At 37.5% G+C, this 144,179-nt stretch overlaps 3 long non-coding RNA genes across 5 annotated transcripts; 2 read left to right on the forward strand and 1 right to left on the reverse strand.

The window, feature by feature from the left end:
• Positions 1–6,025: 6,025 nt before the first annotated feature.
• Positions 6,026–78,776, reverse strand: LOC140635174 (uncharacterized). Of its 3 annotated transcripts, XR_012032509.1 has the most exons (7): positions 78,655–78,776; positions 64,622–64,673; positions 39,440–39,545; positions 35,637–37,428; positions 20,233–20,553; positions 8,594–8,692; positions 6,026–6,659 (listed from the first exon to the last, which is right to left on the reverse strand). It is a non-coding gene; the product is annotated as an uncharacterized lncRNA (long non-coding RNA). The 3 variants fall into 3 exon arrangements; XR_012032508.1 differs by lacking the exon at positions 6,026–6,659 and having other exon boundaries at positions 6,686–8,692; XR_012032510.1 differs by lacking the exons at positions 6,026–6,659; positions 64,622–64,673 and having other exon boundaries at positions 6,686–8,692.
• On the forward strand, positions 66,534–69,794 carry LOC140635173 (uncharacterized). The gene is made up of 3 exons (XR_012032507.1): positions 66,534–66,628; positions 67,801–67,866; positions 69,599–69,794. It is a non-coding gene; the product is annotated as an uncharacterized lncRNA (long non-coding RNA).
• A 4,175-nt stretch (positions 78,777–82,951) lies between the features above and the next one.
• LOC140634677 (uncharacterized) lies at positions 82,952–127,134 on the forward strand. Its single transcript, XR_012032071.1, has 3 exons — positions 82,952–83,023; positions 84,334–84,404; positions 126,939–127,134. It is a non-coding gene; the product is annotated as an uncharacterized lncRNA (long non-coding RNA).
• Positions 127,135–144,179: the final 17,045 nt, after the last annotated feature.

The following is a 144,179-nucleotide window of genomic DNA, read 5'->3' on the forward strand; positions in this document are numbered from 1 at the left end:
TAGTGAAAGGGCTCTGAACTGATAGGGAACTCATGGATTTGAATTTCTGTGATAGCTGCCTCTGCTTCATTATTCTAGATTATCAATAAACCAAAGGAAAATAAATGAAATGATCGTTTACATTTCTACTGTGAAATGTGTGTATGGACTATGGAGTGATGGTGCTATATGCAAAGTGAGAAAGGGTTCTAGAAAATGACAAGAATAACTGGGGTGGATTTCCAAGAACAGATGAGATACAGTGGGGTTGTGTTCAGTAAAAATGGAAAATAAAAAAAAAATTTGTCTGTAACCTTTTCAATGTAATACTGCAGATCAAAGCTTCCTGCCACCCTCACATTAGATCATGAAATCCTAAGGGAAGGAAGCATATTTGCTTTGATTCTTGTTTGTATTCCCAGCACATAGCAGAGAGCCTGGCTCGTAACAACCACTCAGTAAATGTTGCTTGAATGAATGATCTCTCCAAACTCCATCAAAACCTCTGCTCCAGAGGAAAATCTGTAACCAAATGCATGCTAACGAATGAATGATTATCCATATGTTAAAAGGAATTTCCCTTGTAAGAAATGAATATGGAATAGCCCATTGCCAAATAAGTTCAATTTTAATGGCAGCACACATAGAAGAGAAAGAATATTTAGAAGAGCAATAATGGTCTACATAGCTGGATTCCCAATGGACTATTTCCCACCTTTTCTACATCTGGGGCCCCTTGATTCCCATCTAAAAGCCTAGATATTACAAGTACAACTGACTTTAACTAAGCTTACTCTGTCTTATGCTGCCACATGGCAAGAAAAGAACGTCTGAATCAGACCCTGTAGATAATCCTAATTTTTTTCCAGATTGTAAAGAAAGCCGTGTGCTACCATCCCCCTGAGGGTGTCACCAGGCTCTAAGTCCAGTGTCCTGATTACTTGGTCTCCCTATCTGCAAAAAACTTCTAACCTTTCATATGGGAATCCTTCCACAGATAAAACACTCACTCTGCTATATCAGGCTGTATTTGTGTTAAATTCTCTTCCTTCAGCATTTAGGAGATTTGACATGCCTTGTATTCATGGTTTCCACCTGGCTTCTCTGATTAATGCCTACTGCATACAGCTTAGACAAAATAATATTGTTGGTCAAAATGGCTATCAGAGTGGGAAGGGTTCTAGAAAATGGCAAGAATATCTTCTCAGAGTGGGAAGATGCTCTAATGGTTCAATTTCAAGTATATAAAATGTCTGTACTTAAATATAGTTTCTGCATTGATGTTAAATGTGTCATCATTGCTTCCACTTGAGCATGGTACACAGTCTCCATGCCACATTCTGAAACATTCTGAGCAGTTTTGAAGAGAAAACAGCAAGAATATAAAAATTGCAATAAATACAAATACCATTTGCTGCTTTAATCCAACTGTATCAACCTGTATACAGAGGCGAAATTTTATCAAAACACTATGAACTAATGAAAGTCTTGTCTATGTTGCATTTTTCACTGGCCACAAATAAATTAACCAACACCTTCCGTTTCTAGTGACAGAAACCCAACTCAAACCAGCATCAGCCAGAATTTTATGAAGAATGAGTTGCCTTTCATAACTGTCAAGTACAGTATGGTGTTGCTTCAGTACAAGCTGGCCAAGCAGCTCAGATAGCATCATCAGGGACCCAAGGCTCCTTCTCCAGTATTCTTAATACCTTCTGTGACACAGACATGTTGGTTTTCAGAACATCAAGATCCTAGCTGAGACACAGCACCTTCCTGGATAGAAGTATTAGTTTCCTATTGTTGCTGTAACAAATTACTATGAACTTGATGACTTAAAACAACACAAATTTATTATCTTTACAGTTCTGGGGGCAGACATCTGCAATAGATCCCATGGGGCTAAAATCAAGGTGCTGACAGGGCTGCATTCCTTTCTGAAGATTCTCAGGACTTTCTTGCCTTTTCCTGCTTCTAGAGGATGCTTGCATTCATTGGCTCACAATCGTATCACTCTGTGCTGCTCTTGTCACATCTTCTCTAACTCTTCTGCCTTCCTCTTTCACTTTTAAGAATGCTTGTGATTATATTAGACCCTCCATAAAATCCCACAGAATCTTCCCATCTTAAGACTTTCAACCTAATTCCATTTGCAAAGTTTCTTTAGCCATGTAAAGTAATATATTTACAGGTTCTGGAGATTTGGAGGGCCATTATTCTGCCTACCACAACAAGTTTGGCAAAAAAAAAAAAAAAAAATTCCTTGGAAGAACTTTGAGTGATCTGGCTTATTTGATGTGATAACCTCCAATCAACCTCTTTGCCTAGGAGGACTGTATACTCTGATTGGCTAGCTGGAGGTCACATGACACCATGTCTGCTAATGAGGGGCCAGGCTTGATGGTTTGGTTTTGAATCATACCACGTGGAACGGTTTCTCTGTGGGGGAAAAAAGGGAATTTCTTATTAGAGGTTACTTTTTGAGGGCCTCAAAAAGAGAGGTCCCAAAGAGAACACAAAAGGAAGGTAAAAATATAAAGAGTGCTACCGCCCCTCACAACCTCATCATGGGCTTGCTCTGACTCTTCTCATGTCAGCATGTAAATGGACCCTTGGTAAAGGACCTATTTCTCAAATGGGGTCTTTCCTTTCCCATTCATCTAGTCTCCTACTCCTTCCTTAGAACCAGTGACAGCTTTTCCTTCAGAACTCCCATTCCTTGTGCCTGCAAGGTGGCAAGATCTGCTCTGTCTCAGAGGAGAGGCAATTGTTCATGGGCAGAGCTATCCCTCCAAGGGCAGCAGCTCCTCTGCATTTGGGCATTAATTCATAATCAAACATTGATGAATCATCCTATTTTACTGAAAAGTACAGTCCTTAAGTCAACCACCTAATCTAAGGGAAGAAATTAAACTCTAAACCAACATAAACACATTACAAGTCATTAGTGTAATTAAAAAGGAATGTATAATTAAAACATTTGTGTATTTTAGCTCAAATTCATCTGCGGTCGGAAATTTTAATGAACTGTTCATCAAAGAAGTCTCGGGAGTCTGGGGATAAGTTTAGCATAACAAGAAACTGAATGTTTTCTTCCCTCTGCTTCAGGAGCCCCATTCCCTCTGGTTTCTAAAAAGCAACCTGTCATTGGTTCCACCAAACTAATAATGATTCTAAGTGGTTATGATTGCTTCTGTGTTTTAAACTGATGTTATCTTTTTATCCCTTAAGAATCATGTTTTTCATAATTACTTCTCTTTTGTCCTTTCCTTAAGACAAATGATTTTGTAATTAGCGATGAAGGAAGGAGTCGTCACTCCAAGACATCTGTCAAGTTGTCAGGAAGTATGTCTCCCTGTAGCTATATTTAAACTTTCTGTTTAATAGCCTCTTGCTTTATTTCACAAGAACATCTCTGTGGAATCATGCCTAGGATCCCCTAATGATCAGGTTCTATAAAACATAGAGCAATTAGACTGCAAGAAATATTGCTCCCCAGAATGTCCTTCCTATTCATAATGTGCACCTCTCCCTCCTAACACTCCCTTTCTTGGGACTCCCCACCCACATGGATGTTTCCTTCCTCACACTCTGGTGGGCTCTAGTTTTAGGCTCTAGCAGATGAGATGGTGGAGTGTGTCAACAATTAGCCTAACAATTTCTCCAACTTCAGCATTCAGTTGTAACAATGCTCTGTCTCCAAATGAATGGCAAGCCATTGAAAGAAACAAAATACATCTCCCTTGGAGGGAGCAAAGCCTTAACAGTGCTGTGTATTTCCCTGCACCCTACAGAGAAATGACACGCTTGCTCACATGTTTGTAGTTCTTCTGTATCACCTGCAGTAAGAAAGAGCATCCCGGTGACTCCTAAAGCCTCCTTCCTTAGAAACTGAATCCAGACTGACAGAAACATTCTGTGGAGTGCTGAGAAATATGGACAGTTCCTCTTACCATAGGATTCAAGGTTACTGTCAATCTACAATACCCATGCCATTCTGTCAGTAGCTAACACCCTAAATGTCACAGAAATCTCAAGATGCTCTAATCACTCTTTATTTTTCAATAGCCCATTTAACCCATGACTCTTGTTCTTCATAACAGAAAGCTGGTATAGGGAGGGGAGAGATTTTCGGAGAGCCATACACCAAGGATCAGATAGATCCAGAGATAGCAAAACTTAGTGAACTCCTAGACTGATTGTGACTTTTCACCTGCCTGGACAGAGATGGAGACAGGACTGACCCATATTGAATGAAGGTTTGAATGTTTGGGTACTCTACCAGCCTTTCCCTCTCTCAAGACACCCATACTACTGGCCTGGATCCCAGGGACCTGCCTGCCAAACCCTTGAAATTAGCTGGAAATTATCAGGATAAAGTGGGAAAACTATTGCTTAAGCTACTTTTCCTTACAAGGGCATTTTCATTTAACAGTAGACTCTTAAAGATCAAAAAGGCTCCATGAAACAAAAAAGAACTGTTATAAATTAGAGGCATCAGAGGGGTTAGGGAGTTAAAATATTTGCTTTCTCATGAGGACCAGCATACTGGTCTTGGATCCCTTCTCAGTGCATCATGCAGTGCTTGCTTATTCTTTCAGCATGAGTATAGTCATGAGCATAGTGCAAGTTGTGGGCAGAGATATGACAAACTCTGTAGATGAAAGGATAAGGAAAATAATTAAATCAGTGTGTTTACTTTTCTGGTTAGTTTCCCAACCTATTCCTTCATGGAGCTCATGGATCACAATTATATTGAAGATTAAATAAAATCACAAGATACCTCTGAGCTTCCGATTCTCTTTTTCTATTCCAAATGCCACTCCTTCCTTATAGCTATTTCAATCTTCCTTACATTCTTTTCACTCCTATTTCATCTTTTTAGAAACCATTCTTCACATTAGTGTCAGACCTAAAATACTAGTTGTAGCACTGCTTTGTCTTTCTGCTGTCAAGAGGATAAAAAGGCTCCCCAACACCTATGTGTTAATGCATAGTTTCATGTCAACTGCCCTCACCACATCCATCCTTGTTGCTCATCATTTCTCAGCAGTGAACTTTCTGATCTCATTAAATTGGGTACCTCCCTTTGCTCCACCCACTTCACCTGACTCCCTGTTGTCTCAACTTATTGGCAATATTGCAGAAAGTAGAAATATTGAGAAGATCTGAAAATACCATGTAGCAGCCACATCAGCCCTAGTCTCTTACTTCTAGACTTCCACAAGAAAGAAATGAATTTCACCTGTATGACCTGTTAGTTACACATATTCAAGGACAGGTGATCCCTCTCCTTTATTTGTTCCTTGGTTTGTTTATTTATTTATTTGATGATGCAGTGAATACTCTAAAACTCTTTAATTTAAATGATGAAAACTCCCTTGGAGCCCTTATTTGGAAGGTGCTAACTATCCACCACTTCTAATGTTCATCTTTGGACTCCCTTTCCTCTTTGGCAGTGTTTTGCCTAACAAGTGCCTAAAGGGGAAAAATATTATATAAACATAAAATTGTATTCCTATTCCTATTATACCACTCATTTAGTCAGTAATATCTATGGTCCTGGGTGGTGTTTTCTGACTTTTATGTAAACTTGCAAACATTTAGAGGCATAGCTTGAGTGCAGAGAGGTAACCCAAAAAACTTTTCCTTAAATGTTTTTCAGACTATAGCACTCTAAAAGTTGTGGGTGGAATAAATGAATAAATAAACAAATCATAAACAGATAGTGAAAATCCTATATTAAAAAAAGAACAAGGACAGATATGACATATAAGAGAGTGAGCAAGTGAAAAGGTTTTACATAGGAAGCTCTAAAAATCTCACATACATTGACATCATGTGAACCAAAGAATATTTTTATTTATTTATTTTTTTTTTAATTTATTTTTTATTGGTGTTCAATTTACTAACATACAGAATAACCCCCAGTGCCCGTCACCCATTCACTCCCACCCCCCGCCCTCCTCCCCTTCTACCACCCCTAGTTCGTTTCCCAGAGTTAGCAGTCTTTACGTTCTGTCTCCCTTTCTGATATTTCCCACACATTTCTTCCCCCTTCCCTTATATTCCCTTTCACTATTATTTATATTCCCCAAATGAATGAGAACATATAATGTTTGTCCTTCTCCGACTGGCTTACTTCACTCAGCATAATACCCTCCAGTTCCATCCACGTTGAAGCAAATGGTGGGTATTTGTCATTTCTAATAGCTGAGTAATATTCCATTGTATACATAAACCACATCTTCTTTATCCATTCATCTTTCGTTGGACACCGAGGCTCCTTCCACAGTTTGGCTATCGTGGCCATTGCTGCTATAAACATCGGGGTGCAGGTGTCCCGGCGTTTCATTGCATTTGTCTCTTTGGGGTAAATCTCCAACAGTGCAATTGCTGGGTCGTAGGGCAGGTCTATTTTTAACTGTTTGAGGAACCTCCACACAGTTTTCCAGAGTGGCTGCACCAGTTCACATTCCCACCAACAGTGTATGAGGGTTCCCTTTTCTCCGCATCCTCTCCAACATTGGTTGTTTCCTGTCTTGTTAATTTTCCCCATTCTCACTGGTGTGAGGTGGTATCTCATTGTGGATTTGATTTGTATTTCCCTGATGGCAAGTGATGCAGAGCATTTTCTCATGTGCATGTTGGCCATGTCTATGTCTTCCTCTGTGAGATTTCTGAACCAAAGAATATTTTCTAAATGTTATAAGACTTTTTTAATTTATGATAGTCACACAGAGAGAGAGAGAGGCAGAGACACAGGCAGAGGGAGAAGCAGGCTCCATGCACCGGGAGCCCGACGTGGGATTCGATCCCGGGTCTCCAGGATCGCGCCCTGGGCCAAAGGCAGGTGCCAAACCGCTGCGCCACCCAGGGATCCCCCTAAATGTTATAAGATTTAAAAAAAATAACCTAGTGTCATCTTTGATCCTTACCACTCCCATTCCTTGAAGCAATATTTATTGATGAATTGGGGGGCTACTAGAGTTCATATTTGAAAAGTTCTACATATTAATGGGAAAATAGAAGAAACTGAGTAAAGGCGGAATTTTAGGGAGCAATACTCCAAAATGGAGGAAGGATCTTGGCCACCAAGAGAAACAAATGATGAGAGCAGAGACATCATGGTTGCAGGAAGAAGATCATGTAATCTGTACCCTATGAAGAAACCTGGCGCATAGTAGATTCTCAAACCATATGTAAGTAAAAGAAGACTAGAGAGAAACAGCCATGGTCAGCTTACTATGACATAGTAGCTAAGAAAAACTTTTCATGACTTAAAAGTGTGTTATGTAGAGAGAATCATTTAGCAGAAGGGAGAGACAGGCCAACAGAGGCCAGGGTCATCTCAGCAGCAACCTAACTGGACCAATGATCACCGACTAGATACAATGTCACCTCTAACACCTTAGCACCACCTAGCTCCTCTTTGGGGAAAAAGGAAACTTTATCATCCCCACTGTACAATGATGCAAAGTGTCCAAGTAACTTTCAAAATAGGGCCAGTCTCCTGTGCAGAAAAAGGAATAGCATCAAGCAAAAGGCTATGGAGGTGTGATGGGTGCCAAAAAAGATGTTTTCAGGTAGTGCCTTTTACACATTATTGCCTATTATGATTTATCTTTTAGATTGGATATGATCCTTATAAGGCTTTTCTTTAGTGTGAACCCCTCTGGGAGAAGTGATATATGAAGTGCCCAACATATTAATATGAAGATGCATATGAGGTCATATTTCCAAGAGGCTGGGAGGATTTTAGAAAAATAAGAATTTGAGGGGCTCAAGACCTAAACAGGTAAAGAGGCTGGGATCTTGCTATAAGATGACAATAGAGTCCATCACAAGTGACGTTCTTTGTTTATATGTCCAGAATCAATGTTAAAACTGCTTTTGCATTATTTTAATATCACTGTCCACAGATCCAACTTATGGCTTAATTTTTCACAATTTTCCTGTAACAAAATGAGAACAATGCACTATATACTCTGTTTCTCTCTGTCTCTCTCTTTCACACATGCACACACGTTCACTGACATACACACATACTTCCACTCACACGTGTACACATACACCAAACTTTGAGGTCTTTACTGGGATGACTGAATATTGAATGAAACCTCAATGAAATATCCTATAATCCAGACGCTAAGTCCTTGATGATCTTGAAATCTTTGATCTCACTGAAGATGCCATCATGGATATATTACTGATACTTGTTTGTTCATAGCCAGATCAATGATTTTTTTGGTGTTAGCATAAAAAGGAAAAGGAGAAAAGAAACTAGGAAAAAGAAAAGAAATATAAAGGTAATCAATATGATCAGATTAAATACAAAAAAGATCTTTCTAACCATTTTAACTATTTAGTAAAGGAAGAAATGGCTTTCAATTTGATGGATGGCCTATCATTTTATAAACACTGGTCATATCAAGGATGCTATAGAAAAGGGGTCCTCTTAAAGTTCCTCAGTTGGATACAGGGACCATGGATTTCTTCAGCCTTTTTCTATCTCCATGATTTTACTCTTCTATCATCCCATGTGAAGGATACTTCCTGATGTGAAAAGCTCTTGTACATATTGCCAGCTCTGCAGCCTCCATAAAACTCATACCTTTTCTGGATATGCATGTTCCCAGTTGTGCACACACATTCAAACTGAGGCTTTCAAAATTGTTGATGTCAGCAAGGTGAGTATTTAGGTGAACTGGATCTGTCAGAGAAAATATTTTCAAGATGTCTCTGGTGACCATGTTTTTCATTAAGGTTTTCAGTTACACTTGGTATAATTAATCCTAAGATTGTAATCTTATTCAGAAAAATAAAGTATCAGAGGATGCTGCTAAATAGATTTCCTGGCTATAAAAATACTACTCCAGAGACTAGGAAGCAAACATGATGGCTACTATTGTCTTTGCAATGACTCTTGAAATATGTTAATAAATACTGGGTTTCACAATCCCCAAGCAAATAAATATTTAATTGTAACAATGGGTATTTATCTAAAACCCCTGGGTCAAATCTCATGTATTATGATTTAGAAAATCATACATGTAATGATTTAACCCTTAAATATCTCCCACAATACATTGCCTTGGGGCCCAGAATGCAACCATTAAAATCCTATCCGGTTGCCAGTTAGACATGGTGAATTAAACAGACACATTTATCTTCTATTTGCTCTTGAAGATTTATATGGGGACATTAGAAGAAATAAGAGAAGAGAAAAGAAAAGAAAAAAGAAAAGAAAAAAGGGGGGAGGGAGGGAATAAAGGAGGGAGGAAGGAACAGAGTGACAAGAGTCAATGAAAGAAGCCAACAAACTTGAGGAACTAGAATGAGATAAGCAGGGGCTTACTGGCTGAACATCTCAGAGGAAGTTGATACCTGAATGTCTGCTAGTCAATAGCCAAATATTAGCAAAACCATTCATGGTATAAGCCTGGAAATGTTTAGAATTTAGATATGCTGGCATTTTGGATGATGAAGTACCAGTTAGGTCTTAAAACTGCGCGATACATTGAAAGTCTTTATAGGGGCAATAAAAAAACCTAGGACTTAGATGTTAGTCGTCATCTTGGATAGCCAGGAAATTCAATGTACCAATGGGGTCAGAAGACTGCAAGTTTGTCTTCTGGAACAATGAGACCATAGAAGCTCTGATTTTTAGAAATCATAGCCTTAACTAAACATTGAGGTAAAATGTTGCATCAAAAACAGATTATTAATGAAAGCCTACATAACCAACTAATCACATCCTGGCCTACTCTTCTTTATCATCTTTGAGAATGCTAGGAAATTGAGCTTTTTACTTCTCAAGTCAGTCTGACACTCTGGCCTAGATGGAAATGCTGTCACCCCCTGATAAACCTAGAGTGACATCTGCCATTTGACACTCATTGCTCTTTAAAAAAAAAAAAAAAAAAAAAAGATTTTATTTATTTATTCATGAGAGACACACAGAGTGAGGCAGAGACATAGGCAGAGGAAGAAGCAGGCTTCCTGGGGGAGCCCGATGCGATACTAGGTCCTAGGACCCCAGGATCACAACCTAAGCTGAAGGCAGATGCTCAACCACTGAGCCAGCCAGGTGCCCCTGACAGTCCCTGCTCTTGAACTCAGAAATCTAGATCAGAGCTTTATTCTTAATTATGAATATACCAGAAGTGATAACCAGGTGTTTGTGGAAGGTCTGAAAAAATAAGAATGAAAGATCAAAAGGAAGAGATTAAATAAGACCAGAAGAAACAGAGACAATGTAAGGAGCAAAAGAAAACCTCCAATAATCTAAAAAGGGTTTTTTTCCTGAAAGAAAAGTGAAGACATCTATGAAATGAAAATTGGTTTCTTCACAAGAGGAATATTCAGAGAAAAATATGGGCTATAGTAAATTAAAAAAATGGAGCAGAAATGTGAACGATCAACCCAAGGAATAGATATTAAAGAAACCTTCTTAGGGTACCTAGGTGGCTCAGTTGCTTGAGTGTCTGACTCTTGATTTGGGCTCAGGTCATGATCTCAGGGTCCTAGGATTGAGTTCTGTGTTGGACTCGGCCCTCAGTGGGAAGTCTACTTGAGTTATCTCTCTCTCCCTCTCCCTCTGCTCCTTTCTGCATGCACTCACACACTCTCTTTCTCTCTCAAATAAATAAATAAATCTGTAAAGAAATCTAAAAGGCAAAATAATAAGACAATGGGAAAATAAAAGAGAAAATATAAGAAAACTAAAACATTTGTGAGAGTTACAGTACAAAGAGTAATAGAAGTTATGATAATGGATGAGACAAAACTGAATAGAAATTATCTAAGAAATAATACAAGATAATTTCCCAGATTTAAAAGACATGTTTCCAGCTTAAAAAAAAAAAATGAGGCAACCAGGGGCACTTGGGTGGTTCAGTCCATTAAGCATCCAGCTCCTGATTTTGGCTTAAGTCATGATTTCAGGATCATGAGATGGAGTCTCATATTGGGCTCTGCTCTGCACAGTGGAGCTGGCTTAAGATTCTCCCTTTCCTTCTCTTTCTGCCCCTCTTCACTTCATGCATTCATACACTCTCTTTCCCTGTCTCTAAAAAAAACAAAAAATGAGGCTACCAAATATCATGTAAAATGAATGAGAACAGAACCCTCAGCAAAGGGTGTCATTGTGAAAATCCAGAACTGGAGGGTTAAAGAGAAGATCCTAAATGGCTATAGACAATGAAAGGAGAGGGTTTGGAAACAGACTTACATTTCATTTCTAAAGAGGAGATAGGGGATCCCTGGGTGGCGCAGCGGTCTGGCGCCTGCCTTTGGCCCAGGGCGCGATCCTGGAGACCCGGGATCGAATCCCACGTCGGGCTCCCGGTGCATGGAGCCTGCTTCTCCTCTGCCTGTGTCTCTGCCTCATTCTCTCTCTCTCTGTGACTATCACAAATAAATAAAAATTAAAAAAAAAATCTAAAGAGGAGATATTTGAAGCTTAAAGAAAATAGAGAAAAGCTTTCAAATTTATAAAGAAGATAATCTTCTACTTAGAATCTAATATCCAGCCAAACAATCAAATATGAAGAGAAAATAAAGACATGTTCAGACATGCTGAGTTTCAAACTCAAAAAAATGTATGTTCTATTTATCCTTTCTTAGAAAGCTGCTATAACAGATTCCTATCTACGTAAGAAAGATGGAAACATATAATTCAGGACATGGGGCTTCACCAAAGGAAGAGGCAATGGAATTCTCCAGATGATGATGAAGGGAAATCCTAACTTTATAGATGTGTCTATCCTAGACTGAAGTAAGGAGAAAGAGGGTTACAGAATAGATGTCTCAAAAAAAAAAAGAAAGAAAGAAAGAAAGAAAGAAAGAAAGAAAGAAAGAAAGAAAGAAAGAAAAAAAGAAAGAAAGAAAGAAAAAGTTCAACTGATGTTAATTCTAAGATACTTGTAACTATATTAAATATTATGTACTCTATTTGGGGTGAATCAGAAAACTAAACAAAAACAGAGACAGTTATTAACTACCGAGAAAAGAAAAAGTTGGATGAAATGTACAGTGTAATCATAGTTCATGATTACAATGTCCATTATAATGTTAATAGACCAGAAGCATATAGTGTGGCTATTGTGCTACATAGGACTGAACGTACTCCGTCCAATCAGTTTGTGTTTATTGTGCTTTATTACTAGATGTCACAAGTATGTCTGTGTGTGTCTAATTCTTGTCTTTCCACTTAAACTAGAAGCTCGTTGGGGAAAAACAGCACCTTCCATTTCTCTAAATGCCCATAGTAGTGGGCCAATGTCTCAGTAAAAAAAAAGGCAAGGCAGTGGCCAAATCTTTAAATTACTAACATCTAGGTGTGAGGAAGAAAACAAGACTAGAGTCAGTACATAAAAGGACTAAATAATAATCACCACAAATAAGATACTTGCAGTAATAATGTGAATATAAGAATCGGCTCTTTCCTGGGTACTGAAAAGTATTGGTTGCTGTGCTAAGTGCTTTATATGCCTTAACTCATTTAAACTTTAAAACAAAATTACAAGTCAAATATTGTTATGATTTCCATTTTACAGGAGAGAATATTGAATCACGACGAGTTTAAGTGTGACAGGGCCAAATGGGACAGCATATAAGCTCCTCCTTGCCCAACCAGACTGTGTGTCTTGAACTTCACTGGTAACACTGTCCAGAATGTTCTCATTTATCTCCATGTGTAGTCCTCTTCCAGAATCTATACTCAAAGGACAGGTACCTTGTCTCAGACATTCCTTTAACTCACATATTTCTAAGCAGAGCAACTCGCATGGAGTGAGCTCTCAGCTCTTATGTATGAGCTGAACAAATGAGAAAGCTGTGATGGATGAGGAGGCCTGCTGCGTAATCTTCGACATAACACAGACAGACGGTGTCGTGGGAGATTGGGGCAGACGTGGCTCCATATACCATTTACCATTAAATGATCCTAAATAACTGTTCCAAAATGCAAATTCTGGTCAAAATGTTTTATGTGATATAGGTGAAAACATATTTGGTACAATTTAAAACTTTTTCCAAAAATGAAATCAAAACAGTATTTACATATCTTTTTGTGTTAATTTATATTGCTAATGGCTTAGCTTTTGAGGATTTGAGTCAGTGTAACTCAGGATGATTTTAATAAGTATTTTTATATTAGGTACAACAAATAAGATGGTTTTGGCTCAGCCTCAAAAAACAAAGAAAACATTGAGGAAAATGCTGCTGTATTCAAACATTTCACATCATTTTGTTAATTTCTTACTTTGCCAATATCTAAAAAGTTGAGGAAAGACAGATTTCTTAAAGAGATAGACTGGATACTAGTTTTCTTAATTCAAGTCAGCAAATGAAACTGCACAGCTGAAAATTCTGGTTTGTTAAATTCTGATTAAATGGAGGTCTGTTTTTATTTTGTTTTGTTTTGTTTGTTTTTCTGTATCAGGACTTCACAAGCTTATCCAACAATCAATACATGCTTTTATTTTTGTCTTAACCAAGCTATGGGACTTTCAAATTATTGTCTGGGTTTTAGTCCCTCAGGTATGAGGCATTTCAGTCTGAAAAGACTTCTGAGCCCTTTGCTGTGTGTGTGTTAATTAGAGTTGGTTTCCTGATCTTTGCTGTCAGTTTCCTCTGCTCCACAATTTGAAAGACAGTGATGCTAAACCAATCCTCAAAGGTCTCTGGAGACCATTTCCAGTTGCATTACTGATTTATTTTTGTCTTGACCAGATGGCTCCAGGTTCCTATGACTGTACGGGAGTCCTTTTGATTACTCTATTTATCTCTCCCGGTGCTCAATTTAAGGGTCAAATCTCATGTAACACATTTGCCAGCAAGATAAACCATTCAAGCCCACTGCTGCTTGGACACCATACTTCTGACATATGCTCTGTGCCTCATTACACACCAAAGTTATTAGATTTAATACATATTTTTATAAACTCCATAACAATAGCAGGCAGCGTTTTTGTTGGTTTGTTTGCTGATCCCTCAGAACATGCAGCCAATGAAAGACCATGAGCCAGGAGGACTTTGCAGGAAGGAGGGGACTCTGTGGGTCCCCCAAGGCTCTCTCACTGAGGCCTTCCTTGCCTTTATGGAGGTGGCCATGAAAAAGATGAGCAGAACATTTTTAATGAAACCAATAAAAATGCAAAGGAAGATTTAATGTTTAAAGAAACAATAAATCAAAACTGACAACTGAAATGCAATATTTCACCATGAGATTGAGGAAATCAATTCATCCAAAGGGCACACTTGGCTTCTGTTAAAAAAAAAATCCCCACATACTCACACAATAAAAGCTATCATATCAGGCGAAGCTAAATAAGCTCTAGTTAATGGATTTTGAAACCTTGAAAAACATGCATGAAGCCAGACAATACAGAGACTCTCATGGCATTTGGATACACACACACACACACACCCCACAATATGTACAATCCAAGAATCATATATTACTGGACTCCCTCTAAGCGGGGCAGGGAGGATATCAAAAAAGTGCCCTTTGTTCAAGATGCTCTATAGGCTCAAGTTTGCCTAATTGTCAGGTTATTTCCCTTTAAGACTTCTCATACTTTGAAAAATATAAGTGAATCCTAAAAATGGAAATAGTAACCCGGTTTCCATCCTCAGGAAGAAAACAAAGAGAATTAGATGCTTTGGGCCCATCTCATCAAGTTTATGTAAAGAGACCCCTAGGAAAATTAATTTTAACAAAAAGTATTCTTGCCTCATAAGGGTTCACAAGTCAATGAGAAGTGTCACCTGTACTATAAATTATAATACAATGTGGTTTATAACAATAGTGATAACAGAGGTTAAAATATGCAATAAAATGTGCCCAGGCATCTTAGAATGATTTAAAGAGATGTGATTGATGTAGACCTTAAAGGATGAGATGGAAGATTGCAAGCTGATAAAATTTGGGGAACAGAAAAGAGAGTTAAGGGTAGAGAATGATTTCAATAGTGCAATTTAAGGGAGTTCTAGTTCAAGATGGCAACACAAGAAGATCCTGGACTTACCTCCTTCCAAGTATACACTGAATCTACAGCTATAGATGGAACAATTTCCTTCCACAAATAAACACACACCATAAAGAGTGGCAGAGCAATCCCTTCACATCAGGCAAGTGAGCAGGAAACCACACTGAAGTCAGTAGGAAAGGCTGAGACACAATCTCACCATAAACCCCATTCTTGTCATAGCAACCCCCACAATCAGGAGGGAACTCAAAACTCAGAACTTTTCCTGAAAGAATGAAAGGTTTATACCCATATTGGGTACCCTGATTTTAAAACTGGCACCTGAGAGACAAGCCCCCAAAACATCTATCTCTCTTTGAAAACTAAAGAGGTTCCATACCCATGAACCTGAAAAACAGACTCATCTGCCCTGGGACCCACAGAAAAGCAGCCCTTTGAAAAGCACCCAGACTTTATGTGAAAGAGACCTGTTTCCTAATTTTATTGCCCTAATTTGAGGGCAGAAGCCTGCTGGGGTAGTTTCCATAGACAAAGGCTGCTGGGTGCCATCTTCCTGCTCTCTATCTGCCTTGCTAAAACCAGTGGGCATCATCTATTTTTTTTCTATTTTTTTATTTCTTTTTTTTTTCTTTTTCTTCTTTCCTTTTTCAAATTTTCTTCTCTTTTCACTATCTTTCTTTCTTTCTTTCTTTCTTTCTTTCTTTCTTTCTTTCTCTCTCTCTCTCTCTCTTTTCTTTCTTTCTTTCTTTCTTTCTTTCTTTCTTTCTTTCTTTCTTTCTTTCTTTCTTTCTTTCTTTCTTTCTTTCTTTCTTTCTTTCTTTCTTTCTCTGCCATCTTTGTACTTTCCCTCCACCTCCCTCCAGCTAGTAGGTGCCATCTACACACCCTCCCTTTGCTGCACTAGGTATTTTCAAGAAAGGAGCTTCTACAGATGTCTGGTGCCCCAGTTTTTATGTCTGGTGACCTGGTTCTTATGGCTATAACCCAGGGGCCACTAACTGATCACCTGTCTCTGGAGGTCAAGGGGGCTCATGTTTCTGGGTCCTATGGGACAATAACAAACAGAGATTCAGTTCTTGGCAGGTCACTACTCTCAGGGCACTGCACAGACAGGAGAATAAGACACATACTCAGTCTTTCTAAGAAAAAGGCCTATTTCCTTGGCCAGGAGCTTTGGGCTGTGGGGCAGGATCCTGGTTTAGCAAACTTAAAGGGGCCTAAGGAGCTACTCTAAGGGAATAGAGGCTGGTGGATACAGTGTTTGTGCCCTTCCTCTGCTTCTCTCCAATTTACCAGTATCTTCCAAGAAAAAGCTCACACCTTTCTCTGCTACCTTGATTATTGTAGCTGCTGCCAGGGGACACTGCTACACCTCCTGGGTCTGGCGGCCAGTGGCATTTATGCTTGTGGGTCCAAAAGGATTCTAACCAATGGAGAAGCTGTTCTTAAACAGCTACCACTTCCAGGACACAGCAAGAGGCAATAGATCCAGGAGCTCTAACTTTCTGTGAAAAAGGCTTAATTAGCTTATCATCATAGCTATAGTCTGAGGGAAGTCTTCTGATTAAACATACTTCTAAGAACTAACTTTGAACCTTTTCTGTGACCTTGGAGGCCAGGCAGTATCTTTGTACTCTCCCTCTGAAACATTTCAGAGCATCAGCATCTCTTGGAGGGAAGTTCTTATATGTGTCTGGTGCTACAGTTTTCTAATCTAGTGTCCTGTGGGGAGTGTGCGTGTGTGTATGTGTGTGTGTGTGTGTGTGTGTGTGTGTGTGTGTGGCTGATAGGGGATACCACTTGATTTGAAGGCTTTTGTGGCCAAGAGAGCTTGAATTCTTGGTTCCCTCAGGATGGTAACAACTAGAGAGACAGTTTTTGGCAGGCTATCACTCCCGGGCACTGCATAGACAGAAGATTCAAACACCCAGTCTTTCTATGAAAGAGGCTTACTTGCTAGTCTTAGAAACCTGGCCTTATGGGCAAGCTTCAAATTTGCCACACATCTAGAGGCTATGGTACTCTCAGGGAACATAAGCCAGAGGATGCCATCTTTGTGTTCTCCCTCTGCCTTGCAATAGCTTACCAGTATTTCCCAGAGAGGAACCTATACACTTTGTTTGGATCTCTGATTATTGTGACTGCTGCCTAGGGGACACCTCCAGATTGCCTGGCTCTGGTTTATGCTTACAGTCCCACTGGTATGTAGATATTGGCATCCTTTAAAAGCTGCTGCCTGAGGGTCTGGCTTCCTATCAGCCTGAACCTAGGTGCTGACTGAGATCCTCCCCTTTGAGACAATGACTGGTTTTGGCACACCATCAATGACTGGGAGCTATTAAAAATAAAATAGGCTACTTAAACAAACATGAAGGTTTGAGAGACAACCAAGAGCTAGGGAAAAGTTGAATGATAAGTTTTATCTCCTATACAAGGCCAATAGTTCAAGACTGGGAGAGGTAGTTCTTTCATCTAATTCATAGAGACAAATACAGACTCAGGCAAAATGAAGAAACAGAGGAACACATTATAAATTAAAGAATAAAATAAAACCCTAGAAAAAATCCTTAATGAAAGAGATAAATAATTTACCTGATAAAGAATTCAAAGTAATGGTCATAAAGATGCCCAGTGCATTTAGGAGAAGAGTGGATGAGTATAATGAGAACTTCAATAAAAAGAAAATATAAGAAAATATCAAACAGCAGTCTTAGAACAGGATACAAATAACCAAACTCAAAAATACACTAGAGAGGTTCAACAACAGATTAGATGAAGCAGAAGAAAGGACTGGAAACCAAGAAGACAGGACAGTGGAACTTGCCCAATCAGATCATTAAAAAGAAAAAAAAAATGGGCAGAAGTGCAAATGTAGAAGAAAGCTGGGGTGGCTATATTTATATCAGTCAAAAGAGAAAGTAAACAAAGACTATAAGAAACAAAGAAGAGGATTACACAATGAAAAATGGGTCAATCCAACAAGAGGATATAATGTTTGTAAGTATTTACACACCCAGCATAGGAGCACCTAAATATGTAAAGCAAATAACAACAGACTTAAAGGCAGAAATAGCAACACAATAATAATAGGGGGCTTTGGTACTTACTTACATCAATGGATAGATTATCCAGAGAGAAATTATAATTTAAATGAAATTTTAAAATAAAATTGTTAAAAAATAGTTGCAATTAGGTAAAGACAGAAACAAAGCAGTGCAAAGAATATATGAAAGACAGGGGATTTGTGTTCAGAAGGTGATGTGAGAGACTAGAGGACAGAATGGTAGTATCCATAATAGATAATAATGGAACTGATGAAAATGTCTGTGTATGGGCTGTTTAGTCTCAGTACTATGCCAGATGGTTATCATGAATTTCACATACAATCCTCTCCCTCGCTCTTCAAGGCAGGTATTAACTTCATTTTACAGGTGAAGTAGCTGGGGCAATGCAATGTTATATTATTTGCCCAGTGTCCCAGGGTTTGTAAGTGGCAGAGCCAAGATTCCAAACCTCTGTGTGACTCTGTGACATGGGTACACTGTGGATCTCTGTACTGGTGCCAGACAGGACCTGAGCAGGAGGCTTTTGACTGACCGGTCAGCTAGTTTACCGCTGACTCAGCTCACTACCACACTCATGTATTTGCAGTGCCCCCATGTGCCCTCTCCCATATTGTCCAGTACCACTGCTATCACAAAACCTCCCATGATTTGTCCAACCCTTAACCCTGAGTTTTGTTAACTACAGCAATTGCAGTTCCATTTCCATACTCCATTATCTTCTTGCAGTATTCTGAAAGCGTTGGTTCATGTGTGTGTTTTATCTTCCTAAAGAAATGTCTACTTATTGGAGAAGAAATATTTTTCTGCCCTTTACTTATTTTTTTGTCTTCTACAGAATTAAGAAGTTAATTCCCCTATGCTGATTGATCGATTTTTCCTTAACATTCTTCTCAGCCCCACCCTAAATGCTTACCAAATGCCATACTGAATGCTTCCCTCAAAAACTAAGTCCTGGAACACAGGTTTTCTGCATGCAGGCCTGATGTAGACTCTGGAACATAAGTAATCTCACTTTTCACAGATATTACCGGATTCAGTGATATTGGGGAATTTGACAAGAGTCACACAATGCCAGTGTAAAGAGGAGAGGGTTAAGGTTTGAACATGAGTTAGTCCTCTAGAGCTAAGCAAGATCTCCTCCTGTATGGTCCAGTCTCCTCTTAGTACCTATTTCCATTGGATCCCTACTCTACTTGTTTTTTCTTGTACTTTGTAAACTTTTATTATCGCTACATTGCTTGGTTAAAACAAATAAATGAGTGTTTCTTCCAGTGATCTTTAATGTAGGTGCAAAAATGTAAATAGAGGGGATATATATCTTCTAAATATCTTATTTTTCTGTTTCACAAAAACAAATTTTATCCATTTTGTAGAATACTTTTCAAGAATGCTTATTTTGCATTTTCATAGAGTTCTTGAATACACTTTAAAATATATTTTTAGGAGTACCTGGGGGCTCAGTTGGTAAGTGCCTGCCTTCAGCGTAGGTCATGATCTCAGGGTCCTGGGATAGGACTGAGACCTATATCAGGTTCCCTGATCAGTAGGGGGTCTGCTTGTCCCTCTGCCCCTACTCCCTACTAGTTCTCTCTCTTTCTTTTGCTCTATCTCAAATAAATAAATAAATAATCTTTAAAAAATACATTTTTATAGATATCAATTTTGTGCTATGAAGCAATATGTTCATTGTTTTTTACTTTTTTGTTTGTTTCTTCCTTCAATTACATGTCAGCTGTCACATACCCTTCTGTTATCAGAAATATATCTAAAAGCCCACTTCTAGGTCACTGCTTTTAATTCCTGTGGGAAGAGATGCTTGCAAAGCAAGCTTGTTAATGAAATCACAATGCCTGAATGACACCCAAGGGAATAAAATGTATAGGTTTAGTGCCTGGGCTTTGTCACAGCTGTTTTGGGAGCTTAAAGGCCTTTGCGACATCTTCCTTGTCCATGTCTTTGGTGAGCTGGCTGAAGTCAGATTCCTTGGACAGATATTATGGCAAATTCAAGTTCTGTGCAGAGTCTTCTGCAAGGTCTTTTTAGTGATAGCAACAAAGGAACACAAAATTATTTTGATTCTTAAATTCATTATCTAATTTTGGAGACTAAAAATACATAATAGATATATTACCAAAAAAGTAGATAAGCATCAAAAAAGACTTTACGGCCAGTTAAGTATGGAGCTAATGTACCTTTGAAGAAGTGAAAGATATATCTGGAACAGACACTCCTGGCTGGGTGAAACCATGGAGGTAAGAGTACAGAGGTCACACAGGGGTTCGTTAATAACTTAGGTGGGCTTGATGTCTGGCCAGCAGGAGATGTGATGATTTATTTCTGAGGGAGGATAAAAATCTTCAGTGCCCAGAGTTCCCTTGTGTTCGTATGTACTCAGAACGTCTTTGGGATTCTTATCGGCTGCTCCTAATTTAGACCTGTGACTGTCAGCTGTTTTGCAGAGCCAGGGCCTCTCTGAAGTCATCCTTATGAGGCTTTGTGAAAAATTTGGACAGCTTAGGACACACACATGTAGGGAAGGAAAAAAGAGAAAGAGAGAGAGATAAGAAAGTAGGTAGATTTTATTTTATTTTATTTTTTACAGTTGGCCTTTATTTTTTAAATAACCTTGTACTCCTTTTCAATTTCCCCTTAGAACCGTTTCTTCTCTGCTCGCTCCCTTTTTCTTCATTATTTTAATGGCTACATCTTTGCTCTGATGTGTCAATGGGAGTGGAAAATCCTGTGAAGCCAGGGCTTAATGAAACGCCAGCTGGAACAGAGGGATAAAGTTTCTTTGGAGCAGCTTCAAAGGGATGCGGGCTGGGCGAGCTCCGGGACAATGGCGCTCAGGCCAGAGGACGGGGACAGGCGGCCAGCTGGCCCTGGCTGGCCCTAACGAGGCGTAAAGGGATGGGGACCCACGTCACTGAGCCGTCAGGGGTGCAGGATGGGGGATTTCAAGTGTTCTTTCTCACACACAGGCTGTGTCCTTATATTTCACAACAAATGGTATTTTAATGATATGAGGGGCCAAAATGTGACTTCTGCTGGGAGAAACATGAGCTAATTTTGTTCAAATGCCTTGGCTTCCTGAAGCCTGCCGAGGACCTCCCCTCCCTTTCTCCCATTTTGAAATAAATTTTACATTTCTTTTTATAGGAGAATTAACACAGAAACTTTAGTTTTGATAGGGTTTGAGAGAGATTTATGAACACTCATTGGTCATTTTTGGTCAGGTGGCATTTCTCTTTTCTTTTTTTGTGAATAAAGCAGGCAAAGTGACTTGGAAATAGGCTATAAATCTAGAAGGCTCAAATGCCATGTCTAGTTGTGGGCCTCCTTTAGACCTCAGCTTTAGAGGTCCTTGTACCTTGAATGATATCAAATTTAATCAGCTGCAGTTTACACGTAGAAGGGATTTTTTAGAAAACAACAAGGTATCTTAGCCTCTACACAGTTCACTTATGTATATTAACATGCCTAGTATCAACCTGCTTTCTTACTCCTGGAATTTTGCTATTGAGGGCATGTATTTGATCAATTAGGTTGACTAACTTATTGAGTCGCTATTTTCAGAATTCTTAAAACTGTGTGTATAGTGGACTTTGTAAGCTGAGTCTTCCAAATTCTGACATACTTCAAGTCTAGAATAAGAATGGAAAAGATAATTTTCAGCCATTTCCCTTGCTTATGAGAACTTACAACAAGGGTTTGGGTTATGTTTTATGTTCCAAACAACTGAGAAATCAAGATTGATGAAGTCTGTGCTCCTCATGGCTTAGAAAATATACAATGTGATCCTTTGTTCAACTCCATAAGCAGGTATAAATCACCCACCATTTGCAGCTATTCAGCTACCTGCCAAGGAATAAACCCAAATAGGAGATTGCCCTGCCTTCAGGAGACTTTCCTACAGGCAAGAGAGATAGGAGTCTATGTATAAAATTCCATTTTTGCTAGTCAAAACAGCAGAACAGCAGAAACTTCATATGGTCTAATTTAATTTTATGGTAAATTCTTAAAAAGAATTGTGTAGAATACTGTGGCTTTTGGCCAAGGATTCCCAAAGGAGATGATGTTTGAATTTGACAGGTAAAGAGAGAAAGATATTCCAGAGGAAATTCCATAAAGCCTAAAGGAAAGAAGCAACATGGTATGTGAGGAAAACTATAAAAAAACAGCATAATGGCTTTCAATCAGTCAAAGAAGCAAAGAGGTTCTGGGGATGGTGCCAGCAAGATCAGTCAGACAAGAACAAGGAGGACTTTGAGTGTCTGGCTTGGGCTTAATTCTATAGATTGGGAGGAAAGGGGATGTTTCAATGACTAAAGTGATCCAGTCAAGTATAGCATGTTGGGTACATCATTCTGCCTCTCCCATGGAAGATAGATTTCCTGAAGTGGTTATCCTCCACTTGCTCCACCCCTCACACACCTGTCCTCTGTACTTTGTCTTGCAGGCTATCACTATGGCCTATACTACCTAGGCCCCTTGCCATCTCAACGTTGGTAGGGGTTTACCCATGGAAAACACTGACAACAGTTTGAGGTCAGTCAGAAGGAGGGATAGTTTGTTATATTCATTCCCCTGGTCCCTCTATGCCTCCTTACATGTTCAGCCATGGTTGTTCTCCTCCATGGTCACACCTATCAGGCAGTCTTTCTTCTTTGGCACTGGCTCTGACCAGACTCCTTTAGGGGTGGTCATGACTTCCTGCTCTTGCTAGTTTGTGTCTTTCACCAAGTTCTTTTGGCTTCTTTACCTCACCACCCCCTTACCATTAAGAATGTTTCCTTTATTAAAGTCAATTAACTCCCCTGAGCTTAGCATCTCATTTATTGCCAGGACATTGATAGAGTGTTAAAGATGTCAATAGAAAGTTTCATTGGGAGAACACTGATAGCTCCCTTGAAAGAGATGAGGTGTTAGACTGCACCTGTTTTATTCTAGAGGAATTCAGGACATAAAAATTATTGACCAATCAGTGACCCATCAGTATGAGGTCAATTTTAGAGGGGTAGTCAGAAGACTAGAAAAAGATCCTAAGAGGCAAGCAAAGGTCAATGCCAATGGGGCCACAGGAATGGGGCTAGAGATATTGCAGTGAATGCTGATCCTAACACAAAGATAGTTTGAGTCTGGTCTATTTGAAAGACTTACCATGCTGTGAGTATTCTAAAGTGCTCTACTCAGGTATAGGTCTAATATATAACTGTAATAATTACTACATTTCCTTTGGATATTTTTATGCTTAGATTAGTATGTTTTCATCCTACACAGAAGTAAATCGGATGCTTGTAAGTGGATAAGAGATAGTATATCTCCCAGTTCTTTGGTTTAACTAGAGCCACTCTTTTTTTTAAGACCTTATTTTGGGGTGCCTGGCTGGTTCAGTCAGTTAAACATCTGACTCTTGATTTCTGCTCAGGTCATGATCTTGGTGGTCGTGAGATTGACCCCCATATTTGGCTCTGTGCTTGGCATGGAATCTACTTAAGATTCTTTTTCTCCATTTCCCTCTGCCCCCTTTCTACTCTATTCTCTCTCTCTCTCTCTCTCTCTCTCTCTCAGGAAAAAAATAAAAGACCCTGTTTCTTCTCAAAATGTTCAGTCTTGTGTCTCTATCTACCCACTCTTGGCACTTACTGTTATTTACAGTTAAGGAGGGGAAAATAACACCAACTATACTGCACTATTTTGTCTTTGTTTCTGAGGTAGCTCTGACTTTTAGTGTCTTCTACAGGGTGGATGCTTCTCCTGAGTGATGATGAGGAGGCCATTTGGCAATGTGCTCAGGAGGAGCTGAAGGTAAAAATCAGATAACCTATAAGTAAATATTCCAGTATAATTCTCATCCATCTCATCTTTAATCTAGTATCTGTAATTTATAGAGCAAACAGTTGATGTCTGGATCATCAACCAAGCATTGACTTGACCTCACACTTCTTGGTGAAGCTACCACCATCTTGATTTTTTGTATATTTATACAAAAAATAATCAGATGCCTAAAAGGTCTGTACTTATAAAGGCTTCCTTTTCTTGCCTCAGTTATGGGTACTTTTGTAGGAGTCTATGGCCTACTTCTATGTGCTGGGGCCCTCCTAGGTCTTTATTCAAGCTTGGGATGCTTTGCTTAAGGCCAGAGCACCCAAAAGCAGTTTTCTTCAAGCTGTCATGATAGCAATAGTAGCTTACCCTTGGTCAAAGGTGCCTTAAGCTGTTGTGTCCTGCCAAGGTCAAAATACCTTATGGTTCACTTAAGTCCTTATACCATGTCCAAAGTAATAAAAGCCAATTTCACAACTCGAAATTCTACCTGGCTTAATATGAGCTGTTTAAAACTTTAAGATCAAAATGCCCTGTCTACCTATTCAAAGCTGAGGCTAAAAAGCTACAATCTTGGCCTCACCAGAATTCTCAGCCACTAAATGATTATTTGTTCTACTAGATCCAATTTTTATTACTCAATATTAGCAGACAATGCACAAAGACATCATGATTCTAAACTTAGTTCACTAGAAGTACAGCAATTCCTGTCCTACCACTACTGGCTTAACCAGTAAGTAAAAACTGTCAGAGGTTTCATATTATGTTTTGTGCATATTCCCACCACCATAATTGATATCATTTGTTTGATTATGATGCCATATTCTCATGCCTATGATAAAACAAGGTGACCACAGTAAGAATGTTAGGAATACCTAAGTTTCTGGTGTGAAAAGAAGGCATGTCTGCATTTACATTTATTGGACACTCTTAGTAAACTGCTGATAAAATTGCTAGTGAAAGATAGGCCCCATATCTAAGAGGAGTAAGGTCCACCAGAAATGTCTAATATTGCTCTTTGCATCTTGTGAGACGTCTATATAATATCATTTTTGCAATTGCTAGCATGAAAACTGATTGAACTTTAGAACCAGTTTCCAGCCTTTATTTCTGGGTTAATGTGTACAGGCAGAGGTGCTTTTGACCATGGTTTCACCAAGCTTGATGGAGTTTCATTCCTTCCTCACTGGAAGACTACCTATAGTTCTCAGAGGATACTTCCAATCCATACTATCCATTTTCCCACAGCTTCCTTTAATTTTGTTGGAAATGCGTGCCTTCTTACCTGAAAAATTCATATGGCACATTTTATTTTTATAACTTGTGGTTGTAGTGAAGGGATCCTCTAGGTAGGCGCCTTATATTTCTTTCAAGATGAAAAAGCATGGAGATATTTTCTAGGACTGCCATCTTAGTAGCCTCAACCATTAGGGAGGGAAGTTCTTAAGAAGTGTTTATTGAAACTGAATTCAGCACATACAACATCTCAGAGGCACTTGAGGATATATTTGAACACCAAAGATGTTCAGCCACATAGCAGAAGTGATCATCTGTATGAAATAATAAGCATTGTGCTTTCATAACAGGAAAAAACCCCTATTTCAGCTAGATGTGTTACTTGATGGATTCAGATCTATTTTTATTTGCACAGTCACTCCTGAGTGCCTACAATCTGGCTGGGACTGAGCTACACACACAGGAAAGCAGAGGAACAGTCAACATCCTTAAAATATAATAAACACACACACACTTGAAGCATATGACACAAAATTAGATATAATTAATTATGAAAGCTCCCCAAATGCAATAATAACATAGAATAAAATGATTCTTCATGTAACCAAGTTGCTACATAGGCGGGCTTTCAGGACTTCAGTCTCTTCAGCTGTTTTATGGCACATACCACCTCACGCATCTGACAGAAAACTAAGCTTAACTGTGAGAAACACACTCACATACACAATTGTGCAATCCATATTAGGGGAGGGTGTTATGGATTCCCCATACCACATCTATAAATCTTCCTCCTGCCTGAGAGTCTGTCAAGCCCAGATTAAGATATTTAACATTGCTAGGACTCTGCTCCAAATATAAGAGGCTTTGGTTCCTGTAGTAAGTGTTGGTTTCAGCTTTGGCTGCAACTTTCTCTTACAAGCTTATCTTCTACTAAACTCCATCATGAACCTTCTCCTGTCAGGAAGATAGCCTAGTTTGCTCTTATACATTGTTTTTGTCTTTGCTCTTGCTGTCATCTCTCAATTATGCATTCACACATATTTGCGGTGCCTCAAAAAGGCATAATATGGTGCCTCACACATATGTATGGTGTCCTGGGAAACATCAATGAATAGATGGACCAAAAGCCCTGTCCTTGTGGAGGTTACATTCTACTCTACAGGAATGACTGACTTCTTCTTGCCCTCCCCCATCCTGCCAATTTGTCAGACCAAGGTAGAGTCTTATCTTCTCTGTGAAAGAAAAATTTCTTTCCTCTGATATTTTGTATTTTCTAAAATGTAAATCACCTGTTCAATCTTTAGCAAGTCACTTCCACTGAGTGTGAGCCTTCCTGTATCTAGATATCACATCTACTTAGTTTGATGCAACAACCTAAATTTTCATGACCCTGCCATAATTCTTTGTCTCCTCTGTGTAGTACTTTTTAGGTACTCAGGACATTTTGACTGACTAATAATCATATATGCTATGCTTTCCTGTAATAGCCTATCACAGTTAAGAAACCATCTTAAGAAAAATCTTGTATTAGTATGGCATTTTAACCTTTGTATTAATGTATATTATTCTCGTACATTCTCAGTGTAATCTCTTCATTTATAAGGTAAGTAGGGAAAAGGGTATTATTCTAATTTTAAATACAGTAGAGTTAAAGGAAATTCAGTCACTTGCTCAAAGTCACAGAGCAAATTAGTCCCCAAACTAAGAGTAGATTCAAAGTCTCTTGGGTCTTATCTTATGCCTAGTTCCCTCCACATTCCATAGGCCTCCAGTATTATGAAGCAACCTGCTAAGAAGCACAATCAATACTTTAGGCAGAGCAAAATGCAGTGTACAAGAACTTTCAATTACTTGTGAGGGGGGTGGGAGACAGAAGACTGCAACTGAAATCTGCAGGTAATTTAAAGTCTTCCGTGTAGTTCAGCATCCTCCTCCACAAAATGGAGACAAGTGGCTTAATATGACACACTCCTTCTTCTTCTCTCTGATCTTATATTTATGTATTTTTTAAAGATTTTATTTATTCATGAGAGACACAGAGAGAGAGGCAGAGATACAGGCAGAGGGACAAGCAGGCAGTGAGCCTGATGCAGGACTCAATCCCAGGACCCTGGGATCACTACCTGAGCCAAAGGCAGATGCTCAACCACTGAGCCACTCAGGTGCCCCTCTTATATTTATGTTTGTAAGGGACAATTCTAATCCCACTGCCCATTGCTACAGATCCATCTGTATGGAGCAGCTTACTTTGTGATCTTGAGGATGATTATAAAATTGTTTATATGGACTTCAAGTTACCTAAAGGGAAAATATGGCTAATAACTTCTTTCCTAATGCTTCATGAAATAATGGGGTTATACTGAAAATGTATGACATCATATTCATTAACATAAAGTGAAAACCACCATATAAATGAAAGCTCCAATCCAAAAGCCAGTCCCAACAAGGGTTATTTCCAACTACCGATGCAGATATGGATTTTTCTCCTCTAGATTAACAGACTATAGCATTCATTCTAAGGAACTGGTGCTTATGTAAGCCTTGTACTAAATACAGTCTTGCCTTCCCCCTTAACAGAAAAACTATACAGTAATTCATTCATAAAGCCCTTCAATATTTTTAGTCATTTCTTTTACATGATCTCAGTAAATTCTAAATAAAACCCATTAAATATTAGTCCAGCTGGATACTATCTATAGTTCCCACTCCTCAAGGGCAGTGGTAATTTACCAGTCAGTTAGTAAGAGTCAGGTCAGGAACCTTAGTCCTTCAAACTGGAGGTGCTGACTTCTCTACAGGGCTGCACCTTGTTCATTCTTATGGAAAGTGCACTCCAGTGAGAGCCTATCCTGTGTACATTGTCTTTCTACAGTACACACCATTAACACATAAGGAGCTTCAAAATACTTGATTGAATAGATGAATTCATGATTCCCAATAGCATAATTTATCATTTGATAGAGAAAAATAAGTACTTTAACCTCCGTTGTGTGTTTGTTTTCTAACCATCTACTGTCTGTTTTACCTAAGTGCAAAGTATGAGTTTAAGACATGAAAATATGTGACATTTAGGTAATGGGCATAATAAAAATTCTTTACATGTGATTACCTCATTAGACCATACCTTTACACTATGATTTTGTATACCTCAAAGTGAAGGAATGTGTTATTGTAAAGGTTATTATTCCTATTGAAAGCATAGATGTGTTTAAGCAGCAATAATGGTTTTCTTTAATGTGTTGAGAGGAGGGGTAGCTTGGAGACCTGGAGGCTGTCTCCCAGCTTCACGACTGAGGAGCTGTGTGACATTTGTCAAACCAATTAACCTCTCTGTGTTTGAGAGTTTCCATGTTTTTAGGAGGTTAAAATAATACTTGTTTTCTATAGCTGTCTACACCCACAAAATGAAAGACATGTCTTAAGGGAGCTAAGGCAATTATTCAGATGATTCAGGCTAAAATCAATCCTGCCATGGAAGAAAAGGAAAAAAAAAGTGTGCATTTGGACCTCAGCTGTCCAGATTGCCCGTCGACATCAATCAAATTCAGAGAATAAATGGTTCAACCCTTTGCTTCCCTTAGCTTGTGTTTTAAAAGCACCTTTAGGGGCATATTAGCTTGTTAAGACCAATGAGTGAATCATTAATGGCTTCGGGTCACTTAACATACAACCAAGAATATTTGAAACACAAGAAAGCTCTGGGTTACTGGAATTCCTGGGTTTTAAAGGACAGTCATCTCCTAAAATCACCTTCTAAATTAGCATCAAAGGGGCAGGGGAGGAAAAAAGAACCCAGACACAGTTTTCTGTCTAATTATGTGCTTGACATTATGGCGGGTGTCTCATTCATCTGCTTACTTCATTCAGCTCTCCAAACAACAGTATTACGTAAGGAGTTACAGGAGGAAACTGAGGCTCGAAGAGAGTGAGGAGCCCCAAATCCCACAATCAATAACTGATACCCCGGGGCCTGGTACTTCATTCCCCAGGTGTGGGCCTGATATGATTCAATAAAATTCAGTAAAAATCAGTGAATCCCTGCAAAGTGTCAAGCATGATGCCAGGAGCTGAGCAGAGTAATGTAAATGAAGTATGGTCTTAGTATCATGGACTCTTACCTGCAAAAGGTAAGGGTCAACACACATTAACCTGACTAATATAGTATGAGCCATCAGCATGAAAATGCAAAGAGGCTGAGCCATGGGCTCCTAGAAATACCTCTAAGGAGCACAGTAGAAAAATATTGTCCCCGGGGCCTGGAATCCATTGTCCTCTTGCATTAAATCGAAGGTCAGGAGAAGAGTCTAGCCTAGGTGGTTCATTGTGCACAGCAGATAGAGCCTAACACTTAACAGCAACTTTGTAGTTTGAATACCAACGACACCTTTTACCATGTATTAAACATGGCACAAATTTCTGAACTTCTCTGAGCCCCCAGAGCCTGTCTTGGTAAAAGAGTAAGGGAAAAGGTTGCTTCATTGGACTGTTGTAATTAGACAGAAATCATAAATGGAGAATGCCTAGTATATTACCTAAACATGGATAATACTAAAAAAGATGCCATTATTGGTCTGATTTTTTTCTTCTTAAAAAGAAATCTGATGGGAAGCTAAAAAGTCCATTAAAGTCTATCAGGGATTAAAGAGTAGATTCTTAGTCTCTGTTGGCATTGTTGTTCTTTAATTAAATCATTCATGGAACAAACTACATATATATTTATATTTTATTATATTTTATATGTAATATATTAATTTATAATTATATATAATAAATAATAAATCAAGTTATATTTAAATTTATTTATGTAATTTATATATATATTAAGTTAATTAAGCATTATGAGTCAGCCCCTGTTCTTGGCATATTGATTATTCATTACCTACCAAACAAATTCTGACATTCAAGATCATTTCTGTATTGGTCCTGGTTTCTCCTTCCAAAAGTAAAATGGGTCATGTCAACTCAGCTACCATCTGAATTCCTCCGGGCTAAGGGTCTTCCTTTTGTTATTCTGAAGTTTCTGTGCCCACAAACCTCACTCTGGTGCATAAAGTAGCCTTAAATAATAGTGCTCACCAATTGCTTTTGATCAGCTGATCCCGGCACTTTCCACCCAAAAAAGAATGAGTGGAGTGTCAAGGTCAATTGAAGCCTCTTCCTCATAGACCAGAGTCTCTTCAAGATTTGAGAGCTGGGCCTTTTCCACTTAAAACTCTGACCGGTGCCTGAAATATAGTAAGCACCTCCATGTATTAATGGAGTGAGATGTATACTGGTTGGAAGAATGTCTGAATTCTAATTAAAATAACAATCAAGAGCCTATTTAAATAGGAGCAAAGATGTTAGAAATACAGAAAAACAGAAATAGAGTTGTTAAAGGACATTCCATTGGTTGTCCCTCTGCTTTGAAGTCTTTGTTAGTGGCAGAATTTATAAGTCAAGAAGATGTACATGGTTATCAGTTTCTCCTAAGAATTATTAGCCAGCCACCAGTAGAGCCCAACTGACCCAAGTATAGAATATTGGTATATAAAAGACACATGGCTTCCTTAATTAACAAACTGACCATGCAGATAACCTGGCCTGGCCCCATATATGAGAACCCAATCACAGGAAAGCAAGGCTGGATGTGTCCTGAATCCTCAGTTTAAATGAGACCCCTGGCACAGGAGTCATACTGGTTAAGCACTGTGAAATAAACAGGAAAAGATTTGCATCAGATCTTGGCCAGGATAAGTACAAAACCCTCATGACCTGATAGAGAACACAAATAGAAAGGATATTTTACTGGACAATGGTAAATCTTGGTTGTAGATGAGGAGATATTGATTGGTGATATTCCAGTTGGATATAGAGGCAAAAAGTGTTTGAAAAGTCCCCTCCTACACCATGTTGAAATTGGGGTGGTGACAAGGATCCCAGATTAGAGGCATGCTCCCTAAAGGCCCCAAGCTAAGAATTGCAATCAGAGGACACAGATGCTTAACATGCAGTGCTGCAGCCAGAAAAGAGGCTAATGAGATTCCAGGCTGCTTGTCCACAGGGCCAGCCATCACAGTGTCACCAGGCAGGGAGGCTGCTGTCCCTCTTACAACCACTCTTCTGAAACCACATGTGTGACATGGTATCTGATTCTCAGCAGCTTAATAGTGACATTGTCTACTTAGTCTAGCCAGACTGGAGCAGGGGGACAGGGTGCTGATTAACTGGCTGAAAGGAGATGTTTTCTTGGAAGGAAGCAGAGGGTCTGTGTGTGCATTAGCAAGCCACAGTCACAGGAGGCATGGGAAGGAGGCACATGTGCAGGTCTCTGCAGCATGAACCAGGCTACTGAATTTGGACTGATGACAGTGCGGTAGATATCTGAATTGTGCCACGCAGATGTTGTCTAAGTTTCACGAAGTGACCTAGCCAAAAAGAATAGCAAAATGTAGAAGATACTGTTCCCTCATTTCCTGGAGAATTGGATTTGGTTGGCATTTGGCTTAATAGTTTCACACACACACACACACACACACACACACACACACACACACAAAAAAAGAATAAGCAGAAAACCTAAATATACATATGTCTATTTCTATGGCTGATGAAAGAAGTTTGTGGTCTTGGCAGGCCACGATATACTGTTGATGGAACAAGATCATGGTCCATTAGGACAAAGAAAATGTGGGGCACCACTGCTCACTATGGAACAAAGACAACCTCTTAATCCTCTGGATTCTGAGTCCCATGATATGTCCTGTGAGCAACATTCACCTTTATGGGGACAGTCGAATGAAACAATAGATGTTAAACTTATTTTAAAACTTACAGATATTAAACACAAATGAGACACCTGTGTGTAAAACATTTGCATTCATTGTTTTGCTGGTCAATAGGTGTTCAAGAGAAGAAACTGATCAAGAACATCGGAGAGGAGGGGAGGCAGTGATAATAAGTAAATTGTCCTCACAGGAACAACTCTATTCTTGAAAGGATGATTCAAAAATTTCCATAATTATTAGAAAGGAGGTTAGAGGCCTAAAAATTTGGAGAGGGCCTGTTGATATGCCTAGTGTGCACATGTGATTTAGCAAATCTACTTAACTAACCCTCTGTGCTAGTTAAAATTATTCTCTTTCAAAACTGCCAAAGTGTGTGGGCCACCCTCATTTATGCTCACAGAGATCTAAATGGTACAGGTGCATAAGGTGTGCATTGAACAACTTTCCTGCAATATTTACATAGATTTCAATGGAGAACAGCATCCCTTAGAATTGTTAATGTAGAGAATCAAATTCTGAGAATAATTCTAGAAGATTTTTTTCAGAGGTATTTGAAAAAATACAACCTGTATTCAACCCAAGTTGTATTAAAATCAGTTTATTGCAAGTCGGATCGTTTTTGTTTTTTTCTACATGCAACAAATGTGAAAAGTGGTTTACTACAAATCTTTTTCTCTAGAGGAGAGCTACTTGCATCCTCCCATGGAATCAATTTCTTTCTGTGCTTGTATCTCTAACATGGGGTTGGAAGAAGGTACTCTGGTATGCGGAAATTCAAGCTGGTAGCAAATAGGTAAGGGGTTACTTTGAGGGGTGGCTCGTCCTCTCATAGAGTTGTCTTGCAGTATAAAGAAAACCATTTCTAACTTCCAGCTAATAAAATGATTTCAACAGAAGTATTTCATTTTCCTTCAGTGGCCTCTCATCACTAAGCAAAGCTACTGATATTATTACAACACTGATATAGTAGGACCTAATTGAAGGCTGATGACATACATTTTGGCACTATATAAATTATTCTTAGTGAATTACGCGCTTCCCAAAATGCAAACTTAGAAAAATGTATTTGTTTTCATTTCCTATATATATAATACCTGTCAATATATATTCTTAACTGAGCTTTTATATTATGAAGTGTTCTACAGGGTGAGATCTTCCTCCATCTCAATCCCTGTCCGCCTTAAGTGTCCTCAACCTTCCACCGTTGGGAAAGGGGTGGCTGCATGTTATCTGGATGATTTCCACCGAGTGCTACCCAAGCCTCACTTCACTGCCCACTGCCAGTCATTTGTTTGTGGGGAGCAGGCTTGGCCATACTGTTCTTACAGCTAGATTGGAAACTTGAGAAATAACAACAATGATGGCCTTTACTTTTCTCTACCGAAAGGTACTGCCAGAGAATGCCATTCCCCATATCATAGTTTGCAAAGAAAAGTGAATTAGTAGGTTTAATTTATGATAAAGGACTAACAATATCTTCAAAATTTCTTGGTCATATATATTAGTGAGCTTACTCCCTAAGGATTTCATTTATTTTGTGTGTACATCTCCTATATTCTTTCATCATTATTATACTCTTCTACTCGTTCATTTGCATGCATTTGGAGTTGTGACTTCCTCTCTTTTTTTCAGCTTTCTTCTGTTCTTCAGCTCAGGTTACCCTGCCTGCTAATTTGTAAAATCCCTTAGTGTCTACACAGGACTGAGCAGTAGGCTATAGGAAAACATCAAGGGTCAATTCTCTTTCTCCGTCGGCTATGGAGAAATGGAACTGCTAGAGGCCGTGAGATTTTAAGGAGTGCCCCGTTCACTTGAGCTACATTTCTGTTCTTCACTACAGATTTTATTATGTCAAATGGGAAAATAACTAGCTTGAATTCTTCTTTTCAGACTTTGATTGATTATTGGTAATTATAGTTTATAAAAAGGTTACTTTCTGTTAGATGCCATTTTGAACAGATTTGTACATTTGTGTGTGTGTGACTGTAAGAACCTGGTAGAAGGGAAGGTCAAATAAACATAAGACAAGAGATATAGAATCAGCAGCTTAGTCATGACATTAGGAGACTACATGGTAGGAAATACAGAAATTTATTTTGCAAATAATTTTTAGGAAAGCAATAACTCTGTCTAGATTCAATTTTTTCTGCTTGTTTTTCCTTTTTCTTCTCATCCTCATCTGAGGTTATTTCCCTAGCTCAGTCTATTGGCTGTACATGTATGGCAAGCCTTAATGAGGATGTTAAAGCAAGAACTGATGAGCCACCTTCTTCATTGCCCATCTTCATCATCAATGCTGCTGTCATTCCTCAGTGGGGGATAGTGAGACACAGATGTGTCAGTTATTTTGTTCTATATCAATATTATAAATTTTTCTCTTTTCCTGCTCAACCTACTCATAAATTATATCCCTGTGGTCATTTATGGGGATGAGCAAACAAGGAGATGAACGTATCAGCATAGACATCTTACCTTATGTCTGCATTTAAAACAAGTAAGCTTGATAGAACTGTGCACCAAAAGGAGTGGATTTTATTGTGTATGAGGTATAGCTCAGTTTTTTAAAAAGTAAGTATGTGTTTCTTTTCAATACATGTTAATAGAGGATCTCCTATTTGCTAAGATCTGAGTTCAGTTGTCAGGGTATGAGTTAGTATCTTTGTTCTCCTATGTTTTTACTCTTTATTCCTAATAGCTAGGATTTTCTGAAAGTAATTACTGACACAATGACAGAAATACCATTACTTTCCAATATTCATCAGTATGAACTTGAAACCCTAATGTTTTAGGTTCACCTTAAGTCTGACCTCTACCAATAAGCTTTCCCCGACCAAACTTTCCAAACAATTCTTTAAAGAGGAGGAAATAGTTTATATTTGGGCAGCACCTCCTAGTTAAAAAAATTGAAGTGTCACATGTTACCATAAAATTATTATATCTACTTTCATATGAGGAAAGTCAAAAGCCCAGAAAAGTTAGAGAACTTGTTCTACTATACAGCTCACTAGTAACCCCAATCCAGGGCTTCTACCTCCACTGTTCTACCACATATTATCACCTCCCAGATGTCCTATTCTTAATCTGACTTAGTCTGAGGCACTTGAGGACAGCACAGTGTCTTTTCCTCTCACAAGAGAACTTTTATGATTAGAGGGCCTAAGAGTAGTCATTTCCTTTCCACCTATAGTGTGATCTGAATATGAAATGATGGTGGGGCCCCAAAGAAGGGCACTGTGAGATTATGAATATGAGTGTCCCCACACACTGGATATATGAATATAAATGTCTCCATACACTTTCTCTATTTCCTTTGCATATTCACTTAGCTTTTGTTCAGCTTCTTTAAATCAAGCTTTCTCTATTGAACATCCTTACTTCTATTTTTTCCTCTTTTAAGATCATCTTCTGGAAGTCTTCCAGTCTAATCATATCTCTCATTAACGAAAATTTCTCCTCCCCTGAAAAATTGTCTCTAAGGAAATCAGGTGATTGTATCCTGCCCCATCTTTGAATTTCTATTTATCTTTACTCACTCATTGTTTGCTGTTTATTTCATGAAGAGATTTGTGATATCTTTAATGTTATGGTTACATATTTTTCTGTTTCATATACACAATTAAAACTTAAACTCAGGTACTTTTTGATAACTTGATTATCTCTCACTTAGACTTCCCTTTTGTATTGTTCTGTGAAACTTTAAGCCAAATATTCATTTTTAAACAAAATTTCTGCTGAACCTATACATAACTGAGAATCTGTTTTCTTACTTGTAAGAACCTGAGCCCAACTGGATGGGTGATAAAAGCCATGCACTGAATGTTTCCCGACCTATCTAGAGTCAGATATTAATCCATTGATTCCATAAATCCATACTGAGCTCCAAGTTTGTGAAGACCCTGTGCTGGGTCCTGCTGTTATGAAAGATTCAATCCTGCCAAAATACAAGATATCAGTTATAAACACTTGTGATAAACTTTGACCAACTGATTCACAATCTTCCTCACAGAAACTTCCACATCCAGGTGTATATACAAACATTGGCAAATGTGCTATTTAAATAACTTTATCAATTTCTATTTCTTTTCTTAAATTCACATTTTAAAGTATGCTAGAATAATGGTGAAATCAAGGGCAAAACCACATTTTTCCATCCATTTTTAAAAGCACGGGTGTCCTCTGCTCCCCTCTACCAACACACCTTCATTCCAAACAACGCAGTCTGATTGCCTTTCAGTATAAATGCTCACATCCCCAAGGAACAGGAGGAGCCAGAGAAGCAGCAGAAGAGAGAAGCAGCTGAGAGAAAGGCATTGGTACCCTAAGGGACAATTTTTATCTCAGGAGAACTGACCTTTTAGAGAAAGCAAATTGAATTATCTTTCTCATCCTTTACTTTTGCTGTGACATCATTAAAATGCACGTAACATACCAACACTCGTTGTTTTGTATTCATAACCTTAAACTAAAATTAATCAGTTGTCACAACGACTTAACACATTTGTTAATGGTTCCTAGCCAAAAATCTGTATTGTTACAAGAAAAGCAGCTTTATGTATACACCCTTGAGAAAAACAACAGAGGAGAATTAACTGGTGGACATTGAACATTCTTTACTCCTGTTCAGAAAGTAGCCATCATCATTCTCTCCTCTGGTTTTTGAACTAGTGTGCCTGTTTTGATGTTTGACATGAAATTTGGTGCTTTGACAGGAAGAAACTCTTTTTGTTTAAGTCCAATTAAGATAAATTAGATCCTACAAAGTTTTAAAAAAGTACATGAATTTAGCTAATAAGCATTTATTAAGCTCCAGTTAGGAGCCCAGACATTACCATGGATCCATTATTCATGACATACATTGAGAATTTAAGGAACTGGTGAAGATTTATTTATGAATGACTCAAAGCTGCTGCCTTTGAAAAAGTCATATAGTCTTGTCAGGCAAAAGATGAATAAACAGTTAACTCACACCACCATGTTTACTCACACCAAGCTCTATGTTAAGTGCTTTAAACAAGGTAAGTATATTCCCAAAAGATGAGGTTTGGGAAACAAAGAAAGGATATCTCTAGGGACTCATCAAAGCTGGATCTTTCATGGGCCTATGCAGCCTATCTACTGTAAGTGGGAGCTGCCCTGGAGAAGATGATCTGAGAGATCATGCCAGGCAGAGGCAAAAGCAATGCCAAAGCCCCAAGAGGTGTGTTGAGGTGAAATGGCATTTTGCGGATAGTTCAAACCACTGGAGAGTTTTAGACAAGAGCAGGACCTGATCTAATTTCCATTTATAATGCAATCTCGCCATCAGAGAGAAAATTTTTTGGAGCTGAGCAAGACCAAAGAAGAAAAACAAAATTGGTTCATTTCTTTGTGCTCCTCTTGAAAGATGATGGTGATGTGGCTTCTGTGAAAAGAGTGAAGTTGAGGGTAGGAAGAAGTTGTTGAATTCAGCATATGTGAAGGAGGAAGAAGAATCAACATGATTAGCTGGATGACCAAGTATGTGTGAAGGGCATGCAGATGCAAGAAACATGTAGCCTCCACTCTCCAGTACTTTATATTCTATTTGAGAAAACATAAAAAAATTTAAGCCTTGATATTTTTAAGCAATTTAGTGTTGTAGAAGTAGCTGTACTTTGTAATGAGCTAATATCCTGCAATACCATTTATTAGCCATAGCCTCGAAATAGTTACTTTCCATGTTATGACCACTAATGTATGTAAAATATGTAGTACAAAGAGATAATCTAAAAATATTAGTAAATATTACCATAAAATGACTGGTATACTATTAGGAAACAAACACTAATTATATGTTAAACAGTTAAAACAAAGTGGTTAATTAATTTAAGACTTTTTTCTTCTTTTATAAGTCTCCAAGGGAGAAAGAAGTCATTCTGTTATGCAATTAGGAAATTGAACAGATGTATTTATGTTTCAGAATATCTCAAGGCAATGGATTGCTCACCTCCCTAATCAATATTTGATTCCTAGGAGTCAATAAGTTCTTTCTTATGTCTGACCGTGATCCCTCCAATTTGTTTAAGCCCTTTTGCTTTCACTGGATTGGCTAAGATTTCTATTTGGTCTACCAAATGCAGTTATACTCTTTGTAGGGAGTGACTTATCAATATTATCTCAGGCATCTTGCTGTGCTGGGACTATGGCTATTTTCCTTTTCATAACTTTACTTGAAGAACATGCTAGCATATATCCTTAATACTTGTATGTTTTCTAAATATACCTCAGATAGTCACTACTATAGACAAGGAGGAAAAACAAAATAATTTATCTTTATTTTTCTGAAGTTTTCATTTCTGCTTCTAATTTAAAACTTCCTCTCAGAGAAATAGATATGGATGTTTGTTCTAAGCAACACATTCACCACGTAAGAATGAGGTGTTTCTAGTCAAGTTGCTCAATATCCTGAGTACACAGGAAGGTTTGCCTCATGTTCTAGACAGGAACCCGAGGCAAAAGAAAGACCTGACTTGTTTATATCACACAACACTTGGATGCCCATATTTAATTCATCAATTATCCAGAACATGCCTTGCCTAAGGAAATTGTAAGTTCTTTTTTTTTTTTTTTTTAATTTTTATTGCCTCAGCCTTTTCCTTTAGGGGAGATCTTCAGCTGGCCCACATTTTCTTAAATTTTTCTATTTCTGATCAATTTTTCCCAGGAAGGGATTTTTGTCTAATGTAGGTATGTATTTCAGACTGGGTACTACAACTCTCTGGGAGATTTTATTTTAGGCCCTCTCCATATCTGTGAAATGGAAGGTTGTTCCATTGTGAGGGATCTCAGGCACTAACAAGCAGGCAGTGAAGCTCATCAAGGGAGTAATAGGGGTCCTCCTCCCCACAGCCCTTTAAATGCTGCCATTGAGCCACAGGCTATTCTGTCTCTATATAAAGAAAGTGTACATCTGAATAATGACTCAGTTCTTCCCTCCAGCTGTTAATGTTGGCAACCCACAGAGTCTGAATTTAGAATCCAGTGCAAACTCTGAGGGTATATCCTTTAAGACAGATAACATGAATGCAGCAGCTGATGCTGTATCTGACCATATCTAGACTTGGAACCTGGATTTTGGCCTACTGAAAGCTGGGGGACTTTTGGTAAGCTACTCCGAGCTTTAGTACCCTCTTCTATAGTGTGGGAAGTATAGTCCGTATTTCATAGGGTTGCTGTAAGGATCAGATGAGTGTAGGGATAAAGTTCCCAGTCTAGCACAGTGCCCAGATTATAAGGCCTTATTAAGCCTTCTACTTTACTTCTTCTAAATCAGAATTTGTGAGCTTTGGCTAACTTTTCATTCTAGTTTCTGTCGAGGGTCTTAGTCTCTGAAGCATGGAACAGTACTTTGGGTGTGTGTGTTGGGGGGTGGAGTACGTAACAGAAAGTTATCACGGGTGGCTGCAATTCATCATAAATTCAATATGCCACAGCCTTTCTAGTAACCTGTAATTTATACAGCTGTGATCAATTATCGGGCTGCCTAAAGGAAAGATATTCAGATACCTACAGTTATGAAACATCCAACATAAATGTTTACTAGTGCACTCACATCTGTGTCTTCCTAAATTTTCAGTGGCTTCTAGGGATCCATAAATTCATTTAGTCTGCTCCTCTGGCTCTAGGCAGAGCTTTGCAGGCTTTGACCAATCTTCAGTCTAGATTGCATATGAGAGAGACATTGACTATGATGTATCACATCTGTGAATCTATCTCATGATAGACATGTGTATAAAAACACGGCTCTATAAATATCCCCTCAAAAAGGTCTGGCCCAAAAGCAAAATTAGAAGTATAGTAATGGCATTTGCTCAGAAACAAGATCAAAATGTTATCACAATGCTGAGCAACAGCTGAGACTTTCTTGTTAGACCAGAAGATTCCTTGAAGCTGCTTCAGATAAAATAAAATCAACAATAACTTCTTTTCCATACATCGTAACTATAAAATTAAGTTATAATTGTATTAAGTTATAAAACTAACCATCATGAAGCTTTCATTTCAATTCTCTATATTTGGTGGTTTTTGTCCAGGATTCACAGATACAAGGATTCACAAGTGAAAAGGAATGGTTGAAATATCAGGGGTAAAATACACATGTATTGAAAGTGAAGACATGATAACAAAAAATCTGCTCTTTCACTTCTATAGCTCTATGTTTCTGTCTGCAAGACTCTGGTGTGTGTGTGTGTGTAAGAGTGCATGCAATTGTGCACAAGTGTGCGTGGAGTGGCCATCTATTCACAACCACCATCCTGTAAACATTTGCTTTCTTAAGTCCACCCACCTCACTGGAATAAAATTATTTAAATTATTCAGCATCTAAAAGCACTAAAATGCACATGGGCCCAGTTGGCAGTTATTTTATGCCTATTAGGCCCTGCAGCCCACAATAAAGAAGGAGGGAGCTGGGCTTCTTCCAGCATCACAATGACACACTGTTCACACATCAAACATTATACAACAGAGGCAGTTGATGTTTATGGGTTCCTGTTTGCATGATGCCACTTTGGTAGCTCAGCTCTGAGGTTTCCTTTGAAGGGAGAGGGAATGGAATGTGTGGAAATGTTGATAGTAAATTCCACCCTCCCTCCTTAGCAGAACTAAAGGGTATAATTTCTAAAATGGCCTCATCTGAAATTTAGATAACATTTGACTCTTCTCATCCCTCTGTGAGACCTCTGTCCAGAGATAGAGGAATATTCACAGAATTCCCTGCTTTATTTCTCACATAGGGCTCTGAATAATACTCAACCTGAGCATGCTCATGTTTAATGCTTTTTTATGGAAGCAAATTTGCATTGGTAATAACCAGGATATGGATCTGTTATGTAGTTTTCTACTCTCCCTTACCCAAGGACAGATTTCTAAGGTCTCATTGAGAAATAAAGTTTAGAAGGAATGGTGCAGGAGATGGGGCAATACAGTTTTCTCTGCATTTCTCCTTGGGTAAAGCCAAGGGTACTTGAATGCCTTTAGAGTTTATGCCCTTGGTATTGAATATATTAACGTTCAGTGTGTGTGTGTGTGTATGTGTGTGTGTGTGTGTGTGTGTGTGTGTGTGGTGTATATACATACTAAGGATATGGTGAGTATTTACTACCACATAGTCATTGATGCATTACAGTTTATAGAGTCAAACTCATCATTCATACAAGTAATATATTCGTACAAATTGGACAAAGTAAGAAGAGGAGCCACAAAAATGATTGAGGAGATGAATGAAGGCCCTAACATACGAGGTGAGATTAAAAGAATGCAGTGTGTATAGCTCCGTGAAGCTGCTGCTAAGGAACTATGGTATCACAGCCTCTGCCTCAGGGCTGTAAACCCCCAAAGAGGAATTTGCAGGCTAGTAAAAGGGGCATTACTGAGAAGGAAATGAGCAGAGAGGAGTTGTCTGCATATCTGGGAAAAAAGTTTGTTGGAGTAGAAGCTATTAGGCAGCAGAATTACCTCCTCAGGGAGACAGTGGAGTCTGTGACCCCATTATAGGAGACATAAAAGCCTGGTGGGATGGTCCAGTTCCCCAATATGCTGTAGGGAGGGCCTCCTTTCAGCCCCTTGATGACTCCAAAGGGCTGGAGGATGGAGTGCGACTCCTCCATTTCTTACCATTTATGGTTCCAGTTTGGTGCTGAGATGAATACTGAAGGCAGGATGCCCCACTACCCGGATCTGATGCCAAGGTTAGATTTTATAATCCTCTGATACATATTTAGGTATTATCATCAGACTCTTTTCTTAAACCTTTGATATATGTAAATGAAAGAAAACCTCTAGGTTGCTTTGGAAACAGCATCATTTGACGTACACTTTAATCTGGAGGCATTTCCCCAAATATTTTTTAAAATGTGCATGTATGTCCTGTGGGGAGTCGGGTAGAAAATGAACCTGTTTGAACTGCAATTCATCTCAAAGTTAACTGTTTTTATGCAGCCTATGTTCTGTGTGTGCATGCCAAATCTGCAGCCATGCTAATGGAATATTAATATATTCTTACTAGGCGGACAGATCGAGGTTTGAAAGGAAACAAAAAAAATGAAAAGAGCAAATGAAAGAAATTGGAGCCAGTTGGATTGTGGGGTCGCAGCCACAACCCCCCAGGGGGAAGGACAGGGGGAAAGAGAGGCAGTGCTTTTCTCTTTATCTTGCGAGCAATTACTGGCAATTTGTTCTGGCCAGTAAAACTTCTGATATTATCATGGTTGCTGAGTAATTTATCATCAAAGTTTAATGTGAAAACAGGTGACTGTGTAATCACCAATCTAGGAACAGAAATAGAATCGTTATTATTTCTGCCTGAAGAGAGAGATTTTTTTTTCTGTCAATTGACTTAACGGCCAAAAGGCTGTTCATCATATCACCATGAATTATAAAACCTCTATTAAATATTCATAAAAGTTTTGAAATGAATGTGTGATAGAGATGAAAGCTGGCCTAATTTAAATACCTACCAGACCTGTCTTAATTACAGAGGTAAAATGAGATATAAAAATTATAGTGGCAAAGAAAAAAAACTTGAAACAGTTCATTCCATACATTATAGAAAATGCCTTCGCAAGCCACCGTACACAAAGCTCACTGGGCAGCACTGATTTCCATTTCCCTTAAAGCATTACTGAAATGCAGTTGGTGATGTCTTTCTTCCACAGGAAATAGAAGAGAAGCTTCTATGAAACTTTAGGCCAAATGATTTGTGCTGGCTCTCCGAAATGTAAATAAAAATCCTAACTGTAGAAGCACATCCATTTGCACCTGCTCAAGTCCTTAGGAGGAAGAAAAATAAAATCATGTGAAGCTGAATAGAAGTCAGGATGTGACCAAAAGAATGCAATAAAAATTTCCTCTAATTTTTCATACTATGATTGTGTGGATTTCATGGACTTGTGGAAATGACACATAATTTGTTTTGTTTTCTTTTGTTTTAAGCTTGGGTTATTATAGCCTCTGCTGCCATCTTAAGAGGGACATTCTCCAGAGGTGGTAGAGGAGTCCTTAGAGAATCAATCAGAAGCCAAGATATATTCATGTTCCCAAATAACCTCAATCATAATTTGCTAAGCAAAGGCATTTCCTGTTCTTCCACAAATCAGGATAATAGGAATGCAGTTATAATTTTGATCTTCTATCTTCAGGCAAATATCAAACGTGACATTAAAGGCTATATTATTTGTAAATTGATCATTAGAACTAATTTGTAAGTATCTCAAAGTGATCCCATGCTCTCAACCATTTCTTTAACTGAACACAGATGTTTTTATGGGTATAAAGAGGAAAGGAGATGAGAATACTTTGGGGGGCATAGGTCTATGTTATATCATGATGGACTCTCAGTCTAAAAGTCAGGTACCAGCTGGCTTGACCTTGAACAAGATGCTTCACCTTACTGAGTCCCAGTGTTGACATCTGTAAAATGAGGGGATTAATTTGGTGGTGGCTAAAGACCCATCCAACTCTAAAATTCTGTGAGTCTACAATTATAAATAGGATGATAAGATGCTCTCTGGCTCTTAGGCTGCTACCCAGGAGAATGAATTCCAGTTTTAATTTCCTTTTTGGTGATAGGAAATCTGAAGACAGGCAAGGTTAAATGACCCACCCGGAGGCCCAGAGCAATCAGTGATGGAATCACAGCCTCAGCTCGCAGTCCTGGTTCCTGGCTTCCTGTTTTATCAGCTTATTGAGACTGAGTCTTTGAGGATGTTTGTTACCATCTTATTGGCTTATTCATATTGACATCAGGATGATACCTTTGATTCAGTGGAAATTCCTATTTTTAAAAATAATTCATAAGCAGATACTGCCTATTTAATGAAATTTGAGGTTCTTTAGCAAGCATATTATGTGTGAGTGTGTTTGTGTGTGTGTGTGTGTGTGGTGTGTGTACAACATATATTGCTTTGCATTTATTTAATGTTCTTTAATGCCCTATTACCACAAATAATCTGGAAAGGTTTACATTGAAAACACAGGAACAATATTAGTAAACTCCGAAGAGAACATTTTGGGCTTGGAAGTTGCTGAGAAGCATTAGAAACAGATGGTAAAAATATATATTACTCTCTTCTTTTACCTTCCTTCCTTCCTGTCTTCCTTATATTTTCAAATTTTAACTTAATTTAGTCAATTTCTTTTTTCTATTTTTAAAATTTCTTTCTTATTAGTCTGCCAACAGCCTTCCCAAGCATTGCTTAAGCATGTCTGATCACTTCTCTTAACCAAAGCATTCTATCTCTTGAAGCACCTCAGTAAGCTAGGAGCTGGCATCCAATAGTAGAGATGCCAAAAGTCAACTTGTAATGACAGTCAACTTTTAATTGCTTCCAAAGATAAATAAACCACACTCAGATCAGTCCTGAGCCAGAGTCATATATATATATGATGGAAGATAAGTTTAAGTTCAGCTTGAGGTTGAGATTTAGTTCCTAGGTCAGAGTGTTGTAAGGAAGGGCAGAGGAAGGAAAAGGACCAAAAAGTAGAAGCAGAGAAAAGAGAATGATGTCACTGAGACACAGAGACACATTAGGATAGACTCTGTGATGACAATGATGGCAATTGTGTACCGTGGTTGTAAACCGTGGCCATGGAGGCACCCTCAGTTTCCAAGTCTTATCTTCAGTTGCTCTATATGTCCTCTCATAATTATCAGAAATTTGATCCAATTTTTATTTCAGAAGAATCATCATCCTACACACATTTTCATACCCAGATAATATTTCAGAACCTAAATAAAATGTCTGAGGGTTGCTTGATATAATGTTTAAGCTATCTATTGCATAAAAAACAACTCCAAAACTTAGCAGCTTGAACAACACATATTTTCTTATTTCTTATGATTTGTTGCTAGACTGAACTCACTTGAGCAGTTCCTCCAATCTCCATGACATTGTTGATTTTACTGTTATTTGTGGGTTCAATTGTGCTGAATCTTACATGTGTCATGTTCACTACATGACACATGACTGGCAATTGGTGCTAGTTGTCCAGCCAGACAAACAAACAGAACTATGGTTCTCTTCCATACAGACTTTCCATGTAATTTGGCTTCTCACAGCATGGCAATGGGTTGCCAAGAGCATTAAAGCCCAGAAGCTTCTGTCCCTTTTAAGCCTTAAGCTCTGAGTTAGCTCAGTGCCACTTCTACCCCATTCCATTGGTGAAAGCAAGATACAAACTCAGCCCAGGTTCAAGCAGATGTGGGTTCAAGCCCACATCTACAGCATGTTATGCACAGTTCTTTTCTCTACAGTGGGCTCACTGACATAACTGGGGCGGGGGCGGGGGGGGGGACACCATGAACTTATGAGCTTCTCTATCCCAAGTGTTGGATGGAACCTGAAGAACTCAACTGATTCAACAACCCTCTCCCAGGCAAGATACCCACCAGAAGGCATGCCCATTCTAAAAGCACTCCAGAGCAAATGGGATTCCACTCTCTACAAATATGTTGTATTAACCAAAATAGCATTTAACTCATGGCTCATTTCCATTATTTCTTTCCTTTCTAGGGATGAAAAAAAACGTGGCTAATGCCCTTCTTAAAATGTCCTTCTTGTATTTGAAAACAGGATGGTTCTATATATATAATTTGGCTTAGAAAGATATAAATACTACACTTAGCAACAGGTTGCTAATTATTTTTCAAGTAATGACAACTTCATTTTTGTTTTTTTGTTTTTTTTCCAAAACTCAACTTTTGGGAAGGCAGTCTCAGATCATGTAAAGATTTGACTTGTTTAACTTCTTCTACTTAAATGTCTATTTAATACTATTCAGTAATGTTTGTCAGCTCTGAGTCAATCCTTTATTTTACCCACAAATTTCTAAGACATGTATAAACAACAGGCTGTCCTCTTCCTATAAAAAGTAATTTTTAGGGTCTCCTTTAAAACACTAGTTGGGGTTACTTTATCACAGAAATGATGACACTTAGCTGAGGGCTCAGAACATAAGGGTAGCCAAATTTATAGCCACTCATTTTTAACTATCTACTTCACCCACTGAGGTCTTTTATCAGCATGCTTAAGGTTGGCAGTCCAGCTTTAGCTCTGATGGAACCCACTAGATCCAGGAAATGAGACAGCTGATGTTGAGGAAACTTGATGTGAACATACACTATGTTTTGTGCTTGGATATAATGGCATATTTAAGCTGCAAACCACCATAGTCATATGCCATGTGCAAGCTGCAAATCACCATATTCTTTTACTATGTACAAGCTAAGATGTGAGGGCTTCATGTCCTTGAACTACAAATGACTATTTTTAGATTCTTTTGACCATTAGATTATTTGTTCTAACATTGAGCCCAAATCACTCTTGCTTTTGGTTTCCCTGTATTATCCTTAATTCTACCACTTAGGGAGATAACATTTTATTTTCTCACCTTCATACCTCTAATCTTCTATCTATTCTTACCTCATGATTTTGTCTCATATTTCATAAAGAAATTAGAAAACTTCCAGACAGGAACTTCTTTAGCTATCAAAGGCCAAAGCTTCTACCCAGGTGCAATTAAGTAAACCCATAGTCACTGCCTGCTTCACTGGGTCACTGGCAGTCCCTTGAGCCTGTAGCCCAATCCAGATATTGCCGCTCTTATCTGCTCCCCTTAAAGTAAAACAATTCAATTTTTCTATATCCACAGTACCAGATTCCTCACTTCTCATTCTGTCTTCAATCTATTCCACTCAATCTTTCACTACATCCAAAGTCAACTGTTGATGTTAGTAACATACTCCATCATGATAAATCCAAGGAATGCTTCTCTCTCCTTATTTAGAACTGTAGCAGCCTTTTACATGGTTCCGCACCCTTTCCTTTTTAGAATATTTTTTATAATGGTAGAGAAACTTTAGGGACATCATGTTCTCTTGGACATTTTCCTACTCTCCTGGAAACTACTGCTAGCTCCTGTTTATAGGCTCTTCATTTATTGCCTGACCTCTAAATGCCAGAGTGCTCCAGAGATCAATCCAAGGTCCACTTCTCTTTTAAAATTTAATTTTTATTTCTAGCAAAACATGAAGCTATAAAAAACTCAAATTGTACTATAAAACAACTAAAAGCAACATGTACTATCCCATGCCTCTCCCCAACTCCCAACTGCACTCCCCGGAAACATCTACTTTCAACTTGTAATAGTTTCTTATGGCAATTACTTCCATTTTTTAAACATTTATCTTACAACTTTTGATTTATCAATTTTATATATTATATATTTATATTCCCCCCCATGGAAGATAGTTATTTCACTCTCTTACTCAGTGTCCCTATTTATACTTCCTATCCTTCTCAAGAGTTATATTTAAAGAATGGTTATTTTTATCATTTAATTTGTTGTTGCTATTAAATAGTGTTGAGCCAAGTAGTATGACAGTATTCTATTTTGCTTTGTGTACCATTGCCTTTTCTGGCACCATTCACTTGCTCATTGTTCTATCATTACTTTGGCTTTCTATATCATTTCTCTTAGTTGTCCCCTTTCAAATTCTCCAGTGGGATAAATAAACAATTATTAATATTTCTTCCTTGAGAAGTTGCAGTTACACTTGCAGCCCTTCCCACTTGTAGACAGTGTCTGGTCTCAGCAGGAAATAGAGTAGCAGGGTTCCACACTTCATAAAATTTTACCCCCAACTCATCATAATATTGTAATATTCTTCACAATAGCAGTTGCATTTTGGAGCCCATTAAGACAATCAAATAAGAAATACTTATTATAAACAATCTCAACTAAAGAGGGCTATATGGATTAGATGATTAGGTCTATATATCAAGAGAGTCTAAAATTCACTCTATAAAATTTTTCCTTATAGAGCCTACATAAAAGTGGTACTATCCTTGTTTGGATAACTATATCTTTGTGTTTTTCTTTGTAATAAGTTTGAGATAAAAATTTACATGTTAAAATATTCAGAAATTACTTATGGTTTTGGTAGTGAGAACAGTAATGATATTGGACAAAATGAGGAACATTGGGAATCTATGGTTACCACAAGGGTAGGTGAAGTGTGCTTGCATGGCTTTGACTTTCTCAGTTCTCAGTTTAATGTGTAGACTCAGGTAGTTTAGCTAAATAAAAAAATTAAAATGTGAATATATGAACAGTTATATGAGCAGATACAACTTGAACACTGGTGCCTTCCAGAAGAAAGAATAATGAGGTCACCATACAGAAGAGAAGGAAACCTGCCATTTTTGCACATGTATTTTGCTTGAAAACAACAACAACAACTCAGGACTAACACAGACCCTTCTCTTGCCTTTGCTCTACAATCATTATTCTTGCCATCAACCCAAAATGAAGCACTAACTTTATCATGTTTAGTTGTGTCATAAAAAGGACCAGGAGAGTGAAATGATATTTCATAGGAGTTCATTGGAGTCTTTATAATATGCTATTTTTTCTGAATATTTTTAATATGCATATGTAAACCAAGCATCTCTGGGTTCACAGAAAATGAACTATAAGAGCACTAGCTTGTGTTGTTACATATTAATATGTACTATAAATAATAGAGATCATTAACAAATATTATAAAGCATAAAAGTATATAAGATATGCCCTTTACCTTGTTATCGATTTTATATAGTCCCTCTGAATTTCTTTGTGACCTCACTTAGGCAGCACCAGGGCACAGGTGCTGAAATGTGGAAAAAACTTTCCTATCAGGAACTAGGGGTGCTTGAGGGCCACTGGAATTGATAGCTCTGGACCTCTTAGAAGGCTGGGAAGAGAATGGACTATCAAGCACAGATTCTTTAACTGCTAGCTCCTGTTTATTGCTGAGGGCTCTCCATTTTTCCCCTTCTCCCACCCAGTGATATGACCAGTGTATTTCTTGGTTACAGAGAGTTCTTTTCTCTCTTGCATGGAGCTGAACAAAAAGTAGAGAGTTTCCTGTTGTTGCCCTAATTTAGCACCCAAAACAAGAGATAAACTCTGAAAAAGACCATTATGCTCAGACATAGCCAAAGTAGATTGTAAATCACTGCAATAACTTGAAATTCATCAAACACACATAAGTATTTAAAGACAATTCTCTGTGCTAGCATGGGGATTAGGGAGGGGGAAATTCTGAATACTATGGGAAGACTAATGGGAAGTCAGAAAATCCCAGTCCCCATCCACTCCAATACTAATGATGAGAAATGACAAACACATGAAATAGTAGAGAAAGCCACACAGACTTACAATATCAAATGATGAACGAATGGTACTCACCAAAGAGACAGATGGTGAAGGCACAGTCAGCTGAGTTGGAGTTATCAAGCAGAGGGAAGCATAGCATGTGAGAGGAAGAATGATTGAAGCTGGGTCTTACACAAAGTATGGGCTTAACTGGAAGTCCGGAAGGGGAGCATTCTGGACAGAAAGACCTGGAAACAAATATTTAAGCAGGGAGTAGAGGCATATTTGATGAAGAGATGGAAGCAGAGTTTAAACAGTGAAATGGACAATGAGAAGTACAGAATCATACATCAGATGCGTTCCAACTAAATGACATTCAAAAGTTTGGATCTTGGTTTATAAGTGCTAACAAGGCACCAGAAGGTGATCGGGAATCCACTGTACAGGTGCTGGCTCTGAGGGGAAGAAATCATAGGCCCTACCTTGCTTGTGTTTGTCAAGGATCCATAAGAAGTGACCCATCCTTTGTGGTCACCCTATATATATCATCCTATACCTCTCACCCTTCACCTGGAGTCCATAGAACCATGGATGGTGGGAGTTAGGAGGGATGAGGATTTTAGAAGACAAAATGAATGTAAAGTAAGCATTCTGCTTTTCTGAGAGGATAGAAAAAGTCCTTATTTTGGGCGGATGTGAATACAGAAAATTTTCACACTAGTTTTGGGTGAGGTGAAAGAACATGACATTTTATTCCCAATGTCATTTTGGTGACTCCCTGAACTTAACTTTTTGTCTGTTCATATACTTTCTCCTTGGTCATGGACTCAAAGAAGAGTTGGCAATGCTAAGGGTCTCTTTATGAGGGAAAAAATTCCTTTGGTGACAATACCCCTGTGCATTTGTTATTGTATTGCTACCTTTTCAGTCTTTAATAAGTGATGCAAGGTAAAAGACTTTTTTTTAGAGTCCACTTGGCCACTAGTTAGCAATTAGCTAACTATTGTTCATTGAGTAACCATTAACTGCACTGCACTGGGTCAAGCACTTTGGAGGGATATATAAAAACTCTATCTCTGCCCTCAAACATCTCACTTAAGTATCTCAATTAATGATTTCAGCTTCTAATTCTTGGGAAGCTGAGATCATTAATTGAGATACTTAATTTTGTGGCATCATTTGAAAAATGTATATATTAGAAGTATTTTCAGGGTTGATAGAAAGAAAAGAGACTCTTTCCACTTGGAGAAGTCAGAAAAGGCATCATAAAAATTATTTAGAATATGAATGATAAAGGCTATGCTATGGAGTAAGCTTGGGAAGGGTCAGATTGTGGGCAGCAAGCGCACCAAGTTCAAAGGGAATCTGTGGCACTGGGCACTGAGGATGCTGGATATGTTGGGTTAGGAATCAGAACTAATTACATAGTAGTAGTCTCTATTTTTTAAGCACTTACTATTACTAAGCCCTGAGATGTATGGTTTTAATATACTGTCAATTTAATTTCCCCAATAAATATATTAATTAAAAAGTAATAATATTCTCTAACATTCATCACACCTTTAGATCCTCCAATCCCAGTCCTAAGTAATCACTATTTATAGTGGACATGGATATAGACTCTTGGCCCAGAGGATTCACCCAAACTGATAGTGATACTCCCTTTTCACTCCTGTCAGTAATTGGTTTGAGGATGCAAAGCCTAAGATAATTTGTGCCAATAATAAAAAGGCGATCATATTAGGAAGCTTTTAGCAACAAAAACTGTCAGGCAAAGCAAGGGAAGCTTGCCTCTCTTTCCTAGAAGACAAGAATGTGTGCTTTCCAGGTGATGCTAACAGCATCCTGGGATGAGAGAGGAAGCTTATGTGAGGTCAGAGCCTACACCTACTGGGGCCATGCAAAAGAACCTAGGAAAAGGAAGCTAAGCACTAGTTGTAGCAGGCATGCTGCTTATACTCAATTACCTGTCAGGGCATCAAACAATGTTTTTCATGATTTTTAAAAAGATTTTATTTATTTATTATTTATTTATTTCAGAGAGAGACAAAGAGAACAAGCAGGGCAGAGGGAGAGAGAAAAAGAAGCAGACTCCCCACTGAGCAGGGAACCTGATGCAGGGCTAAATCCCAGGACTTAGAGATCACTACTTGAGCAAAGGCAGATGCTTACCCAAGAGCTTACCCAGAGCTACCCAGGCGCCTCTCTTATACATGATTTAAGGTCATTGGAACCTTCTTGAAACCTGAAGCTAAAAGCATTCTAACACATAATTTAATTCTCATGGCAACTCAATGAAGCATAAACTAACACAATCCCCACTTACAGATGATGAAACCTGGGCAAAGAGATTGAAAAACTTGCCTAAAGGCATACAATTGTTAGATGTTGGAGCCAGGATTTTAAACAAGAGCATATGAATCCAGAGGTCATAATCTTATTCCCTATACTATCCCGTCTCAGGACCAATGTAAGCAACATCCTTCTAGTGATGAGTAAGTTCAGATCTAACACTATTTACTAATTATAAACCTAGTGATGTCAAAAACAATAATTTTATGCTTGACTTCTAGACTGCCACTTTTGAAGAAGATAATGACCACCAGAATGATGTCAGTAATGATGGTAATAGCTGATGTTTTGCATATTTAAAAAATATTTTATTTATTTGAGAAAGCATGTGTGCATGAGCAGGGAGGAGGAGCAGACAGAGAGGGAGAAGCAAACTCCCTGCTGAGCAGGAAGCCCAACCAGGGCTTGATCCCAGGGCCCTGGGACCTTGACCTGAACTGAAAGCAGATGCTTAACCAATTGAGCCACCCAAGCACTGCTTTTTTCAAATTTTATAATGTTTATAATCCCTTTATAAAAGTTGATTTACTTAGTCTTTCCCAAAACCTTATAAGGTTATTATTCTCTCCATGTTAGAAATAAATATGCTGAGGCACAGTAAAATTAATGCCTACATTCTCTGGCATCCAGAGCAATCATGTCCAGAGCACTGTGTCCAGAGTTTTGCAGTCATTATCTTGAATTGTTTCCATATCCCAATGACAATGAAAAAAAAATGTTATCGCCATTTTGTGGATAAGGAAACCTAAGCACTGAGTTTAGTAACTTGAAGAACACATAGCTTGTAAACATAAGAGTTAAATTCAAACCATTCTGTCCCTCTCCAAGTCTCCTCCTTTACTGCCTCAAGATTCCATGAATATGGATCATGAAGTACAGGAATCTTGGGAACCTGGGCTTTGGCCTTCTGGACTCTGCTTTGGAAAAAACCCACTTCTCAGCCTCACTTGGGATAGCAGGCACTCTGAGCTGTAGAAAGTGCATCTTCCACTGATCCTTACTTATATGGAGATCCCTGAAGGCTGGCTCTCAGAGGGAGAGCCCTGAACAGTTTTAATCAAATTGGACATGTGGGGAGATGAGCTTTCCTTGTGGTATTTCTATATTTCTTCCTCTGGCTCCAGGTTACACACAGAATCACAATGGCGCAAGTCAACATTTCTATGAAGGGAAGAAAAAGGTCAGTAGAATTGCTTCTGTATTTCCAAAGGTCTGTGGCTTAGACAAGTTTTTATTCTGCGCTCATCTGATCTGTGTCAGCTCACCTCCTCTGTGGATGTGCACTGCCAGGTTGGTGGCCAATATTTGCTTTCACAAGACTGTTTCTTAGTGAGCAGAGATTTAGTGCAGCAAAAGAAATTTGTGTTGCCGAACCCATGCTGACACTGTTTCCCATCTATAAACCTTTCAACCTGTTAGAATCTGGGGAATGAACCTCAAAAATTATCTGCCATGACTAATAAAGCTGGAATTTGCATCATTCTGGGGTCTTAATTATTCTTTGATTGTTTGGGAAATTTTCATGTAAAAGGGAAGATCATATCTTAAAGAGTAGAATCCTAGAGTAGTGCTAGAAGGAACCTTACAGATGATTCAGCCTTTCTTTTAATATTTTTTTAAATTTTTTATTTATTTATGATAGTCACAGAGAGAGAGAGAGAGAGAGAGAGAGAGAGGCAGAGACATAGGCAGAGGGAGAAGCAGGCTCCATGCACCGGGAGCCTGATGTGGGATTCGATCCCGGGTCTCCAGGATCGCACCCTGGGCCAAAGGCAGGCGCCAAACCGCTGCGCCACCCAGGGATCCCTGATTCAGCCTTTCACTCTAAATACAGACAAAATGAATCTCAGAGAAGTGAAGTGTCTTGTTTGAATCACTGAATTACACAGGCTATTTTAATCAGATATTAGCTAAGATTCAAGGACTAGCCATTGGTCATCCTCTTTCAAGTATATTATATTGTACTTTCTGTTGTTCTATAAATAATTATGTATATAATCCAAATACCTACTTGTTTGTTCGCTGAATAATATGATAGGCTTAGGTAACATGTGAAAGAGAGTGCATTGTCAATGAATTGAGTAGAATAAGAGCAAAGAGAAGGACAATAGGGCATACACAGTATGGTCAACCACAATTTGTTCTTTCTCTATCTTTCTCTCATTCTCTCCTTGCCTGTCTGTCTCTCTTTCCTGCTCACTTTTACAAGAAATACCTCAATTATCTAAAAATCACTTATTCTGATGTTTTAACCTGAAGAACATAGTTGAATATTAAGGTTAAAACACCAATAATCATAAACTTTATATAATGAAATCAAACTTTCACGTATACCTAGCTAATTTTATTAGACCAACAAGTGAACTATCTTGGGTATCCTACCTGCTTATCAAAGCCCACTAGAGGTGTATGTTTAACTAGAGGTGCAGACAATATTAGCTACTAGCAAGAGGAGAAAAGAAATTTGAAGTAGTAGTGGGCAGTACAACACTTGTAAGAAAGCCCAATACAGGACCAAATTACCCTAAGATATAGGGTAGTCTCATGCAGTAATGTGAAGATAGGCAGTCCCTTCCTCTGTAATAAGGTATTTTATGATTACATAAAAACTCATGTTTGTGACATTAAGCATGCATTACCAAGATTTAAACTGTGATGTTTGGGTTATGTTTAAGAAGGCAGGAAAGTAGCTTCTTCCCATTCGTCTCTAAAAAAAATTAAAAAATAAAAAGAGAGAGAGAGAGAGAGAATCACTGTCATTTACTTAGAAAAATTTAGGGATCCCTGGGTGGCGCAGCGGTTTAGCACCTGCCTTTGGCCCAGGGCGCGATCCTGGAGACCCAGGATCGAATCCCACATTGGGCTCCCGGTGCATGGAGCCTGCTTCTCCCTCTGCCTGTGTCTCTGCCTCTCTCTCTCTGTGTGACTATAATAAATAAATAAAAATTAAAAAAAAAGAAAAATTTAAACTTTTTCAGATTGCTGAATTTTTGGTTATTGCTGCACTGATATAACACTAAATAGTGTTGAGTCCTCAGAAAAATCAAAGGGCTGAAAAAGAAGATATCTGATGAGACTCTTTATCTCTTGGATATGGGGGAAAATGTATATTAAGGCTCTTTTATGGTTAAATTTAAGGAAGAACATAGTTCTTCTCATACCTCCTCCTTCAGTGCAATTCTCTCCCCATCAGTCTCCACCTCCAATCCCTTTCTGTGCCCACTACATCAGCAGGTCCTGACTTGCCCAAACCCAGTGGTAGGAGTTTGGGAACATTGTATTAGAAAGGTGACTTTCTTTTTAGCAAAAATCTCTGATTTCTGAGAGAGATTTCCATTCTCCTGCTTTAGGACCACAAATAAATGTCATATTTTGAAAAAAAAAAGTGTGAGTGTGTAACTCAAATGAATACAAATTAAGGACTCAGTTCATTACTATGTGAAATACAATGATGCTCTATTGATAAAATATTAAACTTATAATGTTTGTATTGGATTCTCCTGAAGTTTCTTGAGGTTGACTCCATAACTCAGTTATGCAGTTTTCTTAACCTCAAACTTAATTTTTGTGGGTGAAGAGAGAGAAGCCCTTAGGTTTTTTTGGAGTTTCCTGGAAGGACAGAAGCTTATGAAGATATTTATTTATTTTATTTTTTTTAAAGTTTATTTATTTATTTACGATAGTCACACACAGAGAGAGAGAGAGAGAGAGAGAGAGAGAGACAGAGAGACAGAGACACAGGCAGAGAGAGAAGCAGGCTCCATGCACCGGGAGCCCGATGTGGGATTCAATCCCGGGTCTCCAGGATCGCGCCCTGAGCCAAAGGCAGGCGCCAAACCGCTGCGCCACCCAGGGATCCCTTATGAAGATATTTAAATTCTCCAATTCACACCAGTGTCTAAATTCTCCAATTCACACTGGAAAAAAAAAAAAAAAAAAAAAAGGTTAAGGCTTTAAGAGGATTCTGGGAAGATGGTGAAAAAGCACCAAGACAACAATTGGATTAGCAGAATCTAATGGATTACTTCAGAACTCTGGAGTTAATTGAAGCCTTCCAACTTCCAAGGGAAGCCTCTAGTGGTGAATTGTTATTTCAGTCAATTTCAGCTCTAAACACAGGAGGAACTGTCCATCTCCCACCCTTCAGTCCGTTGGCAGGCAGCTGTGTACATGCTCCTGGAGCAGCTTGCACATCGTTTACAGGAGTCAAGGTGTGCAATAAGGATGTGGTCCTCCAAATAGCAGGGATTTGCATTCCAACTGCTGATTGTTACTTCTAGTGTGGAAGTTCCAGACAAAAGAGATGGGCAGTCATTGTTGCACTCCACTCCCATGGTTGTAAGCCTTTCATCTTCAGGCTAAAGCAATTTCTGGGGGATTTATAAGAAAGGCACCCTTTTTCTCCTCTTTCATTTTTCTCTTTTTGGGTGTCAGATATTAAAGAACAGGACACTGAAAATCAACCACATATATGAGGGAGATTCAGAAGTCACCCCACATGTCCATAAGAAGGTGCAGTCTCAGAAAAGACCCAAGAAGACCTTAAGTTTACACTTCAAGCTAATGCTCTGCATAGAAACATAAAGACTACACCCATAGAAACAAACAAAACACAACACCCAATCTTGGGAAAGGGGAAGAATCAGACTTCTAGAGTTAACATATTATTAAATTCAAATGCTCAGTTTTCAACAACAAAAAGTCATACAAAGAAGCAGGGAAGTATAGCCCATTAAAAACAAAAAATAAACCAACATAAATGTCCCTGAGAAAGACCAAATAGTGTACCTACCAAACATTTTCCAGAATAGACTATATGGTATTTTATAAATTAAATCTTAGTAGAGTTTAAGATAGACTTCATTCAAAGTAATCCCTCTAGCTAAAATGGGATGACATTCACTAATGGAAGAAAAACTGGAAAATTTAAAATTTTATAGAAATTAAACAACATACTTAAAAAGAAATGAATCAAAGAAGAAATGATGGAAATTAGAAAGTACTTTAAAATGAAAATGAAAACACAATATATTAAAACTTACAGGGTAAAAAGAAGGCACTTCTAAGGGGGAAACTTATGGCTATAACTGCTTACATTAAAAAACAACCAAAAAAATAAAAAAAAAGATCCTTGAATAAACTACCATCTCTACAACTCAGTAAACTCAAAAAAGAACAAACTAAATGCAAAACTAGCTAAAGAAAAGAAATTTATACTTCAAAAAAACTGAAAGCAGAGTCTTGAAGAGATATTTTATGCCTGTGTTCATAGCAGCATTATTCACAATAGCTAAATCATGGAAGTAACCTAAGTGCCCATCAACAGATTAAGGGATAAAGAAAAAGGTATATATACAATGGGTTGTTATTCAGTCTTAAGAAGGAAGAAAATTTTGACATATGCTACACATGAATGAACTTTAAAGACACTATACTAAGTGAAATAAACCAATAGCAAATTACTATATAATTCTACTTACAGGATGCATGTACAGTAGTCAAAATCATAGAGACAGTAGAATGGTGGCTACTAGCAAATGAAAGGGAGAGGGAAATGGGAAGTTTGGTTTTTGGGTATGGAGTTTCACTGTTGCAAGATGAAGAGTCTGGAGATGAATGAGGATGATGGTTGCACAACAGTGTTCATAACTGTGCTTAATAGCACTGAGTTCTATACATTTAAAAATGGTTGATATGACAAATATTAGGTTATGTGTATTATACTCTAATCTCTTATTTTTAAAAAGATTTCATTTATTTATTCATGAGACACACAGAGAGAGAGGCAGAGATAAGGACAGAGGAGAAGCAGGCTCCCTGTGGGGAGCCTGATGTGGGACTTGATCCCTGGACAGGGATCAGGACTGAGACAAAGGCAGACGCTCAACTGCTGAGTCGCCCAGGTGTCCCCTATACTATAATTTTTTAAAGTGAAAGAAAACCATTATTTAATTTTTTAAAAAAGTTTAAGCCTTTCTATTCTGGCTCCATCAAATGCCAGAGATAGAGGAAGTCTTAATCCAAACCTGCCATTTTATAGATGAGATCATTGAATGAAAAATAAGAAACCACTCAAAACAGAATCTATATGAACCATAATCTAGATGCTCAGTACTATAATGATTATTATAAAGTATGTAATAGGCTTATAAGACATACTCTTACACTTATAAAACTTAAAAGTCTAGTTACTCATTGTTACTCCATTTAACCCAATAAATAACAGAGTATCTCATGGTATTGATAGTAAGGGTCATATAATATCATAGTATTAATGCAAAATATCATAGAACCTGCTTTTGTAAATAAAGTTTTATTGGAACACAGACATACTCAAGTATTTATGTATCATCTATGACTACTTTTTCATTATAACCATGAAGTTGAGTAGTTGCCATAGAGACTACATATCCCCCAAACCTAAAATATAGCACTTCACAAAAAAGTTTACCAACTCTGGCTTAGAGAAAAATTTCAGCAAAATTTTGAAAGGCCTTAGAGAAGAGCTGAAAACCAAGATAGGTATGAAATATTGGTGACTTTTGGAGAGAATAGAGAGAACATGCCTAAGAAGGAAACAAAATAAATGAAGTCATGGAGTAAAAAACAGATATGGGATAGAGATTTCTGGATGAGAAGGAGCAGGTTTCTAATGGACAGGAGGAGACAGGTCCTATGGAGCCAGATTACAGAGAGCCCTAAGCTGGCAGAAAAGTATGGACTATACAGGCGAGAAAAAAAAACTGGAAAGATTTGGGGTATGTGAATGACACGAGGAAAGTCATGTTTAGAGAAGTTTAGTCTGACTGAGATAGAAAGTGGGATATAGAGCTGAAAGCCACTCTGATCACTTCTCTAACAGAACTGGAGAGATTTGTGATTTCTAGTCCAAACCTTCATCTTAATAATGGTAAGATCATACTCCAGAGAGGGGAAAAGGTAAGATAATTGGCCATCATCTACTCTTCTGCAATTTATTGGAAACTACTGCATTTCTGATGTTCCATGGTCTGCTTTTGGGGTGGTTGGTCCCCAACTAAGAGGCCCTCTCTGTGATCTCATGGGAACTCATAATTGTTGGTTAATCATCTCCAGGGAGGGCCATTTGGAGGAGATGAAATCATCATCATTTGACCATGTCTGATGTGAAATTCCTTTTAAAACAGATTAGTAAGGGAGGAGGAAGGAGAATGAAAGAATAAAAGAAAATGACAGTTTACTGTAGCTGTAGCAAGAGAGAAGCTGTCTCTCACATGGTGACATTGACCTCAAGCCAGCTCTTCAGGGAATGGAGAGAATAAATTACCAGGATATGATTTTAGAAGTGATATCCCAGTTGAGACAGGAGGTCTTTGCAATTAGAAGGTCATTTGTGTGGTTAACAATGTTGCCACAGCCCCAATACTGCTTTCTCTCCAGCCACGGTAGAGAAAATCATCCAAATAAGTGTGGGTTATTATTTTTTTAAAGGAAAGCTGAAGAGCATTTACTTAGTCCTTAGTGGTGTAGCAGGCAATGTGGAATATCTTTCATCTAAATGAAAAATTGGAAACATAACTTTTATGCCTAGATACTATCAGGGAAATCAAGATATTAATATACAGGCTGAGAGAAAATGAAGCTGAAATGAATTTTCTCCTTTTATTTAATGGCTGAGGTTGGGATTTTTTTTCCAGTGGAAAAGTAAACCACACGCAATTTCTTTTAGCTAATTGTAACCGAGGCTGTTCATAAACTTCTAATGTATTTCAGAGTACCTAACATTGTGCTGGAGTATAAAAAGTGCTTTCAAATGCCAGCACTTTGCTAGATGGTTTATAATACTTACTCTGTTAGACCATTGGTCAAGCCAAGAGACATTTATGGAGTGGCTACTATGGAAAAGTGTCTCCCCCATGCATTATTTATTAAAGAATATGTGCATTTTAAACACTGTGAGCCCTGCTGAGGTAGAAAGATGTTGGACCAGATCTGCAAACCCTCAAATCCTCTATTGTCCATCTGACCCCTGTAAGGGTTTGAGAATCTGAGATGCTGAGCACAGATGCTGGGCTAATTTAAGTCATATTTCCTTCTATAGGGCTCTTCACTAACAGCCTACCAAGGTATCCCTGGCTCCTTCTCTCCTTAGCTCCTCCATGTCTATAACTTCCGGTGCAAAAGAAAGGCAAGAAAGTATGGACACAAGTCTTGTGACAGAGGAGACAGGGTGTCATAGTTGGGAACTGGGAGGATTATACTACCTTAGAGCCTGATTCTTAGAAGATATTTAATGTGATGGGATGACACATCTGTTCACCAACCCCAATGACCACTACATATGAAAGCCAATCTCCTAGTTTTCGCACACAGAGCCAATTTTGAGCACTGGGACAGTACTGCTCTGAACTACTCAGGCTTTCTCACTGGGCAATGAGCTTGACTACGGATGTACACCAGTGTCTGATGAGGCTATGACTAAGTACTAAATATGGATACAGAGAAGGAGAATGTCTCATCAGTGTCCCTAAAAGGCAGACAGGTAAATGGCTCTGGTACTTCAAAGACTAAAGACATACATGGCTAAGTTTGAAAGGAAAAAACAAATTAATATATACTCATTTATATAATGGCTTGGCTACAGAACTCATTAAATTCAATCACTACAAAACTCAGTGGCCCTTCCACTCTTCAGGTCATGACTGGTGGAGTTCAACAACGAGCTGCAAGAAAGCTTTTGTAGGAAAAGGACATGATTGCATATCTCTTACATCTAGAACTGGAATATGAACAGTGGAGGTGGGGATGAGCATGAACAAATGTCATCCCACTATCATATTTTGATTCACGTGATTCACATATTTCATAGCATCAAGTGTCTTTTAGAGCTTCTTAAAGCCTGGCGCACCCATGCTCTGTTATCTCTGTGGTAAATGACATGTTGGAATTTGTGTTTTCTTTCAAGAAGATCTGGATTCAAACCCAGTTTTGCTGCTTTCTCACCGTTTGACTTTGTGCCAGTTCCTTTCCAAACTTAAGTATTCTCACAAGTCAGGTGAGACTATTATAATACTTAATATTAGGGTTGTGGGTATGAAGATCAAACAGGTTTAGTTAGATACATAAAGATGGCTCATTGTGAATGTTAATCCTTTCAATACCTTGGTAGGGGGGATCCCTGGGTGGCTCATCAGTTTAGCGCCTGCCTTCGGCCTAGGGCATGTTCCGGGATCAAGTCCCGCATTGGGCTCCCTTCATGGAGCCTGCTTCTCCCTCTTCCCGTGTCTGTGCCTCTCTCTCTCTCTCTCTCTCTCCTCTCATGAATAAATAAATAAAATATTTTTTTAAAAATACTCTGGTAGGGTAAGAAGCAGATGGTAGAGTGGCAAAATCACTTGACTTGCTGCTAGAAGACAGTTAACTTGTGTGTGGCCTTGGATAAAGCAGGGAGGTTCTCTGTGCCTCAAATCTCCTGGCTGAAAAATGAGAGGGGTCATTTTAGAAAAAGCATATGAATATCTTCAAAGAGGTATATACCACAGAAAGTAGCATAGAAAAGAAATTTTGTTAGAAAGGGAAAAGGCATCTTTCAAAATCTACCTGAAATTTTTGCTAAGATCAGGCCTTTACCTTAGGGAGATAAAAAAAAAAAAATGAATATATATATATATATATATATATTCATTCAGTACATAGCCTAATAACAATGTGACTACAAACTATAAATAGTCCATATAAATAGTCCAAACAAATGTACCTTAATATTAAGGATAATGTCTATCTATAATTTATGAGCATATATCATGACCAAAACTGAGCTGGTGCTTTATACAAAGCATATTTTTTCTCTCAAAAGAGCCTGTATTCGGATGAGGAAAGAGAGTTGCAGATATGTTAAGTTTCCAGGTCCCACAAATCGGAAATAGAGGAAATGGAATTCTAATCCAGGTTTCTTTGGTTCAAATTGGAGTCTCCCCTACAGCAAGACATTTCTTGTATCCAAATCAGTGTTAGCCTTTCAATTTGATAGTGTTAAGAAACAACACCTATTCAATCAGTTCCTGCAGTCAGAATCTAAATCTTTCTTGGTATTCCTTTCAGAATTTGCTCCCAGCAGCACATAAAAGAAATCCCTCTCATTAATTTTTAACCATGGCCTGTTTAAAGTCCAAATGTTTTTATAACTTCAGATTTCACACTTATCAGAATTAATTCCACTTATCATTTTAATTGTGAAAAACCAAAACCATGTTTAAAGACACACTTTTGCCGTAATGGAGAATTGTTGAAACAACATGCTTTGTTTTGAAGGTAATCCCAAAAAGCAGTCCCAGAAATGGCTCACTCCACTGAAATGACTGTAGGCCTGCTAACTTGAGTGCTTTGACCATAAAGTGAACTTTTTTTAAGGCCTTCATACTGGTATGGATTTTAAAAAAATAGCCTCAGTGCCTCATTAAATTCCTTACCACCACCACTCTTAAATATATTCCATACCTAAGGTGTGAGATCACTGCATTGGTCGAATAGATACACCAACACAGAAAAGAGTAGAATAGAAGAACATATAGAATCTCTCTCATCTCTTTGGTTATGTTTCTAAATTACTTTGGGATCAATGCTTTTAATCAGCAGTATGTTTTTCTCCTAGAAAACCTAATCTGGAACCCCCCTGTTGAGAACCAGTTGCTGTGTATGTTGATGTGGAACTGAGGACTCAGAGCTTGACCCATTTGTCTTTTCTAGTTGTGACAGGCAGATCAAAGAAAACATTCATGGTACCCAGAAGGATTTGCAGATGGAATTTAAAAACATTTATGAGATCATTCAGGGGTTTTCTTAGATGTTTTTAAGGAAGATTTCCTTGTATACCATATCATAAACTGTTATCTTCATTTTGTCACTTGAAATGGTTTACTTCTAAGGTCTCTTCCAATTCTAATCATCCCAGGTTTCATGGATGATTCCACCCAGAAAGTGAGGTGAGAAATCTTTAGTGATGGGCTTTCCTATACATAGTTTCATTTCATTGGGAGTATGCTAAAAGGCATATTGCATATTCTGAGGAAGGTGGAATTCAGGTAACTTTCTTCTTCATTATCTCCAACCAGCTCCTTCTAATGATGAATCCATGGAAGTCTTTTTAAAAAAATATCTATCCATTTCTTTGTGTCTTCCTCAATTTCTTTCATCAGTGTTCTATAGTTTTCAGAGTACAAATCTTTTACCTCTTTAGTTAGGTTTATTCCTAGTTATCTTATCATTTTTGGCACAAGTATAAACAAGATCAATTCCTTTATTTCTTTTTCTGCTGCTTAAATGTTAGTATATAGAAATGCAACAGACTTTTGTGCATTGATTTTATATCCTGTGACTTTGCTGAATTCCTGTACCAGTTCTAGCAATTTTTTGGTGGAGTCTTTTAGGTTTTTTAAGTAGAATATCATGTCATTTGCAGAGAATGAAACTGACTTCTTTGCCAATTTGGATGCCTTTTACTTCTTTTTGTTGTCTGCTGAGGCTAGAACTTCCAGCACTAAGTTGAACAGTGGTAAGAGTGGACATCCCTGTCGTGTTCCTGACCTTAGGGGAAAAGCTCTCAGCTTTTTCCCCAGTGAGGGTATTTGCTGTGGGGCTTTCATATATGGCTCTTATTATGCTGAGGTATATTTCCTCTATGTCTGCATTGTGGAGTTTTTTTTTTTTTTTTTTTTTTTTTTATCAAGAATGGATGCTGTATTTTGTCAAATGCTTTTCCTGCATCTATTGAGAGGATCAGATGGTTCTTATCCTTTTCTTTTACTGATGTGGTGTATCATATTGATTGATTTGCAGATGTTGAACCACCCCTGCAGCCCAGGAATAAATCCCACTTGGTCATGGTGAATAATCCTTTTAATGTACTGTTGGATCCTATTAGCTAGTATCTTGTTGAGAATTTTTGCATCCATGTTCATCAGGGATATTGATCTATAATTCTTCTTTTTAGTAGGATCTTTGGTTTTGATATCAAGGTAATGCTGGTTTTATACAGTGAATTTGGAGGTTTTACTTCCATTTCTATTTTTGAAAGTTTCAGAAGAATAGATATTAATTCTTCTTTAAATGTTTGGTAGAATTCTGCTGGGAAGCCATGCATCCCTAGACTCTTGTTTGTTGGAAGATTTTTTACTACTGATTCAATTTCTTTTCTGGTTTTGAGTCTATTCAGGTTTTCCATTTCTTCCTGTTTCAGTTTTGGTAGATTTAAATGTTTCTAGGAATTTATCCATTTCTTCCAGATTATCTAATTTGTTGCCATACAATAATTGCTCAAAATATTCTCTTATAGTATATAGAAGTTTGTATTTCTTTGGTGTTAGTTGTGATCTTGGATTGGAAGAACAAATATTGTTAAAATGTCTATGCTACCCAAAGCAATCTACATGTCAGTGCAACCCCTATCAAAATACCACCAGCATTTTTTCACAGAGCTAGAACAAACAATTCTAAAATTTGTATGGAACAACAAAAGACCTTGAATAGCAAAAATAATGTTGAAAAAGAAAACCAAAACTGGAGGCATCACAATAACAGACTTTACGCTGTGTTACAAAGCTGAAATTATCAAAACAGTATGGTACCTGCATGAAAATAGACACATAGGTCAATGAAAAAGAATAGAGAATCCAGAAATGGATCCTCAACTCTATGGTCAACTAATCTTTGACAAAGCAGGAAAGAATGTCCAGTGGAAAAAAGACAGTCTTTTCAGTGCATAGTGTTGGGAGTATTGGATAGCCACATGAATAAGAATGAAATTGGACCACTTTCTTACTTACACCAAACACAAAAATATGAAAAGCCTAAATGTGAGACAGGAATCTATCAAAATCCTAGAGGAGAATTTCTGATAAAAGTTTTATATGGAATAAGACAAAATCCTGAGGAAGACAGCACAATGGCATATAGATGCTATAGTACTAACCAGAGAACGCTTTGTAGTAGAGAGGATAGTTGAGCAGACTTACTAAAGAGAAGGTGAAGTGACCTGATAAGTCCCACCTTGGCAGTGTTTCAACAGATTCATTTGTTCATATTTTGTTAATAATATTGTAGCATTATTATTGTTTGCCAATTTATAGTCAAAAATCTAAAATATTGATAAACAAGTATATTTTTGATTCCTTATTCTATTTCTAAAAAGTGTGTATGTATATATATATATATTTTTTTCTTTTTCCTAAATGTCTTTCAAAAGAAGGCAGAGTCATTAGTAAACCCATACCTGCCTCATTTTTGCAAGGGAAGGAAACTTGGAGACAAAATTCTGCAAGCCCCTATGGGAATCAATAAAGTTTAAAAGATAAAATTAAACAATCTGATTAAAATTTTTATGAAGAGAAGTGAATTTTTATTGAGAACTAAATACACATTACCACTTCACTCTTCATTACCGATTCTCTTGCCATTTCTTTGTCTCCTTTTCTTGCACATAAAGTTATGAATATGATAGTACTAACTCAACAATTCATGAGGATTTAGTGCAACAAACATTGTAAATTAGTCAAAATGAAGAGAAAAAACCATCTGATTGTTTTTGTTGTGGTTGCTCAAATTCATGCTAAATGAATTTAACCACTTAAAACATCTACCTATCTAATCTCTCAATCCTCAGTTTCTTCATGTGTAAAACAGTTAACAACTCTTTCCTAGGATAACTGTGAGGAGTGATGAGATTACAAACATGAAGAAGAAACAACAGCTGACACATAATCAGTCCTGCATCCATGGTAGCAGCTATTGTATCTATAACTTACACATATTAAAATTCATGCTGGATAAAGGGAAAGAGGTAGGAGTCAGGCTATGACTTATTTTACATTGCTACCTTGGGTTTTGGAAAATGAAATACTATCACTAGTAACAAAATGACTTTACTACTGAATTCCTTAAGAAATACAAAGGCAATAGAGGCTAAAGTCAAGCTAAGTATACTACCAACTCTTTTTAAGAAAGGAAATAAAAGATAGATAGATAGATAGATAGATAGATAGATAGATAGATAGACATGCAATATACATTTGACACGCTATCCCAAATCATTTTGCAAAAGTTTCTAATATACTTTGTCTTTTGTTCTCAGGAATGTGATACATATAAAAATTATATATTGGTATCTCCAATTATCAAGGTATCACATGTTTTTTTTAAAACATAATATGGAAAGCAGAATAAATTATAAAAGACATTTGTAAATTACATAGAAATTTCCTATCAAGAAATAAAAGAATACTTCTATTACATAGTTCCTTCCAGTCTTTTTTATAGTTTCATTACTTGAATGAATACTCTCTATGAAATGTTGGTATCCCTAATTTTACTTAAATCATACTTTCAGCACATTGTAGAAATTGGAAAAAACAATAAATAACTATACAATTGCCCTTTTATTATCCCAACATTTTTTTAAAAATTCAGGTAATAGAAGCCCTTTTCACATGACTCTTGTTCTCAAACCCTCTTGCTAAGGAATTGGGGGATTAATTACATATCCGATGAGCACAAAATGAGGGTCCCTATATTGTGGTAGTCCTATGGGATGGAGAAATACAAACTATTTAGAGAAAAACACAACTTCAGCTAAATACAAAAAATAAAAGTTTTAGATTTAGGGTAGGGATACTTCTGAAGGTGAAAAGGAGGGAGGAATGGAGAAGGAAGCAAGAAAAGCAGAGTCATAAAACAGTGTTTTTCACACTGAGCGTTGTGATTTATCAGCATTTATCAAGAAAATGAGAATTAATAGAAGAGAAAATATTAGAGAGCATTGCATTGAATACTGGTAAATATTGTCTATGAAATTTTATTTGTTATATTATGTACTCTATCATGATGGAGATGCATTTCTGACTGTGAATATTTGGGGGGAGCAGAAATGTTTAAAAAACACTGTTAAATTACTAAAACTTTGGTCTTTGCATAGTTACTGCAGTCCACTGAGTCTAATACCTTAACTTTATAGAAGTTTCAGATCCAGAGAAGATTTATTTGCTCAAGGTTATAGAACACAGAGAGTCAGAGCCTGATTCCACTCCACTGCCCTTTTCACACTACACTAAATATTAAGTTATGAATTGTACCTTTTTTCTCTCAAACTCACAATTTGTTCCATATCCAATCCTTGTTCATTTCCCTTTCAGATTATTTTTAGTTCTACTGAAAGCCTGTTGACTAATTGGAGTCACCTGTGTCTTGTTTGTCACACTGAATGAAGGATTTGGACAAAGCCATGGTATGGAGACAGAACTAAAATTATGGTTTCCGATTCAATGTCATTTGCATGTCTAGCCCTACAGTGTTTTTATAATCTTATCATAAATATAGTCAGTGTCAAATTGTGTGGTGATTATACAAAAAACAAAAATACTCTATGTGCCAACAGAACATTCTCAGGTATTATGCCTTTAAGTTAAAATTTATCGAAATAAAATGAGCGGGGGTGAAGGGGGGGATTGACGCACAATGCAGTTTGCATTCTTCAGAAGCCTTGCTCGATAAGTACTGAGTTTTGATCGATTGATACAGTGTCATATTTGACTAAAGAGGTGGGAAGTTGCTACTGTCGCTTTGTGCTGGATGGCAGCAGAATGCACTATTGATTTTATATGTTGGATGGGTTGTCAGTGTATAGTGCATTGTTGATTTTGACTTTTATAGCCAACATGTTTCCTTTAATTGGATCATTTGTAAAAGAGAGGAGGGGACCTGTTCTCCTTTGACAGTGACTGATTACAATCATTTCATGTTTGTCAATATTTGATAAACCCACTGTTACCCAACAACATGGCTGCCTTTATGCATTTGTTCATTCTGGTTCCATTTCTCTATTTACCCCAGCATTACTTGCGACTGATCTTCCCCAATTCTCACTCACAATTCACTGCTATATATACTCTTTCAGCAACAGACAGTCAATTTTTTCTTAAGTTTACCAAACAAGTCCCTTCTGACAATAACAACCAATCTATTTCCCAACATTCTCTTTGGTCTCCAGCCCCTACGGATCCTCTTTCCTTTGACAATTGTTACGAACTGTCAAGTTATGCAAGATATTACAAATATCCACCATGAATCTAAGTAGTTGTCTTATGCTTTAAGCTCTCAGATCCTAATATTTCCTAGAGGAAAGAATAATCCATTGCTATCCATCATCTTTGCTCTCTCAATATTGGGATTATTCCATACCTGTGAATGATAGCCTATAAATTTGAATTGGGTGGAGACCATGGTCCTTATAATCTCATTTGTTCCTAGAAAGTACCATTTTATGTAATTAAGAGTAACTGTGAAATGGTGTTCTGTTCTTACATGTTCATTTATTTGACAGCTGCAAATTTTAACTTTTGTACTTTACAGAAAGAGAAAGGTTACCAATTTGGTTGTTGTCTGTGTTCTTTTATACAGTAAGAATCTTCCCATCCCCCGTTTTCACCTAAGTTCCTTAGACTCAGACTTGGAAATGTTTCTGAGGTAAGTAAAATGCTTTTGAGGTAAAAACATATATATGTATATTTGGAACAGGAATCTTAGTGGAAAAAAAGGCTAGATTGCAATTAAGAGGTCTGAATCACAGTTCTGTGGACCTTGAGCAAGTCATTCAACTTATCAGTGCTAGAATTTATTCACCTGTAAATTATGAAGGCTATATTAAATAGCTTTGAAGATCTCTTCTATGGTTCCTCACAATTCCATAGTTTCACTTTTGAGACTTCAGTGCTTCCTGACAGAAGCTTACAAGGCAACCTATGTATTTTTCAGAAAGAGTCTTTCAAAAGTAGGCAGATAATTCAGGAAAATTGAGGTATCCTACTGTTCACTCTCTGGACAAATGTTGCCAGACTGCCTCTACATGTTCTCCAAGTAATGATGGATGATAATACTGCTACCCTTTTTTTTCCTGTATTCTACAAATCATATGCCTTGTTGACAGGTTTTCCTATTTGTGACAAGGATGAGTGTTTCAGAGACCAATTCTTTTTAATTAGAGGATTCTGACAGCACTTGGTCAAATATAGCATATTGGTTATTTGCAGGTACAAATATTCACAGTAACTTCATTGACATGAAAAAACCAATACAGCTGGAATTAGTGAGATTCAAAGGAAGATATTGGCTGTATGGGAAAAAAATACAAAAATGCTTCTTTGTAGGCATTTTGTATTATATACAAGGAGACATTTTCATTTATTTAGGATATTTGGAAATCTAGAGTAATATTATTAGAACAAATGTGCGAACTAGGATTTCATATACAATGTAACTATTGTCATATTTAAGATCTAAACCAACTTTATTAAAGATAGACTGGAGTCTGAACTGAGTGGGGGAACAAATTAGAAATAGTTTTATTTCCTTTTTCTGGTTATTACCTTCAATTTTGCTGTTAAATTTATCTTCTCATGTCTTAAAACATAGGAGGCTGCTTCTAGAATGAACAGGTCATTTTTTGTAGATAAAACTCAATTCTTTCCATTAGGGACCTCTGTAGTGGTAAATGGGGCCTGCTTCTGAATACCACTCTCTTTCTACTTCCTCTTTTTTTCTCCTTTAGTGGGTTGATTCCTAAGAAACTGATAGAGAAGATCAAGTATTTCTTACTTAATTGTGAACCTATAGAAAACCTATGTGTAGTGGGCATTCAAGTTGTGGTTCAGAGGGGTACGTGTTAAGTCTTATAAGAGATAAGTTTTCTGATGTGGAGAATGTCCTCTATGGCTTAGCTTCTCATTATTTCTTTTCATTCTAAGTCTTGGTAATATACAAGGTATTTTACTGTTGGGGAATCCTCCAATATCAGAGGTGCCTTTTGAGTTAAATACATGCAAGTCCCTTCAAGCCTGTGTATGCTTGATGCATACAATTGTTCAAGGGAAATTTACTTTATACACCTTTGCTACTTCAGTGATATGAATGCATGGATGTCCCTTCTTTTTGTCTACAGATTCTAATTCTTTTTCACCTGCTCAAATAGTTCCAAGGTCAGATCAGCTAGAATGATGTCTTAATAGATGCTTAACCAGGTAATGAGAATCAGTTTTCTGGCAGATACCACCAAGCTCTACAAAGAATTGTATATTGATATTGAAACACTCCCCCCCCCCCCAACAGGGAGAGAAAAGAAAAAGTCATAACATTATCTTCCAAGATTGTTATCTCAAAGTTAAGTAAATTTTCTTGAATTCTTCATCTTCCTTATATATAGCCTGAGTTCTGAGAAAGAGAACTGAGCTCTAGAGGAACGTGCACTGCATCACGACTTTAGAATGGAATGTACTTGGGATTTGTTTTCAGCTCTGTGATTTTGATTTTAATCTAACAGGAGTGGAACTTTCCATTCAATATCATTCTACATAATCTGGATTTGTGCTGCATTAAGAGACTCTGAATGTACTAAAAACTTCTCTTTGTTCTTGAAATGGCCAAATCACAGATTTATGAATAATCTGAGATTTAAACTGAAACCACTAGATAATTTTTTAGACAAAAAACAAACATTATTTGCTTAGGTGCCAGAAATTTCACCCCCCATAGCTTTAGTACCATCAGTGCAAATGTCAAGATAGCAAAAAAGGCAAATGATATCTTAACATTATAATAAAAGCAGAGATCTGCCATCCATGCTTTGAGAGTCAGCTGCCTGTTATAACTACACTTGGCCAGGTCAGAGAAAGCCAAAGATTAGAAACCATAGCATTTAATTATTCAAAGTTATATGAAACATTCCACTTATAGTTGGGTGGGTTGAAGAAAGCAAGATCGGATGCCATGCCAATATCTAACACTCTATGGTCCTTACATTGTGCGGCATACTTTTAGAGAGAGAATGGTAAAGAGAATCCAAAAGAAGTACAAGAAATAATATTAACATTTCAGAAGGCATAGGTCCCTCAGAAGATTCCCAATACCATGTATGTCAAAATTCACAAAGGGGTGTTATAGAAAAATGTGTATCATATTCATTTATGTCAAAGAGAGAGAGAGTGTGGACCAGTAGAAGTCATGAAAGTGCAGAGAGAGAAGAAATTATTCCCAAGCAGGTCAGCTTCCAGACCTGGGGCACACTGTGTTTACTGCTGTTATATCTATAAAGGACACATCAGCCAAAGCCTGGTATTCAAAACACAAGGCAGGCAGGGAATTCTCTCCAGCCTTATTGTGCAATGTTGTTGGCTTTATTTTTCCCTTTCTTCTTTTTTCTGCTTTTAAGGGTTTCAGTCATTTTTATTCATTTCAACAGCAGGTGTGAAATAGTAGGCTGTCATCTGCCTTTTTGTACTGCTGTGGGCCAAAATTATAAATGGGTTGACATTAATGGCAGTCCAGAATTTAGTGCTGTATTGGTAGATGGTATTGAAAATGTTTTGATATGACAGATGGAATGCCCACTGCTGAAACTTCGGTTAGACTTTAGCTGGCTACATCTGGCAGAGACTTTTTTATGTTTTGCTGTTGGTATTCAGTTTTTAAGGCATTTCTTCATTTTTACACTCCATTCTTCTTTCTCTCTTTTCTCTGATGTTTAATTTTCTCTGTCTTTTTTCTTTGTCTCCAATTTTTGGCAGGACCAAGAGCTAATGGAGAGTAAGGATGGTCTCCCTCAACTAGAAAGAGCAGGGCTTGAGTAAGAACTGAGACTTCTTATTCTTTATCAAACTTCCTCAAGAAGGAAATGTCCAAGGCATCAGATATCTTCTCCAATGTATGCAGGGTCCTACTCTACACACCACACACACACACACACACACACACACACACATCTGGTTAAAGTAAACATCAGGAGAGCCCTGGCAGGCAGAATTCTCTAAACTCGGCTGGATAGGTTACTTTGCAGAAAAATAACAGTGTTCCACATTTAAATAAGTTTGTGAAATGCTGGTTAAACAAAGATGAATGAATTTCTTTTCCATAGAACTCCTCAGAGTCTTTGAAGAATGATTTTCAACATATTTTCTTTCAGTCACTATGGTCCCTAGGTTGTTACTTCTTAGGGTCTCTTAGTTAATTTTACTTATCCATGGAAAGATTTGTCCTGTTAGACCAGACAAATGTTGACCTTAACCACTTTATCCCAAAGACTATCTTCCTCACATTAGTTTCCATTTTTTTTTCTCACATTAGTTTCCGTAAGAGTTTCAGAGATACATCTTTTTTTTCCCCTTCCTTGTGAACTCTGTACTTGCTCACACACATTTTTCTCAATTGTGTAAGGTGGGCTGTGATACTAGGCTGCCGCAAGTGCAAAATTTCCTACTACCTAAGTTTTTAGAGACTTCAATTTGAAGTCACAGTATAGAGCTCATTTCTGAAAATTTAGGATGATAGCTTACTCCTGCCTTAAAAATAAGAGATAACTTTGCTTTTACTTTTTGAAATGTCTCTGTAAAATTTACTTTATTGTTTCTCTTGAAAATATCTTTTCCTGTATTGTTAGTAGCAAATACCTTTTTGTGTAAAATTTATCAGTTCTTTAAATATTTGTATCTTTCATTATGAAAAAAAATGGAAATTGTTCTGACAATCCTAATGTCTATATCCAACATAGACTGGTTCACATGAAATAGGATAACACTTTGTTCTACAGGAGTGGAAAACATAAGGTAGATGGTTAGAAGGGAAATCGCCACTTAGATGCTTGAGAGAGGGGATATTAAGTATATAATAAGGAGGATGGAGACTATATGAAAATGTCAAATAGCACATCACCTGTAGAAAACAAAGAACTATGTGTAGTGTTCTGACACCACTGAAGAACAATTAGTTTATGTTAACTGTGAAGGAGTAAAGAATTCACAGAGATTGAATTTGAGCTGGACCCTGAGAATGAATAGACATGACCTGGGTGTAGAAGGGTATTTCAGGCAGCAGAAACAGCTAGAAGGAAAAAAACACCCAGAGGCATGAAGATATATTGTGTTTGGAAATTTTCAAGGAGTCTGGTTAGGATAAAATATCATGTATACAGGTAGAGTGGGGTTAAGCTTTGGAGTCCTAATCCTAAAAGCTGAATTCAGGCCACAATGTGAAGGCAATGGATTGCTGGGGAGATTGGGTTTTATTCTGCAGGTGGAGTTAAACTAAAATGAGTATAGAAGCAGGTAGGTCTCATGTGCAGATACATATCTGATTGAGGGTTCTGAAATGGAAACAATAAAAAATGAATTGAAACTAATTTATTGGAGCAAGAACAAGATGTTGAATGTCTGTAAATTATAGTAAACCTTGATTTATTTGTGACTTGGATAACTCTTTTACATTGCATTGTATTCTCTTTTGTCTTTAGATGTTTTCCCACAGTGTCCCTATATTTAATATGTAAGTTTTATGAAATTTTAGTCCTAATATGATGTATTTATATTGGAAATTTAGGAAGCCTCGCATGAATGTAAGCAATATACTGGATTCCGTGATGTCAGAAACATCTTGTATATCTCAGAATTTTCCAGAGCAGTTGGTTTATGTCATAAAAAACTAAACTAAAACACCATAGGGCAAAGGTAAAATAGTTGGATGAGCCCTCTGAGAATAAGAATCTCCAAATTGGTAGTGAACATCATATTTGGCATGTATATTGCTTGTGAGAATTATATAATACTCTGTCCAATTATCATGCAGAAAGGACACACAATTGGAAGAAGGAAGGAAATGAACTAATGGTGCAACAGAAAAACTTCAACTTATCTGAGAATTTTGTCACCAAAATGTGTATTATGAAGATGAGCATCTTGCAGCGAACCAAGTTTTCTGTAAATCTGAAAGCCACGCTAGTCTCAGTCCTCCTTAAGGCATACCTAGTAAAGGAGGATTATCATGCCTTATCTGTTTTACATTGGAAATCTTAGGCAACAAAAATAGGGAACCAAACAAAGGCTGTAAGTCATCATCTAATTCTATTAAGTTTCTTGACAATTGTTTCATCTTCAGTGATGGTATGTTGTTATTACTAGTATTTCTTTGAACTTTTGGGGGCTGGCATTTCTATGAAATTGTAACAGAAGGTGGAAACTGTACATTCAGTGAATATTCAGAATGCTATGGGAAAATAATGGAAAAACCATCTGCTTTGCATCATCTTTAAGGCTTCACAGAATATGACATTTGTACTGAATTTTAAAATATGAATTGAGTTTTTCCAGATGGACAAAGGGAGGGAATAGTGAATTTCTTGAAGGTTTAATGTGGTGTGTTCTAAAAAGAATGAATAATGGGGAGACTGGGTAACTCAGTCCATTAAGTGTCCAAATCTTGATCTCAGCTCAGGTCTTAATCTCAGGGTTGTGAGTTCAAGTCCTGTGTTGGGCTCCATGCTGGGCATGGAGCCTACCTAATAAAAATAAAAATAAAAATAAAAGTTTTATTTTATAAAAATAAATATAAAAATTAAAAAAAGCAATGGAGCAGCTAAGCAAGGCTTAAAAAAATTAGGTGGGAGCCATGTTAAGACTAAGCACATCTGCCAACATGTCTGTTGGAATGTTTCTCTGGAAGCCATAAGATGGCCTTGGGGATTTTAACCACTGATGTGACATGGTAGCAAATTTTGTGTAGCATGTGGAACAGTTGCACATGACTATAGAAACTTTACTATTTGATATACACAATTATAAATATAGCACCATCGTTTATCTGGTAGAATGTTCTCTTATTCCAGACTTACTACAAGATAAAACAATAAAAGAACCACTTGACAATAACAAAACAAATCAATCATGATGCTAATTGTCATCGTCTATGGGTTCTTGAAGGGAAAATGATGACTTTAGAATATCTCTAAAATATGCATAACAATCTTTCAATACATTAAATTTGATTAAATTCAACATTTTTTGAGTGTGTAACCATATGATGGGCATTGTGCTACAGGCCAGCAATAAAATACTGAAAAGGACACAGTCCTTACCACCAAATAATTTCAATCTATTGGTACAACCAGGTGAATGACTAGAAAATCTTCAACCCCGTATAGTAAAGCTATAATAAGGATGAATAAATGGAACCCCAGGGAGAGCTGTGTGTCCCTGTTTTCTTTACTTTTTTGTGGGGGAAGGGAGTTGGAAAAGTGAGACTTGAAGGGTTATTCTAAAGATTGGTAACACTAATAAGCTAATAATAAAAATTTAAATTGTATTAGTTTGTTAGGGGTGTCATATCAAAATACAATAGACTGGGTGGATTAAATAATAGAAATGTATTTTGTCACCATTCTGGAGGCTGCAAATCCAAAATTAAGATGTCCACAAGTATGGTTTCTCCTGAGGCTTCTTCTCTACTACGTTTACAGATGGCCACGTTTTCGTTTTGCCAACTTGTTTTTCTCTGTGCATTCCGAGTGTCTCCTCCTCTTCTTATAAGGACTTCTGTTCTCCTGATTAGGAGCCTACCTTTATGACCTCATTTAACCTTAATTACCTCTTTAAAAGCCATACCTCCAACTATAGTCACAATATGAGTTAAGGCTTCAACATATGAATTTTGTGGGAACACAATTCATTAACAAAAGAAATCAGATATTTCTTTCTTATGTCTCATTTCATTAAAGTTTAACTCGGTGACTGGACAGCTAAGTTGATAAACTAATTCAGGCAAAGATGTTAACAAGTAACACAAATTTAATGTATAATCTCTCCTGTCAGTATTTTCTAAAAAATGGGGTTCTTTACATTTGACTTCTAATGTGAGAGCTCCTGGCTTTAGGATAAACTGAGGCAGAAGGCAATTTAAGGCAAAGGATGGATTCTGATGATACCCCAAATTCACCTACCTTATGAGCAATCACCTGAGAGTTTATGCAAAGAGCCAGTCCCACAGTCACGTGCTGTTCTGACAGAAAAAATTACAACGCATGGGCTCCATGCTTCCTTGTTCTGGGATGTTGTGATGGCCTGCATACTATTTATCCAGAGATTTGCAATGGAAAAACATATACACAAATACACACATAGACATGAACAACACTAGCTGAAGACAGATTCTCTGTGCTTCTTTCCTAGGTGTTGGGTTGTCACATGCTCACAGAAAATACTCCTAGGCTAAATAGCTGGGTTGAGGGCTGGCTAGCTGTGGGTGGAAAGTCCTGTATATGGAGAAGGGTGGAGAGATAGAACCAGAATTCCTCACCTGCTAACAGATAGCAAGTGTCCCCCAGACTGATCTTAAGGGTCACTGAGGTTCTGGGAACCTGTTTGGGGTATAGCGCAAAGGCTTGGTAGTTTGTATCAGAGCAGCATGTTTCCATTGATTTACCAGTTAGGGTTCTGGCTGCAATGTCATTTGAATAAAGACTAACATCTTCTCAATTGTAGATTATAAAACCAGGTTCTTAGGAATTGTGGATTGAATTAGGTAAACTTGCACTGAGAAGTAGTTAAGGGGACAAATGGAAATAGGAGTGGTCTCTTTTATGGATTGGCCCTCCCCTCTAGCAATTTAAAACCTGCCCATCAACCCTAGATGAACTTAGGACCCACTTCCACTAACATTGTGCCTCATCTCCATAGCCTCTGAATCTGCAGAATAGCTCTTAAACCCTGATGACCCACAAACTACTTAATTTCCAGTATAAATATGCCTACACAATTGGACATAGTTTTCTGTGAGGCAGGAGTCATATGTTTCTCTTTTTTAAAATATTTTATCTATTCATGAGAGACAGAGAAGGAGAGAGAGAGGCAGAGACATGGGCAGGGGGAGAAGCAGGCTCCACGCAGGGAGCCTGACGTGGGACTCAATCCCGGATTCCGGGATCATGCCCTGAGCCGAAGGCAGACACTCAACCGCTGAGCCACCCAGGCATTCCCATATGTTTATTTTATTGGCATCCCCACTGGGCATAATATTTTGCCTGACATGTGGTGATCCATTCATTTATACAGGCATTCAACATGTATTTATTAGGCACCTACTATTTGCCAGACACTCTTTTAGACTCTGGGTTTCCAGAGTTGAATAAAAAATTCAAGTTTCCCATTGTCACGGAACTTACCAGGAATGCTTGACTAATTGAGCTTTATGAGGTTTCCTGTGTGCTAATGTCAGTGCTGCATTCTATAAGATCTAACGTTTTCAATTTACAGCTAAGAAAGTAAGCGAAGGATAGCAAGACTTGCTTTTTGATGTTTGCACAATCCAATTCCTGCTTTCTTTCCTTTAGCACATGACAAAACGAAGGGGCCTCCCAGGGGCAGAAAGAATCCATCACAAGGGACCTGGAGTTATGTTGGAAAGAATTCCGACCAAAGAGATTTATGAGGCAGTATAGTCACTGCTCAGGGGAGGGGAAGGTAGTGCTATAGCTTAAGATGTTTAAAACCTGGCTGCAAGAGAAGCAGGAAAATGCACCACAGGGAACAATTCCCTGCCAGGTTCTGAGGGATGGAAAAATGACTTAATGGCACTTTCACTGTCTTAACTTAGGTGATTTTTTTTCTAGTAAGCAGACATCTTCTATAATTCCCTTTGTAAATAGACTCATGATATAGATGTGCCTTTTTCTTATGTGACTTATACAAACCATTATTGTTGCTATTGTTGGCTCACAAAGAGTTGGAAGTTCATGATTAAGTGATGAAATGGACTACAAAGGCTAAAGTGAAAATCATTTCTTCACTCAAGTCCTGGGTCAAATCATGCCCCATGCCCCATTCTAGAGGGCAAGAGACACTCCAAGGTTTTAAAACTCAAAGGCTCAAAGAGTAAAAAAAAAAAAAAAAAAAAAGTGGAAGGGATACTACAAGTTATCTATTTGACATTTAATGTCAAAGGGCTGGAGGTTTTCATTAAAGCATCTATGGATAGAAGTAGGTCATTGGAGATGGAAGGACCATACTTATTACAGGGTCCCTGGACACCTGACTCCAGGTTTTTTTTCAACACTATAGCCCTCGTGTGCTTTTTCAATTCTGCTAGAACATCCTCCAGTGCTTCTAGTGCACAAGTCAATATCCCCAACAGCAGTTTGTACTAACAGCTCAGGTGCTGTTGGTACTTCTCAGCGTGGCTAGTCTGAGATGAAGCTGAAGTCCTTCCTCATTCAGAGAAAAGCAAAACAAAACAAGGAACAACAACAAAAGACTTTCCAAGACAAAGAGGCCAATACTATTTGCTAAATTAGTTTGAATTCCAACAAAATGCTTTGTGTATTCCACCCGTTTGGGCTTAGAATGAATTGCTTTGTGCACCATCTTTTTTTATGTGGATTTTCTGTGACCTTTTCCTGTGTCTCTCTGGTGACCTCAGCATGGTAGAGGCTGGATAGGTACATAGTAGATTATGGGAAGAACATTATTTTTGATCCTGGAGAAACTGACTAGAAATACAAAGCAATCTGGGTGAGAGTTCTGTGGGTGGATCTATCAAATCTTCAGGGGACAGTAACATTTTCATGAAATCTAAATTGTTACAAATCATAGAGAAAAATACATTTTTACAGTTCACTTTAATATAGCAGGAATAAACCTTATACCATGCTTGGTAAAGAGCATGTGTGTATGCAAACACATATGCATTCACACACAGACAGCAGAATAATCACACCTATAAGCATAGCTGCAAAAATGCTAAGCAGAACTTTAGCAAATTAAATTCTGTACCATATAAGAAGAATGATATGTCATGGCCAAATAACATTTTCTCCAGGTGTGCAAGATGGGTTCAACTAGGGTGCCTAGGTGGCTCAGTACATGAAGTATCTGACTCTGGATTTCAGCTCAGGTCATGATCTCAGGGTTGTGAGACTGACTCAGGGTTGTGTCATGCTCCGCACTAGGTGGGGAGCCTAGTTAAGATTCTCTCTCCCTTAAAAAAAAAAAAGATTCTCTCTCCCTCACCACCTTCTCTAAAAAGAAAGAAAGAAAAGAAAAAAAAAAAGATGGATTCACCTGGTAGCACAGGAATTAATATAATTTCTCCCATCAATAGGTCAAAAGGAAGACAAAAACCTAACAGATTAACCTAATAGATGCCAAAGTGCGTTTCACAAAGTTAAAATCTATTTGCTTTTAAAGTAAACAGACTAAAGTGAAAAAGAGGAAACTTCAGAATGAACTAAGAATACATATAAGAACTTGTTTTTGAAACTCTGCACACCTTATTTGACTACACAACTCCAGAGGCATTCCCAATAAATTCTGGGGGGAAAAATGGAGATGCCTGCTAGCTCTGCTATTATTCAACAAGTTTCCAAAGTTCTACCTGATGAAATAGGATAATAAAAACATAGAGCTATAAATACTGTAAAGGAAGTGACAAAATACCATTACTTACAGATTATAAGATTGTCTACTCCAAAAACTCAGTGAATCAAAGAAAAAATTATTGGGAGCTAACAATGAAATACAGTACGGTTTAGTTACAGAATAAATAAAGAACTCTAAAGCTTTCCAATACAGTTGCAATAACCACTTAGAACACATAAAGAAAAAGAGATTCCATTTGCCATGGCAACCAAAATAAAAAATATCAAGAAATAAGAAAAAATGTATTAGTCAAAGAAGTCTACAACACTTTACCTAGCTATATATTTACATACCTACATGCATGAGTTTGTGTATGTGCACAAGTAAATAGAGCAATGTCCTATGTTCTTATCTGAAAAGATACAATTCTGTGAGAAACTAATTCTTCTGAATTAAACCTTAATGATTTCAGTAAGTTTTCCAAATACTGAACTTGAAAAACCTATACTATATTTCTTCTAACAAAATAAATGATAGAGTAGCTCATTTCAAAAATAAAAAAAGAAAGACATACTTAGTTCTTTGTCTTATGAATTTTTACAATTCAAAAATTAAAACAGTATGATGCTGGTACAGAAATAGATCAATAAAAAAGAAAGAATGTCTAGAAACCAGCCATACTTCCTATCAGGATTTAGTACATGATACAGAGGCAATCTCAAAAAAGTAGGAAATCATTTTGTTTATAAATGCAAAATTAGGTTATACTTCACATATTATACCAAAACGAATTGCAAATAATTTATTTTTTTAAAGATTATTTATTTATTTATTCATGAGAGACACACACAGAGAGAGGCAGAGACACAGGCAGAGGGAGAAGCAGGCTCCATGAAGGGAGCCCAACGTGGGACTCAATCCCAGGTCTCCAGGATCACGACCTGAGCTGAAAGCAGACGCTCCACTGCTGAGCCACCCAGGTGTCCTGAATTGCAAATAATTTAAACACAGACATACTTTTTAAACTTCAAATAATAGAAGAAATATTAGTGGATATTCATGTAATTTTAAAGTGTAGAAGTGCTTTTGTATATGATTCTAACATCAAAGAAGGAAAACAAACTGATATTTGGAAATACTGATAGATTTACCAAATAAAATTTTAAAACATCTGTAGAAAGAAAGAAACTTAAAAAAAATGAAGATAAACTAGCACAACTATTTTCAATATATATAACAGCCAGGGTTAACATTTTTGTTACATAAAGCATGTTTCCTAATCAAGAAAGAAAGTAAAGGAGATATGAGATATAGACATGAATAGATAGCTCATTAAAGAAGATGTAAAAACCGTAAACTCTCTGAAGTATATAATAATTTCCCTCAGAACTTCCACTTCTATGATTTTTTTCTAAAAGAATATAGATGTACACATCTGCACTCACAGGCTTATTTAAGTTCAGGACGGCTTTGTTTGTATTAGCAAACAACTGTAGAATATCTGAATTCAATTCGCAAAAGGCCCATTGAACAAGAGATGCGTTGTCTTACCGTGGACTAAAATGTATATTTTAGAAGAAAAATTAGTGATATAAAAGTTGTCTGTGATTAATTTTTGAATAAAAGTGCATGTGGCAGAGTAACCTATTTAATGATAGACCTATTTAATGATATTTTTGTTAAAAGTTGTATATGTTCATAACTACATATATGCATATGCTTCTTAAAAATTATAGTTCATAATATTAACAGTGACTAGATCTCTGTGGAATTATTGAATTATAGGTGTTCTTTTTATTATCTTCATTGTTTAACTCTTATTGTTTTTAAATATATATATATATATTTCTTGTATATGATATATTCCTTTTTTCTTTAGAAAAGTGATTTTGGACAAAATATTGAAACCAAAGAATATTCTGTTTTTGTCAAACTTTCTGAATCCCTTCTCTAAACTACTACTCCCCTCCTCTAGTCAAATACCTTGTAAAATTGCAAAAGGCTTAGCCTTGACCCTAGGCATTCACTGGGCTCCAACCCAATTTCCAAACAGTTCTACTACCCACAGCCATTATAGTATCTCTAAAAAATAACCAACCACAAAATCTGCTGTTAGCTAAAAGTAGAAGAAGCAACTATATAAGCTAATCTTCATTATTCTAGAAATTAGATAGAACATGTTCTCTACTCATAAAAGAAAAGGAGTCAGTTCTTTCACCTGTGAATTACAAAGTGTACTTTGCATTAAAATCTAGGGATTCTAGACAAACTGTTCATCCAGATGAAAGGTATAGTATCCAATCCTTACTATACAGTTAGGAGTTCATGAATTATTGGAAGAGTTCATTGAAAAAAAGGAGACCACCAGTTGACCAACAGTTGGCCCAGGAGAATCAAACACTCTTCACCTCCAATCCTTTGCTTGAAATGTACTTTCCATCCAACATTCCCACATTAGGTGCTAGTTGAAGGACTTGGCCTTGAGAGATGAAGGTGGTGTTGACACCCTCTGAACTAAATATGTGACTGAACCTAGGTAAGGCCTCTAAATAAACTTGAGGTTCTGGCTGGTGGGTGTGGAGATCTATTTATCTTGCAGCTGCCCCAAGACAAACCTCATATGTAAATTCTCCTGCTTATTAAAAGTGCCAGCTACCAATCAGGAGTGGCTTGCCTCTTCCATCTTTCCTTGCCCTCTGTGTACAGGAAGAAGTTTGCAAACTAACATAAAGGTATTTCAATTTCAATTTCTCTTAAAATTAGAAGATAAAAACAAATACAATAATAAGAAATAATAATAATATTCCATTATCAATCCAGCCTGGATTGCATTTGTCTTTTACCAACACAGTCATTATATATATTACATATATATATAGATTTTATATATGTAAAAATACATAAAAATATATATATATTTAGAGAGAGAGAGAGAGACCTATGAAGAGAGAGAGACAGGGACCTATGAAGGAAAGTGCCTAGGATTCTCAAAAGTCATAATATAGTCCTAAGTGATTCACAGTCTGAGTAAAGTGCAGAGGTTCCAGAGGACTTCAAAACTATCTGAAGGCTAGGGGTGCCTGGGTGGCTCAGTTAAGCGTCTGCCTTGGGCTCAGTTCCTGATCCTGGGTCTCGGGAACTGGGCTTAAATTCTGCTCCCTGCTCAGTGGAGAGACTGCTTCTCTCTTTCCTCTGCCCTTCCCCCCTCCTTGTGTGCTCTCTCTTTCTCAAATAAATTATAAAAAAATATTAAAAAAAATTAAATTTGACTACTAAAAGTCAAATATCAGAAGACAGTTTCAAAGTTAGTATTTTGGAAGCGGGAGATGTCTAAAGAAAAATAATGTATAAATTGCTCAGTAAAAATACAAACTTTTGTCAAAAGATGAGTGTCTGTGTGTGTTTCTGTGTATTTACATGCTGGGTCTCAATGTAAAGTGTATTTCATACTGTGGGTCATAGTCAAATAAAGTTTGATAAAAGCACTATCAGGAGAAGACCCCATTCAAACTCAAGCCTTTGTCCTGCCCCAGAGGAAGAAAAGGCAGGCCAGGGGGGTGGGGGAGAAGGAAGAGGAGGAGATAAATGGCAAATGTCAGGGCTTCTTCTGAGCAAAACATCTGTTTAAAAAAAAAAATTAATCCAATGCCATTTTTCTTGAGAATAAAACCAAAGCAGAACCTGAAATGGCACTGACATTGGTGGCCCAAGTGTCCCCTACTGCTTTCTATTAAGTCTGAAAGAAGAGGAATAAAAGCTCCATGAGAGACTTCAGTTTCATTATGTTCCCTGCAGTCTAAAAAGCAATGGTAAGTGGCGTCAAGGTCTTTAAAGAAATCTGAACAATCACAACAGTTTCCAAAATGTTTACTTTGAAGGAAGGAACGTGTATTTTTCTCCACATGAAAACAACAACAAAAGAAGCCGTCATTCCCAAATCTGAGTGCACAGATGAAGAAATGTGGGAAATGGGCTGGCAAGGCCTTGACCCCTTCCCCTCGGGAGGACTGGGTCCCTGATGAAGCAGATAAGCCCTCACTTTCTCTGAAAACACCTGTCTTGTTTCACACTAGCTCCCATGTTGCACATAAAAACCTAAAATGTGTGTGTTGTGTTTTTAATTCACTATTTGAAATACATCTCTGATATTCTCTTTGGAATTCTTGTTCATGTTTTATAGTTTTTGTTTATAAGACAATGTAGTTTTCACATCCAGAGTGAAAGTCCCAGAGAGATGAGGCTATTTATGGCTGGCTTTCTTCAGTGCATGTGTGGGGGCTCAAGAAAATGATATTGAATGAAAATGAATGAATGCCTGAGAATTCCATTAAAAATCACCACAAGAATTCTAAATTCCTTATATTCATTTATTCTAATTAGAATCTATCTAGGTCTCATTTTCCTGAATGAAATGGGGAGTAGTCTTTGATAATCTCTAGTTCTTCATCCTATTAAATGTAAGTCTCACTTCATACCACATGAAAAGTTTTATGAGATTGGGGCAGAGTGTGCCCTATATACATTTAAACTTGATTGTCTACAGCGTTATTTCTCAAAGAGTGGTCTGAGGACAGGTTTCAGTATCACCTGGAACACTTACTAGAATGGAGGTAGGGATCTACATTTGTAATAGGTAGTCTAGAGGATTGTTAAACAAAAAGTTAATTAATGCATCAGGACACAAATTTAGGGAAATCCTAGATAGCACTGGATCTGGGGGAAGAACAGCAGCACAGGAGGAAACAGGGGCATTGGGGTGCAAAGTAAACATGACTGGTCTTCCAAGTTAAAGTGAATGTATTTTCACATGCTAAAAGAATAGGGAGATGAGTCCATAGCAGGGCTGAGGGTATGCTGTCCCTGTATCTAGCTTGACAAAGTTCTCCTGTTATTTAGGACAGTCCAAGGAATAAATTACTGAGAGTTTGAAGAATATCACAGGCTTCGGAGTCAGACTGGTTATTTGCATGTAGCCCAGTCAGCCTCAGGTATACGGTGATATTCTAATACCGGCCTTACAAGGTTACAGAGAGAACTCCATTGAATCTATTAAAAGCATCTAGCAAAGGGCTGATGCTCCTGTTTTTTGTTTTTTTGTTTTTTAATTTTATTTATGATAGTCACAGAGAGAGACAGAGAGAGAGGCAGAGACATAGGCAGAGGGAGAAGCAGGCTCCATGCACCGGGAGCCCAATGTGGGATCCGATCCCGGGTCCCCAGGATCGCGCCCCGGGCCAAAGGCAGGCACGAAACCGCTGTGCCACCCAGGGATCCCTGATGCTCCTGTTTTAGTGTCTACTTACATGTACTGCTATCTTCATTCATTTGTTTATGTATTTGGATGCATTTTCAATGTTAAAAATTGAGGTAATATAAATTATACCTAATACTTAGAACTCCACATAGTTTTACAAACATTATCTCCTTTATTCTTCATAATGCCCCAAGACAGAAAGATTATCATCCACATTTCATGGACAAGGGAATTGAAACATTAATAAGTGACAAACTTTCCCAATATTATCTGGATTTACAACTCACTATTTACAATGTATGAGGTTTTTTCTTTTCAATGTATGAGTTTTGAGTAGGATATGAAGATGCACGAAACAAAGGCTTCAGTTTTTAAGATTCTTTTAGGGCAAATGCAGGATATGTACACACAGGCAGTCCCTAACTTACAATTGTTTGACTTGATAATGGTGCAAAAGCAATACACATTCAGTAGAAAACATACTTTGACTTTTGAATTTTGATCTTTTTCCAGACTAGCAAAATACGGTATGATCCTCTCTTGTGATACTGGGCAGCTGCTCAGTCAGCCACATGATCACAAAGGTAAAGGACCAACACACTTACAATCATTATTTATCCACAAAACCATTCTGTTTTTCATTTTCTGTATTCAACAAATTACATGAGATATTCAACACTTCATTATCAAACAGGGTTTGTATTAGATGATTTTGCCCAACTGTAGTATAATGTAAGTATTCTGAGCATATTTTAAGATAGGCCAGGCAAGCGATGATATTCAGTAGGTTAGGTGCATTGAATGCATTTTTGGCTTACAATATTTTCAAACTACAATGGATTTATCAGGACACAATCACATCATAAGTCAAGGACATCTGTAGAATTAATGAAAAAACATTAATATGTTCCAAGGGTTATGAATAGAAAACTATAAAAGTTCTGGAGAGGAATAAGTCATTTTCAAATATAGTAATAAGGAAGATTTCAAGAGAGCGATACCTTTGAAATGTAGCCTTGAAAGATTTTTCTGGAAGGGTCTGGCAGGTAAAGCTGTAGGAAGGTCCATTAAAGGAAAGGGCACAGCAAAAATAAAGTTGCAGAGAGGGAAAAGCACAAGAATATGATGGGAAAAGAATAAAGAAGCCAAAAGTAAAAAATGCATGGGCAACAAGGTAAAGAAAAAGCAAAATGACATTCAGTAGAAATCCTGTAAATATTTATGAAATGAATACAGAGTTAATTTGAAGCCACTTGAGGAAGCCTTGAATGTCAGGCCAACGTTTAGACTTTTCTAGCAGGCACTAGGTAACCATTTCAGGTTTTTGAGTCAGAAATGACATGATGAGAGTATATCATAACTTTGGAGGAAGTTTCAGGTAGCCCAAAGAGGGGAGAGACAAGAGCAATGATGGAGAATAAAGGATGAAGGATAATGAAGGATTTTTCTTACACTTAGCATATAAAATTATTTATACACAAAAATGCAGATACATACATACACCCCTACATTACAGCCTCTAAACACAGGACCATACTTATATATTCACCCAAGAAGACAAGTATATTCTCCCCTCGGGAAAGTCAGACCAATGCACACCATTTTTTTTCATTTCCCCATTAATTTTAATTACAGAAATGGAATGTATTATGTTACCTTTAAAACTGCATATCATGGATGCATGCTGAGATCACTTTCAAACTGTATTTCAAATAATTCAATTTCTAAGGTCTGTGTTTAAAGGAGATAGGAAGGAACTGACACTATATAGTTTACATATCTGCATTTTAATATGAGTTTTCTTAAAGGACTCCCCTCTAACAAATTACATCTTTTGAATCCTTTAAATAAATACTTTTGGGGTTTGTGTCCTAGGGGAGGACACAAACCTGCTTAGCAAGAAAGACAAGAGACTAAAAGCACAAGGCCTTACTGTCAGCTTTGTAACCTTCCCCAGTGTTTGCAAAGTATTGGGCTATTTCTGAACCAATATTTTGGTAAGTTCCAACTGTCATCAGCTGGGAAATGTGTTGTTCACCTCCCTTCCCTCTTCCTGAACACCTTGTCCTGCAGCATAGATTTCTCCAGCACAGACAGAAAATACAAAATGCATAAGTCCTAGTAATCATACAGAGGAAGGGCTCCATTTGCATACCCTTCATAATTCAATTTAATTTTTTTTTTGTCAAGAGTTCTGAATGCTTTGTGTTTGCTTTAATCAGAATGTTGACATTTACACTGAAGCCAATTTCTCTTTTTCTCCTCCGTGTTTTGTTTAACCACGACAAGTGACAGCAAACTGGAAAGAACAGACTTTTTAAATTGGCTCCTTGCCCGGAATGCATCATTTCTCTTGTAGCTTTTCCCCCCTTCCTATGCATCGCAAGAGGAAATGTGAAAACATACTCTGCGAACACAAGAGTGAGGTGTTAGTGCTTTTAGATAAAGATTTGTGTTGTATTTTAAAACTAGATTGCTGTACAGTTTCAAGCTATTAGCAGGAGCCTATTACATTGTGGCTCTGAGTCCTTGGAGAGATATGCTTAGTATATTTCAGTAATTCAAGGCAAATAGGAAACTACATATGAAAATATTTAATAGCAAAAGCATCAACTGCTGAAGGCTGCAGGAAGCAATAAGCAAACATGGCACCTGCCATTAACTCTTTCCAACAATATTTTCTCTGATCTTTTCCTGTCATGCCCCAAATGGTGGAGGAAAGCACCAATGTGAAAATGAATCTCTGGATGTCAGCCATTCAGAAAAGCCTCAGTGTAGCAAACACCCTGTCTCCATAGCAGAACATGCTATTTTGGGGTTTCACGCTTGATGTCGAGTAGTTCTATGAGAATGTAGCTCATATCTGAATTAGAATTTGTCTATATATTTGATCTGATGTTTTAAACCAAAGCTAAGTTTATAAATGGCTTTTATCAAACACAGAAAAAAATAGAACCAAAGACCCACCCAGTTGAAATAAAATGTGTCCCTTCATGAAATTTAATTATGCCTCAACAAAAGGACAGTACACAGGAAAAGACTGGGTTAAAAATAATGAAATAATAAATTTTTCTCATAAAGTGTAACTTGAAGAGACAGAAATCCCTTCAATATATCTCTGAAAATATGTCTTCTTCCTGTGTTATCAGAAATCTGATCTAAACAAATAAATTTCAGAGAATTAACTGAAAGGAATCAAAAGAAAGATCTAATGAGAGTGATGTACTCTTCCTGATGTTCTGCTTCTTACCTAATGTGTGAGATACCACATGATGGCCATCAGAAAGTAGCCATGCAGAAAACAAGTCACCTGGACAGTAATCTTCAAACTCTGGATTATGATTTCTTTTTATTTTAATTGCTCATGGACATTGTATTCTTAACTATAAAAGCATAGAATATAATAGAAAATAACAGAAGATTTATATTTTAGAAAGCTAAGCATTGTTGCAGGAAACTTTTTTTTCCCAATTAGATCTGTGTGTATGTATATGTGAATTTGGTCACGATATAAAAAATATTTCTTACTGTTGGTTAGCAGTTGAAAAAAATTTCAAAAACACTAAAACTGCAAACATACTCAATTATACCTAACCTGTCCACTTGCTATTGTGCCTCAGAATACACCACTGCAATTTGTTGAAAATGAGAGGAAGTCTGTTCCTAAACACAAAATGTGACTTTACCAAATACTTCTCTTGCCATCAGAGGTGCCTGGGAGAACATAAGATCACTTGATACCTTAGCTAAGACATGAAATAGTCCCTGGTATATACAAAAGCAGAAATAAGTGAATAACATTAATATGGAGGACAGATAAGAAAGGGAAGGTAACAGTAAAAGAAAATCACCCCAGATGATGCCATTTGCTGACAAGGAATCTGTTAAATGTCTGTGAAAGGGCTGTGAGGTTAATATGACTGGAATGAGAGAGGCTGCAGTCAACTTAGAAATTTAGGATTTTGAGAAATTATTTTGGGCTAAGGGTATAATGAATATACTAGTTTCCTAGGGCTGTCATAACAAAGTACCATAGACTGGGTGGCTTAAAAGAACAGAAATTCATTCTCTTACGGTTTTGGAGGCTAGAAAAAAATCAAGGTGTCAGCAGGACCATACCCTCTCAAAAAGCTTTAGGGAAGAATTTGTTCCATGCCATTCTCTTAGCTTATGGTATTCCTGGCATTTCTTGGCTTACAGATGCATCAGTTTAATCTCCATGTCAATTGTCACAGGGCATTCACAATGTGTTCCTGTGTCTGTTTCTATTCTCCTCTTATGAGGATACTAGTCATATTGAGTTAGGGCCCATCCTAATGGCTTTAATCTTCATTTGATTACACCTGCAAAGTGCTTATTTCCAAATAAGGTCACATTCAAAGGTACCAGAAGCTAGAATGTCAACATACCTTTTCAAGGACACAATTCAACCCATAACCCATCCCCATAAACCCGGGGAATTGATTAAAATGTTTTCATATCTAACCATTTTCTGAGATAAGGAAGAGGAGGAGGAGGAAATGGAGGAGGAACAAATGGAGTAGAGAGAGTTATATATCTACAAACAAAAATTAGCTATTAACATGAAAGTCATATACAAGGATGTGAAAAACAAAAGTATTCTGAGAATGGAAGTCTAGGTAATACAGAGCAAAACAAGAAAGACTGGGAAAAATATTTTATTTATTTTTAAAAATTTTATTTATTTATTCATGAGAGTCAGAGAGAGAGAGAGAGAGAGAGAGAATGGCAGATATATAGGCAGAGGGAGAAGCAGACTCCATGCAGGGAGCCCAATGTGGGACTCAATCCCAGGACTCCAGGATCACACCCTGAGCCAAAGGCAGACACTCAACCACTGAGCCACCCAGGCATGCCTGGGAAAAATATTTTAAATAACATATTTGAAATCATCTGATTGCTTACACAGGAATGGAGAATTATTACAGCAAGACTTGAAAGAAGAAAGAAACCCAGAGAGCTGAGATTGGTATTTCAGGTTGCTTTTCTTCTCAGGGTACTTGCCACTTCTAGAAGAGGAATTGGGAGACCGAAAGGCTAAAATCTTGAAAATTGTTTATGACAGACTCATGGAGCTTAGATTATTGGAATTCAAAGCGTATCAATAGAGTCCCTGGTAAGTTGTGCCCATCAAAATTTTCAGTTGAATTTCCAAGTACTCTGACCCAGAAATAGGAAGTGAACAGAATAATAATTGGGGATATTAGAGTTCAGCTTTTTTTTTTTTTAAATAGCTATTTTCATTTATTTATTTATGATAGTCACACACAGAGAGAGAGAGAGAGGCAGAGACACAGGCAGAGGGAGAAGCAGGCTCCATGCACCGGGAGCCCGATATATGGGATTCGATCCTGGGTCTCCAGGATCATGCCCTGGGCCAAAGGCAGGCGCTAAACCGCTGCGCCACCGGGGATCCCTAGAGTTCAGCTCTAAATCATCTTAATACCTGGTTAGGTTAAAGCCCTGTAGGATTATTAGTTCTAGTACAACCTGCCAGAAGTAAATATAACACTCCATGGAAAAAGGAAACATAATCCATGATTTCAATAATCTCTAAATTTTATAGGCATAACACTGAGCACTCAAGGGAAAATAACCAGGTTTAAAAAAAATGCAAGGAAATGTGACTGAAAAATAAGAGAAACAATGTATAACAAAAGAGCCATAACTGATCAACACAATGGAATTATTATACATAAACTTTAAAATGGTTAAATATAGTAGATTCAAAGAAATAAAAGGAAAGATGAAGAACTTACTCAAACAAGAAAATATGAAAAGCAAATATACATTTTAATTAAAAGAAATGGAAATTAATTAAGTATCCTATGGATGGAAGAGAAACCAGAGAACTAGAATAGATAACAAATGTTCAGAGACCAAAAAAATGTATGTTTTCATTAAAGGGTAAAACTCATTAGAGACATAAACATATACCAAAGAAAGTTCTAACAGAAGTGTAATTTGAGATCCAAAAGAGGAAGGAGGGGAAAAAAAGGTTTAAAGAGATCATGGTCAAGAATTTTCCAAATTGATTAAAAGAACACCAATCTACATATTCTACAAATACAACAAACACTAAACAGGATTAATAAGACAAAATTCTACTTAGATACATAACAGTAAAATGGCTGAAAAACAAACCTTAAAAGAGAATCTTAAAAGCATCAAGGGTGGAAAGAAAGGACATATTTTCTTCAAACGAGCAACAATAAACACTAAGATTAAAAAGAAATGTTGTCTACAGAACAATGGAAACTAGGAAGAAAAATGGAGTCATGTCATCAAAGTATTAAAACAAACAAACATAAAACCTGCTAAGCTAGAGCTCTACAACCAACTAAAACATATGTTAAGAATGCATAAATCTAATGGAATAAATATTCCACATGAGACAAAGATTTTCAAACTGAACAAAAAAAGTCCATCAAAGGTTGCCATTTTACAAACTACATATTAAAACCTAAATATGAAAATGTTAATATTAAAAGTGGAAAATTAGAGTATTGAAATATTAAAATATTAAAAGAACTGTTACTAATACTTATAGATGAAGTAATTTTTAAAAGCATTACTAGAGATAAAGAATGATCTTTATTAATGATTATGTTATGCATGTGTGTGTGTATATATATATATAGAGAGAGAGAGAGAGAGAGAGAGGAGAGAGAGAGAGGTTTAACATGACAAGTCACAGTAACTGAAAGAACAAATGATGAAAAATCAGAAAAAAACAGAATAGAAATTTGAAAAGAATATTAACAAAGCTCACCTAATGAGCATGTATAAAATATAAAAGCTGAAGAATAAAAATAAAATATTTTTAGAAACACTGGGGAAAATTCAATCAAAATTAACTATATACTAGGTGGGAAAGTGAGTCTCAACAAAATCCAAAGGATTAAAATCAGATTAAATTTATCCTTCTGACTACAGGGTAATTAAGATAGAAATTAATTTAAAAATAGATGGTTAAAATAAATAAATAAATAAGTGGGATCCCTGGGTGGCGCAGCGGTTTGGCGCCTGCCTTTGGCCCAAGGTGCGATCCTGGAGACCCAGGATCGAATCCCACGTCGGGCTCCCGGTGCATGGAGCCTGCTTCTCCCTCTGCCTGTGTCTTTGCCTCTCTCTCTCTCTCTGTATGACTGTCATAAATAAATTAAAATTAAAAATAAATAAATAAACAAATAAATAAATAAATAAATAAATAAATAAATAAATAAGTATTCATGTAATGGAAGTTTAGTAATATATTTCTAAGTAGTCCAAAATCAAAGACAAAGTCAATATGGATTTAGAAAATATCTTCAATTGAATGACAAAAATAGACATATCAAAACTTGTGAGATGCATCATAAGGCATGATTAGAAGAAATTTATAGCTTTCAGCTACTATGTTTGAAAGGGAAAAAGTAGCTAAAATCTAATAATTTAAGCATCCATCCTAGAAAATTAGTTAAATTAAACTGAGAAAATATAGAATGAAACAAATATTAAAGATAGAATAGCAAGTAATAAAATGGAAAACAGAAAGGAAATACTGCCAACAAAAATGAAAGTTAATTCTTTAAAAATAAATTTCAAAAAAAACATGCCAGTGAAATAGATTAAGAAAGAAAGAAAATGCACAAATAAGCAGTCAGAAACTCAAAATTTACAACTATAAATCCTACAGAAATCACCAAATCATAAGAAGATATGATAAGCACTTTTAAACAAATTTGAGGGGTGCCTGAGTGGCTCAGTCAGTTAAACCGCCAACTCTAGGGTTAGGCTCAGGTCATGATCTGATGGGTCTAGATGGTGTGCAGTGGAGAGTCTGCTTGAGATTCTCTTCCTTTGCTTCTTCCTTGGGCACGCACATTGTCTTTCTCTCTCTCTCTCAAATAAATAAATAAATCTTTAAAAAAATTTTCAAAATTTAGAATAATACTTAGAAAAACACAGTGAATCAAAAGACAATCAGAAAGTATAAAATACTCTCATAATCATTGAAATAACAGAATCTGTAATTGAAAATCTTCCGCAAAGAATAATCCAGGCCCAAAGGTGCTGGGTGGCTCAGTCAGTGAAGCAGCTGTCCTTGGCTCGAGTCATGAACCCAAAGTCCTGGAATCAAGCCCTACATTAGGTTCCCTGCTCAGCAAGGAGTCTGTTTCTCCCTCTGCCCCTCATCTTGATCCTGCTCTCTTTCTCAAATAAATAAATAATCGTAAAAAGAAGAAGAAGAAGAAGAAGAAGAAGAAGAAGAAGAAGAATCATCCAGGCCTGGTTGACTTTACCTTGAATTCTATCAAAGATTTAAAATAGAAATAACATCAATCCTACAAAAAAATGAGTTTAAAGGGAAGACTTCAGTCATCAGGAAGTGAAGAACTTGAAAAATCCTTACCCAAATAAGCGATGATAAAAATAGAAAAACTTTATTTAGAAAGCCACCATATTTTAGAAATCAACCAAAGGCATACTACAAATTGAGAGATGTTTATTTAAGAACAGTAGGAGTCTCTGGAGTTTTAGCCTGAGATTGCTTCCTTCCATTAACTCCATCAACATAGAAATTCAACTCTGGTAGGGAACGCTGTGAAAAACAGCAGCTTTCCTGCTAAAAGAGGCTAACAGGAAATGGAACAGAATGAAGAAGAACCTCACATTCAGAGACATTGTTGAAAACAAAATTAATCTCATTGTCAAATAAGTGGAGAAGACCAATGTCCTTGCATGTGGCCTAAGGTTGGGGCAAGCAATACATTAATAGAAAAAGCCAGAATTTTAATATGGAGTGCTAGGAAATGAGAGCCATCGAAGGCCTTGAAAAACACTCATATATTTCTGGCAGATGGAAATCTCACACATGTGCAAGCCTGCAAAATCTCAAAAGAGACAGAAGATGGCCCTTGCTATTTATAAGTTGCTTGCCGAATGCAAGGGCTTGTGCATGTGTAGATGAGACACCACAAGGCCCTGCAGAAAGAAAAGCTGGAGAAGATTTGTAAGGTGCCTGAACACTGAATGGGTTCCAAATAACACTCTCTAGGCAAAGTACTGAAGTCTTATTTGTTCAATGTGTTTGAGCACAACCCCTGACCAATCATTAGCTGACTACAAAACTATGTTTATCCATGAGTTACATCTAGGAAGTCAGGCTTAAAAATGAAAATGAGAACAAAAAGAGAATTTGGTGATTGAAGACTCTGAAATAAGTAGGATCTAAAGAATGAGTCCAGGCAAATCGTTAAACAAACAAACAAAAGGCAACAAACAAAAAGGCAGGAACAATAAGAATTCTGAAAATGGGGAATCGGAATCTATAATTGCTATATTATAGAAAGTGTCCAGTCTTCATAAAAAAAAAAAGTATAAGACCTACAAAGAAACTGGTCTTTATATAGATTTTAATTTCTGACCTGTGTACTTTTCCTTCTCTTTGAAGAATTCTTTTAATATTTCTTGTAAGGCAGGTCTACTGGTGATAAATTCCTTTAGTTTTTGTTTGTCTGAAAAAGTCTTTATTACTCATTCACTTGTTAGATAATTTCACTGGATACAGAATTCTAGATGGTAGTTGTTTTTTTCTTTTTCTTTTAGTACTGGTATCATCATTTTACAAAGTTGAGTAAGTAGATAAGGCTCAGCTCCCTTTATATTCCCTTATGCTTTATAATATGTAAGTATTTTCTCTACATACATTTGAAACCACTCTGGACAGTCTTAAAGTAGTTAACCATTTTCAGAAGTTTACTTATGATGTGTCTTCTTGGCATGGAGTTCTCTGGGATTCCCTGAGTTTTTTCAATCTATAAATTTGTGTGGCTTACCAAGTCTGTGAAAATTTCAGTCATTATTTCTTCAAATACTTCTTCAGTCATGCCATATTCCTCCTCTACTTCTAAAACTCTGTTGATATAACTTTTTTGAAATTTTCTGTTTTCACTGTTTCAAGTGTGTTTTTCCTTGTTGAAGAATTTTTGTAATGGTTGCTTTAAATTAAATCTTTGTCAGATCATTCTAATAACTCCATCATCTCAGCGTATTTTTTTCATTCGATGTGAGATATTCATCATTTTGGTATGACTAATGGGTTTTGATTAAAACTGAGACCTTCTTTGTATTGTGTTAGGAGACTATTTAGCCTTCTTCCTATTTCAACCTTTTTGTTTTATCTGGCTTTTCTTTTTTTTCTTTTCTTTTCTTTTCTTTTCTTTTCTTTTCTTTTCTTTTCTTTTCTTTTCTTTTCTTTTCTATTCTTTTCTTTTCTTTTCTTTTTTCTTTTCTTTCTTTTCTTTTCTTTCTTTCTCTCTCTCTCTTTCTTTCTCTCTCTCTCTCTCTTTCTTTCTTTCTCTCTCTCTCTTTCTCTCTTTCTTTCTCTTTCTCTTTCTCTCTTTCTTTTTTCCACTCCAGCAGGGGAAGGGTGGTGCTTGCTGAATGTCTTCATTCTCTGCTAAGCCTCCTGTCATCATGAATTGAGGGGTATGTTATTAATTCTGAGTGGCAGAGGAAGTCCAGCCTCTTCATGTGGTCCCCAGTGATACCACTGGCAAGGGTGCTCGTTACCCGCCAGCCAAAGGGCATAAAAGTTCAAGCTCCTTACTTGATCTTCTCTGATACTACCCCAGCAGGAGATTTAAGGTTCCTTATTACAGTCTCATGAGATTGGAAACAGGGGTTTCCCACTCAGGCTTTGCTGATCTGGGTTCAACAATAGTTTTTGTTGATTTGTTTCTGTGGTATTTGGCTGGAGTAGAGCACTTAACTGCTTAAAAGTTTTCTTTCTTGCTAGGTTTCTCTTATTTTGGTCCTTTGGCTAAAGAGAGCAAGCTTTTGTTGCAACATGCAGGTGTGTTTGTGTGTCTATACCTGTTGGTATTATGATTTGTTAGTTTCTTCAGCTCTGAGTCTACGATGTATGAGGCAAAGATAGAAAATTGAGGCAACTCACTGTTCCATTGTTACTCAAGTCCTGAGTTCCTTAGCCTGTCTGTCTTATCCTCCCTACATTTCAGAACCATCTTATGTATACTGTATTTAAGATATCTACAGTTATTTGTCATACTTAGCAGGAATAAAAGGAAAAAGTATGTCTACTCCAGCTTCCTGGAATTAGAAATCCTCCTGGTCTTTTTGTTGTTGTTGTTGTTCCTCAAATAACCCAACCTTGCATCTCTCTCATGGATTTTTATTTGATACTCTCTCTGTCTAAAACTCTCACCTGCTTCTCCCTCTGCCTGTGTCTCTGCCTTTCTCTCTGTGTCTCTCATAAATAATAAAATCTTTAAAAAAATTTTTTTAAAAAGCTCTCTTTTCCACATCTTTTAAGGATGGACTTGTATCTCAGCTTAATGTCACCTTGGATGACCACAGTAGATGAAGCAATCTAACTCTGTCTTTTACAATGCTAGTCTCTATAACATCGCCCTGTTTAGTTTTATTTATACTGATTAAAATGATATTTTCTTGTTAGATTTCTTTTTCTATTTTGGTACCTATTTCTGGTCACTGGAATATAAATTCATGAAGGCAGAAGCCTGGTCTATGATGATACCTACTGTCTCTACATATTTCTAAAATAGTCCCTGGCACAGAGTAGCATTCAACAGAGATTTGTTATATTTGAATGAATGATACAATTGTTTTCATCTTACATTTTCCTGAGTTAGTCTCTCATTATGTTGAAGAAGAAATATATTTCCTCACATCAATAATAGGAACTCCTCTTTGCCTTTCTTGATAATCCAAAATTACTGGCAAGCAGGAGCAAAGGCCTGAGTGACAGGCTTATGGCTTTGTGGTTACATCCTGAGGATAATTAACTCTCCTAGGCCAGCTGTGACCCCTGCTGGGAGTCAGCCTGTGCCTAACATGATGACAGAACTGGCCCCAAATGAGGCCACTACACTTGAGGCTCTGTAGTGACTCCTGAGATTTTAATGAACCTAAGGCCCTGCCAAATATGAAAACTAAGGCAGAATTTAGGGACCGATTGATTCCCTAGAGAGCCCTGCAAATGATTTCAATTTTAGAGAGCAGATTCCACAGTCCCTCTTGCAAGTTTGAATGATTCCCAGAAGTGATAATATAGCCCTTTCATATTTCCTTACATTTTCTTCATATTTCTGTATTTCTCCATGTCTGAGTTCAACAAATAGAAACTTATTGTCTCAGTTTTAGGCTTTTCTCACCTTTTAAAATGCAAATACTTCAGGGAAGGGGAACAGCTGGTCAGTCATTTTGATCCGAATGTAATGAGTTTATTAGAGCCAGTCTGGAGAGGGAATTCAGATACAGTGCATACTATCTATTCCACAAACATGGCTCTCTTTTGAAGCTTGCCAGTACTGGAACATTTCCCTATAGGAGAAGTTCTCATACATGTAGCAATGTGGTAACTCTAACACATGCAGATGGAAGACATAGCATTGGACATGAGCAACTGGATCTCAGAAGACACTTCCACTATAGATAACTGAGTTATTTTTTGACAGGTGTAGGAACCCTAAATCTTCACCTCATTGGGTTTCACAGAATGAATGGCCAATGAGTTCAACGAAAATCTTGCTTAAAATCTTATCATTCTAGGTAGCAAAGTCCTATCATTTAAATATCAGATTCACTGCTGTACATAAAATAAAATGGACATTGCAGTTGAGAATGACATGGTAAGAGATAAAATTAAATTGCTTAGATATGGATAGCCATCCCAAAAAGGTGATATTTGAATTAAGATCCAAGGCTATTCCTAACAAGATACAGGAAGGCAAAGAAAATAGTAAATAGAAATCCATGAGGTAGAAACCAGTTTATTCTGTCAGAAGAATAAAATGAAAGATAAGAATATTGAAGGTAGGACTTTTTAGAGTTGTATGATCCTTAAACTATATTTTCCAAAAATAAGTGCAAATGACTATTTGGAAGGATAACTGAACAGACAATAACAGAGGGGTAAAATCTTAATTATAAGAAGTCTCACTTTGGAGTTTTGTGAATGTCATTTCTGATATGAATATTATAAATCTTTGTGCTTAAAAATAATTATTTACATAATAACTCCTGAACAGAAAATCAGAATGCTAGCTGAAGGCAGGAGTTATATTTATGATCTTTGGCTCTGGAAATTTAAAATAGAGTGTAGATCTCTGCCTTAATCAATGAAAATGGGAAAACCTAATATTTGTGGGCAAGAAAATTAAAATACCAACAAAAATAACCTTGATTTAAAATTAACTCCCTTTTTTTGTTTTTTAACTTTTAAGTCTTATTTCCTTGATAGGCGACCAGTTAAATGCTCTCCACCATGCTCTTAACCTGGAACTTTATCATAGGTATAAACCACAGATGGCTTCCCATATCACAACAGTGTAGAAACACTTGCCTCCAAGCCTTTTGATGGGGCACCGAAATGTAACTACATGAGACACTTCAGTTTATGGGGAAGGAGATAAGACAACAATGTGAAAACTTCTCTGTAATTAGCCTAACCAATTGATGGATGGCTGCTGAAGTATTTAAGCACCCTTTTCCATTTGCCAAGTATGGAAGAGGGAATAAACATTTGTCTAAATGCCTGACTGTCTGATAGAGCTTTTCCATCTTAATAAAAATATTGAGGTTCAAAAAATGGCAATTTTTAAATAGACAAAAACATACTTTTCCAAATTTATCATTATAAGATTTTTTGTTCAGACCTGAAAAATACCATGAAAATAAGGCCCACATTACAACTCCCATTTCTCTCTCCATCGGAGAGACTGGGTAAGTGGGAATAAATCCAGCCTGAGCTTTACAGAATCCAGGCATCCTATAAGTGTTAATACAGGGATGTAATATCAGGATACACAAGAGACTGTGCAAAGGCAGTGCAGGGAGGTCCTCCCATTCACTTGGCATATCTTGGGCTCTATGGTGGGTACTAGAAGCATGAGCATAAAGCCCAGAAACTGAGGATCAGGGATATTGATTCAACAGTGATGGGCCACAGAGGAATTGTGAAGCCAACACCAGACAATTGTTCCTTCTGTGGAGCTTTTACATGGTACACTAGATAAGTCACAATGTACAATATAGGAGACAAACTACTATCTTTTCCTCTCTCACTCTACCTTTTCTCCATCCCTCCACTTGACCACAATGTATTCTGAGAGCCACCATTCTCATTGCATCAGACTGATTTCTATATTATTTGCGCGGACTCCTTTTTTTGTTCTCATTACGTTCTCACATGTAATAAGTGTTTCCTTCATATTTTCACAATCATCCTAAAAAGTTAGTGTAATAGAGTAGGTAAATAATTATTTGTGGTATTGGGTTAATTGTCTAAAATCGTACAGGAGGTGAGTAGCAAACTTGATCCGTACAGTTACTGGAAGTTCAGGATCTGTTTCCTGAAAGGCTTGAGTTCATCTCCTTACCTAATTTCAGGCCAAGTTTAGGTAGCCTCTTTATACTTTAGTCTCTAATCTTTAAAATGAGTTTCAGGGCAGCCTGGGTGGCTCAGCGATTAGCCCTGCCTTCAGCCCAGGGCCTGATCCTAGAGACCTGGGATCAAGTCCCACGTCGGGCTCCTGCATGGAGCCTGCTTCTCACCCTGCCTGTGTCTCTGCCGCTTTCTCTCTCTCTGGGTGTCTCTTATGAATAAATAAATATCATCTTTAAAAAAAAAAATAAAAAATAAAATAAAATAAAATAAAAAATAAAATAAAATAAATAAATAAAATAAAATAAAATAAATAATAAAAAATAAAATAAAATAAAATAAAATAATAAAAAAATAAAATATAAAATAAAATAAAATAAAATAAAAAAATAAAATAAAATAAAATAATAAAATAAAATAAATAAAATAATAAAATAAAAGAAAATATAAAATAAAATAAATAAAAAAATAAAATAAAATAAAAAATAAAATAAAATAAAATAAAATAAATAAAATAAAATAATGGGTTTCAGTTAACAGCGGGGCACAAACGCAAACCGGCGACCTGGGCGAAAAACCGGGGATCTGGATGTAAAACCCCGGAGTCTAGACACAAACCAGGTTAGGAGGTAAAACCCAAGGTCCCAAACGTAAAACTGGAGCCTCAGGAGTAACACTCAGGGCCCCAATTCAAACTGGGATCCAGAGAGAAACAGGCTTGCCCGGCACAAAACTCACAAGGGGCGGCCCTGGCGCAGCGGCGGGGGGAGCCCCACCAGGGACGCCGCCTGGAGCGGGGACAGCAGCAGGACTGCGGAGCAGGGAGCCCCGCAGCAGCTCCGCCAGCAGCACCAGCCACTGCCACCTGGGGAGTCCCCCTCCCCCCCCCCCCCCCGCCTGGGGTCTCTCTCGGGCGCCAGCCCGGGTTTGCAGAGCTAGAGGCTTGGGGGCTCAGCCCTCAGGGGCAGGCCTTACAGCGGGGGAGCGCGAGTGAGCTCCGGGCCCTGCCACTCAGCGCCCCAGTTCCTCCTGCCCCCCGCAGGGCTCACCCCCCCCGCCCCCCCCCGCCACCCCGGTGCCGGCTGCTACCTGCTCGCAGGCGCCCTCAGCCAGCCCGCAGCGGCTCCAGCCCGCCGGTTCTGCATCCGCGGAGGCCTCACTCGGGCGCGCTGGCAGAAGTGGGTCGGAGCCTTGGTCCCCGGAGCCGCCGCGGAGGGGACGGGGCCGAGGACGCCTCTCACGCTCGGGCAGGTGCTCTGACTCGTGCACCCTGCACCCGAGCTGGTAAAAGGGGTCAGGCCTTACTGAGAGGAGAAGCGTGGGGCATCCGCGGGCCTTGACACCCCCCCCCCCCCCCCGGGAACTAAAGGTAGCATCGTGGTGCACTTGAACGGTGTACGAAGGGAATAATCTCGAGAGAAGAATCTCTGAGAAATGAGAAATCTCTATACCGTCATAGTTTGATCAAGTGCAAACTATCTTACAATAGGATCCTATGATGAGTCTTTTTCTGAAGGTTCTTAGATGAGCCAAAGGATATTTTTTTGATCTAGATTTCTTATAATAGGAAGCACTATTTATTGGTAAATAGAGCAAAACCGTGTAATAAGGACCAGTAGAATTTTAGCTGGTGGAGAGAGGGGGTTGGGCTGCCCTTTGAGAGCTGCTATCTGCAGCAGGAGCACTGTACCTCAAGGATTCAGGGACTAGCTCATTGGGGGTACTTGCCATGGGACAGCCTTTGCAGCTAACACGCATTCCCCCGTCCCTCCTCCCTCACTGCTGCCCTTGGAAGTAGATGTTAGCCTGCCTTAAAAGTCTTGAGGAAACAGGGTCGCCTGGGTGGCTCAGTCGCTTGAGTGTCTTCTTTGGGCTGGGGTTATGATCTTGAGGTCCTGGGGTGGAGCCCCATGATGGGTTCCTTGCTCAGTGGGGAGTTGGTTTCCCCCTCTATTGGTTCCCCTGCTTGTGCTCTCTTGCTTGCTCACTCTTCCTCTCAAAAAAAAAAAAAAAAAAAAATATATATATATATATATATATATATATATATATATATATATATCTTCACCTAAATGCCCCATCTCATGGCCACTGTGAGAAGATACCCTGATGCATTTAGAAGTCACCCTCTCCTGCTGGGGCATGTGCCTTGTGTGGTTCCGTTTTTATGGATCCTGTTCCATTCCACCTATTTTGAAGTGTTGCATAATGAACACTTCTCTGTTACTGATGTGTATCCTTGCCTTAGTGTATTTGAAATCTTTTAAAAGGTAATACCTGGAGGATTATAAGATGGAAAGATGGGAACAAAACAGCTAAGAAAAGAGCTTAGCTGCACTTTCTGCTATGCTGGGAGCTCTTTCCAAATGAGCTGGTTGGTGAAGGTGGAGCAAAAGCCTTCTCTTTGAAGACTCTGCCTCTGGTGGAGAGAAAATTCACTCCTGTTTTTATCTTACAGATTTTGGTGTGTTCATATTTATTTAGGGAGGAGCTCTTAAACAAAAGCATTGTCAAATATCTAATGGGGGAAAATATATTGACATTCCTATTCTAAGTCAAGTGATGTATTTGATATCATTTTCTGTAGGATTATTACAAAGCAGGGTGTGTAGAGTGTGTGAAGTCAATTGACACATTATTTTGGCATTGTTTAATGTTTACATGAAACATGCCAACTATAAGAATAACTCCTTGTTTGAAAACAGATTATTTTTTACTTGGTGGTACGCACTAAATTTTTTTTCAGATTACACAATATATTTATTTAGTATATTTGGAAAATGCAGAAAGAAAAAGTGATAAAAACTGCTTGAAAACTCAGCATCCACAGGTGACTTCTAAGAATATTTTGTTGCATTTCTTCCTCTGCCTATATGTCTATTATACTTGAATGCAATTTAGGTGATGATTTTCCCCCCCTAAATATTAGATCATGGGATAGTCCAATTTTATTTTAGCACTATCTGGAAGCTATTTAGTGTAGTTGTAAAATGCACAAGAGCTGGATTTCAAATATGTTTTTTTCTAGACAGTAATTAATATTCTTATTAAGAAATTAGACAATGAAGTTAAGAAGGAGAAATTAAATATGTCTCATTCCATCACTTAGACATGAGGGCTGTTGTTTTTATTTGTTTGTTTATGTGTATATACATTCTCAGTCTTTCCATGCATATGTGGGTATTTTTGTTCTTTAATGGCACCATTTTATTATAAGACAATATATCATGAATAACTTTCTATACCAAATAATTGTATCATTTTCACTTTTTTTCTCTTAGAAGCATTTATTTTTAATAACAAAACAATGAAAACATCTTTCTTTCACTTAATAAGAAGTCTAATGGCATAAAAATTACTATTGAAGAAAAAAACATTCCCCTTACTTAGCTTATCAGAGAAAAAAATAAGCTAATATAAAATTCCACTATTCTGGTATTTTTCCCGTATATTATATACATAAATATTTTTCTCACAAAAAATGGGACTATAATATATACTATTTTGTTACCAGCCAGATACTAACAATAAGCATACTTAAAGTTAAAAATAAAATGTGATGCACTAATTAATATTCCCAAACTTTCTCTTGCTCTTAAAACCCCTATGATGGTATATGAAGCACGTAGAACATTTTACATAAAGCTTGGCACATAATAAACCTTCAATAAACACTGCATTTAGCTATTATCCACTGATAGTTAATAAAACACACAACAACTGATATCTAAAGATTTTTTCCAATTACTTCACTGCCATTAAAAAGAGAACTATATTAATATCATTATGAGGAATTACTGGGCTGGTAGGTTCTGGTTCTTAATAAAGGTAAAAAAAAAAAAAAAAAAAACATGAATATCCTTCATGTTTGATTCCATAGTTCCTCTACCTTGGGGCACTATGTCCAGTTAAGGAAATCAGAAAACATGTTTCTTTGTTTTTTTTTTTTTTTTCCCAGACATCAGATTGGCTGAATGAGACCACTCACACCCCAGGTCAGCTGCACATGAAATCTTCATTTTGAAGCCTTTTGAGTCTTGCAATTTTCAGTTTATGCCACCTCTTCACAGGGACTAATTCCAAATTCCTATGAGCTATAGTAAAGTCAGACAGACTTATATTTTTCTATCTCTAGTGCTTTCTCCACTTCAGGTGTTTTGGGATCTGGCCACCCAAGTTGGAGTTTTCTCTTGTGTTTAAGGATCTTATAAATTTTGTTCTGTGCCCTACTAGCCATATAAACTTTTTTCTTACAATCACTTAACCTTTTATCTCTGTAAATGTGTTTTCATTGAGCTTTAAAAATATCTTCCAGGAGGTGTTTGGCCTGAATCCAGTCCATGCAGATTCTTTGAAACAATTAGCAAATGAATCAGAATACTTATGAATGAGACAGTTCCTTCAGAAAGGCACTGACAACTATTCTAAGTAAAGGATATAAGAAGAAAGCATGGATGAATGCTTTTTAACTACAGAGAAATTCTTAACTTGATATAAAACCCTAAACTCCACAAAGCAGCAATAAAGTTGAAGATAGGAAAATTAAAAAAAAAAAAAAAAGTGTGATGAAAAGCACCACAGGCAAAATCAAAGATTAGAAAAAACACAACACACAGTACTCAAATTACAAAAGGCTAATTTCCCTATTATATGAAAAATATTCTCAATCAATAAATGAAAGGCCAATAGAAAAGTAGACAAACCATATATGTAATGAAAATAAATGTGTCTTTTAATGTATTAAATAATGATAAACATAACTTCATAGTAGAGGAATGCAAACTCTAACAGCTTTGAGATATCATGTTCAGTCTATTAGATTAGCAATGATGTAGCAACAACAACAAAAAAGGATAAAAAGTCAGGACATGCTGCACTAGTGAAGGTATAGGGGAATTCTCATTGCTTGTGAGCATAAATTGCTACAACCTATATGAAGAGAAAATTGGCAATAAGCTGTCAAAATTACAAATACACTTACTCTTTGAGGGAACAGTTGCATTGCTGGGGCTATATCCTGTAGGCACTTATTAATTGCAGTTTGCCTCTAATAGCAAAAACTTGTAACAATTTTAATGTGCATCAAGAAGACAAATTCAAAACAAATAATCACGGTAGACTTATACAAGGGAATAGTATGTAGTACTAATAAAAGGTAAAAATTTAAAAAGAGTCTCTGTACTGATGGAAATGATCTCTAAAATACCTCTTAACTGAAGAAAGGAAGGTGCAGAAGTATGTGAAAAATATTATAGCCAGTTATCTCTATCTAATAAGATAGTAAATAGAAGATTTTTTTATACACTTTTATATAACTACCTTTAAATTTGCATGACCTGTCACTGGAAGGATGCCCAACTACCTGAGATCTTTGGTTTTTGTGGTGGAGGGAACTGGTATTTGGCACATGAGTTCACATGGAGACTATTCACTGTACTTCTATTTGTATCTTTGACTTTTGACCCATTTTAATCTCTTGCCTACATAAAATGTTTTAATTAAGTTTAAAAATAAACACTAAGATGTCTATAGTTACTATTTTTAATTTTTTTTTAATTTTTATTTATTCATGATAGGCACACAGTGAGAGAGAGAGAGGCAGAGACACAGGCAGAGGGAGAAGCAGGCTCCATGCACCGGGAGCCTGACGTGGGATTCGATCCCGGATCTCCAGGATCGCGCCCTGGGCCAAAGGCAGGCGCCAAACCGCTGCGCCACCCAGGGATCCCTATTTTTAATTTTTTTAGTTAAAAATAATAACCCATGGCATTATTTTTTTTTTCCCATGGCATTATTTTTATTACTATTCTGAAAAATGAGAAAAATAATGGATATAGAGAGAGGTCGGGCAAGCAAAAGAAAACATAAATCAGCCTTATAAGAATAAACAATGAAGATATCTATAGTTATTATTTTTTAAATTTTTTAGTTAAAAATAATAATCTACGGCATTATTTTGATGACTATTCTGATAAATGAATAAAATACTGGATACAGAGAGAGGGCAAGCAAAAGAGAACATAAATCAGCCTTATAAGACAGTCTTTAAAGAGTTAGTGGAAACAAATATTTATCAAAAGGTTATCTAAATTAAAATGAGAATTCCGTTTACCTACCTTCTGCAGAACATAGCTTCCCTGCATACTGAAGAGTCCAGGCTGTCTACACAGAGCATCTGAGGAGGCAAGTCCAGGTCGGGTTAGGAGCTGGTGCCTGGATATCTCTCTGCCAGGTGACCTTGAACAATTTACTGAATTTTCCTAATTTTTCACTTTGGGTTCCTAATAGGAATCTTTCATATGGAGAATTTTTATAGGGAAAAACAATCACATATCATTTTAGGAAAGAAGACCTCTTCCTCATTTACCTGTTTCTTTGAGTAGAGGAGTCATCCATTAGGGTAATAAGCTAGAACACTTTCTAACACTCCATTCATTCACTCACTAATTTATTTGTCCATTCCTGGCATCTCTTTTCCTCCCTGGGCTCCTGAGGGCTGGGAAAATAATGCATGCAAGTCTTCATACAGGCATGCGGAGACTTAGAGCTTCTTTCCTTATTCTCCTTTTGAGTGGCACAGCAATACCAATGACACTGTCCCGATTCTATGACATTTTTCATCTCTCAGGTACCACGTGTAAGAGAAGCAGGTTCAGTCTCCTAGGGCCTCACTTATCACATCTAAATAACCAGTTAACTATTTTCCATTCTTTTTAAAACATTCTATTGAGGAATAATTTGGAACCTCTGACAAGTATAATGGCATATATTTAAAAATACTTTCTATCCTTATTGTCATCATTAATGAAGTAAGAGGGCAAAGAAGATACAACCCAGAGCAATAGTTTAGGAGCTCTTTGGAGCAAAAAAGCTATATACAAATGGAGGAGTAGGTGACAGTGCAGAAGGATAGGCTAGTAGATTTTCAAGGGAGCTACTCATTTCATCCAGAAAAGTGAGGAACATTGGCAAGTTGTATAGCTAGTGAATTGGGTATGGGGCCAGCACAAAGTCACAAATATCCAATCCTCTCTGATTCTGGAGGTGATATGAAGGCTCCAACGAAACAAGGGGCAGAAAAATGTTTTGCAAATATTATGCAGAATATGTCTTCTAAAAAGAAGAATCTGGAATGATGGGTGTTGCCAGTTAGGTTCCTTGGGAAACCCACTCTGAGAGATTGACATAATTAAAGTCCATTGGAGAATGCTCTCAGGAGCACACTTGTGGGAGAGGCAAAGGAAGGATGCAGGGTCAGGCAGCAGGAGAAGTTGGACTGCAGTGCAGTAGCAATAGAGGAGTAAGCAGAGTCTATGTGGTCTGGGATTGGACCCTGAAGAGTTATCCCAGATTAAGGCAAAGATGCCCGGTTTTTATCCCCTTAGTGTTTTCCTCTTAACTCCAGATAGTAAAGGAGAACTGTCCCCTAGGAAGACAGTGTGATCTTGGACAAAGCTGCTCTCTTCAGCCAAAAACTAATTATCGAAAAGGATAGACTGGGCTGAGAGCTCCTCACACTAATACTCTAGCATTTAGGACCTGGGGAAATTAACGCTTTAGTCCTGACGGTGGGCACCTGATCAACTGCCACAGCATCCAGTACAAATGGGGGCTGACCAGGTTAAGGATGAGATTTTAGTCACCAACCACCATGTCTAACAAAAATTCAGTTCAGACCAAACATCTTTCTCTAAGAACAGTGTGGATAGACCCACTGTATCTCTTCTCTGAAAAAGAACACCATGAGACTGCTCTGAGTTATTCTTACAGTCATTTCCAGGATTTTTCCAGAATCTGATAGAGGAGAATTTGTGTTTGGCACTAGCATTAACCTATATTCCTGGCACAGGCCTTCATCCTCTCAAACACGCACCTGAGAACTCAAATGGCTCACAGTTGGAACTGCCTGCAATCTTACTAGTGATAACAAAATGGAAAGGTTCAAGCCAAGAAAATTTTAAAAAGACATACGGCATGACAGATGATGCCTCACACCAAGAATGCCAAGGGCAAGTTAATCCACCCTTACCTGAGGGCATTCAGATATGAAGAAAAGCATGTACAAATCACAGCTGAGCCCTTCCCAGTCAGCAGGACCAGAAACAGGGCTGGCTGTATGCAAAGGTGGAGAAAGTGACTGCCTTTTGAGGGCCCAGCAAAGCCTTATGTTTCCAAAGTGCTTCCTCCAGATGTAGTTTATTTCCTGAAATTCTACTATGCCTTCCTTATGACTCTGATTCCAGTTAAAAATATAACTTTTTTCGTAATCATCAGTCCTAAAAAGGTAGGGAGAGGGTGTTATGAAAAGTGAGTTTATTCTAATCATGCCATGAACTAGCTTGTGACCTTTAGTAAGACTATTCTCCTTGGGACTTAGGTTCTGTGGTTTGATGCAGTGTCTGTAGTTCCAAGGGCTTTGCTTTTCCTTAGTGCATGCGTGACTTCTGGTTATTGCTCGTTCCAGACCATCTTCATCATTATCACCACCTACTTTGAAAATTCTGTTTAGGTTCCATTGCTGTTAATGGATATCCAACAACTGTCGTAAACATGACAAGTACATGTCTTCTATCTTAAATGCAACAAAATTTTTGGATCATGGAAGTGGTATACTCAGTTCAGGAAAAGTCCTCTACCTGTTCCAGGAACCTTGCCATTAGAGTTAGTGTTTGTGTGTGTGTGTGTGTGTGTGTGTGTGTTGAGGGAAAGAGGATAGAATACCAGATCTCACCTCTACATGTGAATTCTATTCCCATTCTCTACAATCTCTCTACATATTCCACTTGTAGCTCCACTAAAGCAGCTGATCCAGAAACCCTCACGCAGACAGGAGGGCTGGTGGTCTCTTCAGGTTTTCTGCAGTTCCAGAGCGTGCTGCAAACTTGGCTACATTATGGTCCTTTCAGTTCCCTTTCTTATTTGCACCTCAGTATCCCAGTATAGTGACTGGTATGTATTAATTTGAATAGATGGTTAAATTAACAGATGAATGGGCAAAAAGAGTGAATGAAAGTGAAAGACAATTAGCCAGCTTCCCTGCAAGAAACAACAGCCATGGGATTCTAAGGAAAATTATTTACTGGACAGGATTAAGGAAATCAGCAAAGGGTGTTGAGGTCCCTGAGGACTAATAAGAGCAAGAAGCCACCGCCATTATTCATGCTGAAGGGGAAGGAAGAGAGCTGCTGGGCAGGGTCTGTGGAGAGAGGTACAGCCACTGCCAGACCCTGATGACAAAGCAGGGAGGGAGCAGAGGAAGACATGCCCTGGAGTCTTCTCCTTTTTTCCTTTCCTTTCTTGCTGGTGTCTCCTATTGGCCAAACCCAACTAGAAGCCAGAGGGAAAAAAGCAATACCCAGGATTTAATCTTTAGAGACCAGCCCCCAGAGTCCTAGAAGATAGATAAAGGCGTGGTAAATGAGGGATATAAATGAAGAATGGCAGCACAAAGTATACAAGATGATTTTTCATGGAAGGGAAAATGCAAACAGGCATAATGTCTTAGAGGGAGAAGAAAGATTCATCAAGAGAAGGGGGAAAAAGTATGTGAAGATAGTGGAGGCAATGACAACTAATTCCAGTTATGTGGGATTTGGAAATGAATAGTCATGATGCTTTTAAAGAATTTTGGTTCTTTTTCAAACCAAGATTTTCTCAAGTAGTATTCATTCTCTCTCTCTCTCTCTCTCTCTCTCTTTCTCTCTCTCTCTCTCTCTCTCCCTCTAGAGAATGCGAGCACACAAGCTGGAGGAGAGGGGCAGAGGGAGAAGGAGTGAGAGAACCTTAGGCAGGCTCCACCCTCAGCACAGAGCCCAACTCTGGGCTTGATCTCATGATGCTGAGATCATGACTGGGCCGAAATTGAGAGTTGGACACTTAACCAACTGAGCCACCCACATGTCCCCCAAGTAGTATTCTTTAGGACAAGTTGTATTCTCAAAATAGACAAGCTTAGATAGTGCACTTTTTAGAATAAATAATTTAAAGAATTATAATAATCATTTCCTAGCTACTTTATTGGTTTCAGGCACTGTGCTAAAAGCTTTATATAATGATCTAATTTCATTCTCACAAAATCTATGAGAGATAGTGTAATATTATCATCTTTATTTTATAGTTGAAGAAACTAAGAGTAATGGTAGAGCAACTTGCCCAAAGTTGTGTTGCTAGGAAATGAGAGAGAGAGAGAGACAGGTCTGTGTGACTTCAAAGCCCATTCTCGGGACACCTAAGTGGTTCAGTGGTTGAGCATCTGCCTTCGGCTCAGGGCATGATCCTGGGGTCCTGGGTTTGAGTCCCATATCAGGCTCCCTGCATGGAGCCTGCTTCTTGCTCTGCCTCACTCTATGTGTCTCTTATAAATAAATAAATAAATAAATAAATAAATAAATAAATAAATAAAATCTAAAAAAATAAATAAATAAAGCCCATTCTCCTGAGTACTGGTTAATTACTTTGCCATCCTGGTTTGTAAGTACATCCCATGCTTGGATTTTCTTAAACTTACATTTGAGCTAGGGGATTCAACTAGGTTTGTTCTTGCTGCCTACTATAGGCAATTAACAAGTAGTGTTTTGATGTTCTGTTAGAGGGCCAAGAAGGAAATGTAAGTGATTCACATAACTGTTGAGAACAGCAATATAATCAATCAATTCAGAAAACCAAATTTATTGTTTATTACTCTAAGATGATGTAGAGATGGTGGTACACCAGATACTTTAGAATCCTATGTTGGATACAGAGTTAATTAGGACCTAAACTATACTAAGCCTTCAGAGCAAGGCTATGCAACAGGTGCTCAAACTGCAGGAAGGGGAAAAAGCTGTGAAGGGAGCTGAGGTGAGTAAATTTCCCTATTTGCCGGTATCATACAGAAGCGTGTCCTTTCCACGTTCAGCTTTCTCTTGCTGCCACAGGTAACCTCTTTTGTGTTTCCTGTACATTGCTCTATGCCTTTATGATGGGTATTAAAAGATAAACTAAGGCGTATTAAAATTTTAAGAGTTTCTTTAAGCAAAAATCTATTTGAATCAGGCAGCATCCGATCTAGCAGATAGAAGGGAGCTCCACAGAACTTTACAAAATGAAAGATTTTTATAGCCAGAAGTGAGGAGGAACAAGGAAAGTATAGTAGGCAAAAGAACATGTGTTCGTTATTGCAAAGTTACTTTCCTTTAGTGGGTAGCAGGGGCCTGTCGGGCAGATTACCTTGCTACTGCTGATCATCTGATTCCAGAAAGACTGCTTGAAAAATTCCATTTCTGAAAGAGCCGGAACTATAATTAAGTTAAGTTGGGGTTTGGTGACGTGGGGCTTAGATAAAACAACTCCGTCTTGGGCCTTCTCTCTTGTTCGCAACACAGGACATATCACACTGTGTTCTAAATATTTACCTAGCTTTCTCTGTAATTAAAACATAAGCTTCTTGAAAACACAGCCTATGTCTTTTACTATCTTTGAATTTTTAACCCTGGCACTCTATTTTATCTTGAGGAGGGGATCTTTAATTGGATGGTGATGATTGGTTATAAGACTTTAAAACATCGAAATCACTGTTCAGTTTTAAGTTATTGAAGTTATGTCATTTAAAGCATAGTTGAAATCCTTCAACTTTCTTTGTGGACTGAATTTTTGTATGTCATATTATCATTTAAACACAGAGGAGAAACTAGCTATTTTTTAGGAACATTTTGGTGAATACTCTTGTAAGGGAAAGAATCACCTTGGAGTTTAAGAGAATTCTGATTTCTATACATCAGGTTTGCTTCAAGCAGTGAGGATCTGTATGTGGCAAGATGGAGAAAAGCTGGGAAGCATAGTTTTGGGGACTGGAATAGAATTTAATATGTATTTTAAAATACAAATTGCATCTTCACATGGTGAAGTCCATGTTGCGATGATGGAAAGCCAATCTGTATTTTTGTAGCCAGGTTTCCACTACAATAATCTTAAAACCACTATAAAATGGAGGTGCCAATAACCATGTGGAAATAACAGGAAGAAAAAAAAATCACACATAACTTCTCATTTTCTTGATAATGACTTCCTTATTTTTCTGAGTTTATTCCACCTCCACTTGGCTTGAATAATATTAAATATGAATGTTTTAGGGATGAGGGTTTTGTTTTGTTTTCTTATTTTCTCCACTGTCTCACCAGACAACAGAAGTGAAGTGGTGGAAGGCAGAGGGCCGGTTTGTAGGGGAATGGAGTCAGGATGGCCAGGATGGGTAGGGAGGGTTAGTTAGAAAGAAGACCAATAATAATAACGTTCAAGTCTAATGGAACAGACAAGCAACACTGATAGAAGAAAATATCTGCATCAGTTGTTTTTGGGCTTTGTGTGTGTGTGTGGGGGGGGGTGTTTTTGTTTTTATTTTAGGAGTGGGAGTTTGATATATAATTATTCTCTGATTCATTCACTGAATTCATCAATTACTGAATAATCGTTTGTTTGGGGCACTGGGGATAGAGAAGTGAACAACACTCGGGCATGGTCTTTTAATGTTTACTACCAGCCTACGAAGGGAAATTCCTCCTTTCTGGTAGGTGCTGGATGTCATTCTTCAGCATTGTCTAATTAATTTATTCAGCAATTTTGTCTGTGAGTCCCCATATATGACTTAGGAAAGGTGAGGTGGGGTAAGAGATGAGCTGCCACTGGGATAAATCCTGGAAAGAAGGGCACATGCACCCAACCAAGTACCATAGCAGGAGTTAGGAGTTCCCTAAATCCAAGACATGGCATGGAGACTTCCTGGGAGAAACATATACATCCTGACTGATGTTCAAATTTAATTTGCCTGATGATCTATTCATATTTGATGGGTGGGGAAACAGAATCACCATCTTCTTATAGTATAAAGTCATTTTATTAATATTATATAATTCTTTTTGAATACTAATGATTAGTGTATTATATTAAATTATGTTTGTAGAAATTACTGGCTCACGCACCTTTATCACAGTTCCAGATCTTTTATAAAGACATGAGGAAACCACAACATTCCTCTTCCCTGTTTTCTCTTGTGGTTAGACCTGCAGTCTCAATCAAAAGAAAAAATTCTGGAACGGTATACACCTCGAAGCACTGAGAATCTGACATGCTCACAGTGACAAGCTTAAGTTTGCTATTATACTTTTCGTACCTAGCTAAATCCACTGCCCTCTTTCCGACACCTGCCCCGATAACATTCTGCTGAGTATTTTCTATTTTCACAGCGTCCACCGGCCTCCTCATGCTCACTGACAAGCACCTCAGACACTGGAGCTGATCTTGCTCTTTCTTGCCCCTTCAGGCCCTATTCCCAAATTTCTCCAAAGTACAGTTACTCTGAACACCGACTGAGCTGCTGCCACACCAGCAAACATTTTCTTCCCAGCTATCAGAGGCTCCAGTCCTGTTTTTTCTCCAACTGGTGACAAATGTTATAACGATAAGACCCTTCTGTTCACTACATTTGACTTTACCTTGACTCTTAAAATATCCATCAAGAATTACATTTTTTTTTTTTTTTAATGAGAGTGACTTGATGCCTCATTGTTCTTAAAGGAGGTAATGTTGATTCCTGAGCCAATGGGAACTGAGTAATGGTGCGGAGGAGAGGATGCAGTCAGAGCTCATTAAAATTATTATGCATTTGAAGCGTTTCTTCCTGAGGATGATTGGATATCTCCAGTTGACAAGGAATCAGTGCAGGGTTCATTTTCTGCTGTCTTTGTTCTAGCTGTTCCTAGTCTCCTGACATTTCTCCAATAGGATATAATTCCAAAGCTCTTATGTTTGATCATATTTGTTCCCATATATACCCAGTTCTTAAATTCCCCCAGAGAGGTTGATCTGAGTTCAAAGTGAAATATGGATGACTTAACCATATTCCCTATTGCTCTCAAATTAATGCTACTGGCTGCCAAACAACACAAGGCTTTTCTGGTGATATCACAGAATCAGATTCTATTCTAGAGGAGACCATAAGAATCATTGCCTCCAATAGCAACATTTTTATATAACGAGAAAACTGAGGCCTACATGCTAGAGTATTAGACCACGGTTATATAGCTACTTAGAGGTATCACCAGAAAGATAAGCACCTGACCCCTAAACTGAGCCTTCTCCTACCTCATAGTTCTATTTCTTTCTGTTCATTTTACTTTTTATCATTTTAAATTCAAACTGTCACGTACACTTGTAACAAAAGCAGAAGGAGGGCAAAACATATACTTAGGATTCAACTGAGAAATGTTAACTTATGCCTCATGTGACTCACATGTGAAGAGTGTTTTATTGTATGCCTGGTGTGGTGTAATTAAGATCACAGTCTGTATGGTCAGGCTGCCGGGGATCGCAACCTAGCTCCACCAGTGAATAGCTCTGTAAACCTTGGGTAAGGTGCTCACCTTTCCTGTTTGTTCATCTGTGAAATGGGGATAATAATAATACTTCTCTCATGGGTTATTGCCAAAACAATGTGAGTTAATCCACATAAAGAATGAGAACAGTGTTTGGCATATGGTAAGAGCTAGATAAGAATTGATTATTATTACTACCTGATAAATACTTTTCACGTTGAGAAAACTCTAAGTGGAAAATGTCATAAAGAACTGAAAATATCACAATTACATTCTATTTCTGTCTTCATCCTGGCAATTATCTGCCTTGTACTCTTCAACTGTTATTTCTCTTTACCTAGATTTGAATACTGTTTTAATCTGTTTATGTACTTCAGGACCAAGCCTACTCTCCCATAAAGTGCATGCTCAGGAGATGTGTGGTGAATCAGAGACTGCACCTGGGGAGATGCTAGATATATATGATTTAAGGATGATAGAACAAAGCTTGAATACAAAATAGTATATTCATCACTTTTGGGCATTACGTTTCTTTTATTATGATATTGGAAGATCATTCATTCAACAAGTAACTATTAAATATCTAGCATGTGCTAGGCATTCTTTTACATCAATGAACAATGCAGATCAAAATCTCTGCCCTCATCATGCTTATATTCTAGTAAGGTAAGATACACAACAAAATAAACGAGTAAATTAGAGATGTGCTATAAGAGAAAATAAAGAAGAGGTGTGGAGAATCTTAGAAGACTTGGGCTTAGCCAGGATGGGAAAGGAGGGCTTCCTTGCAGAAGTGTCAATTAAGCAGTCTTGCAAGGAGCCTAGGAAAGGGGCAATGTAGGGCAAGAGAAGAAAGTGAGCAGGCCTGGAGGAAAGAGTTTGGTGTATTCAAAGATTAGCAAGTAATCCAAGTGGCTGAAACTCAGCCAGTAGGGATACGAGTGGTCTGTGCTCTGAGATACCAAAGGGTACCAGGGGCCCAGGTCATGTTGGGACTCAAAGGACATTGCTAGGCAAATGAGTTGTTTTGAGGGGATAAGTAATATGATCTGACTTACATATAACAGAATCACTCTAGGGGCTGTCTTGAAAATATACTATACTAAGGACTTTGTGAGCAACAGCTCATTTACTTACATAACAGCCGTACAAGGATTATTTTTTTTCCAAAATGAAAACTGAGGTTTACAGAGACTTAGAGTGGCAGATCAGTGATTCGAAATCAGAGATGCCCACTTCCAAATTCTGTATTCTTAACCATTAATTCTTGTTTGTCTCCTTAGTCGCATTATGGCTGTAGAGGAGCTTTTGCTCTTTATTTTCCAGAAATCTCCTTTTCCTTGTTTCCCTTAGTATTTGTGAATTACAGATCTGTGTGCTTCCCCCATGTACAATATGAACCTGGGGAAAACCTGTGTGGAAACCAGATGTCAGGTCTCCAGGCTTATGTGTTAGCCTGACAAACTGAGATGAATCACCTGAGTTGATCCCGAATATGGATACACGTGGAGAGGACAGGCTGAGACAAAGTGAGGACTGAGGGACACATCAAATTAATCTTCTCTGATGAGGACATCTCTGATGAGAGCCTCATCTTAGAAATAGGTTGTTCTCCAAAATCAGTTACTTGCTTGTAACTTAGAGGAGAGTATCCACTAGACAAGGTGTTAGGTGTTTGCACAGAAGCAGTCTGTTAATAACACCTCTGTGTTGTAGTGGCCTTCACTGTAGCTTCTTGAGTCACTCCTCCCTCACTCCAAGAGTCTCTTGTTAAATCAAGTAAATTGTTGTGCTTTTCAGTATTTTTTAAGATTTTTTATGTATTCATTTGAGAGACAGAGATGGAGAGCAGAAACAGGGGTGAGGGGCAGAAGGAGAGGGAGAAGCAGGCTCCCCACTGAGCAGGGAGCCCAACGTGAGGCTTGATCCCAGGCCCCGAGATCATGGCCTGAGCCAAAATCAAGAGTCAGACCCTTAACTGACTGAGCCACTCAGATGTCCCTCAGTATTTTTTCTACAAATACATTTCCTATTTTTTCTTCTACCTCTAGTCTTCTATAGGTGTTATTATTCTTACCTATACTCATTTAAAAATCACCCATTTTTTTTCTCCAAGCCTCTTCTCACTTTAATTCCTCCCCTTAACATGTTCCTCACTACAATAGATGATTATCTATTGCCAACAGGATTAAGTATGAATCCAGTGTTAACATTCTAATCTATGTCTCCTGGCTTATTATCTACTTCTTACAATATTCTTGTCAAATTTAATTGTTCATTTCATCCCCAAAGAAAATGATACTTTTCCACTTTTATGATTTTGCCCATTTTTTTACTATAAAATTTTTCCTACATCTATCCACTATCAAAATCTTTTTGCAAAAGCAATACATCATAACCACCTCTTTCATTGTTTTAGTTAGAGCAGGCTTATACTGCAGGCAAAAATATCAGTTGCTAAACACAATTTATTCCTCATTCATGAGAAATCTGTTGTGAGTCTGGGCCACTCTTCAGGGCACTGTCCTTGTGATGGCCCAGTATCCAGGGAAGAACTTATTTAAATGGCACCTCCGTAGCAACAAGGATTTCCACAATTGCCTTGACAGAGAAAATCTCACGTGGATAACTATATACTCTGGCCTGAAAGTGACACACATCAATTCTACCCATAGCCCACTGACCAGAGCTAGCCACTTGGCTCCACCCAGATAATGTGGAGTCATCTCAGAAATGAGTCCTCTCATGTATTTAGAAGAAGAGAAGACCAAATATACCAAATATAGGTAAGCACTAGGCTTCTGTTGCATCCATAGAGGCTTTCTATGTCTCCTTAAACAATAATAATGGAGTTATTTGTGAATACGTCCCTTACTAATAGGAAGGTGGGACCTTTTAGTTGAATTTAGATGTATCTCAAGGAGGTGTATCTAAAAGATCATTAGGAAGGCTCCAGTTTTTCTCACCTGATCAGATATGCAGTAACATCCCTAGAGATGGCAGTTTATGTTTCTAAACTCCATTCTCATACCTGTTACCTGTATATGTTTGTGGCTTTAGAAACTGATAAGGAAATACGATTAATACTTGGTTTTCCAGAGATTCCCAGAGATATTTTGTTAATTGGAGATCTTCCATATAGTCTCTCATGAAAATAAGAACTTAAGATACTTTTTACTGTGTTTTGCCTCAAATATGAGTTGTGAAAGAGCCTAGTTCTTTATGATATGGTAGACAGAGTTTCTTAAGATAGAATCCCAAATATTCCCAGAAATAGTATAGAAAATGGGAAAGCTATCATAAATAACAACTTGGGAGACAACATTTCTAACTCCAGAGTTCTTTCCTATATGGAGTGAACTGAGAAGCAGCTTTCCTCTGACTGGTCTAGAAGTTATGAATCCAGCTAGACTAGTTTTGGAACCCACTGTGCTGAGAGCATTTCTGGCAATGTAGGGTTTTGAATATGAGAAATTAATAGGACAATATTTAGCCCAGATACTCCAGACAGAATTTCTGATAGAAACTTCCTTGTCCTTGTATCTTGAACAGAATTCCAGATAAGCTGATGTGGTTTCCAGAGCTCAAATTTTTTGAGATTGGTATTGGATTTGGGCCATTAGACCAAAGACCACTTGCCCTAAACTCTGTCCAATTAACTAAACTATGAATCCTGAAGTCAATTTTGCATTTTGAGAGAAATCTTCAAGCAAAATGTCAACAGGGTTTAAATAGCAAGTATTTACTCAATAAGGATTCTCCAAGATGCTCTGAAACAGTAATATAGAGTTTGAAATGTAGTCTTAGACTCTTCAGTTGTCACTTTCACTTTATTGCATCTCATAGAAACAGTGGGTGTGATCTCTAGAATGCAAATAAGATTCCTTGTGTCTATACCATTGACTTTTACATATTTTGAGATAATAGCTTTTTTTACAAGATGTATTTATTTATTAGAGAGAGAGAGAATGAGCAGGGAAAGGGAAGAAGGAGAAGATCCTCAAGCAGTCTCCCCTCTGAGCCTAGAGCTTGGCATGGAGCTTGATCCCATTACCCATGAGAGCATAACCTGAACCAAAATCAAGAGTCTCACACTCAAGTGAGTCACACTGGTGCCCAAGATCATAGCTTCTTTTTTTAAAAAAAGATTTTTATTTATTTACTCATGAGAGACACAAAGATTGAGAGGCAGAGACACAGAAGAGGGAGAAGCAGGCTCCATGCAGGGAACCTGAAGCAGGACTCAATCCTGGGACCCCCGGATCACACCCTCAGCCAAAGGCAGATGCTCAACTGCTGAGCCAGCCAGGTGTCCCAAGATCATAGCTTCTTTAAAGAACTGTTAAGCTCTCTTCAGATCTTATGGGTCATCTGAGAAGATGTTATGGATCTTCTACCTAGAAATATGCAGACACAATTTGAATACATTTTTAAGAGTTTATAATCAACTGTAGCACCAACTGAGGCCCAGGGAACTAAGATTAAAGACATTAGCATCCACCAACAGCTAGTTCCAAGATTCAGTCTCCTGATGATATATTCAGAAATAAACCTATACTCCATATAGCTACACTGAACTTAATGCAGTACTGCTCTTTCCTATACTCCTCTAAAGATTCCAGAGGAATAGACAGTAGCATTCCCAAATCTCTGCTTTACCCAACTTCTCACAACTAATGCCCACAATCTATAGACTCATGGCCATTTCAATTCATTGATTCAGACTTAACTGAATCGGAAAATCCTCTAATGAGATTTAGTTAAATTCCCTTGCTATACTTATGACTGCTGCTCTCCTATATCTTTTTTTTCAAATTTGTTTTTTTCTGCCAATCATTTCTTGCCTTCTGATGACTTGATATTTTAGCTCTCAGATCCCTCTAAAAAACTGTTTTGTTCTGCCTCAGTTTTTAATATTGGGCCTTTGCTTTGGTTTCAACTTCTTTTATCTTATACCCTATATTGAGCTTCAGTTCTCCAGATATGCAGTCCAGTGATGAGATCCAGCTAATTGGTCCTCCAACAAGGATGTGTTGGCCAAGATATAATGATACCAAGCTGTTTATTGTGCCCTAAACACATCTCTACACCTTTGCTTCATATTAATTCTGTTTTGAATGCCTCTCCCACTGCCCTTGTTTTCAGAATCATACTCTTTCCCCTCTTAATAACTTTCTGGAGTAGCTAGAGTATTTAATCCAAAGAATTTTTCCTGAGATTAAATCATCAAAATTAGTTTGGCTTTACCCTATTATTTTATAATCTCTGTACACCCTGATCATAGCACTTGCTGTGTCATATTTAAATAACCTCTATATGGGTCTGTCATTCTTCTAGATGATGACATCCCATGTAGATGAATCATGACTATTCTTCTTTCTGTCTCCTGCACTGATGATGATACTGTGCACTTCTAGGTGCATCTGAGTGTTTAGAACAAAACAATGTAATAGGCAGCTGGACACTTCCAGGCATCTGTTTCCTATACCCCCAGATTTGCTTCTCTATCTACCAATCTATGCTCCTTGATGATGATGTCCCAATTGGTGATAGAGATATTATGATCCCTTATACACCGTGCCTTTTGTGGTCAGCACTTTCTTCAGAGAACATCTTTATAACTTGAAAAGTTACCTCAGTCATGAATAATTGAGAGTGGCTGCCTTGAGTATATGATGGAAAAGGCTCAGAAGAAGGAAGAGTTGAGATTGGTCAATAATATCACCTGGGGCCTGTAAAGTGTAAACCAACAAGCCACATGCCAATATTAATCCTCCCACAAAGTGAAAGAGTTTTATGATAATCTCAACAGTATTTTCTGTTCATCTTATTTTGCTGCTGTGAAGAGCCCAAACTATCCTATGTGAACATTATCTTCAGTCAGGACATCAATGAGACAGTGTTAGTGCTAGCAGAACAAAAGGAGGAACGTGGTGAGGCCACAGGTAAGGGGGGTTCTGCAGATCTCCACAAGTACTGGGCTTATCTCCATAAATCTTCACCATCACCAGGGAAGACTGGGGGCAGAGAGAACTATCCCTGCGTTGCACAGTTCTGGAAGTACCATTCTATCTACCGTAAAGGTGGTAGTTAGAAAATAACAAGGTGTTTCCAAATAGCTGCTTTAATGTAATAAGGTAGAAGGAATGTTAGTTGGGGACTTCCCAAATACCCTGGATTAGAAATCTGTCATAGGCCCTGTTGTTCTTCTTATTCTCCACAATCATCTTTATAAATCCAGTCTCATCCCATCATATCTCACCAATCCTCAGAAGGTCAAGTATTCACTAAATATTTGCTATGTTTAAATCTCTAGTCCATGGTATAAGAGTATATTTTTAAAGACAAGTCATATAGTTTTTGTCTGAAATTGCCTACAGTCTCATTATAATGTTGACACATACAAATAAAACCATTACTATAACATAGTGGCAGTATACAGTGAATTTATAGTTTTTAAGGCACAGACTCTTATTGCTATGAGAATTCCAAGGAAGAAGGAGACCATGTAATAAATAGGGAAGGTTCTGGGAAACTAGGTGGTGTTTGACCTGCAACTACAATATGAATGAGCATTGGCCTGATATAGACTACCATACTCCATTGTGAGATTTTAAAGGCATATAGACCTATATAACTGGGTTCAAATTCTGGCTCTGCTCTGAAACTTTAAACAAAGAACCAAAGCTTATTTTCATCTGCAAATAGTTCTAATAATAATATAGAGAAATGTACTGTAAAAACAAATGGGTTAGCATATGTAAGATATATAACATAGTTTTTGACAAATAGCTCCTTGTCTTTTTTTTCTTTTCTTTTTTTTCTTTTTTTTTTTTTTTTTTTATAACCTGTGGGGAAATAAGTCTCTCATTAGCCTGAGGATATCCCTGGGAGTAAGAAAATATTAATTTACATTGACAATGAAGTGTAATTATTGATATTAGATTTTTTTCTTCACAGAAGAAGAGATGGTAAGGGAGAAGAGTATATTGGCATTGAGCATCCAAAAGGGATGGAAAACAATAAGGAGACAAAATGACACGGATAAGGAGAGAAGACTGACCTTCCAGTCTTGCCTGTGGCCAGCATTTCTTAAAGAATGGATGGTTGTGACATTAGAGAAAAGGGGGTTAGAGCATTTCTACCAAGAATAGAGCCCACAGTGCTTAGGTAGGTAGGGGACTGATTGGACTGGAGTGTTAGGAAGCATATTTGAACCAAAATATTTCAGTAGAAATAAAGAAACAAATAAAATAGCCCTAACTCTAGACAAGACACATGAGTTACTAAAGTGAATGGTTACCCAATAAAGCCAAGGGGCTGGAGGTGGGGGAATTTGGTATAGTAAGGAAATTTTAAATCTCACTGGAAGGTTGAATAGTTTGCCCAATATATTTACAAAGCCAGGTCATGCAATGGTCACCTAAAATCAAGGCCTAAAATTCTAGCAATTCCATATCAGAAAAATAAAAATGAGAAACATAATCCTTGAGAGGGAAAAGAGAAGGGAAGGGAAGGGGAGGGAAGGGGAGGGGAGGGAAAGGAAGGGAAGGGAAGGGAAGGGAAGGGAAGGGAAGGGAAGGGAAGGGAGGGGAGGGGAGGGGAGGGGAGGGGAGGGGAAGGGAAGGAAGGGGGAGCAAAAGAAAAGAAAAGGAGGAAGGAAAGCAGTGAGAAAGGAAGAAGTATAGGAGAAAGGAAGGGAGAAAAATTTTTCTGGGCAATGACACTTGCCAACATGGTTGCAAATTTTCCTCTCAAGAAAGTTGACTTAGTACATCTAGAGAACTTTTTTTCCAGCATCTGAGTACTGTGGCCAGTAAGCATCTCTCACCATGAAAGGAATTCTTGCCCTCACTCCTACAGATATCACAAACTAATTTTCTTTTTTTTTTTAAGATTTTATTTATTTATTCATGAGAATACACAGAGAGGAGAGAGAGAGAGGCAGAGACACAGGCAGAGGGAGAAGCAGGCTCCATGCAGGGAGCCCGACGTGGGACTCGATCCTGGGACTCCAGGATCATGCCCTGGGCTGAAGGCAGCACTAAACCGCTGAGCCACCTGGGCTGCCCACAAACTAATTTTCTATACAGCTAGGAACATAAACAAGGAGAGAATGTCTCTCATCTCTTAAGACCTGTACTGTTGTCAGTGCTCTGGGAACCAGGATGGTCATTTGTGATGAAGGCTCATGGAAACTTCCTGGCAGGTCTGAGGTATTGAAGAACACAGGTATTGATGTATGGACAAGGGGAGATCAGCTCTTGTTGGAAGACTTACCTGCACTAAACCACCAAGTGTTAGAATTTGGCATTTACCTCTCAGGCTTGGCCACAGTGGAATTTCTCAATCAGGAAATGGCAGTTGTACAGGGTTACTGGGTGATAATTTTGAATGGTGTGCCCATTAATAATATAAACAGTGGCTCAAAAGGGGGCAACAGGCATGTGTCTGGGTCAGCCTGGATCTGCACATATAGCAGATGCTGATAAGCTCGATGGAACAGGGACCTTTGGTCCTTGTGTAGGTTCATGCTCTGACAGTGAGGAAGAGAGAAGAAGTGATTAATCTAGCTGGTCTGCTCTTATGGATTGCCTGTCTTTAGCTGTTTCAGATGACTCCTCCTCAATAGATGCTTTGTGAGTGCTTACTCTATGATAGATATGATGCAAGGCTTTGGGATACAGAGTGAGACAGAATAGATAAGATCCCTATCCTTTATGACTTTATCAGCTTTATAGTTTGGTTTATTTGTTGCTTATAATTAGCACTGTAAGCAGCTACCCTTTCTGAAATGTTTTGTTTTCCAAAACTTAATTTTATTCCTATGGTTTTCTGCATGGCATTTTTCACAGTTTGAAATAAATAGGCAAGTGACTGTATCAAGTGCCTGAGTCCCTGGTACAGCCTATATTTCCTGAGGGCAAGCCCTGAATCTTTTCTGTATCCCCCAGACCAGCACATACAAATTCCCTTCTTTAAGTAAATGAGGAAGTATTTCATTTGAGTCTCTAATTAAAACTCAGCCCTCCCCCACACAGAATTTAATACAGCTGTATCTAAAAACACACAGTCTGGGAGCAAGAGTGCCTGGATTTGAATTCTGAACACTTCAGTGCCTCGGTTTTCTCATTTGTAAGAAAGAAAGAAAGAAGAAAAAGCAAGAAAAAAAGAAAGAAAGAAAGAAAGAAAGAAAGAAAGAAAGAAAGAAAGAAAGAAAAGAAGGAAGGTAGGAAGGAAGGAAGGAAGGAAGGAAGGAAGGAAGGAAGAAAGAAAGAAAGAAAGAGAAAGAAAGAAAGAAGAAAGAAAGAAAGAAAGAAAGAAAGAAAGAAAGAAAGAAAGAAAGAAAGAAAAAGAAAAAGAAAAGTGATGCCTACTTCATAAGCTGTTTCCAACATGCAATTACTTAATACATGGAAAGAACTTGGAAGTGTGGATGGCACCTAGTCAGGCCCATATAAGTGATTGCTACTAATATTATATTATTATGATTTGCATGGCATCCCTTCTATTTTCTTTCTAAGATATTATTTATTTATTCATGACAGACAGAGAGAGAGGCAGAGACACAGGAAGAGGGAGAAGCAGGCTGCACGCAGGGAGCCCGATGCAGGACTCCATCCCAGGACTCCAGGATCACACTCTGAGCCAAAGGCAGATTCTCAACTGCTGAGCCACTCAGGCGTCCCGATATCCCCTCTCTTATACAAGCTTACACACACAGGACTTGTGATGCATGTTATCTATACATTTAATTTCTTTCAGGGAAGTCTGATTCAAATAACCTGTTCTCTTATCTCCTTAAATATATATAATTTTATATGTGCCAGTGTGTGGTTGAGAAAACGTGGCAAAGGTAACCATGTAACATAGCAACAGTGCCTTCCTCTTCTAGATTATATTGCATTTTCTGTACAAATATTGAACAACTTCTGACTATATGAGTATCTATAGACTATATATATATTTTTTTTAGACTATATTTTTTTGAAAAAGTAGGAGAGTTATAAAAAAATAACAAGTCACTAATGGTAGTTTTACATATAATTTCTGTTAGGAACTGACCACTGCTCTGGAGTTACCACAACTATAGCCACATAATCCTCTCCATTTTGTGGATGGAGACAATGAGGCACTCAAGGGGTCACAATAGACGAATTGGTTCTTAAAATTCTATTTTTTTCTGCAACATCAAAAGGTGCCTGTACTTCCTTTTAAAAAGTAAAAACTGCAGAGAACTGAAAACATGGCCATAGGACAAAACAGATTATTACTATGGTCTTGCTCCAAATCACATCAAAATGAATTTAATTGCAGTCTCCAACAATCAGATTTCATTTGGCACAGAAGTGGTCCTGTCACTTTTGTGATTTTAACAAACACTAATTACAATTTTGTAGATAGTGAATGATAATGGAAAGTTATGATGTTTCATTGTTTTATTAAATATATTATGAAATTCTCTATGTTTAAATGTCTAGCTCTATTTCTGCAATCCAGGAGAAAGGGTCAGATTTTATATTTCAACTCCCCATCCCACAAAAATAATATAATATATCCTTGGGGCCAGTATGTACTTAAAGAAATGCAAATTTGAATTTAGATATAAGGTATTCCAGCCTATTTTCTACCTGAACCTTTTCTAATTTATACTAATATTTCAAGATCATTCAACTGCTTAAAACACATTAAAAGCTTATACTTATATTGAACTTATCATATGCTGAGCAATATTCTGAGGACTGTACATATATTGTGCCATTTAACCATGTGATCCTCATGATGTCCCTCTGTAGTTGATATGGCTATTACTAGTATTTTGTGGATAAGGGAAAGAAAGACACAGAACAGTTAATTAACATTGCCAAAGTCACACAGCTCCTAAGTGGCAGAGCTCAGAAACAAACTCTGGCTAGCTGGCTTTAGAGTCTGTGCTATATAACTGTGTTTTACTACTTCTTAAAATGAAGATCAACATAATCATCAACTATATTCTGATAATCATTTTCAGCATATTTTACTTTAGAAAAGTGTTTTTAAAAGTTAACCTGAGGCAGCTTTCAAATAAGCTGTAAATTGGATTTTTTGGTTGACAAGCTTATGTTTCTGGAACAGTTGAGTTAAATTCAGTTTACTGCCCCTTATTGTGTTCTCCCAGCCTCAGTGATCTCTCTTTCTCATAAAATTTGCCTTAATTTTCCCTGAAGATTTTCTTAGGCTTCTCCCTTCACTAGAAATCTTCAGGTATAGATTTCAGAACTCTGAATTAATTTCAGCATTAGCCTACAACCTAAATGATAAATAAATTCAAGGGTGCATGTGATTAAGTTCCAACATAGCACAATGAGAGACTTCTCTGTCCAGAAAAAGGAAAGATGACATAGTCTGCATTCTCTGAGAGTGCTCTTTAGAGGAATTTGGATATACACAGGAGCCTGAAGAGTGGATAGAATCTAGCATCTGGAAGAGTGAGAGAGGATGCTATGTATAGAGGCAGATCCAAGGTCACAGACTGTTCTTCGTGGACACTGAAATGACCTTGGACAGCTGAAGTTGATGGCCACTGTTGGAAAGCAGTGGATAACTCTAGCCTATTCTCTCCCCTCTGTTCTCTAACCTACTATTTCTCTCCACAACACAATCTAGAATCTCACAATGTGCATCCTACAGTTAACTTGTATTTTAGCACCAAGAACACTGTTAACTTATGCCATGACCTAGTTTTCAAAATTGAAAAAATAAATAAACAAATTCTGGGTTGCAGAATTAAAGATCTTTATACACTGAGCCAAGCAATGTAGTACTACTTTTGAATTTTTGTGGAGATGGGCAGTGGTAGTAGTAAATCCATCCTTGGCACATACTAGCTATCAAAGCTCACATCTCTGAATTCTGAGAATAAATGGATGACTACAATAGGTAGAGGCTGACAAAGTGTATAATGCATACTAAGAAATTCTGTTTTCTATAGTACAGAGAAGCCTTGAGTCATCTTGAAGATGGATCTACATGCCAATTGATTTTCTGAAACATTCCCATGACATGTGGGTATTTCTGGTGGTCCATTATTTTCCATATCATCACTGGATTTGAATTGGGGTCTTTTAGATACTCTGGGTACTGAGAGTAAAGGAACTTGACAGCTTAATTCATTATAATAATTTATGTGTTTAATCTTTCTTTTTAAATGAGCCTCGAGGTTCTGCAACTGGTGTATATATACAGTATTTATAAATACGATTAATATGGTGTCCACTTTCTAGAGTAGGATCAAACACAACAAGAAAATAAAAACCATTAAGTCAAGCAAAAGCAGCTGGCTGGATTCTGTTTATGAGTAATTGAGGCTTTGTTGCCTTCATTCAATAGATACGTAGTGTCAAAAAATCATGAAACCTTTGGGACTCAGCTGGCCCAGATTTGCCCTGTTAGATAGGTGACTATCTGTCCAGAAGGAATAGTCTAGAGTTCCAGCCATTCAGGTGTGATAAACTCTTTTAGATAGAGCTGACATTCCTTCAGTTATTAAAGGGGTATTTTGTACTCTTTACATATATGGGGTTGAGGCAGTGCTATGGTAGATGAATGCAATTATAATTGTACCATCATCCTTTCTTTTGAGATGCTTGAAATTTAGAGTTTGAAGTGTATTAGGAATGGAGTGTATACTCTGCTATATCACCCCAAATCAATAGGATAAAGTAGCATTATCAGTTCCCAAAATAACTAGAAAAGTCATTTCACATATTGAAAGGGCTGTGGATGCTGACTTATAGAAGGAGCCAAACACCAGGTGATAGAGAGCTGCCATCAAATCTGTTTTGGTGCAATATGAGTAAAGCCCCAGACTCTGTGCCACCAACATCCCGAACATGGAGAGGCATCTTTTGTCCTGAAACAGAAGTGTCTATTTCAAAATTTCCTGGTTCTCTACTAAGCTGAGTTTTAAGCCTCATATAGTGTACAAGGACCATTGTAGAGGAAAAGAGTGTGGAAAGAGCAGAATGAGGAGGGAAAGGGGTTAGTGATGGAAGCTGGGCAAATCACACTTTTCATCTCCATCAATCCGATTTCCTCCAACATCTGGTCATCTTCAAGGGGAAGAAAAACTTCACAAAAAGCCTTGAAGTATGTGCAATCAAATGTCAACATGCAGCTAATGCTTCACAAAGTATATTTAGTAGATAAAAAGAAAAATTTTAATGCCATCATGGATAACCATGAAAAATACATTCGTAACCTTGCAAAATATAAAATAGGTATATAGAAAGATATATAGATAAAAATATGAGCAAGTTACTCTGACTTGTTAAGTGGATAGACATAAATGTGAGCATTTTACTTGTTAGCCATCATTTCAGAAATAAGGAACATCTAGACTTAACAATTGAATCCATTAGAATGAAGATATGGATTAAGTGGCTACCTATAAATGTAAATTTTGAAGGGATATAATAGATACCCAACAAATACCTAAAAAAAAAACCTCTAGTTATAAGGCAAATAGCACTTTTTTCTGACCAGTGAGCTTTCTGCTATACTACAATGGTGAGCTAACATCTACGGTGGGGGGGGGGGGGGGGGAGGGGGGGGCGGTTAATGAAACAAGAATAATTTGACTTGACCTGAGAGTGGCAAAGATTCATAAGGGATAGTGACTCATGGCCTTTAAAATCATAAAGAAATGGTCCTTTATTACAGGAAGATAGGTGGTTACTGGTTATCCAATCACCAATCCAGAGCAATTAAATCTAATCTTGCCTGAAAACAAGGTGAAGAACTGGTTGAACTTTCAAGGTCCTACCTAGTTCTGTGAGATTGTGAGGTGGAAAGAATGAAAATGTATGACCTTCATGAAAATCCCTGTTTCTTTTCCCACTTTTCACTGGCATTGGGATCCTGAGGGAGTATAGGACACATGTTCTAGCAGAAGTCATGCTGATGGCATTTCTATGGAATTTTTTTTCTCCTTCTCACAGAATCAGAGATCACTCCCTTTTGTTTCCTAGAGGCCTTGTAGCATTGTTTCCCAAATCCTTTCCTACAGTGTCCAGTCAAGTTTTAAATAAACCAAGAAACAGGGCATCCTGAGGGGCCTCTGAAGAGCTCTATTGTAATCTAATACATCTTCTATTTAGAATATTTTTCTCAAAACAAACCCATTGCAAAAGAAAACCATCCCATTCCTTTTACCAATCTCCCCTGAATTGCTCACTAACTTCTTCTGCATTGTTGACCCTGGCTACCAAAGGAATCTAATCATGTTGATGGTATTGTCACCATCCAGTTCACAAGTGGAGTTTTATCCATTTTGATTTTTCAACCATCTTCTTCAGGTGGCTTCTTTGGCACCATTTCTCTGAGGCATTTGGATTCCTGCAACATGGCCAATGCCACATGGTAACCCTGGACTGCGAGCTGGATGGATTAAGGGAGGTATGAGGGAAGAGATGCTACACCTGGCGTCAACCGATTCTCAGTTTTCAGACAGATGACACACTGCAGACTCTGCCTTTTCCTGACCCACAGGGACTATTGCTTTTGCTGAGAACCTGCATCTCTTTAAATAAATATTTTGTAATAAGTAAGAGAAAAAAATCAGTCCTATTAATTTCTTTGTGCTCAGATGAACCTAGCTGATCATTACTGCCTGTGTGCTGTGTATGTATGTGTGTGGAGTTATAGTTATATATAGTTATATATTTTGTTTCTTACTAAAGGAACGGTTGAATAGAACTATCTGGTTTAAAGGATGAGCCTGACTGATTACTGTAATTCATAGGGCCTTAATTAGCTGCACAAACCATTAGCTACAATTAGACTATTATAAAACACTTGATGCGCTATGTCAACCACGGGGCCTCATTTATTCTTGTGGCAGGGATCAGGAGGGGGGAGGGCAGGCACACTATACCGCCAAGCATGCTAATAAAGAATGATTTTTGATTTAAGATGTTGCCGATAGTGCCTCAAAATTAATCTCAATAGCTGTCTAATTTGTGTCGGTGGATGGTATATTTATTGTAAAATGACACCAAAGCTAAATGAGTTACCTGAAGCAGGAGTGTTAATGTCAGTGCCTGGAGATTCAACTCCATATGCTGGGATACTGCGAGACGCTGGTGCCGAGTGCTCCCAGCGGACCACTTGGCCTCATCTGTCTCAGAAAGCTCAGCAACCTGACTCCCACTTTATGATCCTTAAATAATAATAATAAAAGAGAAAGAGAATGAAATGGACAGACACTATCTAGAACAGGAAGAGACAGAGAGGAGAGAAAAGGAGAGAGAGAGGGAAAAAAGCCCAAGCAGAGAGGCATTGTAACAATATGCCTTTCCTAGGGCAAAGTTTAGCTCTAGATAATTATGGAAATGAAGAAGATAGCAGAGCCCAAGGTGTCCTTCAGGAGGTCTTCCATTAAAGAAGAAGAAATGAAAGGCCATGCTAGTGGGTAATAGTCTCCCAGGAGGCAGAAGTGGAACAGGAAACATCCTCTTCCACTCTAAGACTATTTGATGGTAATAATTCACATTTACAAGAGCTTTGAAGCTTCAAACCTCATTTCTGTTCCTTAGAGCTTCCCAGCAAGTGTGGGAGACAGTTGTGATGAGGAAGCTTTGATTTGGGGAACTGAGGGAAGTGCACAGCCACAGTCACATGGGAAGTTGCAAACAGCAGCGGGATTAGAATTCAGATTTCTTAAATCAGTGCTCTTCACAGAATATAGTCTCAAGGTGGTTCCCAAACCTGGTATATCTTCAAAATTCTTTAAAAAAATACATGAATAAAAAGTTTTCACAGCCTCCATCAGATTTTCTGGATTAAAAACTGGAAGCAACAATAAAGCTGAGCAATTTCTATTTCTAGAAATTTCCCCCTCATAATTCTGATGATCAGATTTGGAAACCACTGCCTAGGCCAGTGGTTCTTAAACATGAGCATGCCGCAGATTCAATCTGCTGCTGGATCCCACACCAAACATTTCCAATTCAGAAGTTTTGGGGGGTCTACAAATTTACATTTCTAATAAGATTCCAGGTAATGGTCAAGTTGCTGGTCTGAGCACCAGATTTCAAGATGTTTCTCAACACTAGCTTTTGGAATCATCCAGGAATCTTTAAAAACTCTAATGACTAAACTTGCCTCCATCCAATTAAGTTAGAAACTGGGGTAGAATTCAGGTATCTGTTTTATAAAGCTCTCCACTGACTCCAGTGTGTAGCCAAGTTGAGAACTGCCTTTATACTAAACCATCTTTAGTTAATACAATTCAGTGAGCTCCTGTTATGGACAAGGCATGTATTGATGTCTTCTACATAAGGACCCATATTATAAATTACTCCTTAAGTTTAGTTATAGGGATTTTTAAAAGTTTTGTTGATTAATAAATATACTTTCTTCTGACAGAAAATAAAAATGATAAAACTCAAAAAGCAGCCTTAGCCCCTGAATTGGCCTTTTGAGGCAAAATAATTAGTGGGTTTTTTTTTCCATACTTTGGTCAGTGGTACACTTGAATTAGAATATCCTCTGGGAATTTCAAAATGCAGATTAATAGGCTATATCTCAAACTATGTGAATCAGAATTTGTCATGTGTGACCTCAAAGTCTGCATTTTGAGAAGCACATTGGTTTAAATACCAAATGCTCCAATTTGATGAACTCACATTCTGAAAACATCTTCTCGTTTTGTATCTTGGAGATGCCTTTTTAAAAGTCAAGTTTATCTTACAGGTATCCCCAGAGATGTTCGTTTTCTGTGAATCATGGACCTTTTAAGTAATTCAGACTGGAGTTACTTATTGCCATATGTTACAGAGTAGTCATTGGATCTGGGATCTGGCTAGCTGCTATAACAAACAGACCCCAAAATTTATAATAATTCAAACACAATAAAGATTATTTTATGCTATCTTCATAGTTTAAGCAGGTATTGCTAGTCAGTGTGAAATTTCCCTCCAGTGATGATTCAGTAACCAAGGTTCCTTACAACTTATATTACCATCCCTATTGAGCCTCCGTATTATCTTCCTTTAGTCAGAGGGAGAGCAGGAAAGCAGAGAGTATGAAGGGGCCATACCCACTTATAACCATTGGCCCAGAATTGGCACCAACACTTCTATTCATATTCCATAGGCTAAATGCAATCACATACCACACTCAACTACAGGAGGGACCAGAGAGTGTGTTCAAGAAGATAAGAAAATAGATTTTTGATGAGCAGTTTTCACTTATGCTACAGTCAACCCCTTGGAAGACATCATAAGCTACTGGAGAGAATGAGGCAAATACACCAAAAGAGACTGAGTCAAAAAAAAGGAGAGAAAGACAATTAATTCAGACATAATGGGGCAGCCTGGGTAGCTCAGTGGTTTAGCGCCACCTTCAGCCCAGGGCCTGATCCTGGAGACCCGGGATCGAGTCCCGCATCGGGCTCCCTGCATGGAGCCTGCTTCTCCCTGTGTCTGCCTGTGTCTCTGCCTCTGTGTGTGTGTGTGTGTGTGTGTGTGTGTGTCTCATGAATAAATAAATAATATCTTTAAAAAAAATTCAGACATAATGTTTTTACTGTAGAAAGTTATGCCTAGGGGTGCCTGGGTAACTCAGTCATTTAAGTGTCTGACTTGATTTTGGCTCAGGTCATGATCTCAAGGTCAGGAGATTGAGCCTTGAAACCTGCTTAAGATTTCCTCTGTCCTTCCCCACCACCTTCCCCACTTGCACTCTTTTTTTTTTATTCTTCTATTAAAAAAAAAAAAAGTTATCCCTAAAGTTAAATTTACCTTTGAACTTGACAGTCACTTTGAACCATATTCCTTTTTTTCTTATGTAACCTAGGTTACTTTATTTTTTTAAGATTTTATTTATTTAAGAGAGAAAGAGTGAAAGCAAGTAAAAGCAGAGAGAGGGGCAAAAGGAGAGGGAGAAGAAGACTCTTCACTGAGCAGGGACCCACCCCACCCCCAACATGGGGCCCAATCCCAGGACCCTGAGATTATGACCTGAGCCAAAGGCAGATACTTAACCAACTAAGCCACCCAGGTACCCCCAACTAGGTTACTTTTCTGTCACTAAAATGATAACTGATAAAGTAGGAGAAGGGAATAATTAGTTTTCTGGGAAGATGACATAGAATAAAACTCAATGATATAGTAGTCATTCTTTAACATTTCTTTTTCTGTAAGTCTGCTGATAATGATGGTGTATGTTTATACACTGCTGATAATGATGATGTATCCTTTGCCCTCGGTGAGGTCAGAGACAGTATGCCCCAAAGCCAAGAAGAAGCTATCCTGAATTTCCTAGGATCTCACAGGCAATTCTGGTCACAGCACTTAAAATAAATGTAGCAGAACCAGAGTGGTTTCAAGAAATTGACATGGAGACCATTAAGAGGAGTTTAAGGGAATTATTGTTTGATAAAGACTGAGATATATAAGGAATGCTTGGATAGGAAAGAGAAACACATGGAGAAGGGCAGCATGTTTGGAGGCCATAAAGTCACGAAAGGAATGCCTAGCAGTTCACTTGTGATTCAGAAATATGTAATGGATGATACCGTGTGCCAGACACCAAAGCAAATGTTGGAAGGTACAATGATGACTCCTACTCAGGCCCTGGCCTCAAAAGCCTCCCTTTTCCCAGGGAAGATGCTATGGTGTTCCAGAGCACAGAATATGATGTTTTTTTCAGATATTTGGACTTGATTTTTGAAATCTAGCTCTAACCTCATTGGTTAACAAACTTTTTTTTTTAAGATTTTATTTATTTGACAGAGAGAGCGCAAGCAAGGTCGGGGGGAGGGGAGTGCAGCAGAAGGAGAGGGAGAAGCAGGCTTCCTGCTGAGCAGGGAGCTGGATGCTGGGCTGGATCCTGGGACCCTGGAATGATGACCTGAGTGGAAAAGGCAGATGTTTCACCAACTGAGCCACCCCAAGTGCCCCATTGGTTAACAAGCTTAAGAAGTTATTTAACTGTCATGAAAAGAGACTTTTTTCATCTGTAAAATTGGGGATAAAAGTAAATATATCATATGACACATGCTGATCCTTACAATAGGACTGAATTTTATTTTAAAATAAAATAAAATTGGGATACTTATTTACTTACTTAAAATAAGTTACATACTTATTTTAAGTATGGCAATAACCCTTGAAGCCTGGGGTTGATATAACTTACTAAACAAGGATAGAGATAAACTGATGAGATGTGGTATTCAAAATGACGGATGAGAGGGCAGGGAATAGATCAACATTGCTTTTCACATTTTACAAATGGATGGATTCTTAAGAAAAACAATGTGTCTTGTCTTATCATAACACTTTAATGATGTTCCTTGATAAAAGACATTTTTGGGAACAATTGTCAATAAAAGTCACAAAAAGAAATTTAGATTTTAGTAGTGTGTCACTAAACACATTTATAAAATTTATTAAACCATATCCAGATCCCCTTTTTTCTCAAGAAAAAAAAAAGGTCTGTGATAGAGATAAGTGTAGACTGGACCCTCTGATGTATATTAATCTCATCAGGTCCAGTGAAGACCCATGTGACCTTTAAATAGGGATCTTTTTCTTTTAATCCAATCCACTTAATAGATGTATCAGGCATAATCTGCCTCTTTCCTACATTCTCTATGAATATTTTGAGTTACATTATATAATGAGGAGCATATATTTATATAAAATAAAATATGTATGGACTGTGTATTATATTTTAACCTTTGTTTAATCTACATACCCAAGAGTAGCAAAAACCATCACTGGAGATCCAATTCTGGTCTTGGCACATTAGCCTGGTTTGGGAGGATCTCTATGTTGTGAAATAGCGGGACAGCTCTTTGTGTATCTGCTAGAGACAGTTTTCATGAAAAGATTCCAAACCAGTGAGTTAAGGGAATAAAGTTAATCAACAGATATATGATACATTTAATCACTTTAGTCATTATAAATGGAGATGAATGTGAGTTTGAGACATAGAATTGCTACTAGAATGGGATTGGAAAGTATCTTTGAGGAGATAATTCAAAGAAATCAAAACTGGAAAGGACTTTAGAAGTTGCCTAGTCTGCTACCCTGTTTTATAACTGAATAAACTGAGGCTTAGAGAGAACACTGAGGGGCTCTTCCTCAGTGGCAAAACAACACAATAAGTCAACACTGAAGTCATGATGATCTGCAATGGAGAGTGACTTAGATATGATAACCTCAGTTTATATACATCTAGTACTTAGTATTTTTCAAATATGAAAGTCAACTTACTTAAAGAAATCCCAATTGTAGATGTCCTTTCCATTTTATGAACCAATTTTCACATATGTCACAGAAGTTTAGTGATTCTTACAATAACATAAACAAATATGTATAAATCATAATTTACAAAAAACATATTAAAGGGTACATTTTTTTTTTTAATTCATGAGAGACAGAGAGAGAGAGAGAGGCAGAGACACAGGCAGAGGGAGAAGCAGGCCCCATGCAGGGAGCCCAACGCAGGACTCCATCCCAGGTCTCCAGTATCACACTTAAAGGGTAATTTTTGTTTGTTTTACAAATTAACACATGACACATTTTTAAAAAAAAATAGCAAACAGACCTCAAATATGCAGAGAATTTAGTTACATAAGAATTTTTAGCAATTCTGTAAAATTTAGATAATCTCTGGAATGGAGGAATCAATTTATATTCTGTGAGGCAAACAAGAAGAAGCTTCTGATACAAAATTGTCGCTCTCTTGCTAATCTTTCAAGTACGAAAGTCACCATACTTAAAGAAATCCCAATTCTGTAATATTTCCTTTCTCCTCTAACCTCCCAAATGGAAAAAAAACACTAAACAAGATAGTGGAACGTGTCAAATCAGCCTTAATTTTTGGCCTCTGCTCAGACACAATGGCACCACTCAATAATTACAACTAAGAACATAATCCCAACTTCACGAGATAACATTTAGAAATAATACTGCACTGGAAGAGGCCGTCTCAGCTATAAATCCAGGTTTATCGAAGGCCACCCCACAACCATCACAAAACGTGGGAGCCTCTGTCGATGAACTGCAGAGATATTGCCAAAGATGCGGAATTATCAGGATTCTTCTGTGCAGTGCCAGTCGATCTGCCACTTTTAAGTTCTAATACCTGCGACTGCTAAGCAAAGAAAAGGGCAGGTAGAAAGACTGCAGGGGGAAAATAATGCTGGTGTTCTTTGTTTGCAGGACTGGGCTCAATGCTCCTAAGTGCCTTTAATGCAATATTTTTACTCCTTCTTGTTCTGAAAGAAAAAAAGATCCCTTGGATCCAAATTTATCACAATCGAAATAAAAAATGTAAAAGATCAGTATAAAACATTTAACAGCAACAGTTAATAATGTATATGATAACATATTGCACTAATATATTGACAAATGTGGCAATAAAGTATTAATGTGATTATGTATCATCAAAGATACCAGCCATTCATCCTCTCTTCTGTTTCAGTTTAAAAACAAAGCAAATCCTAAGACTATAAAGTGGAGATAGAATCTCCAAGTGTGATTTCAATTAAGCACATCTCTGAGAAACTCTACCCACAAGCTCCTAAAGAGGCAGGTTGTCAGTTTGATTATGACAAAGTGCCTTTAAGAGTGGTGACAAAAGCCACAAGAAAATGACTTCTATATTTCAATCCAAATCTGAAATCAGATCTGGCCGGCCTTGGGCAAAACTAAGATGTCAGTAAAGTTTGTTTTCACAGGCTCTTCTCCCTACTTAGGGCCTATTTTCTCCATCCCCAGGGTCATAGTGTGCGATGGTCAGTTTTATGTATCAACTTAGCTGGGCTCTGGACTCCTTAAACAATCAAGCACTAATCAGGATGTTCCTGTGAAAATATTTTGAAGATATGATTAAGTTCATCGACTGACTTTAAGTAAGGGAGATTATTCTAATAATCCGGGTGGATCTCTTTCTATTAGTTGTAAGGCCTTAACTTCATAACTGAAACTCTCCGAGAAAGAAAAGGAAATGTCAGGCAAATGTGAAATGTTACCAGTGGTCTGTAGCTTCAGCTCATGCTTAAGAATTTCAGCCTGCCCTTCTTGTCATCCTGCTCTACAGATGTGATACTTGCCTAGCCAGCCCTCATCATCAATAACCCAATTCTTTATAAAGATCTCAAATATATATTCCCACTGCTTCTATTTCTCTAGTTCAGCTTTCTGGATACACAATGTTTGAAAGACTAATTGTTACATTTAACTGCCAAAAAAGCCTTTAGTTATAAGGAATTAATTTATTCCCAGTTACTTTGATATCTGGGCTTTTTATGAAATCAAAACTTTGTTATGTGCAAAATATAATTGCAAGCATCCATGAACAAGTAACGGGTAATGGAAAGAAGTTATAAGCATTACATCGTTCTACCTCCAATTTAGGTCCTGCAGCCCTCTAATTTGTTTATAGGTCAGGCTAGACCTGAAACCCTATTTTTTAAAGGGATTTCCAATATTTTATCAATTTCATTTTCTTTCTGGGATTTTGTTTTTATGAAGGCACATACTTAAGGGTTCTGAAATATACAATGCCATTTGGAATTATCTTACTTGTTTATTCCTTTAGATTTTAGCCGGGATGGCAATGTCCTAGTCAGGCCCTTGACCCATGGAAAAAAAAAAAAAAACAACTATGTATAACCATATGAACTATCCAAATAACAGAATAACACTATGTAGTTTGATTTTAAGATATGAATTAGAACTATCTATGGTAGATCGTTGTTTCAAATTCTTCAATCCCTCTGTAGAGAATTGAATATCCATATTCTTTGCCATGTGACTTTGGAGTACCTTCCATCACAGAGGCAGAGTGTGGTTTTCCTTCTGTTGGTGGTGATTAGATAATGTAACTTACTTTGACATATGGAATGTTAGCAGGTTTGACAAGAGCAGAGACATTAAATGGGCTTTTATGATTTACTGTTTTCTCTCATGCTTCTGAGGTCCACTATGAGAATATGTCCTAGGTCACTTTTAGAACAAGGAGAATAGAATAGAATAGAATATATGCAGGAGTTCTGTATTTACTCTGCTTCTTGGAGCCAAGTCTAAATGAATCTGGTTGAGTCCAGCCAAGCCCAGTTGAGGTCAGGTATAACAGGAAGAAAAATAAATATTTTTTATTGTAAGCCACTAAGATTTTAGTGTTGTTTGTTACGTATTTTTCAGCAGCCATCTTGACTAAAGGACTGTGCCTATATAATCCACTTTTCTTCATGACTATAAATTAGATAAATTTTTTTTAGTTTTGTGTCCTTGTTTTGTTTTTGCAGAGTTTTAGTCAAATTTGGTCCCTAAGACCATTTTAAAGTAAAGTTTTGGAAATATAAGAGATAATATAAATAAATATAATTTTAAATATTAAATGATAAATGACAAAATAGATTAGATCAAATCATTTTTTGGAAATTAATCCTAAATGCATTGAAATTTTAAGTTAGACAGATTGACCTCATTGATTTCCTAGTAGTAAACAATATCCAGTTGACAATTTAAGCATCTCATTAGTTTGATCAAAGTTCACCCAATGGTATAAAATCTTATGTATAACCTCATCTGATACACTTTTCTTTAGCCATTTTCCTACCTAGATTCTTGCCTAAAATGGTACTTTCTTATGCTCTTTGTAGGAAGACACATTGGTTTGCTGATTTTTTAGGGTAATTTGACAGGGGCTGTCAAAATGTAAAGTGCACATGAACTTTGAATTAGCAACACCACTAAAAATGTATTCTATAGGTATATTCAAGGAAGGTACCAAAATCATAGCATCCATCAAGATGAAACTAAATCAGTTATAATAACACATATGTTGGAACATCTTGTGGTCCACAAAAGGAACAAGATCTGTATGTAGTGCTATGGGAAGGTTACCTAGATACAGTGTTAGGAAAAAGCAACACATGGAAAGCATGGGAACAGTATGACTTCTTTAGTGTGTGCATATATTTAATATATATGTATAGAATATTGTGCATCAACTTTTCACTCTAAAGAGCTGCACAATCTCATTTGTGACTGTTGCTGGAGAGAATCATGCTTTTTTTCCATTTCACATCTTTCTGGACTAATATTGCATCTTTCCTTTTTCCTCCCTCCCTCTCTTTCTTCATTTCTTCTTTTCTTTATATGGATGTTGTTTAGCAAAAGGGAATTAATAATACTTCTGCTGTTGTTGTTGTTGCATGTCTGCTTATACTTGGTCTATTTTAAAGCATGAATACATAAAATAAGTAAAAAGTCCTCTTATTTTGGAGACTTATTTCAAGTCACTTCCTCTGTGCAGAAAGTCAACAAAATAAGCAAAGCAAAAGATCTCCTTTTCATGTTCTCTCTACCATCACTATCTGTCACTGATTACCGTATCATGCCTATTATTTTGTAGATGGCATCTTGGGGCTAACAGGACTTTATTCATAGGATTTAGAAAACATTAGGAAACGGTTCTGAATTAACTGACAATTGTTTAACCTGGAAAATGTTTTCTATTTCCTGAACTTTAATATTTTCACCTAAAAAAGAAAAAAAATTAGAACAATGGCAAGCAAAGTTTTAACAACATAGTACAAAATTAAGGAATCTAAGATGTATTGAATGTCTATTATATTCCAGATACTTCCACATGTATGAACTAATTTAATGCCCTTAATAAACTTTCATCTGCTATTTGTAGATAACCATGTTGAAGCTTAGTAACTATCAAAAGTCAATCATCAGACTGAAGCTTAATAACTGCTAAAAGTCAATCAGCAAGCATGGACCTGGGACAGGGTTCAACCCTACATCTGTTTGAATCTTATGTGCGTGTTTGTTTTTTTCCCCTCTATTTCCACCACCTTTTTCATATAATATAATAGGTTTTGCCCCTATTTAATGTGATTTATGGCATGAATAAATGGTTTAGGTAGAATTTGGAGATAAAAATAGGGACCCTGAAGTCAAATAGACATGAAGATATAGTTGCCTCCTTTGGCCACTTACCTTTAATATCTACTGTGAGTGATGGTTAGTGTCCAGACAATATACTCAATAACCTACCACTTTGAAGTATATTATGTGTTTTAAGTATAGCATCTGGCTAATTCACCATCATTAAAAAAAAAAAAAAAAGTCAATCATGGACTGATCCTTAGGCTAAGTATTTCTTTCCACTCCCATGTTAAAATATTCTTTTCTACAGACAGTTTGATGGTTAAATTGCCTCCAAACATGAGGCACGGCATGTCCAGCTACCCTATCAGTTTAGCCATTAACTTTCACTTAGACTAAAAGAGATAATTTAAAGCTTTATCGTCTAACAAGTTATATGTTTATTTCAGCCATGTTGATGGGACCTTGAAAATTTCAAGGGCTTGGTGAGAAATAACCTTGTACTTCCACAGCAACAGTTTTTTCTGGAAGTTCTAAAACTTCAAGTTTCAAAAGTTTATTGAATCCAGAAAACAATAAAATCTAATCCCAAAAGGAGAGTGTGGGTTATAGAAAGACCAATTAATAACAAACATTTGTTTCTTCTAGCATTTTCAGAATGGTGATACATAGAGTGGAGAAGACAGAAAATGGAACAGAGAAAACTGGACTTAGTGTCAGAAATCAGAAACTTTTGTCAGGGCTCCATCATTTATTTTGCTATGTGATATTGGGAAAATATCCACCTTCCTTATTCCCAATCTGGGTATAATGGCAGCTTTTCATCTTTCAGAAAATATTGCTTAGAGAACAAATAATAATAATACTTAAGATCTGATCGATTGTCTTTGCAAAGTGCTATCATAAACATTGCTCTTAGGGCAGATTCATTTCTGTTTTATTTTTTAACTTCTGCTTCAGGAGAACTGTGACTTAGAGATTGAAAGATTTGCCCAAAATTTCACCAGAATTAGTGATGTAGGTAGATGTAAACTCCAGATATGTTTCCTCACACTCGGTACTTGCCACATAGTCCATCCTTTTTCTCACCAAATAGATTGCATTTCAGTCTTCTGAATATGCTTTCAGTAGATTTATTTCCCTCATGAGTTCTTCAATCAAAAGTGAGTGTGGGAGAGTTTTAATCCAAGGATTCCATAGAATTAGTTGGTGTCTATTTTTTATCTGTTTGTTCTTTGTCAGAATATCAATATCATGAAGCATAATGCAACCCATACACTACGCGGGCAAGTCACCCCATCGTTAGTCATCCATAGTTCCAGTTATTGCTTTGTTCTTTCTGACATGGGTGCTTCCCTGAAAAGATATGGAACCAATAGTTTATAGCTTTAAAGAAAGACCTTTTGCCAGTTCTTTATTTCACTCTTGAAATGGCCTGCAGATTGTTGCTTTATTCCAAGGAGCCAACAAGAGATCTCTACCAACATAGGGATGACTGGAATAATTTGTGGTCTCTTTTCTCTATGTTGGGAAGATGAATAGGGCTTGTCAGGAGTTAAAAGAGAAAAATGCTAGGCAAGAACAACTTATTTAGCTTGGTAAATGAAGGGGATAGAAGTAACTTATATATACATTTTAAATATGTAAATACTTATTATCAAAGTGAAGGAGGCACATTTTTTACCATATTCACTGAATCTGTTGCAATTTTAATTCAAATTTTTATTGAAGAGGACTAAAATTCTCAAGAAATTTTATTAGCAATAGGAAAATTATAATATATTACAGTAATGTTGGAAATTTGATAGCAAAGATGCAAATGTCTCCTGTAAGAGGGGTGCTCTGTATACACTCTACCCTCTTTGTGTTTTAGCTGCAAAAGGTATCCAGAAATTCTTTAGCTAGTGTCATCTTTTTATCATATGAGAAAATAGAGATCAGAAGAGGTTAACTGATGTACCCAGGATCCTAGTAGGCAATGTGATCAGTGTACCCTTGCCTTATCCTTCCAGGAAGCTTAATTTTGGTGTTAGATATAAATTTGAATTTTCTCACTTATGGCATCTTGAGCAAGCTATTTAATATCTTGTCACCTCAATTTTCTACATCTTTAAAATTAGTACAATATGAATACCTACCTCATAGACATTTTAAATAAGGGAAAATGTGTGATAAGTGCTTATTATAGGATGTGACACCTAATAAGGGCTTGCTGCATGGTTGCTGTTAGGATTTATCTGTTTCTCTGACTGTCCCAAGCCAACTTAGATAATTCATCTAGCTTCTCACTGCATTCAGTGCATACAACCACTTATTTATTTACTTTTATTATTTTTTCTTTCTGCCTTCTCTTTATTCAAAATTGATTCCCTAATGTTAGTATCAACAAGTACTTTTCATAAACAGTATTTTTTTTTTTTATTCATAGACACAGAGAGAGAGAGAGAGGCAGAGACACAGGCAGAGGGAGAAGCAGGCTCCACACAGGGAGCCTGATGTGGGACTCGATCCCAGGTCTCCAGGATCATACCCCAGGCTACAGGCGGCGCCAAACCGCTGCACCACCGGGGCTGCCCATAAACAGTATTTTTAAGTACAATTACTATGAAATGTCACAAATATTTACAAAACACTAATTACATAGTCCAATTGGAAAGGACACATACATAACCTTTTATTTTTTTAATTTTAAGATTTTTTAAAAATTTTATTTTGTTTTAGTTAACATACAGTGCAACATTGGTTTCTGGTGTAGAATTCAGTCATTTGTCAATTACCTACAAAACCCAGTGCTCATCACAAAAAGTGTCCACTTTAATACTCATCACTCATCTAGCTTGTCCTCCCTTCTTACCTCCCTCCATCAACCCCTCAGTTTGTTCTCTATCATTAAGAGTCTCTTATAGTTTCTCTCTCTCCTTTGTTTTTCCTCTTCCTATGTGTTTGTTTTCTTTATTAAATTCCACATATGGGCAGCCCGGGTGGCTCAGCAGTTTAGCACCGCCTTCAGCCCAGGGCATGGTCCTGGGGACCCAGGATCAAGTTCCATGTCGGGCTCCCTGCATGGAGCCTGCTTCTCCATCTGCTTGTGTCTCTGCCTCTCTCTGTGTCTCTCATGAATAAAAAAATAAATAAAAATAAATGTTTTTTAAAAAAATTCCACATATCAGTGAAATCATAGGATATTTGTCTTTCTCTGACTTATTTTACTTAGCATAATACATTCAAACTCCATCCATGTCATTTCAAATGGTGAGATTACATTCTTTTTTGACGGTTGAGTAATATTCTATTATTCTATTATATGTATGTATGTACACACACACACACACACACCTCACTTGTTCTTTACACACACACACACACCTCACTTGTTCTTTATCCATTCATCAGTCAAGGGATTTTTTGGTTCTCTGTTCTCTCCATAATTTGGCTATTGTTGATAATGCTGCAATAAACATTGGGGTGCATGTGTCCCTTCAAATCTGTATTTATATATACTATCCCTTGGGTAAATACCTAGTAGTGCAATTGATAAATTTTTATAGTTGTATTTTTAACTTTTTGAGGACCCTCCATACTGTTCTCCAGAGTGGCTGTACCAGTTTGCATTCCCACCAAGAGAGTTCCTTCCCCTTTCTCCACATCCTCGCCAGCACTTGTTGTTTCTTGTGTTGTTAATTTTAGCCATTTTGACAGGTGTGAGGTAATTTCTCATTATGGTTTTGATTTGTATTTCCCTGATGAACGATGTTGAGCATCTTTTTATGTGTCTGTTAGCCATCTGGATGTCTTTTGCCGATTTCTTTAGTGGATTATTTGTTTTTTGGATGTTGAGCTGGATTAATTCTTTGTAGATTTTGGATGCTAACCCTTTATCAGATATGTCATTTGCAAATATCTTCTCCCATTCCAAAGGTTGCCTTTTAGTTTTGTAGATTGTTTCCTTTGCTGTGCAGAAGCTTTTATCTTGAAGTCCCAATAGTTCATTTTTGCATTTGTTTCCCTTGCTTCCTGTGATGTATCTAGTGAGAAGTTGCTACGGCCAAGGTCAAAGAGGTTTCTGCCTGTGTTCTCTAAGATTTTGATGGTTTCCTGCCCCATATTTAGTTCTCACATCATTTTGAATTGATTGTTGTGTGTAATGTGAGAAAGTGGTCTAGTTTCATTCTTCTGCATATTGCTGTCCAGTTTCCCCAACCCCATTTGTTAAACAAACTGTCTTTTTCTCCATTGGATTTGTTTTTCTTTTCCAGAATTGCTTTGGCTATTTGGGGTCTTTTGTGGTTCCATACAAATTTTAGGGTTGTTTGTTCCACTTCTGTGAAAACTGCTGGTAGTATTTTGATAGGGATTGCATTAAATGTGGAGATTGCTTTGGGTAGTATAAACATTTTAACAATGTTTGTTCTTCCAATCCATGAGCATGGAATGTTTTTCCATTTCTTGTGCCCTCTTCAGTTTATTTTTTTAAAGATTTTTTATTTATTCATTCATGATGGACATAGAGAGAGGCAGAGACACAGGCAGAGGGAGAAGCAGGCTCCATTCCGGGAGCCCGACGCGGAACTCGATCCCGGGACTCCAGGATCGCGCCCTGGGCCAAAGGCAGGTGCTAAACCGCTGAGCCACCCAGGGATTCCCCCCCCCCCCCCCCGCTTCAGTTTCTTTCGTAAGTGTCCTACAGTTTTCAGAGTACAGATCTTTTGCCTCTTTAGTTAGGCTTATTCCTAGGTATCTTACTGTTTTTGGTGCAATTTCAAGTGGGATTGATTCCTTGATTTCTTTTCCTGCACTTCCTTATTGTGTATAGAAATGCAGCAGATTTCTGCACTTTGATCTTATATCCTGAAACTTTGCTAAGTTCATGTATTAGTTCTAGCAATTTTTTTTTGTTGGAATCTTTCAGGTTTCTAGATAGAGTATCATGTTGTCTGTAGAGAGTGAAAGTTTAACTTCTTCCTTGCGGATATGATGCCTTTTACTTTTTTTTGTGTCTGATTGCTGAGGCTAAGACTTCCAGTACTATGTTAAATGGTAATAATAAAAGTGAACATCCTTGACTTCTTCTTGACTGTATGGAAAATGCTTTCAATTTTTCCCTATTGAGGATGATATTAGCTGTGGGTCTTTCATATATGGCCTTTATGATGTTGAGGTATGTTCTATCTATCTCTACTTTATTGAGAGTTTTTATCAAGAATGGATGCTGTATTTTGTCAAATGCTTTTTCTGCATCTATTGACAGGATCATTTTGTTCTTATCCTTTCTTTTATTAATGTGATATATCACATGTTGATTGGTTTGTGAATATTGAACTACCCCTGCTGCCCAGGAATAAATCCCACTTGGTCATGGTGAATAATCCTTTTAATGTACTATTGAATTTGATTTGCTAGTGCTTTATTGAGAATTTCTGTATCCATATTCATCAGGGATGTTGGCCTGTAATTTTCCTTTTTAGTTGGATCTATGTGGTTTTGGAATCAAAATAATGCTAGCTTTGAAGAACAAGTTTGGAAGTTTTCCTTCCATCACTATTTTTTGGAACAGTTTGAGAAGAATAGGTATCAACTGTTCTTTACATGTCTGGTAGAATTTCCCTGGGAAGCCATCTCATCCAAGACTTTTTTGGGGATTTTTTGATTACTGATTCAATTTCTTTGTTATCTATGGGTCAGTTCAAATTTTCTATTTCTTCCTTTCTCAATTTTGGTAGTTTGTAAATTTCCAGGAATTTTTCCATTTCTTCCAGATTGCCCAGTTTGTTGGCATATAATTTTTCATAGTATTCTCTTATAATTGTTTGTATTTATGTAGTGTTGGTTATGATCTCTCCTCTTTCATTCATGATTTGATCTATTTGGGCCCTTTCTCTTTTCTTGATAAATTTGGCTGGTATTTTTCAATTTTATTTATTCTTGTGAAAAACCAGCTCTTAGTTTAGTTGATCTGTTCTACTGTTTTTGTTTTTGTTATTGTTGTTTCTCTATTGTTTATTTCTGCTCTAATCTTTGTTATTTCCCTTATTCTGCTAGCTTTGGCTTTATTTGCTATTCCTTTTCTAGCTCCTTTAGATGCAGGGTTAGATTGTATATTTCAGACTTCTCTTGCTTCTTGAGGCAGGCCTGTACACCAATATACTTTCTTCATAGGGCTGCCTTTGCTACATCACAAAGCATTTGTACTGTTGTGTTTTCATTTTCATTTGCTTCCATGTACTTTTTTTACTGCATCTTTAATATCCTGGCTAACCCATTCATTCTTTAGTAGGATGTTCTTTTTTTGGTTTTAAGATTTTATTTTATAATAGGGAGAGAGAGACCAAGCATGAGGCAGGGAGCAGAGGGTTGAGGGAGTAGCAGACTCCCTGCTGAGCAGGGAGCCTAAGGTAAATCTCAATCACTGGACCCTGAGATCATGACCTGAGCCAAAGTCAGCCACTGAGCTATCCAGGCAGCCCTAGTAGGATGTTCTTTAACCTCCATGTATTTGTGGTCTTTCCATTTTTTTTTCTTGTGGTTGACTTTAAGTTTCATAGTGTTGTGGTCTGAAAATATGCATGGTATGCTCTCAATCTTTTTGTACTTGTTGAGAGCTGATTTGTGACCCAGTGTGTGATCTCTTCCAAGAATGTTCCATGTGCACTCAAAAAGAATGTTATTCTGCTGCTTTAG

This window comes from Canis lupus, chromosome 6 (assembly GCF_048164855.1).
Source record: "Canis lupus baileyi chromosome 6, mCanLup2.hap1, whole genome shotgun sequence".
Taxonomy (NCBI): Eukaryota; Metazoa; Chordata; class Mammalia; order Carnivora; family Canidae; genus Canis; species Canis lupus.